The following is a 144,179-nucleotide window of genomic DNA, read 5'->3' on the forward strand; positions in this document are numbered from 1 at the left end:
ATTCTATTATATCATGACAGTAAAACACTTCATGATTCTTATTATCAGAAATCATTTCAAAGGCTGTTTCCTGTTATTTTATATTCATGATGGGGAAAAAAAAAGTTGTATCAAAATAATTTAAAAAGGAACTTCCATTTTTTTTTTTTATATATTACTAGTATTGCATTAAAAATGAATTTTCAAAGGTCTCGTGCCATTACTTTATATAACAGTTCTAATTTTTATGTAATGTTTTCAGCTGGCTGCATATAAGTGGTGGGTTTCCTATATCTGTTCTACATAACCCCTCATCACACTACTGTAGGGTAAACAAGAATGGGTTCAGCCTTAATCACCCAGACACTAATGAAAGCCGATAAATAAAATGATTCCATAAGTGGACAAGCCCACTATGGTGTATGAGCAAGCAAAGTCTACACTGTGTGAGATAGGTCAGGGATCGCCCCTCTCTGAGGTCAAGGGACAAGTGCAATCTGTGTAAATTAGTGCAATCTGACACAGGGTAAGGTTTATTAGAAAGGTTGCAAAGACAAAAGAAATATAACACAGCAACAAAAGAAATAACTTGCCTGTCCGGCACTTACTATACAAGGGATGTCCCTCACTACCAGCTGGAGAGCTCTGCCAGTTTAACACAATACGTCCAGCAACCTTTACTCACACATCTCTCCCACAGACAAGCTTTCTGTGTCCTCAGCCAGAGAGCTACCTGCCCTCCTGGCTTCCCTTTTATATCCGCCCTCTCATTCACCTAAATTAATCACCTAGCAGGTGGAAGACTCTGGTGTTACTTCACATAGGAAAGGAATCTAGGAGAAACATACCTCCCTTCCACCACCAATCCTACATGAATGTCACAACTGGTAGCCTTCAAGGTTAATAAACATAAATGAAGTTTAAGCAAAACTTAGGTGTTCTTTAATGCCAACTGTATACAGCATTTATGTTCAAAGAGCATATTTGTTCCCCCCCCCCCTTTAATTTCACCATTAATTTTGTTTCTTTGGCTGCTGTAGTGACAGATTTATCAAGTGATGACATTTATCATGTTATACCTGTAAGAATAAGTGTTTGGATACAAACAGGGCAAGCCATAAATCTACATGGTCAATATATTAAGCATGTCCGGGGGGGGGAACACACAGCAACAAACAAACCAAAGAATCAACACACACCCAGCAGAGACATACTGTGAATAGTATTTAACCCCTTAATGACAATTGGCGGTCCGGGCACGTCACCCGACAACGAAGGGTTAATGACAATTGATGTGCCAGGACCGTCATGACTTTAAACGGGTGCAGAAAGTAATCTACGTTCGCTTTCTGCACCCAAACGGTGTTGCTGTAATGCCTTGACATTCAGGCCGCCATACACTGTATGTACGCCCAACTTCAATGGTGCTGCTGAAACACCAAACACTCACCCCAGGACTGGCTGCCACTGCAAGTGATTTGAGCCGCGAGATAGTGTTCGCCCTGTAAAAAAAAACCAAAGCTGGAATAATTTACCAGAGGGTCTCCAGACCCTCTAGAGAACCATGCAAGTTAATGGAGCCCAGTTTTCTAATCAGTGTGATTAGTAAAAATCAATTAAAAAATAATAAGAAAAAAAATAGTTAAAAAAAACCCAGTAAAATGTAAAAATAATTTCCCAAAAAATGTAAAAAAAATTAAAATATATATTTAAAAAAATATTTTTGTGAGCAAGTCCTAAAATTAGCACATTAGCTTAAAACAATTCTCGCATGGAAAGAGTTAAAATACTGGCATATTAAATGCCCATGGGGTGTCTACTTTCAAAAAATATATGATTTAATGGGGCAAATTAAATTGGCCAGGTTCAACAATGTCCCAATTAACACGGGGGGGGGATGGCCACACATCTAATTTCCAATTAGAGAAATGCACACGTCCCAAATGTGGCCTTTTAGTTCCCATGCATGTGGGGTATCACTGTACTCAGGAGATGTTGCTGAACACATATTGGGGTGTCGTGTGACAGCGGCATATAGCAGGAGCTGTAAATTCATACATAAAGTAGGTGTGTGGGGAAAAATACACACAAAAACTACTGCAAACTTTGAAAACATGCTGGTGGTAAAATGTGTGCATGCAAAGAGTTAAAATACCAGCATTTGAAATACCCTGGGGTGTCTAGTTTTCAAAAATATATGGTTTTATTGGGCACACTGAAATAGCCCGGCTCAAAGATGTACCAAATAGGGCATGGGCTGTGGATCACCAAATGTCGAAGTTCAACATTGAAAAATGTGCATGCTCCAAATGTGGCCCTTTTCCCCCCCAAACAGCCAGGCCAAATCATTCATGTGGGGTATCGCTGTACTCAGGGGATGTTGCTGAACACATATTGGGGTGTTTTATGATAGTGACATATACCAGGACCTGTTAATTCATACCTGAAGTAAAATGTGTGTGAAAAAAAACCCATAAAGTTTGCCAAAGACTGGTGGTAGAATTAGTGCATGGAAAGAGTTAAAATACTAGCATTTGAAATACCCTGGGGTATCTAGTTTTCAAAAATATGATATGATTGTGTGAATGTAGTGGTCATTTCAGCAGCAACCTAACATTTTGTATTTATTATAGTTTGTATATTTTTTACTTTTTCTACTGATTTGTTTTCCAAGAAGAAAAATGTACAAGGGAGCTGTAAAAACATTTTTAATAACAGTAATTAGTGGTACAATAGTTCAAATAGTTTAATGTATTCTCAATACATTTAACAGCTTTTCAATAGTACAGCCCCTGTTTTAACGAAATCTGTGAGATGTTGATTTGTTCTGGTGTATGATTTGTGAATTCACAGCTCATTGTCTGCTGTAGTTATGGAACGGGCACACGCTGCACCACCCCAACTGACAAAAGTATTTTGTTGTGTACCCTACCTTCTATATAGTCCTCTGTGTGTGTGTATATAATGCATATATGTATGTGTGTATATATATATATATATATATAATAAAAAATTACATATATGCACATCCACATATGAAAACATCATGAATGTGCCTCCAGTGCAAAGCCCAGTTACCGGAAATACAGTCACCTGTTCAGTACTATTATTTAAAACACAACTTTGTCAGCACAAGAGTAAACATGGTTTTAGCATTCAACATTATGCTATTCACGGAATGAGGTTTAGTGAGCACACTGGCATGCCTCTGTGTATACTACGGAGCTGCCTTAAAGGCTTGTCTCCGAAGGCACCTTCTCAAAAAGGAAAACAATATTCTGTTACAACCTATCCAAGAAGCGGCTGTGTGTGCGCGCGCCAAGGAGTTCCCAAGTATACAGCTTCTGTGCTGGCATGTTCTGCGTGCTGTATGAGTAATACATCAATTAAAGAAACCATTCATCACCTGTCTTTTCACGCTGTACTGAGTACAACAGAGCTGAACAGCAAAGTTATTAAGGATCCCGCAAACCATACACATCATCTCCCTCATTAAACTGCTACAGTTCCAGCCCCCTGCCAAAATGAGGATGAAAATCAGCCAGATCTTATATGTTTCTTTTACTCTACACTTTTTAAAAATGTAATATGTATGATGTCACCTTCACATATGCTTACACATCCTTAACAATCTGTGCGTCCCAATATCCAACTAACAAAAATGACTTAACTTTAGCTGGTGTGCTGAAGGCTGTGGAAGGCCTGCAAGATATATAACAACCATGGGGTCAGAGGTAGGTGATGTTCCTTTTACCGTGAAAAAAGTGCAGCTGCCTTTGTAGCATTCTTATCCCTGACAGGATTTTCTGGAATGACAGACTGGTTGAAAATAGACATCGATTTCTAATTATTACAATCACTGTTCCAAAGGCCATGAAGGCACACGAAAACCAACTTAATGCAACTTCAGCATTTTTTATACTTCAACTTCTATAAACATCTGCGAGCCTTTGGAGGCTGGGGACTTGTAAAGAGGCTCTGGTTGTGTGAGAACATTTTTCTCCTCCACTGATCAGATGGGTCCTGAGACAAACAGCTTTATGCTGGTCGCTACTGGTTTAAGAGATGTTAACGCATCCATTCGTGTGTTCATCCTACGTTCTCCATAGTTCCCGTCAAAACTACATCCTATTCCGTACATCAGTGTTTAACAGTTTACGATGTCTGTATAACCTCAGTATCATGGAACCCATGTTCTTCATCTTGGGCAATGTCTCCTTCTGCTGAGTTAGCATATTGAAAATGCCAACGGCAGAACTCTATTAAAGTAATTGCTGCTCTGCTTGATGCATCTTTACATGATGCCAGTGAATGTAAGGTAATCACAGTATAATAATAGAATATCAATAACTGCCCACTAGAAATAAAGTTAACTGTATCCTTGCGAATAAAAAAACTGGGTTTCATCTCAAATTAAATCATGATGCACCCTGCAGACATGGGCTTGAAAATACAATGATTTTTGTTTTTGTATCGTGCGTTTCTTCTTGTATTACTTCTTGTATTTGAAACTAAATAAATTCCTCTGGTGCGGTGAATTTCCCCTTATACTGTAACCTTCAGTGTTACAGATTGCAGATACAAGGTCAGAAGAAAACAATGTTAAAACTTGTATTTCTACACACAAAATTCCTCAATAACAAAAATGGCTTTAAAAAAAAAATTAGGGTTGCTTTGCTTTGTCTTCACTTTATCAAATGAATGCATACAAAATTGCGGTATACGAAAAAGTCAATGAAACTGTTTGTTGTTATTTTGTTAGTTTGCTGATAGCAGTGGCAGTGTTTCTAGCACAATTTTCTTGCCAAAAGTTATTTTCCTTCTGGGACAGAACTGGTACAATAATCATTATTATGTCTTGACCCAAGACAATGCGGAAAAGCTGACATAAGTCATTGATTTAAAATCTTAATCATTTCATTTAAATAAAAAATACGGAGGTTACCTTTACATCAAAACCTTGCAAACTCACAACGTAATGATGATGCATGTGCGGCTGATTCAATGGGGGAAACAACACATCTAGGACCACCATGGGATGCTTTAGAGACGTGCATTGGTGCAACATCAGCTGAAGGGTATTTAGAGCCTGCCTGCTTCTGCCTCGCACGCTTGTATTCTTCATGAGTCAGGAGGAGCACATACTGCGGTATTCCTCTGACATTTATTGGCAGAACTGACAGTCTGAAGGAATCTCATTTATTTTTTAAACACCTCATGTGAGCAATCTCAATTAATAAAAACAGTTTAAAATCTCTGGCATCACCCATGTTGTGGTGATCAAAAATGAGTTGTATGTCTATAAAAAAAAATTAAGGTAATTCCAAAAGAGTGATTCATTTCTCAGTTGTGATCATTGCTTAAAAAAAAACATCAGCTCTTCTGTACAGACCGCATAATTTATCTGATACTCAAGTCTAGTTGGATGGGTAGGAACACACCCAATATGAGAAAAGATCAAGTTTGCAGAGAATGGCAGAGTAGGGTCCAATACTGAATCCAGTTTAACTGGAATCGCAAACTTAATCTAGATGGACACCAAGCACATGACTGGTGGGATATGGCTTTCCTTTAAGTGGAATCCTGTTTCTTATGAAACGTGTACTACAAAACTAATAAATTCAGGAAATCTGTAAATACAAAACACATAATGTATCTCTAAAACGTTACTCTGGAACAAATGTATTAAAAAATATATATTTATGATGCTGGTAGATGTATACTATTATATTCACTCCACTAGTCCTCTCGCTGTTACTTTTACTAGACCCAGTCTCCTGTAAGTAGGAATTGTCAACCCAAACGGATGTGCCAGGCCCGTGTTCCACAACCCAAGAGTTTCATCTCCCAAAACGAGGAGCGTTATCTGTCTTTTCTCAGTGGAGAATTTGTATAAAGTCTTAAGGCTTTCCTGCATATGAGCCAGAACCAGTATATCTGTGGTGCCAGCATAGTGGCATTAATAACATTGCAGTGCACGGGGATGTTTAAAGGCACTTTGTAGAGCGGGATCCCGTACTGCTTTCCATAAGCGCTGTACATGAATGGGAAAAGGAGGATGCGGCACATGAAGAAGGTGAGAAGCACAAATGCACCGTTCACTTTATGCAAGAGGGAGTTTTGCAAATTCAGCTGTAAAAAAAGAAGGAAATAATTAGCAGAGGAACACTTAAAACTTACCAAAAACAGGCATTTGCTGATATGCGAGAAGTCCATGTTGCACATTTTCACGCTAATAAAATAAGTCACTTCTACATACAGGCTATTATTGTTATATATTTTGTACAGAAATGTGGTGATAAAACAATACTCCATTGATTCTCCAATTTAGTAAATTAATTCAGTCTAGAGGGCTTCTTAAGCCCCCATGTACATTATATATACACGGAAGGCTGTCTTTAAATCTCAGACATTTATGTTATGCATATAAATACATTTATATAATCATAAATATTAAAAGACACACATTACTGCAGAAATTTTTTTACAGCTTTCAATTGTTTTTTTTTTCTCTGTTGCCGTGACCATCCCAAACAGTATTGACATTAGGCACATTTATAAGTATGCTGTCTGTACTCAGCTCTGGCCCAGGCACCCCACTCCAGGAATCACTTCCTGTTCACATTGACAGGAAGTGGCTCCTAGGTCACACCCTGACACATACAGGTCAGCCAGGTCCAAACAATGGGATACTGTGTCTAGGGCCCTGGGGTGTTTGGGTCCTGGAGAGCTGCCCCCTTTGTTCTGTGGTAAAGACAGCTCAGCCTACACCTTTTCCTGGAGGAAGCTCAGTTCAGCGATATACTCCGCAGTAGAGCCCTTCGCGGGACTGCTTTTGTAATCCCGCTCCCGCTGATTTTTTGTCCAATCCCGCCCGCTCCCACAATGTGGGTGTTCCATTCCCGCAACGTGTGTGTCCAAACCCGCCCGCTCCCGCCACATATGTGGTCAATCCCGCCCACCTCCTTACCTGAACTGAAGATTTCCCGCGCACTCCCGCAAGGCTGCCTTCGTGTTGCTCACTCACAGCGTCTCTTCTCTTGTTCCGCCCAGGAACACAGCGGAGTCACGGGAAGTGACATCACATCACGTGACTCTGCTGTGTTCCTGAGCAGAGCAAGAGAAGAGACGCTGTGAGGGAGCAACACGAAGGCAGCCTTGCGGGACTGCGCGGGATTACCGGGACCCGCAGGTACAGTGTCTGACAGCCCGCAACCGCAAGTTTTTTGTCGGGACCCGCTTCCCAATGCAGTCCTCTACTCCGCACTACTCGACATGCTACTCCGCAGTACTCGGTGATATACACCACAGTACTCATGTGGTACTCCGCATGGTACTCAGCAGTACTCAGGGGTGTACTCCCCCAGTGCGCAAGGGTGTAGCCCGCAGATATGTCAGCAAAATCATATATTGGCAAAGACTGAATGAAGAAACAATGTAAGTTGTGTTTATATTTCAATGGAAATTAAAACAAAAATAGACTCAACTGGGCCCTAAATATGAAAGCAACCCCCCCGTCCCCCATCACCTCAAACAAGTTTTCTTTTTTTTTTCTTTCATTACAATAGTAGCCAATTCTGTATCATCTACGATAAACAATTCCGTAACATTCCGTAATGTTTACTCAAATAATCCTGAGGTTTAAAACCAGTCAGGAGACTGCGGAGGTTATAAACAATAGAATTAATGTCAACATTTATGTTTGAACGAGTTGATTTAAGAAGCACACAGAATCTTCACTCTGTTGTGAGAACGGGTGTGTTTTAAAGGAGCGGTCATTACATTTATTTATTCTTTTTTTAACAGGTAACATATTTTCCTATGTACACACTCAGAAAATGAAATCATTTACTTTGATGTCAGTAACATCTGAAATGTATCATTGTAAAAAAAAAATGATAGAATGGACACCCTACTAGGGGCCGAATGAATTGGAAACATGTAAAAGCCTGTGCTAAAGCAGGCGTAGATGCCTGCTGGTTTTTAAAGCACCACCGCAGGTCCATTTTTAAACATAAAATTGGAGCTAGCGCTGTGTCATGGAACTTACTAATATATGTAATTATCTTATATTGAAAATGTTTTTCTTTTGATATTCTAATGTTTTGATGTGAATAAAACATTTCAATCAAAATTGCTTTTATAATAGAACAGCAAACACTCAGGTTGCCACTGAGGTTCAACCACTGAGCTTGCTTCATGTTCAGAAAACACTTCTGGTTTTCATTGTGGCTAATGAGAAGAAACTATAGAGATGATCTCTGAGTATAGCCTGGATCGGCATCTGCTAGACAAGTAAGAAAGAAGTTTTGATCAGGTTTGCTAAAATGCCATGACAGCGAAGAAAACACTAAACTGCAACTTAAGGGCAACTTAAAAATTCACTAAAGCCAACTCGTATTTACATTCACACACGCAAAAAAAAACATTTGCAACTAGCAAAGACTCGACTATAGGTGTCAAGTTGATGATGTTTGGGAAAAAGGAAGCAACTTGCAGATTCATTAACCTTCATTCCAATTTATAAGTCTCACCTTATCCCAGGGGGTTGCAAGGTGACTACCCTCCCTCCCGTGCGCAGCCATAATAAATGAAACAAAAATAAAACTCCAGGACCACTATTAACTGTGATGTTGCCAGGGCCGGCCCAAGACAAAATGCCGCCTGGGGCAAAGTTTAAAATGCCGCCCCCCCCATTATCTATCCTTTCTCTCCCTGCCGCCCCCCCCCATTATCTACCCTTCCTCTCCCTCCCTCCCTATTATCTACCCTTCCTCTCCCTCCCTATTATCTATCCTTCCTCTCCCTCCCTATTATCTACCCTACCCCCACCTTGTACTTACCTTTTCAGCAGTCCTGCGGCCAGTCTCCCTGCTCTGCCGGCTGCGGCACCGAGACCGAGCTAGAGGGCTCGCAGAGGAGAGAGGGGCGCCGAGCGGGTACTGACCACTCAGTAAGCGAAAACCACTCAGCGCCCCTCTCTCTCTCTTCCGCTTTAAAAAAAAAAAGGGGGCTCGGGGCGGCAAAGTGCCTCCTGGAGTAGTTGCCCCACTCGGCTCCATTGTCGGGCCGGCCATGGATGTTGCCCCTCTCTTTCTCCCATCCTCTGTGCAGTAGGGCACAGGATAATAAAATCAACTGGCTCCCCCTAATGCTCAGGGAGTACATCCCTGAGATAATGATGTTATTATTACATTTTATTTATAGAGCATCAACAGATTCCATAGTGCTATTACAATAGCTTGTGCACAGGGCTCTCTCCACCTAATGTATCGGTTTGTCTTAGTCTGTCAAGTCTCGTCTTGTCATACCCCTTGAATATATGATTTGTATTAAGCACTGCGTAAATTGTTGACGCTATTTAAATAATAGAGGGATGGTGAAAATAAATATATAATAAAGTTTTATAAACAGTCATTTGTATTTAACTTAAGAAATTGCCTCCAGCATCACTGATTGTGCTTTAATAGGGAACATTATGTAGTACAGATAAATGCCTTCCCTTTGCTGATGTTGACACCCCAGACTTCATAACAGGTGTACAAACCGGGTTCTGCTACACTCATTGTCTAATGCCACTGCAGAGGGTCAATGCGCTTGGGGCATGTGCGATCTTAAAAGGCTGATATGGCCAGTGCCCCCTGCAAAGCTTTGCTAACCCATCTGAGTAAAGGCACATCAGTCGCACTCTTCATAATTTGGCCCTGATTAAAAGTTAAATAAGGTCACCCTGTTATGGGTGCCATTATGGGGTTCATTCTATACTCTGTCAGACTTAACTTTTACGACGGCAAGTTTGCCAGAATTGGCAAAATGGTGCAAGTTAAGTTGGTGCGTTAAACTTTATTGTTTCAAAACAATCCAAATAAATCCAGGAATATAGCATTTTTAAGGACAATGAAATCAGAGTTAGCTAAAAAAAATCGAAATGAACATTTATTATCCTGATTCTCACAAAAACATACCTGTATTAGAACTTTACCAAGCGACACAAATGGAGTACTCATTTCTGCTATAAACAGGCAACCCACAAAGAAATCTCCTTTATCTTGTCTTAAAAACTGCAAAATAAAAGTTAAAAAAAAATACTTAGATTAGCATATTTATTCTGCTAAATATTGGAAACTTGAGAAAGATTACAGTGAATCTTGTTGATACAGGCTAAAAACTTCAAAAACTAACTTACAGAAGGTTAATTATGTCAATTGTGTTCCTTAATTCCTAATGTTAACCCTAATATCCCTTAGCCTTTCTATTGTCCACGGCATTTAACTAAAATTCCACCCTCTTTATTATTTCTAAATTCCTTGATATAGTTGAAATATTTTATTTTAACCACTGTATCCTAAATAAAGAACCAACACAGCCGAGTTTTTGGAAAGCAATCCTTACCAGCCCGATAGGCACAAGAATAGTAAGAATCACAGTATGATGGACCAGCATGAGAAAATCCTTCTGTATAAAACTGTTCATTGCTCTAGAAAAGTGTTCTTTCCCATTTAAGATCCGCTGCTCCCGACATTTGTACCAGTGCCGCACATACATGACATATGTGTCATATACCATATATGGGATAATGAACCATATGTACCATGTGGCAAGCCAGTGCCTGGGGAGAGAGATGCCGCATTAGTATTTTCATATTCACTGCTCATTAGCTGAGTTAAGCTCATGCTGTTGGAGACATCGCATCTTATAATGATAAATATATGTAATAAAGTGTTGCACAAAACAGGCACAAGTGATAATAAAAAATATATAATAATATACTTAGCAACGTATGTTTCCACAATTTTCAGATATGTAAAGTGATAAACAAGTCTCCACATTCTTGACCCATATTTATTTTTATAGCACTGCCTAATGGGTTCAGCGTCAAACAGTGAATGAAGCAAATCCATATGGGCAAAACTGTTCTAAGCCAGACACATATGTGTAGAATGAGTTAGGGAGCCAAGCAGACGTGTGGGGATTCTGTCTCCTTTAAAAATAATGAAACATAGACATGTGGTATTAAGTGGTTCCCAGTGGGCACTGGGGCCACACAGATGCCTATGCGTCCCAACGGCCTCCCGCCTAAAGCAGGCCCGCAGCTGACTGCAGTGGAGTTTGCATGATGTGAGGGTAGACTCTCTGTTCCCGCACAGCTTCCTGCTTAACCTGTGTGGGAAAACAGAGATTCCTCACACAGCGTGCGGGCGACCGTCTGGCTGCATAGACATCAACGAGGACCCAGTGTTTTTGCCGGCCAGCCTCTGGACCAGTGAGATCTGCAGATGAGGTAAGGGGGTGAGTAAGTAAGTAAGTAAGTGAATGACTGTATTAGTGTTTTGGGGGGCAGAAATGGGACAGGCAAGCTGTTAAGGGGGCAGAGGTGACACAGGCAGGCAGTACCAGGGGCAGCGGTTGCACAGGCAGGCAGTTTAAGGGGCACAGATTGCACAGACAAGCTGTTTCAGTGGCAGAGGTGGCACAGGCATGCAGTTTAAGAGGGAGAGATGGTACAGGCAGGCTGCTTAGGGGCAGATATGACACAGGCAGGCTGTTTCAGGGCAGAAATGTCACAGGCAGGCTGTTTAAAGAAATTGGGAGGTTAATGGTGTCATGTCACATTAGATAGAATCAACATTTTGTTGGAGTGGTATCTTTACTTTGAAAGTTATAACTTTTGTTTTAATGACAGTTTCTAAGTTAAAATTTGTTGGGTATACAGCAAGCACACACATGCCAGGTAATGGTTCGTTAAACTCACCTTTCGAACTTCACATCCTTACAAGATGTGATTATAATAAACCCAGATGAAGCAGCTAAGATGCCTTGTATTGAGGAGACTATCCTGAAAAAATAAGCATGTTGTTAAGAAACTGTACAGCATAGGAAGATGCGATGTTACTACACAGAAATAACTAACAGTAAAGTTGGCTTAAAGTTTACTGTGGAAGCTGTGGTTCACCAAAAGCCGACAAGCGGGTTATTTTGTTCAAACTAGTCACGTGATCTGCTGAAGTGGGTAACCTTCATAGAAGTTGATTTTTCCGCTACTATAACCATGCAGCTGCATTGGTTATTTACTCTATTGATGATGAACGACATGCCAGGCTCATGATTTCATCCCCTGAGGATGGTGATGGTCTTGAGAGGTCATAGGTTAATGGTCACAGTGTGTACCCATACTCTCGTATTAAAACAATTGGTAGATTCCATGCACTGACCACTGGTATATTGAAGGGTATTCAAATACCCTTTTCAGAACAGGTCATCAATGACTTGATATAATACCCAATCACTTAAACCTGAAATACCTCATCAGATACTTCCACAGAGACAGTAATGTAAAGTTATTTACTACATGTTATGTCTACCCATTGTACAGCGGTACAGAATAGGATGGTGCTATATAAAACAATACATAATAACAATAGATCATGAGTGGCAGAAAGTCTATAGAACAAACTCTTTATAATAGGTTTTTTGCTCATTATTACTTGTCCTCTGGGAGTCTATTAAAACATTTCAAGTACTATTCAATGTTTGCTTACAACTTGACCTTAGAATAAATGCACCCGTTGTACCTCTTATCATCACTGTAACAATAGTCCCAACATAAATGAAGTGATACGGATCAAGGAGTACTGATTCAAGTGCTGGGTTTCCCATTACTCACTGAGACACAGGAATAATGGGTCAAACAGACTATATATTAGGGCTGCAAGTAATGATTATTTTCATAATCGATTAGTTGGCCGATTATTTTTTCGATTAATCGATTATTCAGGTAAAAAACTTAAAATTTACATTAACCCGTCATTGTACTCACACAACGCGTTTATCTCTTTATCACAATGGCATTTCTCTAATCACCTTCCTATTGTACTGACATAATAATACAAGCTATATTTTAAAAGGTACAAGAACCCAAACACAATATTTATCAAACTAGGTTTTTATACCTAAAAAAGTTTTACTAGTAAATATGAATTCACATGTAAACTATTTTTTCATATTTAATAAAAACTATAATTGAGAAAAATGCATTTCTTGTTTTTATTTGCCAACCTGCCCCCCCAATTATGCACATCTAACCCCAGGCTTGCCACTCTGCCCCCTGATATGCCTTATACCCCCTATATGCTACTCTGCCCCCTGATATGCCACTCTGCCCCCCTAGATATGCCAATCCCCCCCTCCATCTTGGAGGGGTATTTTTCAGAGCATGTTATCTGAAAAAACCACATCTTACATTTGAATAAATCGATTCAACTATCCGATAATAAATATAATTTATCGATTTTTTCATTATCGATTATTATTGATTGTATTGATTAGTTGTTGCAGCCCTACTATATATATATATATATATATATATATATATATATATATATATATATATATATATATACAAAAAAGCTCTTGTCGTGTTCTAACAACATACTATGGTAGACTGTAGACAAATGAATTAGGATGGTCTGTGTCGGGTTCAGGGGCGGGCTGGGCCGGGGGGCAATTGCCCCCCAGGTTGCCCGAAATCTAATCTAAACGGCCGCTGTGTGCTGATGCCGGCGGCCGGCGCTACTATAATACTTTTTTTATTTTTTTACTTACTATGGCTTGCCATATCAAATGTAAAAAAAGGTATTAAAGCAGCGCCGGCCAGCAGCATCAGCACACAGCGGCCGTGTGCGATGGCTGCCTAGTGATTGGAGCAATGCCAGCGTGAGGGTTGAAAGCTCTGCCCCCTCGCAAGGAGCTATCACCCCTCACGCTGCTCCCGTCACTATGCGGCCAATCTAATCTAAACGGCCGAATTGGGCTGCTGATGCCGCCGGCCGGCGCTACTTTAATATTTTTTTTTTATTATTTAATATGGCAAGCCGGATTGGCTTGCCATAATAAATGTAAAGAAAAAAAGTATTAAAGATTAAAGAAGCTCCGGCCGGCGGCATCAGCAGCACAATTCGGCCGTTTAGATTAGATTGGCCGCATAGTGATGGGAGCAGCGTGAGGGGTGATAGCTCCGCCCCCTCGCACTCAGACTGCTGGAGCACCAGATGTCAGTGACACGACGTAGAAAACGGCAGTCTGCAGCTACCAGGGAACGGAGGTCTACACGAAGAAGTGGAAATTAAACCAATCTATATTTGTACAAATTATATATTATTCTTTTGTATTCGTTAAGAAAAAAAAAAAAGGTAGTGTCACCTCCGTCCCCAATCAGCCCCTCCCAGTGTCACCTCTGTCCCCTTTCAGCTCCCCATGTCATTGCTGTCCCAATCAGCCCCAACCAGTGTCACCTCTGTCCCCAATCAGCCCCCCCATGTCATTACTGTCCCCATTCAGCTCTCCAGTGTCACCTCTGTCCCCAATCAGCCCCTCCCAGTGTCACCTCTGTCCCCTTTCAGCCCCCCCCCCATGTCATTACTGTCCCCATTCAGCTCTCCAGTGTCACCTCTGTCCCCAATCAGCTCTTCCAGGGAATTAATATTTGAGAGCGTATGGGCCCACTTGATCCTGGTAGGGTACTCATATTAGCCTTAAAAACACTTTCCCTGCTGCTGTGTACTATACATGTATAGTAAATGCCCCCCAAATGTATTTTGGGGGGCATTTACCTGGCTGAGTATCAGGGGGACATTTGGTTTTGCGTTTTTTTACCATCCTTTGTTGCTATTACATTTACTTATGTTAAACCACATTTGAATCATATTTGTATTTTTATAATCAATATGCGTTAGAAAATCAGGAAAAGATGGGCTGATTCGGTGGCACAATGGGCCACTTGACTTGACTTGCCCCCCAGGCCTTAGGCTGCCAGCCCTCCCCTGGTCGGGTTGGCAATTATTAGTGAACTATGACTCTGATAATTCTGTGCCAGCCATGAGTAACTGCATAGATTAAAGCCCTATCTAAACTGCTGTAAGGGAGACTTACAGTTTGCTTAGGAACTGACGGTTAAGAATAAGACATTTAATCTAGATTGGGTTAGTATGGTTTGGTAGCTGCGTCAGCTACATGTGATCTCCGGTATGGCCTCTTTATCACGTTAGGCAACAAAAAAAAAAGATTTCAAGATCAAAGAATTTATCGGCCGGCCAAGTACTTCAGTTTTTGTAACAAATAAAGCCCATCGTCTATTATTTACACTTACAGAGTCAAACTAGTTTTATAAAAACAAAGTTTAATAAAACAGGAAAATTCACATATAATCAAACAAACATGTTTATATTTGTTAGTATTGTTTAAAAGGCATTCTAGCGGGACATTTGGTCGCAGCAGGAGCATATTTGTCCTGGCTGCAAATACGGTATTATAAATACAATAATGAGAAAAATAAACCATTCTCTATTCTACCACAGTATATTATATATATTATATATATATGCACTACAGATCTGGAGCTGCAGCTTCTCCTAAAGGCAATTTATTTTTATTAATTTTTGTATCAGGTTGAATAATGCTTACTAAAGTATTTAAACATGTAAAATGGATTTGTGGTTGGTAAAGCTGTTTGGGATACTGTATAGTCTCTTCACGTGGACATCCTGTAACCAAGCAGAGCTTCACGCTTCACCAACTGGAAAGGACGCTGGCTTCTCAAATGAACCGAACACCTCCAAAAAGCCACACGTTTACAACTGTGTTTGGGAGCTAAAAGCTTGTGTTAGTTACACATCAATTGGACCTCTTTCTGTGTATTATATGAACCAGTCAACTTCATTTAGTGGATTGCCAACAGAAAGTTGTCTCTCTCGCTCCAAGTACAACGCAAGTTTTCATTTAAAGACTGAAGCTCTCCACGGGTTCGCTGCTGTGGAATTTCACACAGTGGCACAAAGTCACTTAAGCAAGAGGCTGCCAAGCTCCCGGCCATGGAAAGCCTGATAAAAAGCCCACACGTTCATGTCATCTGGGGTGACCTGTCATCAGACACGGCAGGCACACTTACATGCTTAACCGATCAAAATACTATAATTTATAATATCGTTACTATCCATTATCACACCTCAGATATGGGACCATATCAGCAGAGGATGTCCTCAAGGAGGGGTCACAAATAATCAAGTCTATAATATATTATACCATTGTATTTTTATCTGATTATATATATATATAGATTTGTAATTTTGTTTATTTTGCACACTTACATTTTTTTAGGTAAATACGAGGACATGGGTTTGGACCATGATTCAGGTCCAAACTTTCAGGGACAGTATATCAATTCAGTAAGCAGAGGCTTTCAATTGGTTACACTGCAAGGCAAAACGCGTCGGGCTTTTCAAACTTTGCACCAGAATCACTAGTTACGCCCCTACAGTCTCCAATGTTGTACATTATTATTTATGTGCCTGTGCGATGTATAGAATGGATTTAGTAAATATTACCTCCACGTGCTGTATAACACTATAATGGCTATATTAACTCTTAACTAGCCCACAGTCATGACATCAGAACAGGGAAGTCATACTATGTTTTTATTTGATAATAGTCTTGAACTCATTTTAGTCTTAAAACCGTAACGGAAAACAGTATTTACAGCGTAGCTTTTGTATTACTTCATAATGCTAGTTACAAATACCAAGCCTTTGTCCTACTGCATTGTTGCAAACAATAGAATGTCTGGGTCTTTAAAAGTCACCACAGGGGCCACACTTGAAGGTGAAATTTAACTTAACAAGGACATCAGAAGCTATTTACCAAAGCAGTAAATGTACTTAAGCATGGAGTCTTATCACCGCAGAAACCATTCATTCATTCATTCATTCATTTGGGGTGATAAGACAACTTTACAGACTGTGCCAGAATTACTTTTTGTACATAACCCACAGTGTATTTAAAAAATCTCATCAACACGGCCAGCATGTCACGCACATGAATGTATTAATCCGGATGAGCATTGCATCTGATATTCATAACTCCCATGACTGCCAGACAGGGCAAGACGCTCATCATGATAAATGCAGCCATGTGCGTGGCATGATTTTCATTTTGTGCAATATGTTCGGGATGAATGTTGCATTATGGCACGCGTGACAAATGTCAAGTCACCGCTGATGTGTGAAATGACATAAGGACAAGTTTTAACATATGTTACATGTGACATTCCAACACTGCCTTGTGTGTGACTCCCAAGCGTGTATTCTTACACACCTGCATGAATGCCAAACACAACAAGTGTGTGCGTGATGTGCAGTTGGAACATACCCGTGTCACACGCAAATCCAGCTATAATTGGTGGGGGCAGCATGAATGCTGGTATTAACTTTGTCACAAGTAAGGCATCCACACTGGTATATCTCAAGGATATGATTGTTTAGATTGTAAGCTCATAAGCCTGGTGTGTGAATGTATATTTGTTATGTTAACCACCCCATCTTTATATTGTACAGCGCTGCAATCTATTAATAAACGCTCAATAAATAATCTGATAATAATGTAATAATATTCAGAGCCGTGTCACACAAGCCAGGTCTGGCACTGCTACACGTGTGTCACAGAGAGTGAGTGAGTGAGAGAGTGTGAGAGAGATAGTGATATATAGATGCCCTCCTCCATGCCAGCTGAGTACACCGCACAGCACACTGTTGATACATATGTCCAGCAACCTGTGCCTCCCCGCTGGGCCCAGAATCAGTGCTATGTGCCCAGTACATACATGCACACAACCTCTCCAGATGCCTACATCCCATCCCACATGTGTTACCTGGCGCTGATGAGCGAGCACTCCGCCTCGGTCCATTCCGGGCGGGCCCGGCGAGCGCAGCGGCTGCACAGGACGTAGAGCCATGGGAAGAAGAGAGATCCGGCAACCAGGACGTGCCACATCGCGCCCGCAGCCACAGCAACTCCGGCAAGAGCCGAGCGGACTAGCTGCCAGCGCCCGGCCACACCCACACCCAACGTCACCGCCCGCTTGGACACGCCCATCGGTGTGGCACTCCCCGCCCACACCGCTGTAGAACCAGAGGCTGCGCGTTGACCACGCCCCCTGGTGGGCGTCACCGCCTAATAAGTTATCGCCTAGTGAAGGATGCTGCCAGGAAGGGACCGGTGATGTCACGTCATCCGTCAAAGCCAATGGCAAGCTCTGGAGCTGGACGTTCACAGCATCGCTCAAGATGTTACAACAGTGAGTTTCTGTAAGCTAAAGAAAGCTAAGGCTAAAATGTAAAGAAGCGCAGACAGGAGTGCTTTCCTGCCACTGATTGGCACCAAACTCTAAAGGCAAGTCTGGTTTTCATTTTTATGCAGGCTAAAGTCTACAAAGTAGTTTGATATGCATTCTTCGGGGCTGTTGGGGGCATAGAAGCGATTACAGTTTAACGTGTGTTGTTATATATATATATATATATATATATATATACACACGTATAATGCTACGTAGTTTTTCTACGTCTGTTGGGACATTATTAATACTTGGTGTCCACAGGTTTTCCATTCCCTCGTAACGATGCTGACTTTGATCGGCAAACGCTCCGCAAGTGTTTTATTTTTTCTTTTATAAATATTGTAAATTAGCTTTTTCCTTTCTCATCTCTCACTCTGATTATCGTAGCCCTAATAGGCTTATGGCTTAAGCGCTAGAATGCTAGCCACACCCATGTAATTTGTTACTATATTTTCAAGCAGGGTAGTCAGTGACAGGTCAATGGAAAAGTAGCCATGAATGTATCAATGTAGCTACTAAATGATACTTTATACTTGCGTCACTCGTCTAGTTCTTAATGCTTTAATTCATGTTAATATGAAAATATGACTCGTTTTACTTCTACCTTTATTAAATAAATCTTGCAGTACAGAAATAAACTTAAACCCTTATTGCAATGTTGAACTGTCATAACTGTCAGACCTCAGCATGTATTTTAAATGGTTTATCCCTGAAAGAAACAACCAATTAGAAGGCTTTAGTAATAATTGTAGTCAACAGACTTGGCAACAGTGTGCAATGCCAGTCAGCAGCTGCAAGGGCCAATAAAATATCGGCATGTTCTGTATAAAATGGGGTATTGATTCACAGGAGGACGATAACATCTTAAAAAGACCATTGTGGAACTAGGGGATTGGAAGAGACTAGTTATGAAGAGAGACATTTATATATGCTAGAAAAATGGCATCTTACATGGGATATAATGAATTGTGTAAGTATGTGCAGGGCCAATTTAAAGACCTCTCCCGTGAATGGAAATGTACTAAGAACAAGAGGTCACCTTCGAGACTGGAAGGGCGGAGATCTCATACACAACAAAGGAAGGGATTCTTTACAGTAAAGGAAATAAAGGTATGGAATTCACTGCCAAGAGAGGTAGTGCTATCAAATACAATGGACGTCTTCATAAATGATCTGGATATTTTTTTAGAAACGCATAATGTACAGGACTATAAATAATAGAATAAACTTTAATATGTTAAAGCTTCTTCATCCAAGGAGAAGTCTGATTGCCTTTCAGAGTCAAGAAGGAATCTTCCCTCTGAATAGCTGAATTAGGGTTTTTTGCCTTATTTTGGATCACAAACAGAGATGATAGGTAGAAGGCAATCTGCTGGCGCTTTATAAAGAACTGTAATTTAATAGTGAATGGAGATACACATTTAGCATAGTCCTTCATAGTGTAAATGGTGCAGAAGGCGAGATCAGAGATCTCTCCTGTGACCGTCCCATTGAGCAGCAGTGCACTGGGGAGCCTGATCATTTAATAGGTCCATCTGCTCCCAGACCTACCACCCTAAACCTTTTACTAGTTGGCCCTTATTTGGACACCTGAAATGGTGGGGGGGTTTGCATTTATAATGGAAATTATATGTTATATGTGTCCTGTGTTATATTGGTGTACAATTCAATGAAGTAACACCACAACAAGTCAATTCAATTATAGCAGCTCATTTATCTTTGTGCCGCCAATTGCGTTACATTAACATAGCTTTTTAGCTTGTCTGAGCATGATCGGTTTCCATAACCTTCCTCTCACTGATTAACCATGCATGCCTAAAATGCCTCTGAAGAACAACTATTACCCAGCAATTGATCACTCATCACAAAACCTAGTAAACACATAAGTACACCAAACTTTACCTGACAATAAAACCAGGGAAATGTGTTTCATGGTGGACATTTTCAAACCCAACTGGATCAGTTGAGGACAACAACCTTAATAGTTTGCCTTGTTTAAAAATGTATTAACCACGTGTTCATTGTAGAATGACTATTCACTTTATAAAGACTCAAAACCAAAATAGGAGTATGCATACTGTAAAGCTAAGCATTTTGCAAATAATGATGCCATGATTTAAAAAATGTTTGAAAACTCCAAAGTGATATGCCTGTGAGTAATAAACATGATAATAAGTGATGAAATATACAACTTTGTCACCATCGCCAAAAATGGCTAAAATCAGTAAAACATTTTAAAAATGCTGTACATTTGTTAAAATTTTGCTTTCGAGGATTTTAGTTTAAAGGCATAAAAACCTTATATAACAGGCGTCTTTGTACTCTTGTGGCCCTGTTATCCTAAGCCATTCAATGGATAGCTTACAAAAAAAACACAGGCAATATATTTACTCCTTCAAGACTCAGTTTGTCACATTGCACACTAACACACATGTACATAGACACACAAATATACCCCCACACACACACACTACTATATGTAGACAAACACGTACACTAGAAGACACACCTGGAGACTCATCTAGAGACTCACACTAACACACCAACACAACCAGGCACTCAACATTAACATGCACACACATACTAACATACTGTAGCTGCAATGGGTTCTGGATCATAAAGTAGCGATGCAGGGGCAGGATCAGGACAGACAGGGAGCACCAGAAGGTCATGTGACGCCGGGCACTCTGTCATAGAAGCCGGCAGCAGCGTAGGTTACCAGAGAGGAGGATCCAGGTCCTCTGCAGCGCTGCAGGGGATCGAATCTTAGTCTTTTAGTCAGACCTCTATTTGAGGTCCGATTATAAGAAGACCTCAAATATATATTTTTCCGAGCATTTGCTGTGAAAAAAACCTTGTCTTATAATTGAGCAAATACTGTACTTTCACAAAGCACTTTGATGCTGTTGGGCTATATTTGAAATATGATTATTTTTTTTTTAAATCATGTTGCACTGTATAGTTGTTTTGCAGCCTCTTTTATCAATAAAGATCATCGCTGTCTTTCTTTCCAGAGAATAAACAAATAAATCTTAGAAAAGATTAGAAATTTTAACTCATTTATTCAAGGGGCACGTAGGAATGGGCATCGGTGTTGTGCGCAAAAATTCCTGCTCCATACTCCTACTGTCAGTAATTGATAATGATGACACAAGAAGGTAACCAATACTGTGAAGAATACAAGCACAGCCAATATTTCTGTAAAGGTTTATTACAGGACCAGGAGTGCAGGAGTACATTTTCTGGAGTGCAGACTCACGGCAGGAAGAACGAGACCTGTTCTTGCTACTGAATGGGTCTGGGTTAGTAAAAAGTGAACATTACGCATTTGCTATGTTTCCAAACTGATGTGTGGAATACAGCGATGATAATTTTTTAACACACGTCCAATATTAAGGGTTTATCTGTATATGATTGCATGTTGTCCATTTTAAGTAATCATTTCCAAAGATTTGGAAACACTGTGCAATTGTCTCAATAATCATTTTAGTCCCAGGGCTACTCCTTAAAGGACCATGGAGTATGAGAACATTTTTACATTATTAAAAGATGATTGGACAAAATAAAAAAAAAAAAACCATCGTGAACCCTCAGTATAAATAATTAACTAAGAAATGCAGAGCCACTTTTCAAAGGATTTCAAACATTCATACGAACAGAATGAAAACATGTATAAGCCAGGAGACATCTCCTGTTACTGTGTAAAGTTTGAGGACCACTGGTAGCTTTGGACGGATCAGTCCAGAGTTCACTCGGGCTCCTGCCCTTGTCTTTACTTTTCCTTCTGCCCTTCATTTTGTTTCTGGAATTTCTGATGTACGACACGCAGGGTGGTGAAAAAATTCCCCAAAAAGTGAATGAGGAACGGGAGGATGCACATTGCGACCTATACAAAAACACCAATGTCATTAGGTCTATAAATGCATACAAGAAAACTGGTTCAGGACAGCATTGGTGGATGCTTTTGGATGATCTTTTGAATAATTGTCCATCTCCAATAATTAGCGTATGTAAAGATCACCGTGTGAATATCTGACTTACATCTTCTCTCTTCAGGCCTGGAGTTACAGAGTGCTTTAAAACATTCTTAAACAAATAGATCATTCTTTCCTACTGTTTAAGTGGCTTATCTAGCATGTCATATGAAGATTTTCATCCAACTCTCATGTGCTCCTTTATTGGAGTTATGTATTCATATTGATAAATGGGACAATAAACCACTTATTGTTTGAATGATGAAATGTAGTTTTTTTTTTTCTTATTTGCAAAGAGAAAAGGACAGCTGAGTAATTCATTTGAAACCCTAAATATTCAATATTTATGTAAAAAAGTATTAACAACCCCAGTGTTAATGTCAAGCAATACAATTAATGCTGCCATTCTTGTAGGTCAAGAGAAGTCACGTTCTACTGATTTTAATGAATCTAAATATATTTATGTTTTGATTTGTGATAGAGCCCTTTAATGGGTTAATCAGCAAGCACAATGGTTTGTATTGATGCATTTGTGACATTACTAGTAATATTCTCTCTCTTACCTTGTGAGACTACAATATCCCTCAATTGTATGTGTTTGTCTATGTTAGCAAGTATATCAAATGCAGAGTAACTGCAAATGGTATTCAACCACAAAACTACGGTGTAACGTACAATCCAAAAAGGAACGCATGCACCTGAAGATGATAAATGGTTGTGTCCTGTGTGTGTTGGGAAAATGACACACTATAATTATTACTCCTGATAATTGTGAAGTACTCTGACTCGCTTACCTGCCACTCCTTGCACTCTGGGAGCCTGGCCAGCTGGAAGAGTGTGATGGCATTGTATAGCTGCCAGAACTGTAAGAGAAGAATAGAACAGGGTCTTCAAGACATATAGACTAAGGAAGATTTTACCAATATTAACAGGGATTAAAAATGTTTAAGTGTCATGAAATGAGACCAGGGTTTTACATTATTTTTAGAAAATCCTTGATCCAGGATTTTCTCGTTATCCCAACTGGGATGTTAAAATGTAACCTTTAGTAAATTAAAATTCAATGTCTGACTTTTATTGAGTATATAAGTACCGTAATCAGGTGCAAGTAACTAAATATATTTGAGAAATGAAACATTCTATTGGTAGCTTTAAAGCTGGAGTTTGCTATCGACCCCTTGTGGTATAAACAGACAATGATTAAATCTATTCAGACAAATGAGCTGGAACTTGACTGTCTAACTAGACCGTGAGAAAAATCAAACAGAAAAAAAGCTTCTATGTTAGTCACAAGGTGTTCCTGTGCATACAAGAGTCACTCACTGGGTTCTTTTCTAGTGTAAAACTTACAACAACACAAAAGGGGAAGTCCTTGACTTGGCAGGAAGAGCAATGAGTTCATAAATAATAGCACACGTATTAATAAGCATTATTATCATGTGCATGGAGTAAAGGCAGCCACCATATCAGTAGGGGTCTACTATGCTACCAACAATTACATACAATTAAAACATTTGCTTGCTTTATTTTTGGATGGTCCAAATGGTATGGCCTCTGTCCAGACGGTAAGCTATTATAACGCATGTCCTGTCTGAGGTCAAGTCACTGCACATATTTTGGTACAAAGCCTTCAGCATAGTGTATTACATGGGTGAAGCACAACACGATGCTATGCATGATGCCACTGCATCATTGTGTCCCAACAAATGTTAGTCTTTATGCATGCAGTGTGATGTTTAGTCTGGTAAAAGACAACAGTGGCTAATTTTGCAACAGAAAATATAACAAACGCACCTCCTTATGTATAAACTTCATGAAAGAATCTTTCACTCATTACAAAAAGCTACAATAACTGCAACATCTCACAAGCAAAGGTCTGAGAAATCCCACCTAAGCAGCAGATATCGTAGGGCATTCATGGTGAACTTAGTGACTGGATAATTTTTGTGCAGGCATGCATCAAACTGAATTAAGCACTTCACTACCCTGAAGGAATTGACACACTCTCGGATATTAAAAGGACTGCTGTGCAGGGGGCGTGTCCTGGAGCTCGACCGAGATGGCCGCACACTGAGTTGCTCCTGATTCACCCACCGAGATAAACAGCTTTTTCCAGCGATATAACGCATTTTTTGGACTCCTTCACGGCAGACCACAATGCCTAAACATCCCCCGAAGGATTCGTCGACCGCGGTTGCTTCTTACTTTCGCAAGAAAGATTCCGCTCCACCGCGTGCTTCTTGCGGCCCGGACCCTGGGGACGATGATTTCGACGCTCCCTGCACTAAAAAGGACATCGCGGAACTTACCGACCTTCTCCGGACGGTCAAGAAGGACCTCCATCGCGACATCAAGGAAGGTCTGGCGACCCTGACGAAAGAGGTACGCGATCTGCAGTCCCGCACTACCATTCTCGAGCAAAACCACGTGGTGATGGCCGAGGAGCACCAAGCCGCCAGGGTGGACTGGGACGGTACCCTAGCTAAGTACCGGAGCCTACAGGAGCAGGTTGAAGACCTGGACAACCGCTCGCGACGTTGCAACATTAGGGTTCGTAATGTGCCCGAAGCGGCTCCCTTACCTGACTTCATTGACCGCTACTTTCGCCTCCTACTGCCTGAGGCCTCGGCCGCGGATCTCCATCTAGACAGGGTTCACCGGGCTCTAAGGCCTCGTCCTGCACCGTCGGACAACCCGAGAGATATCATCATAAAATGCCACCATTACACGACCAAAGAAGCTATCTTTCGCGCGGTTCGCAATGTATCACCATCCTTGGACGGTATCACACCTCACCTCTACGCAGATGTTGCGCCGTCCACGCTGCAGAAGCGGAAAGTACTCAAGCCCATTACAGAGCTCCTTCGCTCTCATGGAATTAAGTACCGATGGGGCTTCCCATTTCGCCTTATTGCTTTCCACGGTTCTGCTCAGCACGTACTTCGGGACCCCTCGGAAGGGCCAGACTTTTTGAAACACCTGGGTATCACGGTTACCCGCGAAGTGCTCCACCTGCAAACCCTGATGGATCCTCGTCCTCATCCCGGTCGGGCTGCCTCGCCTTCACCACTTCTGGATGCGACTTCGGGGGAGGTTGACGACGGTGCTGATCCTGTTCCGCCACTACTCTCGCGAAGGGACTGAATTGAGTTGTTGTCTATTGTGCCTTTTTGCGTTACTTAACCTCGTTACCCCTGTTGGGTTTACCGTAGGGGTTCATATTGTTCCTGTGGGGTTTGCTGCTCGCTCATACAAGAGTTATATAAATTTTTTTTTTTTTTTTTTTTTTTTCTCTTCCTATACTAGTTTGCCTTGGCTTATGTCGTGGCAACCACGCTCCACGTGGGCATGGCATGGAGGGGTCTGTCGTACTCCTCACACACATTCCATGTCATTGCTTCTTGAGCTGTCGAGTTGGCTGATGGTCCCACTCCACCACTGTTTTCTCCAGCGGGCCTCTCGCTATTGCTACAGGTGGTCTTCTGTTACTTTTTATTGTTGCCCCTGTTGGCTTCGTCGTAAGGGTCCAGAGCTCTTGGTTTGGTCCCACTGCTCCCACGCACCCACACTTACAAATGTGTTTTTTTTTTTTTGTTTTTTTTTTTTTTCTTCTCATATATATGCTCATACACGGTATGCTACATATGTGGTTCTGTCTGTGTTACCATATTAGTTGTCAGGTTGTACTCTTCGTTTGTTCTCGGTGGGGAGTCCCATCTGGTCTCCCAGGTCCCCCTATAGCGCAGCCTCACCGATTTCGGTGTGAGGGCTGCTCTTCGTCTCGGATCTCAAGTTATAGGCATTTCCATCTCCCTTCTGGGATTTGGGTGCTTATCCCGCGACTCATACGGCTTGCCCCTATTTGTCGCCTTCGTTCTGAGATCGTCACCTGACGCACCTCGGTTGGTACCCGTGGGCGGATCCCGCTTTTTTACCCCTGTGGTTCTAGTTCCCTACCATTTCCTCTACTGTTCCCTGCTTACCTTTTCCCCTCAGCCCTTGAGGACCTCTTATTTTATTTTTTTTTCTCTTTCTCTTCTTTCTCTCACTTTGTATTCTTTTTTCGCAGGAGCCTCTCGTGACTTCTGTTCGAGTTCCGCATTCCTCAATTGTTGGGCCTGATGGCTGCGCTGGGGACTTCTGGGGGGTCTGCACTTAAGGTAATTACTCACAACACACACGGCCTCAATTCCCCACACAAACGTCTTAAAGCTATCAAGAACTATGTTGCACTTCGTGCCGATGTGGTCTTCTTACAAGAGACCCACTTTAAACATGACCACGCTCCCAAATACTGGGGCAAACATTTCCTCCAACACTTTCATGCCACTCATCCCACGAAGCACAATGGAGTCTCGATTCTCCTACACAAACGACTAGACTTTCAACTCACTAGCTTGAACAAGGATCCGGCAGGTAGATACATCCGATTGTGCGGCACTTTGTCTGGGCGCGACATATGCTTTCTTAATGTTTACGCCCCTTCTCCCAACCTCTCGGGCTTCTATTCTCAGTTGGAAGCTTTGGTTGATGTTCCCAGGTCTACTGGCCTGATTGTGGGGGGGGACTTTAACGCCACTCCTGACCCGTACTTGGACAGATCAGACTTTAGACGCACCACGACTCCCCGGGCCTCCTACAAACCTCTTCAACTTTTTTTGCAACGCATGCATTTGTTTGATACCTGGCGCTCGATACACCCCAGAGATAGGGATTACTCTTTCTACTCTAACCCACACAATAGCTACTCCCGTATTGATCATATTTTTATTTCACAACCTTTACTACCCTCTCTGCTGTCTTCTCGCATACACGAAATTACTTGGTCAGACCACGGGATAGTCGAGTGCTTATTTTCTGGTCTTTCCCCGCGCCCCCCGGCTTGCACTTGGAAACTAAATGAATCCTTGTTGGCGGATCCGGTCATAGCCACCTCTGTAGCTGAGGCCCTGGAAGAATATTTCACCTTGAACTCCTCCCCTGACCTGGCAGTAGGGATGTTGTGGCTGGCCCATAAGGCCGTTATTCGCGGCACACTCATTAGGTTAGCTTCCCATAAGAAACGTGAGAGGCTCCGCCAGGAGCGCCTCTTGCGGGCCGAGATCCGCGACCTTGAACGCTTGCAAAAATCCACTGGGGACCCCCAGGCCCTCCGCTCTTTGGTCATCAAAAAGGGCGAGCTCAATCTGATTCTATCAGCCGAGGTTTTGAAGGCCATTCATTGGACGAACCAAAAATTTTTTGAAAAGGGCAATAAGCCTGATACCATGCTGGCAAGACGTCTTCGCTTCGCCACGAAGTCCCATGCTATTAGACAAATTCACACCTCCTCCGGTCATGCGTCCTCCCATCCTGATGTCATTTGTCAACAGTTTGCTAACTACTATACCTCCCTTTATGACGGTCATAAAACCTCCCATACACCGCATGTTGCCCAATGCACGCAAGAGTTCCTGAGGAACTCTCGGTTGCCGACCCTCTCTCCGGATGAGGTGCTGTCGTTATCCGCTGAGGTTACTCAAGAGGAGGTTGACCTTGCTCTCACCACCATGAAAGGCGCCAAGGCGCCCGGTCTTGACGGATTCACGGCATCTTACTATAAACGTTATAAGCAAATTTTATCCCCTCACTTGGCCGCGCTGTTTAATAGTTTTTTATCGGGTTCTCGGATTCCTACTGAGATGCTTTCGGCCAAAATCGTTGTGATCCCTAAGGAAGGGAAGGACGCTTCCTTTTGCTCCAATTATCGTCCTATTTCCCTCATTAATGTGGACATTAAGCTGTACGCCAAGGTATTGGCGTTGCGCCTCGCCCCCTGTTTACCACGACTGATCCATCCTGACCAGGTGGGCTTTGTGTTAGGTAGGGAGGCCCCTGATAACATTCGTCGCACCTTGGGGGTCGTCCATGCTTCCCGGTTGGCCCGGTCTCCAGCTCTTCTGCTCTCCCTTGACGCGGAGAAAGCGTTTGATCGGGTTGATTGGGAATATATGTGGGCGGCACTCGGGGCTTTTGGCTTTACTGGGGCTATACTGTCAGCTCTGCGTGGTCTCTATTCCTCCCCTAGCGCGGTGGTGGACACCGGAGGGACCGTGTCCTCTCCATTCCCCGTGCGAAACGGTACGCGTCAAGGCTGCCCCCTCTCTCCCCTTTTGTTTGCACTCTGCATTGAACCGCTGGCTGCCTCTATTCGTCTGCACCCGGACATCAGAGGAGTGCAAATAGGGGATTCCCAATACAAGGTCAGCCTCTTCGCGGACGACGTGCTTCTTTCCATCACGTCCCCCCTGGTAACTCTGCCCAATTTGTATGCCCTTCTATCCCGCTTCTCCGACATTTCGGGCTATAAGATCAATGCTTCGAAGTGTGAGGCACTGAATATTTCCCTCCCGCCCCATACTGTTAAACTACTAGACCTCAATTTTGATTTTAAGTGGCAACCCCACCGCCTCTGCTATTTGGGGATCTTTTTGACTGCCCACCTCTCCGATCTCTATAATGCTAACTACCCTCCGTTGCTGCAACGTTTGAAGGGAGACCTTCGTAGGTGGATGCCCTATAACATATCTCTCCTGGGTAGGGTCTATAGTGTCAAGATGTCTCTCCTTCCTAAAATACTTTACCTTTTCCGCTCGCTCCCGGTCCCTTTGGTGTCCCGAGACCTCGACCTTTTCCAGGCGGAGATTTTCCGCTTTGTATGGAGGGGGGCTAGACCGAGATGGAGGAGATCTCACCTTTATCGACCTCGTGCTGCGGGGGGCCTGGGAGTACCTCATCTGTTGTCTTATTTTCATGCTGCCCAATTAGCCCAGCTTACGCTGGTCCATCTTGGTGCCTTGGCCCCGAGATGGGTCCCCCTTGAGGAGGCCATGTGTCACCTGCCGGACGTCTCGGAGGTCTGCTGGCTGGGGAGGGGCGTGCGTCCGTGCTGTTCAGGTAGCCCCACGTTGTCCTTTTCTCTTTCGTTGTGGGATCGTCTTAAGTTGCGGTACTCTTTGCACAGCACGCCGTCTGTTCTCACTCCCTTGTTTCGTAATCCGGCTTTCCCCGCCGGTATGTCCTCTGCGTCCTTCCTCTGGTGGTGGGATCACGATGTAACTAAAGCTGGTCGCATGTATTACAGGGGTAGTTTGCACTCTTTACACACACTCACCACTGTCTTACAGATGCCCCCTACTGAAACTTTTCATTTCCTCCAGCTTCGTTCCTTCTTGACAGCGCTCAGGTTTCCCAGTACCTTGCCGCCTCTGACTCCGTTTGAGCGGTTGTGCTGGACGGGGGGGAGACAGCCGGGTGCGATTTCACAACTTTATACACACCTTATCACCTATGCATTTCCTGACTCCCCTCCCCCCTGTCGGCTGTGGGAATGTGACTTGGGTATCTCTTTAACTCAGTCGGACTGGTCAGAAATTTACGTTAACACATTCTCGCTTACAGCTAATACTCTTATTAAAGAAGGGGCATTTAAGGTGGTTGGCAGGTGGTATCTCCACCCTTCCCGCGTTGCCCAGATTTTTCCGGGTTCCAGCGATTGTTGCACGAGAGGTTGTGGAGAAAGGGGCTCATATTTCCACATGTGGTGGACGTGTCCCCTGGTTGTGGATGTGTGGACATGGATCTTCGATCTTCTTAGTGAGATCATTGGTACTCGGGTGGATCGGTGCCCTTTGACGGCCCTGCTTAATAAGCATCACCCTAATCCTCAATTCCTCTCGCATACTCACCGGCTTATTCATAGAATCTGTGCTGCGGCGCGACTCTCCCTTGCTAAAAACTGGAATACATGCATCCCATCCCACTCACAGCTTCTGGCCAAAATTTGGCATATTATGCACATGGAAAAACTCACCGCATACATACATGACACTTCTGAGCGTTTTTTGATGGTGTGGACCCCCTGGATGTCTTCTGCGTACGCCGATGGCTCTACGGGTAGGATGGCCGCTTTGTGATCTACCTCCGCGGCTCTTCGGACCCATTTATATGTATCTATAACTGTACCCCCCTTTTTTTTTTTTTTTTCCTCTTTTTCTTTCCTCTGTCTCTCTCTCTCTCTCATGTCATCTCTCAAGTCTCTCCTGTTCTGAGGGTGGAAGGTTCATAAGTCTTAGTGTCTGGTCTTATTATAAGGTCATTCTGCCCCCGCCCCCGCGGTGTGCTTCCCAGACAACTGCGGCACCCCTATTATACTGCTCGCCTCTGGGCGGCTTTGCCTACTGTTACATGGGATCTCTGCCCATGGGTCTCCTTTTTCCTTATTGAGGTCTCAGTTTCTTTGGTGGTTTCTGCCCGTACCGCCTCGTTTTTTTTTTTTCTAAAAAAACAAAAAAATTTCTGTATGTTCCGCTTTGTATTTCCAGAATTGCTAGTAGGTCAACTATGTTCGCCCGTCGGGGCATATGCTCTCCACCTATACTCTCTTGACCATTCTGGGGCGCAAGGCCCCTTTGGACCTCTGATTTTGGTCTTGTTTCTGTCGCATTTTGTTTTCACATGTTTCATGCTGCATTTATATCTCCATTGAAAACAAAAAAACGAAAAAGACGCCGGGATGCAGTCCTTGTTTCACTATGCTTTATTTCTATTTGTTTTGTCACATGATGGGTCTGGCTGTCAATAAAAAATTTTGAATCGAAAAAAAAAAAAGGACTGCTGTGCAAACAAATAAGCCATCATTTATAGGACAAAATTGTAGCTTTGTATACATCTGTTATTCTTACCTGACCAAAGAATAGGAATGGCAATAGAAAGGTCAAACCTCTCCACATCCAGGACTGGAACCCCTCTACAAAGAGACAACTGTATGTCAGTTCATTCATTACATGTTCTAATCGATCTTATGTAAAGCATCTTAAATGACTTGCTGCTTGGGATTCCAGAATATTATGCCTGTAAAAGGGAGTCCAACAAAACATGCAGACCATTTCCTTTAAAGTCCCCCCCACTCCTCTTTCCCAGAGCTATGTTGCAGAAAAAAGCAGTTGAAATGCGTTCTTTGGAGTAATGAATCATGCTTCACTATCTGGAAGTCGGATGGGCGAATCTGAGTTTGGCAAATGCCAGGAGAACACTACCTACTGGAATGCATAGTGGAGGAAGGACCATGGCCTGGGGCTGTTAATGCGACACCATACAGATACATTTTAGAGAATTGTATGCTTCCAACTTTGTGGCACAGAAGTTCCTTTCCTGTTCCACCATGTGCACAAAGTAAAGTCCGTAAATAAGCAGTTTGATGAGTTTGGTGTTGAGGAACTCAAGTGGCCTGCACAGAGACCTGACCTTAACTCCACTGAACACCTTTGGAATTCATTGGAACACCAATTGCAAGCAAGGCCTTCTTGTTCATTATCAATTATACAGACAATGCAAAACCTTGTGGAAAGCCTTCCCAAAAAAGTGTTGTAGCTACAAAAGGAGAACCAATCACATACTAATGCCTATGGTTTTAGAATGGAATGTCCAACAAGCTTATATAGGTCTAATATGATGGTCTGGTGTCCACATACTTTTGCTTATATAGTGTAAATGTTGTTACATAAGAATAATATTGATGATTGTATTAGGATTACAAGTATGTATATATATATATATATATCCTAATAAGAATAAGTAAAAAGTGATTCAAAAAGGGCATAATGGATGGGCCACTTCACCCATAGCAGTCTTGGCACCTGCCTCTCACCTGCTGTGGTTAATCTTGTGCAAAACTATGTAAGGTCCAGTATGACATAATACTGGGTCATGGTAGGACCATACAGTTTTTTTAAAATACAATAGCATTTAGCACTGTAATTGCTGCTACAAACAATATTATAATGAAATACAAATTAGGATCAAAGTTTTCAGATAACCGCCTTCCGTATGTGGTTTAAGCACTTGGCTAGGCTTGCCACACGTTTGAATGTATATAAAAGTGACTGCACTTTGTCACACAAAGTATGTATTTTATATCCTATTCTTCAACAAGAACAAAAAAAATGTCATAAATCACATTTTGTTTACAAAGTAATAACAGCAATAACAGGCAAACCTAAATGACTTCCAATGTTAAGCTGCTTACAGCAGGAGTAGGTAGCCCCCCGCAAGTCTTCACTAGCATAATGATAAAAAAAATATCGGTTTCTACTTACCCACTGTCAAGTCCATATTGTGCCTTTCTCCAAGAGCCCGGAGTCTATACAGACAGCCACTTTGGTAGTAATACTGCAGGAACTGGACAAAACCTAATGTATGCAGCATAAATATTTAACTGGTTAACACTAAAACACATATCAAAATATGGAATATGTATCCTGTCAAAGAGAAATTTAAAATACTTAACCAAATATTTATGTAAGATAAATATAAAAGGAAGGTGCCCATGGGGTAAGATGCAAAAGTCCAGCTTTACAAAAATAGCAATAGATACATGGTAGAGCCTTTAGATATCTGGGAAAGGGAATAAGAGGCAATCCCTTGTTGCTGAAAATTGCTAGATTGGTTCAGCCACCCGGTTCTTATATGTAATCAAAATGTATTAATAAATAAAATCAAAGAAACAAGGGATAAATAACTTACTTTGGTACATGGAGAAAGAGAGATATTGGTTTCTGAACATCTGGTACATTAACCCATCCGGCCTGAAACACAATGTATATTAGTTATTTTTTTTTTAAGATTGCCTTTATCGCTGATCTATATAACATCAATAACGTAAGAAGTTTTCCTGTTCAGCACTCTGATTCCCTTTTGTTGGCTAAATATGGGGATTCCTAGTCTTTATAATAGATAGAGTTCCACAGATTGCTTGTCCCTGTCCTGATTTCACACAATCTGATGCCTGATACCTACAGTTCTTCTACAAGTGTAAAAAAACCAAAAACTTGGCCAGATGGAGAACCAACTATATTCAGTGTCAACTCACCAGGTTAGCATGACTCCAGAGAGGAATGTAGAGATATAATGATTCAGAACCCACCAGCCCTTAATTCTAGGAGAAAAAAGATAAAACAAGAATTACTTAACTATATACTAAAGATATCTACGGTAATTGGGTTTGGGCTCACAATAATGAAACAGAATAGGAATAGACTATTTAATGAAAGAAAAAGAACAATAAGCCATGGAGGGAAGGTATACAGCCATTACCAGCTAAAGCCAAATAATCATAAATATGCAGAAGTAATACAACATACAGCCAGGGGCAGGATGCAACATGTTTGGTGGTGGCGAAGCAAGAGTCAGTAAGAGTCCCGTAAGCCCAAATGACACTAACTCTTGAGTTCATGTATGGGCACTCTGCCTCCTCTTTGCACAGCTAAATGTAAAGGATGGTTCTTTAAAACCAAGCCATTAAAACTAAGGTGGTCCAAAAGATCACTCGGATATAATAAATATGGTATATATGTACTACCCAAATTGCTACATTTTCTTACGCACATAGTTGTAAGTTTGGTTTTCTTGTTTCATAACAAAATACATTTGAACTGAAAAACATTTCTAACCTGGATCCATTGTTGATTAAAATGCTTTCCCGAATTGTTAGGGTACAGTAATACCAAACAAGTAGAAAGTTGAACACAGCGTCCGTTACCCTGAAAGACAAATGAACTTAGTGTATTACAGTGATCAAATCATGTTCTTTAGCAACGAATTGCCTGCTCTTCCGGCAATCAAGCATCTTTTACCTACATATCATTAAATGTAATAGTCAAAAGTACCTATGATTTATGAATTTAACAACATGGTTTGTGCAGCATTGTGATCAACTACATTCTTCCATGTTCTAGATGTATCTTCTGTCTCCTCATTGCTTCCACTAATGATGGAAATAAACAGCTTTACCCAAACGGCCTAACCACATCCAGAGTTTGCCGAAAAGTTATGGTTTCAACCAGGCCCAGACTGTGACAAAAATAGGCCCGGGCATTTAAGCCTGAGCAGCCCATTTTTATTTATTTATTGTTAAAGCCCACCCTTCATGTACCATCTCATTCACTCAAACCATTAACACATTCATTAATGCAGTCTCACAAATCATTCAAGCAATTCATCCACACATGAATTCATTAATTGTCATACGCATTCACACTACCCCCTCTCCCCATCTTATCTGCCCCTTCTCACTATGTTCCCCCTTTTCACAATGTACCCCCTCTCACTATCTAACCCCCCTCTCCTCCTTCTCACTGCACCCCCGCTCCCTCACCCTACTTACCTTTTTGCCGGAGCAAGCAGCAACTGCGACCGGGCCCGCGGCAGGGCCGGATTGACTTAAGGGCTGATGGAGCTGCAGCTCCAGGCCCCTACCTTAAAATAGGCCCAGTCAGTCCGGTCCTGACTGGGCCTATGCGGCCGCATTAACGCAGGGCCCCTTAAGCCCGCCGCAACTGCGACCGGGTCCGCCACTCTAAGGGGCTGGGAAGCCCCCACCAGGGCCGGCCTTAGGGGTCTGCGGCCGCACAGGGCTTAAATTAAAACATAGGGGGTTTTTTTTAACTTTATTTAACATCCTCCATGTTAAATAAAGTTAAAAAAAAAAAACTTTATTTAACATGGAGGATGTTAAATAAAGTAAAAAAAAAACCCAACAAAAAAACCCCCGATGTTTTAACTTAAACCCTGTGCGGCCGCACACCCATAAGGCCGGCCCTGGTGGGGGCTTCCCGGCCCCTTAGAGTGGCGGACCCGGTCGCAGTTGCGGCGGGCTTAAGGGGAAGGGGCCCCTTATGCCCTGCGTTAATGCGGCCGTAGAGGCCGCATAGGCCCAGTCAGTCCGGTCCTGACTGGGCCTATTTTAAGGTAGGGGCCTGGAGCTGCAGCCGGGGTCAATCCGGCCCTGCCGCGGCCCGGCCCACCGGTGGCCAGTCCGGGCCTGGTTTCAACTATTTATTATGAATAGCAGGTTTCATGGCTGAGCTGGCCCCGCATAATGCAAAATTCAAGGAGTAAGGCAACTCTCACTCATTTACCTATGCATTATACAGAGCCTAAAAATAGCTCTTCCGTTAACAGAAGCCCCAAAAGATCTCTGAAACAGAGAATTTGATGGCAGATGAGAACTATTTGTCTGCCTGTTCATGCCTGCTGTAAAGACTCAAACCTTAATCGGTCCTTAGTCTTATCTTAGATTCAGGATAGCAATATGCCTATGCCATACACAACTCTTGTCAACTCTAAAGATATAAAGATGGGAAATTAAAAAAAAAAAGTTAAAAAACAGTAAAATACCTAGCAATGAGTAACCAACAATTAAAAGTAATTATCATTAAAATGACACTATATAGATATGCATTATATGAACACAAGCTGTAACTAGGGCCCTTGGTGTGAGTTTAAAGGTCCTGCCCTGCGTTGACCTCATATGTGCTTCGGGAAGCAGAAGGCGGTGCAGGGGCATTGATGCCAGGCAGCTGAAATCCATTAAAGCACAGATTGTTAACTAACTGGGTCCACAGTGTGTTGATAATACAGATTTTTTATGTTAAGCTAAACAGTATTACATACAGTATGTTCATTAACTGGAGTAACTGTAAAAGGCAAATTATAGCTTTACTTTAAAAAATACTTTTATATCTTCTTGGCCCAGTTTCAGGTTATCTACAGAACCCAGACACCATCCACACAGTCTGAGATATCGATTTAATATGTCTTATCTTGCCATTTACATATGGAATGTACTCACCTAGAATTCAGAATGAAGCGACAGATAAAGGACAGCACCATTAGAATCATAGTGAGATACAACTTGAACTTCTCATACTCATCCTTGTATGCAAACCTGCCAAAGAAAAAGACACCAACTGGGGTCAGCACCTCCTTAAATCAAAGCAGACTTACAAATATTATTATTTATATAATATCATGTACAGATAGATAAGCAAAAAATAAATAAAAACACATTGTGGCCGGGCTTTCTTTTTGGTGAAATAAGAGACCGAATGTGTTAGCTATCAAGGCGGTAACTATTGTTAGTTTTTTGCTCTGTCTATACCCTTCTACTGTGTCTCTATGGACAATATGATCTTATTCAAGAACACCCTACACAGCTAGTCTACATATTTTCTACAGAATTGTTCAAGGCATTGCAATTTCTATCCACTATGCTTTATATCGAAGACGGGATCTCATACGCAGATCATGATTCTCACAAAATCCGGAATGTATAAAAACTGTATTTTTATGTGTTTGTACTAGAACGTTAGTATCAGGATTTGCATTGTGCAACTATACCCGTGATCAGTTAACCGAGTACCATTACAGACTTGTGTGAAGCAGGGTATTAACAGTGAAAGTGGTATGAGGTGTATCATATGGCAAAGGAAGGGGAATCATTGTATAGGAAGCCACATTACTTAGCCTGCTTGCTCAGGAGAGTCACGTTCACATTGCCCAATACAAGACTCAAGTATAATCTGAAACGAAGGCAGAGAGGTTTGTTAAAGTTGTGCAGTTATATCTTGTCCATATAGTTTAATAGATATTAACAAGAAGTAGATTAATAAAAAGGATGAAAAGTCTTACACTGTTTACCAGAGATCGAGAACAGTTTCCGTGGAATAACGTAGATGCTGCTTCATGAGCATGATTCTTTTTGAGGCTTGGCGATTGTTTCAACATCACAGCAAAAGCAAATATTTTAGCCTTGGTACATTCAAGATGTTTAGAAGTTATACTTTAAGTTTAAAAAAAAATAAAAAATAAATAAAAAAAGTGTCTTTAGGTGAGCCTTTTTTTGAACAAAGATCACCATGATCCATTTTCCTGCATTGGTGTCCCCAGTATGGGCGCAGAAACATACCACAGGACTCCACAGCAATACAACTAAGAACGTATGTAAAAAAAACTGTAGGGGACATAGCTATCACTAAATCATGAAAATCACCTAAAATATCTCAGTAAGGTTTCACTGCATGAACATGCAGCCAGCATCCCACAAACAAGTGAAAAACCAAATCAGCTGAAGCCCAGAATGGAGAAACATGCATAATGCTTGTATACTGCATATAACATATTTCTTCATAATTTTATATTTGGCCCAATGTTAGAAAATCCCTCTTTGTTACTTGTAGCCATGTGGGAACCACAGCCCTTCTAGAGATTCCACCCTGAAGTGCCATCAAGAACCCATTTCTGAAGCTTCTGACGCTCTTCACACAATAGATACAGAAGAGCACCTTACCCATTCTTTTTGGGAAGGAAAGATTCCATCTCAAAGAATGTTTTTTCTCGACTCTTCATATGATCAAAGATCTCCTTAACTTGGTAGTCGTCATTTTCTTCTGTGGCTTTACACCTATGTAAAAATGAAACATATAAGAAGACAAATATTACCGTATTTGCTCGCAAATGCTCTGAAAAATACCCCTCGTCTTGTAATCGGGGTCGTCTTCTAATCAGACCTCAAACAGAGGTCTGACTATGAGACTAAGATGAGACTAAGATCCAGATTCCCTGCAGCGCTGCAGGGGATCTGGATCCTCCGGTCTGGTAACCTCAGCTGCTACCGGGCGTCTATCAGCGAGTGCCGTGAAAGCGCGGGCAGCAGCGTACCTTTCCCTGCATAGCGTGCTCTCAGCATGGGGGACGCCTCCTCCGCGTCGCGATAGCCCGCCCACTGCTGGGGAGCAGAGCCGGTTGAGGGAAATCATTGATCTTGGCACGACACTCCAGAAGCCAGACCCCGTGGGACCCGGGCGGCACTGTGCCGTCCCAAAGTCAAAGGCGGATCCGGTAGATTTACCGCTTTAATTTTTTGGAGGAGGCGGGGCCTAGCGGGGGTCACACCGCGTCATGCTGTAATGCCGTGGAAGCTGCAGTATACTAAGCACCTGCTGAGCCATCGCGGTGAGTGCTTTAGTTGCTCCAGTGCGTGTCTTGGTTTGGAAGTGTGTCTGAGTGGGTATATTAGTGTCTGGGTATGTGTGTTACAGTGGGTATGTAAGTGTCTTGGTGGGTAAGTGGGTAAATTAGTGTCTGGGTGTCTAAGTGTTCTCCTATATACCACTCTGCCTCTAGAAATGCCTTATACCCCCTATATTCCACCCTGTCCCATGATATGCCTTTTAACCCCCCCAAAGTGGCATATAGGGGGTTAAAAGGCATATCATGGGCAGAGTGGCATATAGGAGGGTAAAAAGCATATCAGGGAGGCAGAGTGGCTTATAGGGGGTATAAGGCATTTCTGGGGGCAGATGTGCATAACTGGGGGCAGGTTGGCAAATTAAAGGACATGAAACAAAAAAATATTTTTCTCAATCATAGCTTTTATTCAATATGAAAAAATAGTTTACATTAATTAATATTTACTAGTAAAACTTTTTTTCTATAGGGTCGTCTTATATTCAGGCTTTTTCTTTTTTTTTCCCTAAATTAATATTCAGATTTTGGGGGGTCGTCTTATAATGAGGGTCGTCTTATAATCGAGCTGATACGGTACTTAAACTTCCGAATTCACCTCTCCTGCTTATATTTCAAGTGGAATCTTCAAATTAGCAGAAAGACAAATCATTGAAGTAAGTATGTATATAATTAAGACCTCACAAAACACTGACTACTTCAGGCAATATGTGTTTAGATTCCTTGGCCGATATTACATGTGAAGTACAAGAAGGGTGCATCTTAATGTGGCCACGTGAAGAGGGCAAAGCTTGATGGTAGCGCTACCCATTGTTTGCCATTCCACCATATAACCATGTCTCATGTCCAATCCACCCTCTTCTACTAAAGCCTTAATTTAGTTTTTGTTTGTTACGGCCTTAGGGCGCACCAACAGTCTGTTTACTTAGAAGAAGCTGGGGGTAAATTTGGTTCCAAATACACATAACAACAGCAAGTAAAATATAGTAAATGCCATTTTATAAAAAAAAAAAAAAAAAAAAAAAAAAATATATATCAGGTTGCCTACTTTTTTAGTTCTGTTGATAGCGCTTTTAGTTTCTTCTTCTGTCGGGAAATAGAGTTAGAGCATTGACTCTGGAGCTTGGTCAATTCCTCCAACTTCTGCTTATATAAGCGATGAGACTCCTGACAATCAGAGACACGTTGTACATTAGGACCAGGACTGAACAGCAAAAAACACAATTACCATATTTGCTTAATTATAAGACGACCCCCCAAAATTTAAATATTAATTTAGGAAAAAAAAGAAAAAGCCAGAATATAAGACTACGTTATAAGACGTTTTACCAGTAAATATTAATTCATGTATAAACTATTTTTTCATATTTAATAAAAGCTATTTTTTGTTTTTATTTCCTTTTATTTGCCACCTCTGCTGCTGGCCAGTACTTCCGCCGGGGCTTCTATGATACCGGAAGGTCATGTGATGTCGGTGCTCCGTCATAGAAGCCCCAGAGGAAGTGCCCGCAGCAACGGAGGTTCTCGGCGAACATCACACAGACGTCCACCGGCTGCCAGAGAGGAGGATCCAGGTCCCCTGCAGCGCTGCGGGAGATCTGGATCTTAGTCTTATAAACCGACCTCAAATAGAGATCTGACTATAAAACGACCTTGAATATAAGGGATATTTGCTCGGAAAAACACTCTGTCTTATAATTGAGCAAATACGGTATACATATACGGTATATTACACATATTATACAGAAATCTTGCTTTCTTAGAAAGCCTGAACATCTGTATATCATTTGTGATACCCAAAAATTTTTTAGATTACAGCAGATTGTACATATGCACACACATACACAATGACAATCCTGATGAGGCATGGAAAAAAAAAACCCAGAGAATTTCCATTTCTTAAAAATATACATCACTCACATACAGTGCTGTGCAAACGTATTAGACAGGTGTGAAAAAATGCTGCATAGTTAGTGTGGTCAGAAATAGACATGATAATAGTTTATTTTAACCATCTAACAAAATGAAGAAAAATCTAAATCAAATCAATATTTGGTGTGACCAGCATTTGCCATTTGCAATTGGCCCATGTTAAACTTAACTGAACCTTACAGACATTTACTTAAAACATTATACACACACACAACCATGGCTGGATTAAACAAGGAATACATGGCTCAATTGCCGAGTTTGTAGTAGTCTGAGCTGCTCCACTGCTGTCATAAACCGTGCCGCCTGTGAGCTCCGGATTAGCCTGAGTATCCATCAACACCCAACCAGGAAGGGTGGAAAGGCTTGAGGTCACAGAACTGCTTGGCTGCACCATTTTCTTCCCTTCCTTTAATGTCCTTCTATGTTACATTGGCTTGAGTGTCTAGTGAGCAGGAGCCTGTACCCTGCCAGTGAGAGGACTGTAGTCCCCACAACAAAGAAGTGGATTGAAGTATGACAGCTGCTGGCAACTCTAGGTCAACTGAGTGGAGCTTAAGGGCCTCATTTTTCCCACCCCTGTGCTGTGGGGTAAAATGATGCTGTGGCCTACTTTTTGTCAATTATACTGAAATGAAAGGGACAGTCTTGACCAGGAGTTAGCCTGCCACATGCCAACAGTATGTCTAAGGTTACAACAAACTGGCACATAATTAGCTGCATGTGTGCAGTGGCCATCGAAACATGGTTTGCACATGTGTAGTGACCAAGCCTTGTATTAGCTGAGATATAATGTGATGCTAATGGATAATAAGAACAGGGTGCGACATCATGAAGGAATGTAGATGACTCTACAATAAACTCTTTGTGTTTTATTTGTATTGATGCATGGACAAAATTACCCTTTTTGTATAAGTGCTTCTGGGCCCTAAGGGTTTGGGAGCATGTTCTTGGAAATCACTGGTCTTCCTCTAACAGGCCCAAAATTAAAGTAGCGTGAGGTCTGTTTATTCAGACCTCATCTTCACTGCTCCCTAAAACTGTGGGCCGGCAATTGATGTGGAGTGCCGGGATATGACATAAGCATGGAAACACCATGCACAGTAAGGAAGTGCTGAAGCAGAGCTATGAAGAAACAGAAGAGGTGGGGCAAAGGGAGACAGGTAACAGACAAGGGGAAAGGGGTGGGGTGGGGATATTCATACTAAGCACTGAAGTCCAAAGAGGCAATTCCCAGGTGGCTACAAAAGTACACCTCTACTGGGCTCCGGTAATCAAATAATAACAGTGCACTATACATCTATAGCTGCGACGCTCAGAGTTCAAATATGTGGCTTCATGCCATCCCAGCTGTGACCCGACTGCCCTTGGTGAAGACGTGCTGGGAGGGCTCACAGCTAATAGGCTATGTTGTGTAATTGGGGCTAAGGTGCACCAGTGACAAAGATAAATGTCCTGCAGTACAAAAGACCTTTGACTTCTTAACACAGCTCGTTATTAGAGAAACACTATATAGCCACGATGTTGTATAGCATACGAATTTGTATGTCTGATACTTTTGACTATTATCACAAGCAAGCATGGTCTATGATTGACTAGTAGTGACCTGTTTCATGTCTTCAACTCTGTGTATACTATAAACGGCCAGACTATCACTCTTGGAAAGATCATAGTTTTGCATTCGATTGAAGGATGGAGACACAGCAAGACGTAGTTATAAACTAAAAAGAATTTATTTTCTTACAGAATAAACTAAATCCGACTACTTTACTTTAGAATGAAAGAATGGAACTTGGTCATAGATTTGCCAGCTTTGGATATTTTTTTTTGATACCCACAACAAATCTAATCTTATATATCTACATTACAATCACTATTAGGATTAGTTAACTGCAACAGGAAAATCTCTATTAATAAGTGTGAAGCTGATCTAAAACAGAGTCTTCCCTATTGAAATATTATACAGAGTCTGGAACAATATGCCGACGATGCTTTAGAATCGAGGGCTCTCTCTTCCATCTTATTACTAGCAGTCAGGATCTGTCTAGCTACATAGACAGATTGGAATCCTTGGATTGAAATCAGAAATCAAATTCCCAATCAAATATACCTTTTATATACGGTCTACAAGTGGGAGCTATTTTCTTACAAAAACAAATTACTAGATAAATAAAAGACAAAATAGCCATATTAGCCTAGAGAAAATTGAGTCCTTATTTGAAGTTGATACTTTTTTGGGGGCAAACTCAGAAAAAAAAGATAGAACATTACATAAGCATGTTAGGCCAATAAAAAGTTATGAACATAATCTAAAGCCTCCAGTATAATAAGACACATAATCAGTCCAAGCTAGGGTGACCATGTGTCCTGTAACATTTCCTAAATCAACTGTGCCATGTCTGGTCAATGCTGTTCCAGGGAATCCAGGACCATGTCATGCCATGAAATTAAAGTGGTGCAGGTTGCCCTCTGCAACTAGTGATGGAAAGAGGAGGCAGAATAACATTGGCATCAATAAACATTAGAATATACTGTGAGCTTGAAGAGCAAGCGAAACCCTTCCCTAATGTTGGGGAAACTCAACAAATGAACTCCAGTCAATGGTACGTTCAATCAGCTCTCAGCTTCATACATAGTCTTCATTCAATTGGACAACTTTGACTTCCCACTTTTAAAACATTTAATAGTCTATGAAAAAGATTATTTTGCAGTGACTTGCTAATAATAGTGGCAACCAAGTTGGAACAGTAGCCTTTATTTCTGCCAATTCAGATCCGAACCTTGATATACCAATGAGAATTTGAACATTCAGATATCATGAAATCAGACTAAAATATGAATGAATTAGCTCCGGATTGTCCATTCATCCTACATCTAACCCTCACAGTTCCCAGGCACGCCCATGGGTCTTTATATTATGATATGGCTATTATTTGACTAGCGTCAACTTAACAGTCTGAAATATTTCTGAAAAATAGCCATTTCGATTAAAATGGATAATTTGGCGTAATAAAAAAATAGGTTAACATTCTATTATTACTTTTCCAGTCATTCTAATTAATAATGGTGATCGCTAGGAGACTAATTTATTGCCTTCCTTTTTAAAGCATACAGATATTACAAACGGTTAGTCAGCATAGGCAAAATGAACCTGACTAAGGGAGAAAAAGCCAAGGTGGCCTCTGGTAGCCGATTCCTAATTTCCCTGGGCACCAATCAAAAACAGCTACAACCAACAGTAAAATGTATTAAAGAACATACAGAACTACAGCAAAAACACACATGTACTGCAGAAATACATTTGGTCCATGAGCTGAGTTGGATGCCAAGTTACTCTAAATGTGGCTAATATGCCCCCCCCCCCCATTTGGCTACTATAAGAAAGTAACAAAATGTACTCTGATGTACCACTGTATCATTTTATTTACATGGACTGCACCATAAAGCAATGTGATAAAGAATATTGCACAGACATCAGCTGAACACACGTACAATGGTGGTTGTCTCTCCTCACACTCAAATAAGGTATCATTATCACATCGGGTCATTCTCCAGTTTCCATGGAGACAACCTCCGCTAACTCAGGCTCTGACAGGCGCCCACATCTGACACTCGGACTGGAAGGTTCCGCCAATCATCGAATCCGGGGCGGAGTTGTTGTCAGACAACGGTAGGACACCCTAATCAAGAGACTAACCTGGATCTCCTGGTAGTGTTCCTGCAAGTCGTCCCATTCCCGCAGGCATTCACGCAGCGCCGGAGAGCTCATGGCGGAGAACACGGAGGAATCCTCCGCTGTGCCCTCCACCACCAGACGGACACAGGCACTTCCTGACTACAAGGAGATGACGCCCACTCTACGATAGCCAATCAGATTCCAGGGAAGAGGGGGCTGGCGCAGTCGTGTGCAACTTAAAGGGCCGGCGATTTTTAGAGTATATCCCTCCAGACCAGCACAGATCGGCAGCTGCATCTTACCGTCTTCATATTATTTATGCTGTATGGATAAAGGCATTTTTATATCTTATGCGTAACTCCCTATCGTCCTTATTTGGGGCCAAAAATCCTCTGCACCTCCCCTGATGTCCTCTTTCTTCTAGAGTGCAGAATATTTGGTTGGTATAAGTTTGCCGTAATATTCTGTAGCCCTAAAAGTCATAGTTATATGTATATATACCACCGAAACTATGTTTATAAATGAAATACTTTAAGTAAAGTCATATTCATCAATTACATGAATAGCGCAATAATAATAATGTATGCCTCTAGCTATACAACCCAGCACCCTACTTGCTTTTTCCAACGCTTGGTTGCATTGCCTGCTTTCCTTTAAGTCCTCACGACTGTACTGGCTATATTACACACCCGGCAAATGCCCAGTGGGCCACTGGCCAACAGGGCCACACAGTAAAGCGGATCGGGTGCAGCACTATGTGGCCACCGGCTGGATTTGTTCAGCAGCGTGCTACATGATCCAGTGATATTTGTGTATAAAATGTGCTAATTTCTGATCAGACCCCTATGCTTGAAGGGCTCGCTTTACTGATCTTATTGGTTAACATTCACCTGTATGTTACCTCACAGTTGACGTGTTGGAAAGGTCATCGCTTACTGTTCACAATTAGATTGATCACTCATTAACATGTTTATAAACCGGTGTTTTTGCAAAAGCTAAAACGTATCTTTATTGTATTTGTATATAGATTAGTCATTGTATCTTAGTTGGCTGGTTATTGCTTTTTGTAGTTATAAGGTTAGCTTTCAGTAGGACTAATATTTACCTACTGATTTAAATACAGGGTCATTCAATGTATTCTTGGGGGCAGAAGCTCACTGGGGTTGGCCCTTCATAATGTAAAGTGTAATTGGTGAAATGAAACCTGAAATTTCCAGCCAACGTCCTCTTTAGTAAATAAACCTCTCTGCAGAGCTTCTTGGTCCTTATGTTTTCCATGATATGGCATACAAGCTTGTTGAGTAGTCCTATATATGCCTAGGGTTTAATCCTTAACCTGACTTCTTGGGTTTCTATTTGGTACATGTGAAAAATTTCCAATGCCCTGCAAGTGGATCTACTCACCAAGTTACAACCTTAGCGAAGTTAACCTTTCTGAAATAGGGTGCTCTAGCTGGTCCCATGAAATATTCCAAAGTGTCCCTTACTTGGATATTGGATGGAAAATACTCTATTTGTGGTCACCAACTCCAGTAATGCATCATTTCCAGTAGGCTCTTCTACAAATTACCTTTCAATATGCTCAGCACTCTATTGTTGTTAAAGTAGATTTAATTTCTCCAATCAACTTCAATATGATTAACCCCCCCCCCTAAAAACAATTTTGTCTAATTGTGCAGGCCTTTTTTGTTTGCATTAGTTGCTAATTTATAGGAAATGCCCTCAATATTATGATAGTATAATGATTCATGAGGTTGTAAGGGACACAAACCATAAATAAAACTATTACTAAATAAAGACATACACATTGACTTGGATGAATCAGGCCGTGGCTTTTATTTAGTTTCACAAATATAACAACAACCATAAACTGTAACTTTTCTCAACTCTGTCACCAATGTAATCTAAATAAACACAAGCCCTTGGCACAAGCCCAGAGCACCATATAAACACTTAACCCATGCCAACCGCCCTGTAAGCCAGCCAGCATATCAATTCACAGTTCACCCATATTACAGGGCAACTTTACCCCGATAAAAGCCACGACAAATAAAATAACAACAAGGGTGGGTGGGAGGGCGCATTTTCATCAACTCTTCCATGTTGATTCTTCGGCTCACCGCTTCGCTACCGCTCACCAGACTCTATGGTCAGTGCAGTAATCGCTCAGCGGATCGCCAGGTAAGTGACAAAGCTCCTCATAACGCACCTATTTATAGGTGCAATTCCCGCCCTTTAGCGCAGCGCGAGGCACCCGCGCGGGCACCCCAGGGTAGCACGAGCCACTCACAAAAGAGCGGCAAAGCGCTAGCGCAAGCGCAGAAGAATTTAAAGTTATATAACCTATTTTTTTTTTTTTTTTATATAACAGCTAACCTGACCTTTACATGACCTGTCTAACCTATCCAGTCACACAATGCATTAACCCTAACTCGTCCCCACAACCTCATGTCAGCCTGCCCTATTCGTTCAGGCTTTATCATGAGGTTGTAAGGGACACAAACCATAAATAAAACTATTACTAAATAAAGACATACACATTGACTTGGATGAATCAGGCCGTGGCTTTTATTTAGTTTCACAAATATAACAACAACCATAAACTGTAACTTTTCTCAACTCTGTCACCAATGTAATCTAAATAAACACAAGCCCTTGGCACAAGCCCAGAGCACCATATAAACACTTAACCCATGCCAACCGCCCTGTAAGCCAGCCAGCATATCAATTCACAGTTCACCCCAACCGCCACAAATGAACTTAAATTTCATTTGAGGCCCAACCCCACCAAACCACGGCCTGCTCAATCATACATTGTAGATCTACGTTAAAAATATCATTGCCAATCTCAGATAAATGAACCCCATCCCGTCTATATAAACCTACACTACCACCCTCTAACTCAGTATGCCGAAAAGAGAAACCCCCTTCCAGCAACATAAATTTTTCCATCGCCTTATTACATTTACGTCGTGCTCTCTCCAAAGCTTTGAATTCTGGCCTCTGAAGCCACAGAAGACGAGGAATCATCTCAGACCATATTAACAGAACATTATGAAAACAAGCTTTCAGATTCAAAATTAGACTTTTACAATATAAAATTAATTCTAACGACTTCATTTTCCCCATATCGTTACCGCTACAATGTATTATAATGGCATTAGGCCAAGGAAAACACGTAACACATTCATCTAAATAATCTTTAAGTTGTTCCACCCTTAAACCCCGTATACCCAACCAAAATATAACTAACTTAGACTCATCAAAACCTAAATTCTCGCCATATCTTCGTTCCGCTGCTCTGCGCTGTGCCCAAAAGACGAAGGAATGGCCAACAATCCAGACTATAAAAGCCTGGCGACCTGAAAGAAATTCATAGTTAGCATCAAATAAATATGATTACAAGAGATTAGGACGAACATATAATTTAAAACGATCCGATTGCCATCTACCCAATCGTTTAATGACTGAATCATCCAAACCCAACAAAGCTGCTTCCGTCGCAGCACCGATTCGAAAAGAATGAGACGTATACCTTTCATTAGCCAAACCTAACTCCTTCAATCCTAAACTTAAAACCTTATTAAACTGGAATTTAGTCAAGGGTAAACCGGATTGATGTACCAACCAATTACCCCTTACATCAGGTCTAACCGAATTAAATAATTCAGCCGCCGCAACTGGGCAAATTTCAACATCACTCAATCTATTCAATGACACCCAGCAACCCCTCCGCTTCCTATCCGTTTTAGAAGTTTCGACCAACAACCTTAACTGCTCAGCACAAAGCACATTACCAAACTGCAAACCAGAACCACCATTCCTATTATTAGCTACTAATTCACTAATACGAAACGCGCCGAAAAAAGCTACTACAAAAGCAGCTCTAAACAACTTACATTCAAAACTAGTCCAACAAACCTTATGCAATACTCTAACCAAATTCCTCAAAACAGCTGATGATAACGGCTTCCTATCATCCAAAACCCTAGATTTATTATTATAACCCTTCAAAACCTGTTTAACCAAAAAATCCTTAAAGGCATATTGCTTACCCGCCAATTTAAAAAAGAAAGTTACCCCAGCTAAATGCATATCTATACTAGATCTAGCCATTCCTTTATTAATCAAGCTTACTACAAAAGCTAACGCTCCATCAATACTGTTTTCAAAAATATCCCAATTTCCATTCTGCACAAACAAAGACCAAGCCTTCCAGGCCTTGTAATAACCATTCCATGTATTCTTGGATACCGACTTTGCCAAAAGCTCCCTCAGTTGGGTGAAGTCAAATCCCATACGTATGCAGGAATTATCATCCCTTCCTTGTCCGCCTGCGGAGCCAAAGATCTGAAAATCTTGAAATTGAAACGAGACAGCGCGTCAGCCAGAACATTCTTACAACCCGGGATATGTTTAGCTTTAAGCCAAATATTGCATTTTAAACATAAATACACCAATCTTCGCAATAAATTAATCACAGGTATAGATTTAGCGTGTAACGTGTTGATAACCCAAACCACCCCCATATTGTCGCAATTAAGCAAAATTCTTTTATTCGCCCAATCCTTAGACCATAGCTCAAAAGCAACCACTACTGGAAATAGTTCCAACAGGACCATATTTTTTAACCATCCCGCCGAAACCCATGAAGCAGGCCACTCAGCCACTGCCCATTTACCTTTCCAGAATATCCCAAAACCCGTTGAACCAGCAGCATCCGTAAACAACTCCATATCATTACTAGTCACAAATTCTTCTTGCCAAATAGTTGAACCATTAAAATCACTTAAAAACAAATCCCAAATTCTTAAATCTTCTTTAATCTGTCTAGTTACCCTAACCCGATGATGCGGCTGTTTCTTACCCGAAATAGCTCTTGCTATATGCCTAGAGAAAACTCTACCCATTGGCATAACTCTCGCCGCAAAATTAAACATACCTAATAAAGATTGAAATTCCTTAACTCTCAACTTATCACTACCTAAAACCTTTTTAATAAATAACCTCATTTTAACAATCTTATCAACCGGTAACCGAAAACACATTTCATTCGTGTCTATCACTATCCCTAAAAACTGAAGCTCACATGTTGGAAAAACTGTTTTCTCACTAGCCAACGGAACACCAAAACAGCTTGCTAACTGCAAAAATGATTCCAACATAGATAAACAATCAGAAGTCCCAGCCCTACCAATAAATAAAAAATCATCCAAATAATGAACTATGGATTCAAAACCAGAAACATCCTTTATAACCCATTCCAAAAAAGTAGAAAACGCCTCAAAATAAAAACAAGAAACTGCGCAGCCCATAGGCAAGCATTTGTCAAAATAAAACATCTTATCAAATTGAAAGCCTAAAGAACAAAAGCAATCTGGGTGAATTGGCAGCAAACGAAACGCCGCCTCAATATCAACTTTTGCAAGCAGAGTACCGTTCCCCATCGCGCGAACCCATTTAAGCGCATCATCAAAAGATGCATAATGCACCGAATACTCCTCCTTTACAATCTCATCGTTTAAGGAATTACCCTTAGGAAAGGATAAATGATGAATGAGCCTATAAGCCCCCGTCTCCTTTTTAGGCACCAAACCTAATGGGGACAAACGAAAACAAGAAAAAGGAGGTACAGTGAAAGGCCCTTCTATCCTTCCCAAACTCAACTCTTTCTTAATTTTAGCTCTAACCACCTCTTCCTTATCCATAACCGATCGCAAATTCTCAACCCAAACCAGACCTGTCTGATTATAAATAGGAATTTTAAAACCATCCTTAAAACCTTCATAAATCAAATCAGCCATCCGCTGATTTGGGTATCTGCCTAAAAAGGGGAGCAGATTTAGTAGCCTCACCGGCGTCACCGCCTTTTGGAACCTCCTTTCCTGTATTGTGCAAATTCTTCCGAAAACACCGAAATGCCGGGTGATTCCCAGCACATACCGAACATTCGTGCTTAAATTTACAGGTATTGGGCCACCTGCACTGGTTCTCATTGAATGCCCAGCAAAACCCCTTCTGTCTATTCTGCTGCTGCACATTACCTCCCATTCTGAAATTAACATTCTTCTGGGGCAACATAATGCTCACCCACGAACCCACATCCTTCATTCCCCATTTCAAGTTCTTGTGCACCGACATTTTCTGCCTAAAAGTCTCATCATAGTAAAACCAAGCGAGTCCACCAAAATTTTTATACGCTTCTAAAACAGCATCTAAATGTTGAAACAGACCAGCGCTACTTTCCTTATGTTTTTCACAATAAACACTAGAAAATATGCAAAATGATTGCAACCAGTTATTAAAAGAACGTACTACCGGCCTACGCCGTTCCTCATCTTTGTCATTTTTCATAAGAAATTCTTTAGACGCAGGCAAAAGTGATAAAATATCGACATATTCGTCATTCCAAATTTTCTCTTTCACCACTTTGCTTAAATGAAACCCAAGCGGTGATACTTCACAGGACATAACTTCCTTCATACAGGATTCATTCACCAAATTAGCTTTAAAACCAGCATTATCTTTCAACCAAGCCTGAGCTGGACTATGACCTTGAATGTTCTTTAAAACATTCACTAAAGCAGAAACTGCATCGTTAAGATTACTCATTGAAACACCAGTAAACTCACCCCTATGATCCCCAGCTCTGCCTTCAACTTCAATATTCCTCTGAACTGCAACCTGTTCCTCAGCAACCGGGACAGCCAGAGATGGACGCCTGTCCTGGTTATGCAGCCACTTGCTGCAGCCTTCTCCCGGATCCTGCAAGCTCTTCAGCCGCTTAGCAGATAACTTCACCCGAGAAGCGGGCCTTTTCTTCTTCTGAGCAACGTCTGGGGCACTTGTAGAGGGTCTGTCACGTCTATCAGACGTAACCCTGACCCTGTCCCGAGATCTGCCAGAACTCCTGACATCCCGCGATACAGCGCCATCTTGCGGGATGTTCCCCGGCATAATTTCAATATTCAACTCCTCCTCCGGCACTTCCTCTTCAGCGCCGCCAGGGTCAAGTTGAAGCAGTTCGTCGGAGACCGAAGAAGATTGAAGACATCTCCGAAGCCACTCTTCTCCTCCACGCTCCGAGACCCGCTCCTGCAGCATTTTCATCAACTCTTCCATGTTGATTCTTCGGCTCACCGCTTCGCTACCGCTCACCAGACTCTATGGTCAGTGCAGTAATCGCTCAGCGGATCGCCAGGTAAGTGACAAAGCTCCTCATAACGCACCTATTTATAGGTGCAATTCCCGCCCTTTAGCGCAGCGCGAGGCACCCGCGCGGGCACCCCAGGGTAGCACGAGCCACTCACAAAAGAGCGGCAAAGCGCTAGCGCAAGCGCAGAAGAATTTAAAGTTATATAACCTATTTTTTTTTTTTTTTTATATAACAGCTAACCTGACCTTTACATGACCTGTCTAACCTATCCAGTCACACAATGCATTAACCCTAACTCGTCCCCACAACCTCATGTCAGCCTGCCCTATTCGTTCAAGCTTTATCATTCTACCTCTACTGACAATTTCCACCCCAAGGATTTCACGGTTTCACTACTCCCGTCAAAAATAGCATCCCTTAAGGCTAGTTTTATACTAAGAAGACACCACCGCCTCTTTTATTTGTCCTACAACTCCTAAAATCTCAAAAATGACATGACGAGTCATGAGTACCGACCCACCATGTTTCGTTTACAGCTACAACTCCATTTCCTGTGTTTTTCCAGTTAAACTTCTTACATTTGCAAACATGCACTGACACTGCTCAAAAACACCCATTCTAATCCCAGCAACCATCCCCAAGTACAATAATAACCAGCAAAAATTTTCCCTTGTACAATTAACTATTTTTTTTATTTTAAAATATTTTTGGGTTCAAATGGGATTTTTTGGCCTGCTGTTTATTATTAATAGAGAGAAGTGCAACGTGACGGGAGATCCTCATGGGGTCTTTGTAGACCCTATGTAACAAGACAACATCATGGTGACATTACTGAGGTCCTTATAAATAATTATTTTAATATATATTTTTTACACCAAGCATGGTTGCATTGAATCTATCGGCACAGAGGTACCTAAAAAATCTCTTCCTGTTAATAAACTATGCGTCCCGTGAGCATTAGTCTGAAAATCATGTTGTAATTGACCAACATCTGGAGATCCACCACTGGGTTCGCTTGCATTTTCCTGCCATAGAAACACATATCTTCATAAGATGACAAAAAACAGTATGAGCAGCTCAAGTCAATCACTTTATATCAACAAAGTAAATCAAAGTAAGCACATTATCAGCGCTTTATGTTCTGTGTGGTTATTGATTTATTTTTGCTACTTGCTATTGACTTAAGAATGAGCTTGTGTCCAATGTGTCGCGGGGTCACCCATTATTCCCAATATCTCCAGTAACAGAGAAAGCTATCTTCATTAAACGTTGTAGTGATACATACTGATCTAGCTAGAACATCAAAGATCAAAATTTCGGGTCTGATATGTCTGTCACTGCCTGTCCTAGAATAGTTTTTTCCCACTCCAGCAGTTGTTCCACAAAGCCTCTGTTTGGCCTCATGTTGGTTTTGCATTTCAGGACATGTGCCCAGGCCTCCTGAAAAAAAGAACCAACAAAACCATGTCAACTATTTGATGGCAGACCATGGTAAATGTGACTTGTTTAAATACAGTTAAAGCACATATTTATATTGCACCCTAACAAGAAATAATAGCTGCTTGATTATCAGTGAGCAGAAAAATCGAATTCCCTCTGTGATTGGGGCCACCCAAAAGCATACTACCCATATTTTTGTTACAGTGCTCATCAATGCAATTAAAATTACAATACTGAGATCACTACGAGGGGTGTTTAAAATATAATTTCCTAGCTGTATCGATGTTTCTGTGTTCTTACTGTGGACCTTCTACACTGCTGTGAACTTGGACAGGACTCTTGGCATGCATTTGGGTTGTTAAATACAGTATACACTTTTGCTCCATTAGCAAGACAGTGAGAAAGGGCACAGCATGTTTCTGTTTAGCACAAAACAGGAAAACGTTACCTTCAAGGAGCACTTTTTGCAATGCATGAGATATGCTATCACCACAGCACTGCTACAACTGATCCCCAACTTAGAGAACACCAGAACGGCACAATTTGGACCCATGTGGGCATCTAAAAAAGATAGCAAAACAAAAGATAACACACAGTGATTTGTGGCTGCTCTTCTAGAAATATATATTGGTTATATAGTGGTTTTCGCTTACCAAGTTGTCAGTCCCCGCTTGGCGCCCCTCTGCAAGCCCTCTAGCTCGGCCTCGGTGCCGGCTTGTAATACTGAGCGTCGGAAGATGACGTCATTTCCGGCGCTCAGCATTTGAAGCCCGCACCAAGACCTTGCAGGGAGACTCACCGCAGGACTGCTGAAAGGTAAGTACAAAGGGGGGGGGATAGGGTAGATAATAGGGAGGGATGGAGAGTAAGGGTAGGTAATGGGGGGGATGGTAGATAATGGGGGGGGCGGGAGAGGAAGGGTAGATAATGGGGGGGGCGGCAGTGGAAGGGTAGATAATGGGGGGGGCGGCATTTTAAACTTCCCCCAGGCGGCATTATGTCTTGGGGCGGCCCTGGGTGCACCCCCTAGTAGAAGCTTTGGACAACTGCTCTCTCTAGTTCTTTTACTAGATCTTCAGGTGATAGCTGATGCCAGACAGTCTCTGCAGGAAGAAGTTGTCTTACCTATAAATTTGCACACACTTGGGAAAGACTGGAGGAGGTTTGAATTGGCTGTGTCTGTGACTGGAATATGCAGAATGTGGACATTTTCTAGAGAACTAGAAAAAAAATATATCAATTTCTCACTAGCACTCACAGCACTAGGGAAACCAGAATGTGTCATAACTTTGCTAAATATATTAATCTTTTCATTTTCACATTGAAATGTAGAGTGTATGATTTCAGATAAAAGCTAAGCGACCCTTTCAGCATCATTGTTTTTCTCCACCTCTCTCATACATAGTATAACCAAAATGGAAAGAAGGCAATAACAAATGTCCACAATTGTTTTATCTATAGCATAAACCACTTTTACAGTCCATCTTTGAAAATGATTTATGTTTTTTTAATGGATGTAGACTCCAGAACTTAATACAAAATTCTAGATGTGTTATACCAAATGGCCTATTAATACATCTCTGTTTCTGACAGCCTGAGGTGGTTTATCCACTTTTATAGCATGGTCCTCATTATGCAATTCAGTCCATTTTGCTCTTGTAAGGGTTAGGTTTTAATAATGTGACACTGCAACCGACCTACAATTATTCCAAAGCATAAACGTTATAATGTATTTCACAGGTTGTGAACATGTATATACCGATCAGCCATAACATTATGACCACCTGCATAATATTGTGTAGGCCCCCCTTTTGCTGCCAGAACAGCCCTGACCCATCAAGACATGGACTCCACTAGACCTCTGAAGGTGTTCTGTGGTATCTGGCAACAAGACATTAGAAGTCCTGTACATTGCGAGGTGGGGCCTCCATGGATGCATCCCGGTGCCATGTGTTCTCCAGGTAAGTGCCGCATACGCACCCGGCCATCCACATGATGTAAAAGAAACGAGATTCATCAGAGCAGGCCACATTCTTCCATTGCTCCGTGGTCCAGTTCTTATGCTCACGTGTCCATTGTAGACACTTTTGGCAGTGGACAGGGGTCAGCGGGTACGCAGCCTCATACGCAACAAACTGCGATGCACTGAGTGTTCTGACACCTTTCTATCAGAACCTGCATTAACCTTTTCAGCAATTTGAGCTACAGTAGCTCATCTGTTGGATTTGACCACATGGGCCAGCCTTCGCCTGCTTCTAACACATTAACTTTGAGGACTAAATGTTGACTTGCTGCTTAATATATCCCACCCGCTGACAGGTGCATGATAACAACAGTGTTATTCAATTCACCTGTCAGGGTCATTGGTTGGTATGTTATGGCTTATTGTATATATCATCCATACAGTATATAGTATACAGTAGCCGTTTGGGCTTATATCACAAAAGTGGGAGTTTTGCAGGTGAGTTTGTAATGGTGCTGTGGTTATAATTCACTGCCTTTCCATTGTGAAGTGCCAAACCTGGCAAGTGTCTTCTGTGTAGAACAGTAAGGTGTGTAAGGTCCACATCCTGGGGTTGGCTGTTCATAATGCATAGTGAAGTTGGTGAGTTGAAACTGCAGCTCTCCTGTAAACTCACCTGCCAATTACTGTTTTAGTAAATAAACCCCAACCTCCAGCTTCTTTTTTAGACAGGAAAGGTCATAACACCAAAATAAGGAAATATTTTATGTTGCCTGACATTCATAATGCTTTGTCAGGGTGTATAATATGAATCTGATAGAAAGTCATAGCGGCACTTACACATTTACTGGTTCAGGAGAAACATCAACCTGGGATTTAATCTTTAGATCCTTTAGAATGTAACGGTCACTTGCTTGTCGAATATCGCCCAGGTATAACAGACTTGGCATTATTTCTATGGGGTGTGGTTTAAAATCATCTATTTCCTGACAAAAAGGAGAAAAGACACACTTTATAAAATACCGTATTGACTCGATTATAAGACGACCCTGATTATAAGACGACCCCCCCAAATCTGAATATTAATTTAGGGGGAAAAAAAAAAGCCTGAATATAAGACGACCCTATAGGAAAAAAGTTTTACCAGTAAATGTTAATTCATCTAAACTAATTTTTTTTAATAAAAGCTATGATTGAGAAAAATATTTTGGTTTTATTTACTTCTATTTTCCAACCTGCCCCCCCCGTTATGCACATCTGCCCCAGAAATGCCTTTTGACCCCCCTATGTGCCACTCTGCCTCCAGAAATGCCTTATACCCCTATATGCCACTCTGGCATTTAGAGGGTGCGGGGAACTCTGATCTCTGACAGCCGCGGAAGGTCTGCGCGATGGACGCAGACAACCCCCGCTGCTAGCCACGCCTCCTTCCTGCTGCAGCAGAAGTTGTCTATGCGAATCGTCTAGACATCTACACGCTGCCCCAGCTACACACCGGGGACTCAGAAGTACCGGTAAGTGGGGCGGGGGGTGGGGGGAATTGGAGACAGGAGGATCCAGGTCCCCTGCAGCTGCGGGGGATCTGGATCTTAGTCATCTCATAGTCAGACCTATTTGAGGTCTGATTTTAAGACGACCCCGATTATAAGACGAGGGGTATTTTTCAGAGCATTTGCTCTGAAAAAAACCTCGTCTTATAATCGAGCAAATACGGTATATACACAATCACTTTGCAATGTCCTTGCCTTTAACTCTCAAAATCGTAAGCATAAAAAAAACCCCAAAACCCTAAACTATTATTATTATTAAAAGAAACAAACAAAACATCTTCCACTACTTCACATTTGGAAAGTGATGTGTTCAATATGTTAATAACCTGAGGGTACTGAATTAGTAAAATATAATTTTAAAAACCTATGGGATCCTATGGGATGGCTTAAAGTATATTTGAACACCCTAAGGGGCATAAAGGCCATTTATGCCACCACCCACTGGGAAGATGGTGGGGGCTCTCTAAAGAACAATGGAACCCACTCATTTCTCTCACCTCCCTATGTTTTGTGGGATGAAACCATTACATTTGTAAAATGAATAAATATTTTTTGTAAAAAATCCCCTAGTTGTCATCTAGTACATTTTAACCCTACCCCCATCCTATTGGGCACATGAGGCGATGTGGGCAGGGCCGGCCTTAGGGGTGTGCGACCGCAGAGGGCGCCATGGTAGCAGGGGCGCCTGCCCGGGACTTAACTTAAAACATTGGTTTTTTTTGTTTTTTTTTTAAGTTTTAAAAAAAAACAAAAAAACCCCCGATGCTTTAATCTAAGTCCCGGGCAGTAGTGATGGGAAGTTCGGATGATTAAAGTGAATCGGATCATTTCGATTCGTTCACTGAAATGGTCCGATTCATGATCCGGATCTTCGGATCACTCAGTGTGCCTGCACGGAGTTACTGTTTTCCAGTAACTCTATGCAGGCACACTAACGATTGGCCCCGCCCCTTTCATTATGAATCCTCCCCCCTGCCTCCAGTGATGTCAATGAAGGCAGAGAGTCGTTCAAAGATTCGGATCTTACAGGGATCCGAATCTTACAGTGATCCGGATCACTGTAAGATCCAGATCTTTGAACGACTCTCTGCCTTCATTGGCATTCTAATCATTCACCATACTGTTATAAATAATACATTAATAATCACTGCCCCCAGGATTTACATTCCCCTTTACCTGCAACTGCACCTAAAGCTAACTTTATTAAATTAATTAAATTAACCCTCACCATTAAATTAACCCTTAACACCCCATCAACCATGACTGCCCCTAAAATTAACCCTTAACACCCCATTAATCATAACTGCCCCCAAATTAACCCTAAACACCCCATTAAGCATAACTGCCCCCAAATTAACCCTAAACACCTCATTAAGCATAAATGACCCTAAATTAACACTAAAGACCCCATTAAGCATAACTGCCCCCAAATTAACCCTAAACACCTCATTAAGCATAACTGCCCCTAAATTAACACTAAAGACCCCATTAAGCATAACTACCCCCAAATTAACCCTAAACACTTCATTAAGCATAGCTGCCCCTAAATTAACACTAAAGACCCCATTAAGCATAACTGCCCCCAAATTAATTGCCCAATCAGTGGCAAGAAAAGTCGAATCATGGAGGAGGAGGTAAATGCTTTATTTTTTTTATCTTAATTGCATTCTTTCATTAAACTTTCCCTTTATTTTTTATACACTGTGGTTTGGTCATACTGTGCTTAACTTTACCTGAGGCATCCAAAACACTTTCTGAGACCTGAAGAAGTGGTAACGGGCAGAGAAATTCTCATAGCCTCCTGCTAATACCATGACTGGGTGACGGCAGACTTCTGCCATGAGCTTGGCACATTCTATAGCTGGACCTGGTAAAGAACCAGAAACAGTAAACAAGAATTTTTTTTAAGAATGAGTATGGCTGGCTATAGCTGTCAGATGTGTATGATGTCCCTAATAAAATAAAATCATAATTACTTTAAAATAAAAGAATGGGTGCATAGTAAACAAGTACCAAAAAATATTTTTTTGGGTGGTAAAAATAAATGCATTAGCTGTTATCAGTTTACAACATAATTTGTTTAAATTATCGTGTCAGATGAGTTTATTTACAAAACCTTGTAGGTGATTCAAAACTAGGGTGACCAACCTGCATCAATGAGATTCTCCATTTCATGTCAAAACATTTTGTCTCATCAATTTTACTATGAATTATAAAGGAACAACCCGAGTGAGCCTTTCCCCAAGATAATAATAATAATAATATTTAATATTAAATATAATTAATAAACAAGTGTATGGCTAGGTTTCCACTTGGGTTTTTGTCCTGCGTTTTTTTTCTTGATGAAAAACGCCAAGAAAACTGCCACTGCATTTTCCTGCGTTTTGGCGTTTTTTTCTGGAGTTTTTTCTGGCGTTTTAGCCTTTCTGTGGAAATTGCTTTTTTTGACCTTAGGCAGTTTTTCCAGCCTTTACAAGTTAGAAGTTTCACCCAGCTAAAAGGGATTAGGATAAATGGCAAGTATCTGCCCCCTCCTGATGTCATTTACTTGGTAGAGTTCTACTTAAACACCCCGGCGGACCCTTTTGTCTCTTTTCTGTGGTTTGTAAGGCATGCTTTATTCCAAATGTCTGCTCCTCTAGGAAGATTGGCCCCAAATGATGGTGCAAATTGTTTGCTGTTGCTTTTGGCACGCAGGATCCCGTTGGTTTGTTTGTAATGGATGTTTGTTCCAAATGGTGTAAAATTCAATATGAACTTTGTTTTGTGTGAAACTGTTTGTTTCCAGCCTATTTCTCGTAGGACACACAGATACCGGGTCCATCCTCTGCACTGTAACTGTGGAAAAAAACGCCATAAAAAACGCCAAGGCAAAAAACCCACATGGCTTTTTCATGGCGTTTTTTCTCTCCCATTGACTTCTATTGGAGAAAAACGCCAAGATTTCCTTGCAAAAAACGCCAGAGTGTCAACATGCTGCGATTTTGAAAAACTGCCACAGAGCCCAAAAAAGCAGAAAAACGCCAAAGATGACTGAAAAAACGCCAAACAAAAAAACACCAAGTGGATATGGCATTCTGCGATTTCCTATTGAAGAACAGCTAACATCTGGCTGCAGCGTTTTTTCACTAAAAAAACGCCAGGTGGCGCTATTGGCGTTTTTATGGGCGTTTTTAGCAAAAAAAAACAAGTGGAAACCTAGCCTATTGGTTCTCCATTAAAATAACATACCAAAAAGCATTATATTACCTCTCTTTCTCTCACATATTTCTGCTGCTCTCTGCCACCACAATATGGATATGGCTCTGTATATGGCTAGGTTTCCACTTGGGTTTTTGTCCTGCGTTATTTTCTTGATGAAAAACGCCAAGAAAACTGCCACTGCATTTTCCTGCGTTTTGGCGTTTTTTTCTGGAGTTTTTTCTGGCGTTTTAGCCTTTCTGTGGAAATTGCTTTTTTGACCTTAGGCAGTTTTTCCAGCCTTTACAAGTTAGAATTATCACCCAGCTAAAAGGGATTAAGATAAATGGCAAGTATCTGCCCCCTCCTGATGTCATTTCCTTGGTAGAGTTCTACTTAAACGCCCCGGCGGACCCTTTTGTCTCTTTTCTGAGGTTTGTAAGGCATGCTTTATTCCGAATGTCTGCTCCTCTAGGAAGATTGGCCCCAAATGATGGTGCAAATTGTTTGCTGTTGCTTTTGGCACGCAGGATCCAGTTGGGTATGTTTGTTTGTAATGGCATGTTTGTTCCAAATGGTGTAAAATTCAATATGAACTTTGTTTTGTGTGAAACTGATTGTTTCCAGCCTATTTCTCGTAGGAAACACAGATACTGGGTCCATCCTCTGCATTGTAACTGTGGAAAAAAACGCCATAAAAAACGCCAAGGCAAAACCCACATGGCTTTTTCATGGCGTTTTTTCTCTCCCAAAGACTTCTATTGGAGAAAAACGCCAAGATTTCCTTGCAAAAACGCCAGAGTGTCAACATGCTGCGATTCTGAAAAACTGCCACAGAGCCCAAAAAAGCAGTAAAATGCCAAAGAGGACTGAAAAAACGCCAAACAGAAAAACGCCAAGTGGATATGGCATTGTGCGATTTCCTATTGAACAACAGCTAACATCTGGCCGCAGCGTTTTTTCACTAATAAAACGCTGTGTGGCTGAATTGGCGTTATTATGGGCGTTTTTGCAATAAAAAACCCAAGTGGAAACCTAGCCTCTTTTCACTATTAAACTTAATTCAACTATGTATATAAACACAATGAATAGCTTTAAAATTTCTATTACAGTTATTTAAAAAACAAAAACATCTATCTTGGCTACAGAACCATTGATTATAGTTGCAGTCACTGTTTGTACTCCATTTATAAGAAAAGCTGTTATAACTCTGCTTTCATGAATAGACTATGGGATCATTCTTAATGGATAGGTCACAACAAGGGTTTTAAATCACAGTTTCAAAATAAGATCTTACCTTCTCCATCCAAAGAATCAGTATGGCCATCATACACCACACAATACTTGACACAGTCCAACTCTAGAGACTCGGGTAACAGGAAACATTCATCGTTTTCATCCTATGGTGAGCAAAAATGCCATGGATTACAAACAAGAAATCCTTAATTTACATAAAACCCCACATATATGCTTTCTATATTACCATATATTACATGTTTTTATACTATGGGCTTAAGGGGATTTGGGTAGTGATTTTTTTCTCCGTCTAGTAGGCTAAGGGACACTATAAAAAAAAAAATATTTGTATTTATTTATTTTATTATCCCCCTTTTTAGTTTTTTTCCACTGTTTCTAGTGATCAGTAAGTAGGGCTCCATAGCTCTGCATTGCTGATTGCAATAAGTCCAGCAGGGCTTTCCTGTCTTCAAGTGAAATTCCAGTGGGTGTCACCTCTGACACATACCAGAAGGGAATGCTCAATTGCGTGATCAGGCATTCTTTGTATTGTATGACCATGTACCAGAGCTCGAAGAAGAGTCCAGGCTGCCAATAGATGTCCTGCGGCTGAAAGTCTGGACACACTGGTACTTTCTAATGAACTTCCTGCAGGGCCGGCCCAAGGCAAAATGCCGCCTGGGGCGAATTTTAAAATGCCGCCCCCCCCTTATCTACCCTTCCTCTCCCTCCGTCCCTGCCGCCCCCCCCCCATTATCTACCCTTCCTCTCCCTCCGTGTCCCCCCCCCCCCTTGTACTTACCTTTCAGCAGTCCTGCGGCGAGTCTCCCTGTTCGGTCTCGGTGCCGGCTTGTAATGCTGAGCGCCGGAAATCTTCCGGCACTCAGCATTACAAGCCGGCACCGAGACCGAACAGGGAGACTCGCCGCAGATGAGAGAGAGAGGGGCGCCGAGCGGGTACTGACAGCTTGGTAAGCGAAAACCACTTGGCGCCCCTTTCTCTCTTTCGCTTTTTAAAAAAAAAAAAAGGGCTTGGGGCGGCAAAGTGCCGCCCCTTCAAAAGTGCCGCCTGGAGCGGTTGCCCCACTTGGCTCCATTGTCGGGCCGGCCCTGACTTCCTGGCACATGTTTTAAAGACGTACTGGTACGTCCTAATAGGACTGAACAGGTTAATATGTATTCTTTAGCTGAGAAAGAAAGGGCATTTAATCCTTAGGAGAAGCTGCAGTCAAAGAACTGTAGTGCACTGACCCCTGTGTTTGTGGCTATTATACCAACACAGTTTGCTGGTGGTGATTATAGTGCACTGGTAAGCAAGGCATGTGTATTTGGTGGAATGGATCTCGGGGTTGGTACATTCTGCAAGTGCATAGGATGGGATCTTGTGATACCTTCCACACATTTGCAAGGGACAAAATTGTTACTTTAAAGGGGACACTCCTTTTATCATATGAGGCACATTTGATGGCTTAGAACAGGGGTGTCCAACATGCGGCCCGCGGGCCAAATGCGGCCCGCGGACCAAATGCGGCCCGCGTGACCTCGAGGTGCGGCCCGCGTGAGATCGGCAGCCAGGATCACATAATCACAAGCCCTGCCGCTTACTTGTGGGAGGGTCTATTCTCTGCTCCAGTCCTGCTTCCTCTGTGGGGAGAACGAGGGAGGCCGCGCCCCCTGCTGAAGTCTGTGAGCGGCATCGAGAGCTGTAGTAGGTAAGGGGGTGGGGGAGGTTGTTTGAATGAGTATGCATGTGAGGGAATGAATGTGTGAATAAATGAGTATATGAATGAATGAGTGTGTGTGTGATAGCATGGATGTGTAAGTGCTGGAACCTAGGCATGATGGGACTGTGATTGCTGTTAGCAATCACACTCCTATCATGCTAAGTCAGCCAGTACATGCTGAAACCTGGCTAGCTGCCCCCCTTCTGTATTGATGCTGCCAGCAGTATGGGGTCTGCACTTACAGCCACCCTGTACCAGCATGTACTGGCTGACTTGGCATGATAGGAGTGTGATTCCTAACAGCAATCTGCTAACAGCAATCACAGTCCCATCATGCCTAGGTTCCAGCATTTACAGGTTGCCTGGGGGTAAAAAAGAGTGTTTTTGCTGTTAGCAATCACACTCCTATCATGCCAAGTCAGCCAGTACATGCTGAAACCTGGCTAGCTGCCCCCCTTGTGTATTGATGCTGCCAGCAGTATGGGGTCTGCACTTACAGCCACCCTGTACCAGCATGTACTGGCTGACTTGGCATGATAGGAGTGTGATTGCTAACAGCAATCTGCTAACAGCAATCACCGTCCCATTATGCCTAGGTTCCAGCATTTACTGGTTGCCTGGGTATGAAAAGAGTGTGTTTGCTGTTAGCAATCACACTCCTATCATGCCAAGTCATATTGTTGATTTTTTTTTTGTCCAGTTGTGGTGTGTTACTTTTAATAAAAGTGTGGTTACACACTAAAAGTGGACAAAAATTACTGGTACAATGCCCAGCCAACCAGTACATACTGGAATCTGGGTATGCCTGAGATTGCTGTTAACAATCATAATATATAATTTTTTTGTACAATTTTGGTGTGCAACTTACTTTTATTAAAAGTATGTGGGGGGGTCATTTTCAGCTTTGGCTAAGTGAACCCTGAATTTTCGGTTTTGGTCCAGAATTTTCATTTAGGTGCATCCCTAAAATAAATAGAACTATTTCATTTTAACTTATCCAGAATCCTGAATTTGTAGTCACAAAACTTTCTAGGCCCAGAAATCAGTGAGAGGAAAAGTAAAGGTTTTGTGTCATTTACTTTATTTTAATCTGCATATCTTATTAAAGGCCATATTTTCTCTCAGTGAAAAATGAGTGCGGCCCGTGCACGTATACAATTCTGATGAAGTGGCCCACAGCAGAAAAAACTTGGACACCCCTGGCTTAGAGTGTTTCGGAGATCTTCAATTTACCTTTTTGGCTCTTCGGGCAGTTATAATGTGACCCTCATTGTATTCTCTCTTAGAACGTGCATCTAAAGGGAAAAAAGTTGTATGCTTTCAGAAGAAGGCTATAGTAACATTGCATATCTTCATAACTTAGATTTAATATACGGTAATTGGAATTTTACAAATTCAAAACCAACATATATGTATGTATATATATATGCCCTGAAATTTGTACAAAAAGCAATGCCTCAATATTTTGTTTTGATACTTCAGATCAGAGACAATTTAAAAAGTTAAAGGGTCAGTGACATATTGTTCAATCATCAAAAGAGGAAAAAAGGAACATATACTTCTAAAGTAGTATATTTAATCATACTAAAAAATCATAATACAATATTTATATATATTATACAAAATAAAATCCTCAGTTAATTGCTAAGAGGTTAGCAGTCTTAGGGATTGCCAATAACCAAACCAAACCAAACCCACAGTTTTCTGGCGGACCTATACTTTCTTCACTATGCACTGACAGGAGATCACTGCTGTGAATACATGAAATTGAGAAAGCCACTGGCACCTCATAGAGACCATCTAAATTTAATAGATATATCTAAGGTTTATAGGATGATATACAATGCCCTTCAAAGAATGCAGCCAGTCTAAGATCAAAAACTAGTCTTGTGTTAAAAATCTAACACATCTAAGATATTCTAGCCCTATTTTTGTCATGTGCATATTGGAGACCATTTCAGTTCCTATTATCTCCCCCTTCTTCATTATCTCTGCCCTTTCTTCTCATCTCATCTCTCATCTCTATCTTGTTTATTTTTATCTCTGTCCTTTCTCCTCATCTCTCCTCTTTCTCATCACCTCCCCTTTCTCTCTTATCTCTCCTCCTCGTTATCTCTCCCCTATATCTTTCTCTTTTTTTCTCTATTTTCTTACCATCGCTTCTCTTCCTCACTATTCATCTCACCTCTTTCTCCCCATTTTTTACCTGTGGTGGAAGTGCAAAGTCTGTTGATTGCTTCCTAAACGCTCTTTCCAGCTGCAGAGCAGCGCCATACTTGAAATAAATGGAGTCTTTCAATATAGCAATACACTTCTCCTGGAAAGAGCGTCATGATTAATGTTCGCTTTCGTTGCTCAGGGGGTGTTGTTGTAGCAGCAACATCCAATCAGTTCCATCCAGTTATGTTCCTTGGCATGTTAGTTGGCAAGTAACCCCTTGCTTGCCATTGATCATTGCATAGGCAGTGATCTTGCACCTTTTTTAACTTTTTGTTGAGATAAAGCTTTGATCAAAATTTCAGAAGGGCTGGTGGTAGAATTAGTGCATGGAAACTGTTCAAATGTGACCATTTGAAGTACCCTGGGGTGTATGCTTTTCAAAAATATATGGTTTGGTGGGGTAAATTGAATAGGTCGGCTTCAAAGATGTCCCAAATAGGTGGACGTGGGGGCATGATGATCAGATGTGAAAATCTAAAGTGCGCATGTACCAAATGTGGCCTTTTAGCCAACAAACTCGACAAACCTATACACGGTGGTATCACTGTACTCAGGAGATGTTGCTTGTGACGGAAGCCTCCATCACTGGGGCCACTGGAGAAGCCTGACTCCCAGCCTCCTCCCTATTGACTATGGGCCCTGGGTTTGTAAAGACTTCTGTGGCTACCCCCAGCAATATCATCTCATCACTGGCTGAGGGGATTATCTCCTGCAGACAGCCAGGATCTGCCACCAGGGAGTGACCACCATTCTTTGATGTTTAATGTTGTATAAATCAGTCTCCCCCCTATTGTATTGTTAATCCCGTTACTGCCCCTGTTGTCTCTGAGAGGCAGATTAAGGGGCGGTTTGTGTCCCAATATCTTGTTTTATGTTAATTTGTGTTTTGCTGGATATATCCAGCTCTGTGTGTCTAAAATAAATGAGTCTTCGTTTGGTTTTACCCTACACTGAGTCTCGGCTAGTGACTGGGGAACCGGGGAAAGTGTGTTGTTCCAGGCTAAGGGAGCACAAGACAGCGGAGGTAGTCGGTCGGACTAGCCAGCTCCGTGACATTGGTGGCAGCGGTGGGATTGCTTCTTAGTCTGAGGGACACTTCCTTTCTACCGGGATTAACCAACAGGACGGCAGACTTCGGTCGCCTTGACAAGGACATGGATGTGGTATCAGAATTCCAGGGGCTGCTGCGGGTCATCCTCTCCTGCTACACTACTGCTTTGCCTACAGAACAATACCAGAACCTGAGGCAAGTGGTTCGACGGTCAGTATGGCAGAGGGCTGTTATACGCCGGGGTCGGTGTCTTCCAAGCTCCGAACAAAAGATTAGAGACCAGCGGGAACTACGGATGTCTTTCCTGGGACAGCAACCCCAGGAGCAATGGGTATCCGAATTGGACAAGCTGGTCCAACAGGAGGTAGAGCTGGAAGATCACTATAGGGCTCTGCAGTGGTATACAGAGCAAGCATATTGGGGAACTGCGAAAGATTGTTCTCCAGAGGGCTATGACTTTGGTGGCCCGGGATTATTATGGGATAGTCTTCAGGAGGATCCGGACTTCGGCAGTACAGCGGAGTGGCGGATTGAGGACATCCGGGATTTCAGGGAGTGGGACCTCCCAGATGCGCTAGGACTTAAAGGTGATTTAGACGTTTTAATTACGCAGGAGTGGGAACTGGAAAAGGCGTATAAAAAACTGTTTGACCGCGTTCAACAGAATGCCCCAGTGTCCAGGGATTGTTTGGATTTTGTGGATGTTATTGAGTGGTCACCTGAGGATGTTGACTCAGGCGGGGTGGATGGGACTGCGGTCTCCACCCCTGAGTCAGAGGGATACTGGGCAGCTAATCCAGATCCGATACTGGAGCTGTGCGACTGTGTTCCACAACCAGATCCAGAGATTGTGGATCTAACTGATTTTACATCTGAGGATGTTAACCCAAGAGGGGTGGATAACACTGCGGTCTCCACACCGGGGGCCTCAGAATGCTGGGCAGTCTGCCCAGATCTCTTAGTCCCAGCTGAAGAGCTGGCAACAGGGCAGAGCGCTGCTGGCTTCTGCCCCACACCTGTAATGACTACAGGGATCCAGGGAGATGTGGCAGCCGGCCCTTCTCCCCAGCGGCAGCTCACATGTCCGGGAGCGGAGGAACTTGTTTTTCCTCCCCAGCGGCAGTGGGAGGAACCGAGAGATGTGACAGCCGGTCCATCTTCCCAGCGGCAGCTCACATGTCCGGGAGCAGAGGAACCGGCCCTCCCTCCCCAGCGGCAGGCCGACCCACAAGATTCCCTAACCCCAGCTGAAGTGCTGGCAACCAGGCAGAGCATCGCTGGCCTCTGCCCAGCACCTACCAAAGCTGCAGGAGTTCAGGGAGATACAGTGGCCGACCCGCCCCCCCAGCAGCAGAACCTAATTCCAGGACCGGATCAACCGTAACTCCCTCCTCAACGGCAACAGGAGCACCAGGGAGGGGATGCAGGCGGCATCACTCCCCAGCGGTACCCGGGAGATGGCGCAGCCGGCCCATCTCCCCAGCAGCAGCAGGAGCACCAATTTTGGGAGGGCATTAATGGGCCAAATAAACTGACTGACTACGGAGTCAACCCGTTTGGGGTCTCGTCCTATGTCAGTCCAATTCGAAGGGGGGAGAATTGTGACGGAAGCCTCCATCACTGGGGCCACTGGAGAAGCCTGACTGCCAGCCTCCTCCCTATTGACTATGGGCCCTGGGTTTGTAAAGACTTCTGTGGCTACCCCCAGCAGTATCATCTCATCACTGGCTGAGGGGATTATCTCCGGCAGACAGCCAGGATCTGCCACCAGGGAGTGACCACCATTCTTTGATGTTTAATGTTGTATAAATCAGTCTCCCCCCTATTGTATTGTTAATCCCGTTACTGCCCCTGTTGTCTCTGAGAGGCAGATTAAGGGGGCGGTTTGTGTCCCAATATCTTGTTTTATGTTAATTTGTGTTTTGCTGGATATATCCAGCTCTGTGTGTCTAAAATAAATGAGTCTTCGTTTGGTTTTACCCTACACTGAGTCTCGGCTAGTGACTGGGGAACCGGGGAAAGTGTGTTGTCCCAGGCTAAGGGAGCAGAAGACAGCGGATGTAGTCGGTCGGACTAGCCAGCTCCGTGACATTGCTGAACACATATAAGGGTGTTGTTAAGCAGTGACATATACAAGGAGATGTAAATTCATGGGGATAAATTGAACTGAGGATTTAAAGATCTCCCAAATAGGACATGGGTGCAGGATGACCAGATTTGAAACAAAAACGTTTTTGAAATAACAATACTCTACTTGTACTTATTGTCCTATAACGTGCAAAAAAACATAAAAACATTAAGTATTTCTAAACTCATGACAGATATGAATCTATGTAGCAGTTTGTTTTATTAGTTTTGTAGATAAGTAAAAAACTTCAAGTTTTTCTTTCATCTTCACCATATTTTATTTTTAAAGTAAATTAGATGATATTATGATACCAAAAAATGGTATCTAAAAAAATCCCTGAAAACCCTGAAAACCCCCCACCCCAATATATAATTTGTGTGAGTACAGTAAATGAAAAAGAAGAAAATTACAGCTAAGCACAAATAAAGCAGAAATGTTAAAAAAAAAAGCAAACAGCCGTTGTCATGAAGGATACAAAACTTAAAAACCAGTTAAGAAAAAACACTCACCTAGAAGACAGAGATAATTAGGTTCAGCCAAACGTGAGATCTTTGTTGCTTGATTCAAGATGTTATATAATTCTGTTTCACTGCACAAGGCTAGTCCACTCATTTTACTGAAAGAAATATGTGTCATGCAAACAAAAGAATATCATGCAGTGCTTCATAAAGGTAAACAGCCTGGATATAGACACATCCATTGTTTGTGTATGTCTTTTTCTTCTTTTTTTTTTGAAACAGGTAATTCCCAACAGTCTTAGCACATTGGCTGCTTTTAAAATAATGATATGTAAGAAAATAATGATGTTGTAGATCTGCAACGGGCAAATATATCCCAATTCCATTTCAACAGACAACAAATACACCACGATGAATTAAACTGTTTGTCTTAGTGAATGTAGAGATTTATCAAAACACCCAGTGCACCTGCACTTAACTTTTGTATTCTATGGAAACGATGCCATTTTACAAGGAAGGGTATTTATAAATATGACCAGCGTTTTATTTTTAAATATAAAACGTAGTGCATCTCTGCATCGTCTCGACGTCCCGTTGTCTTTTGCAAATCACTCTGTGTGACCCCTGATTTTAGCGAGAATTTGTATTAGTCTTCTCGCCCCCGGTCTCTGCAGCAGACTTGCTTACTTACCTGGAGATGTCGCCAAGGACGCCTTCGTGGTAACTATCTGTGACGTCAAGGAACTGTACGCGCCATCGTTTCAGAGTTCTAGACACCAGAGACAAATCTGCACGTCTACATTGACATTTCGTATGGGCAAAAATCGTACATGTAGCCCACGTCTTTTGTCTCCGTAAACATGGCCGCCTAGATGGAACTGCGGACAAAGATTTGGCGACAGTTTTTAATCGTAACGGCAGCTGGTGTTTCTCTAATGTTTAGAACAGCGTTTCCCGTGGTAACCACATTTACCACGGAGCTGTACCGTTGCTATATTGGTTTTGATTTTAGGATATTCGATACCTGCGGGTTCAGTTTAAATGCTAGGTTTCAGTCTATTTTTATTTTTTTCAGAAAATCTAGCGAATTGATTTACTAAACCATAGGTTGGTCATTGAGCTGAAACCATTTATGGATGCTCTATTTTTTTAATATAGCTACCAACATAAATGCATCATTGAGTGGGATGCCTGTTGTCTTTAACAAGGAATTGGGTCTGCAGCTGAAATCTGAAGGTCCAAATCCAGATGTTTGGCAGCAGTCAGCAGACACATGAGTGATAGGATTTTTTTAATAAGCGTAGGTGGGAATAAATAGTGAAGAAATAATCTCTGGAAGCAGCAATCCCTCTTCAAGACCCAAATCCACAGTACCTCTTCTAATGCCCCTTCGTTTAGCACAGTGGTGTTTGATGGGTATGAGAGCACAATAATGTCAAAATAAACTACAGATTGTGTACCGGTTAAATAGTAGATATAAAATATTATTTCATGTTTTATATAGAACCATCATATTCCATAGCGCTGTACAAGGGTTAGATTGGATAATACTCTAATACAGGGATATATTAGGCCCATAGTTCCCAAGTTAACCTGTTTAGGATCACATCCCATGTTTCAAACACCAGGATCCGCAACCCATGCCATGATGCAGTGAATGTGATAAAACAGGCCAGTACCAAAGAGTGACATCATGCCAGGAAAGAGGAACATGGATGGATTGGGGTCCCAAAAAGGGACTGTCCCTCTCTGGTAGGTGTGGTTCTAAATCCCTGTTCTGTGTCCTTTAACATGTGTAAGGAGTAACAAGTATGTAATCAGCAAACATATGTTTACAAAATCAAATGTAAATAAAACATATCACAAAACCATATCCAGCCATGCCTCTAACTACACTGCCAAGAATTCCTGGGGGTATCTGGAGTTAGGGCTTTCTGAATCCACCTTCCGACTATATTTACTCCAACCAGCCATAATATTACAATTATATATATATATTACCGTACAATACAATAATAATAATAATAAATGTATAGATATATATTACAATACACTATATATATATATATATTACAATAATGCACATTACAATATAATTATATATATATATATATAAATATATATATATATATATATATATATATATATTACAATAATGAAATAAACGTTAAAAAATTTTTTTAACGTTTATTTTCCTTTACGAGTATTTTAGGGACATACATTTTATGGATAAAAATATTTCACCTGCTTTGATATTAGCTAATCTAATTATCTAATTAACCTCCATCTCCTATATATATATATATATATGCCAGGACTGGCCATAGGGTTTCTGGGACTCTATGCAAACTATGTTTCAGCCACTGAGGGGGCAGATACATGGGACTGGCTCCCAGCAGAAGCGGTAGAGGTTGACAGTAGGGGAATCTAAGCATCCAGGGGATAGCCATATGGATATCCTGGCTGATTAAGGTTTAAATCTTTAAAGCAAGAAAATAATGGACCGAATGCTTCTTAGCTGCCGTCAAAGTATATGCTTCTATGTATTTATTATTAAAACATTAAATGGAAGTTAGGAGTAGGATTGTCAGTATGACTATTTCAAACTCCGCTACGAGTTCTACATACCCCAGGACAGTGTATATATTAACCGTATGCTGCCGTGATTACATAATGCCAGTGTATAGCACATACTCTATGCTCAAAGCGTCATTCTACCGAAATGTCATTGAAAAGCCTGAAACGACACGACGCATGCGCAGTGACCTTCGCGCGCGTACAATAATGCCCGCCGTGAGGGATGGAGGTTACAGCTGACGTCAGACGTTCTCGGGCAGTGACGCAGACGCTCGCTTTGCTGCTGTCTCTCCTGCTGGAGGTCGTTGGAGTCATACAGCGCTGCCGCACTAGCTTCGGATTCTCCCGCCTGTCACCATCATGTTCTCTCGTATCGCCGGACCCTCAGCCCGCGGGCTCATCCGAGGCCTTTCCACCAGCGCGCAGGTAACGCCCCGGGCTCCAGCCGGGTGGGGAATACACGTACGATGGGTCTAATGCCAGAGCACGGCTGCCGGTTACACAAAGAAGGCTTTCATGTGTGTGCTGTGCAGAGCTTAGGGGATACTGCAGGCGGGAATGTAAAACAGCGTCTTCTTCTTACTATGTATTATATATATATGTCATTTTTACGTAGGTGACAGTTTCCTTATCCCCTTAAAAAATGCCATTATTCACCTTTGACAAGCCCCCAAAAGCGTCACACCCGGAGCCGAGTCCTCTGCGAATAAGTGGTGGTAAATTAATATAAGTGTTTTTGATCTATATTTTTTTCCTGGTGTAAAGAGTCGAACCATGATAAATGCTTAGCCTCACTTTAGATTCTGGATAGTTTTCTGCCCATCCTTTGCATATCTAAATCTCCATACTGTATTAGCCTCTACCACTTCTGATGGGAGGCTGTTGCATTTATACCACCTTCTCCTTAAAGTAAAACCACCTTACTTTACATCTGTGTCTGGCCCTAGTGGCTATGACCTCTTGTTCTAGCACATCTCTGAAGTAAATGACAGTATTTTGAACTGTTGCCTTTGCCCTCCTCTTTCTTCTTCTTACTTCTCTTCCCTGACTGCATTTGATATTTAATTCACTAGAGATGTTAAGTGACCTTTACCTTGTCTGTCCTCCAGACAGTTGGCATTAGTAGCAAACACATAGCTGTCTTGCAGCTGGGGGAACTACAACTCCCATGATGCACGTGCAGCCCATTAATTGTGTTTGCCAGCGTCCGTTCTGTCAGTCACGTAATCTTCATCAGCTTGTTGGGTTCCAATCGATTGAGCAATCACCTGCGCAGAGGTTATGGTACGGCTGTGTGATTGAAAAGATCTGGTGCACCACACGCTGTGCTTCAGATTACATATAATGATGTTGCTTTCGGTAATAGTGCATTCAGGTAAGCTTTCCGCTCGTTCTTGTAAAGTACTGTAAAGGGGCCAAAAGGATTTAAAGTCCACCTGTCACAAAAATATTCTCGGTATATGGAGCAATAGAGTGTGTGTGTATAATATATATACACACAGTATCTCACAAAAGTGAATCTACCCCTCACATCTTTTTAAATATTTTATTATATCTTTTCATGTGACAACACTGAAGAAATTACACTCTGCTAGTGAGTGCACAGCCTGTATAACAGTGTACATTTGCTGTCCCCTCAAATATAATTCAACACACAGCCATTAATGTCTAAACCTTGGCAACAAAAGTGAGTAAGTGGAAATGTCCAAATTGGGCCCAATTAGCCACTTCCCCTCCCCGGTGTCATGTGACTCATTAAAGTAATAAGGTCTCAGGTGTGAATTAGGAGCAGGTGTGTTAAATTTGGTGTTATCGCTCTCATACTGGTCACTGGAAGCTCAGCATGGCACCTCATGGCAAAGAACTCTCTGAGGATCTGAAAAAAAGAATTGTGGCTCTACATAAAGATGGCCTCGGCTGTGAGAAGATTGGCAAGACTGGCCCAATTTGGACGTTTCCACTTAGGGTTGTACTTTTGTGTGTGTAGCCAGCTGTTGTGACAAGGTCAGGTGCCTGCTGGAAAACCTACCCATTCACTTATAAACCAAAAATAAAAGATTCTGCAAGAATTGTCCCTTTTTAATGTGCTTTTATTTTGGATTATGAAGTATTGTAACATCCATTCTCATAGGTTGACTGAATATGTAATACAGTAAGCATTAAAGCAAAAGTGCTCCTATAAATACACTAGCAACTAAATGGATAAGGATTTTGTGTGTGTGTGTGGTGGGGGATTTCACAATATATAATATTTAAAAAGGAGTCGGTGACCTTGTCAGAACAGGAAGGCGTGTGATGTCAGGAAGCTGTCGCGTACGTCCTTCTTACTTACACAAGTGTGGAGACTTTGTAGCTCTAAGAAGTGTAACTAACCAACGACCTAAAGATGTCGAGCATACACGTGCGGCCTAATTTATTAATAGCTTTGCCCTTTAGATGCCTCGGTGCTGGCTTATTACAGTGCTTAGGCTATGGGCACGGGCATTCACAAACGCACCTTCAAATCTTATCACAGGCCGTTCATTTCTCTTCTGAATGTTATATTTACAGTCCAGTGTGACCCCCTTGTGACAGGGCCAGGCTAGCTTTTTCGAAAAAAAAAAAAAAAAAGGCTGTGCTGGCTGATTAAGAGCCCCAGCCAGATTATAGGATCGTCTCCTTGAAGGCTGGAGCTGAAGCCACATCAGTCTCTGGGCCGAATACACAATAAAACGTCTTATAAAATATTACCGGGTCACGGTATACGGAACCGGACACAAGTTCTCCGTAACCCGGCTAAACTTCATATGACACATGAGCCAGCTAGCCTGGCCCTGTCCCACCCCCCCCCCTTAACCACAAGTGGGGGGTGGATCTCTTATCACACACCTGCCTAAATGTGATTGAAATGCCAGATTCACTGGAAATCTCACAAACTCCTATTTTGTTCCAACAGTGTTACTTTGTACCTGTTCATACGACTAGGATATTTGCACTCGGCTAACGGTCAATTTTCTCAACGTGTGTTGAATTTCTTGTTTTGTTTCTTCAGAACAATGCCAGAGTGGCCGTGCTTGGAGCTTCTGGAGGAATTGGACAGCCCCTCTCCCTCCTGTTAAAGAACAGCCCATTGATCAGTAACCTGACTTTGTATGATATTGCCCACACACCAGGCGTAGCTGCAGATCTGAGCCACATTGAAACCAGAGCCAAAGTTACAGGTAAAGTGCATGAAACTTACCCACCACCTTTGCTTGAAAATAGGACAGTTGTCATTTACCATACATTTTTTTTTTTTTTTTGTTTGTTAGGGCACATGACTTGACTTATATATTTATATTGTTTTCTAGAAGGTTGTACTATTTATTTTATGATGTTAGTAAACATAGACTAGGGATGCCAGTCTTGGACATTTAACCCCTTCAATCCCAGGGGGTTTTGGTACCTCAAAGCCCAGAGCAATTTTGCCATTTTTGGGGTATGTTGGTTTAGCGATGATTCTCTTTTCCTGTGAATAGTGTACCCATATAAACTATATATTGTTTTTAAGGAGAGATAGAGCTTTCGTTTGATACCATAGTTGGATGATTAGCTGAAAATTTAGAATGAGAAATTTAGTAAAAACTAGCGAAGATTAGAAAAATAATTTTTTTTACATTTTCCCTCTGACTCCTCACAAAATTAGGTAAAGTGATAGAAAATCCCCTCCAAGTTTATCAATTCAGGTGTCCTGATTTCCAAAATACCTAATTTATATAGATTTTCCAGACTTTCCCAGCACCAGGGAACATACTATAAGGTGTACAATTTTTTTATAATTTCTATGGCTTAATGGGTTTGGGGGTTGTGAACGGGGGCAGGAGGGTTTATACTGGCTAGATGTTATGCTAGGGCAATGGGAAGTAAGATTTTTTTTTTTATTTAATTTTTTTGTATTATATAAAACATATTTTTTTTTTTTTACACAGTAATGGTTAGAGGTCCTCCTAGGGAGCTCCTGAACATGCCAGTGATGTCACAATGACATCACAGCTCACATTATAATTTTTTTAAGTAGTATTTATATAATTATTTTAATGATTTAATATTTTTTAACTGGTTTAACTTTTTTTTTTTCTCCAGCTTTTCTGTTTCAGGACGGGAGGGGGAGTGAGAGACATGGTTTCTCACTCCCCTCCCCGTGATCCCCCTGCACCAATCACACTGTGATCTCTATGCAGGTCCTCACAGACCTGCATAGAGATCGCAGCGTCTCTGTGCCTCATCGGAGGGCAGGATATCCCCGCAGGGAAGCTGTTACAGGAGATCGGGCAGCAGAAAGCCGGCGATGCCGGTGTCCCTGACGCTGCACGAAGGGCTAGACGTACCGGTACCTCCATAGGGGTTTCTTAGTGGACGTCCCGGGACGTCTATAGGGGATTGAAGGGGTTAAGTATACTGCTCTGTACATTATCTATTCACCAACAACTTGCACGTATTTGGCTTTATTTCCCTTTATAGGTTACCTAGGACCTGATCAGCTGCCAGAGAGTCTGAAAGGTGCTGAGGTTGTAGTCATCCCTGCTGGCGTACCTAGAAAACCTGGTATGATTTTAGCAGTTGATTTTTAGCAGAAAATGTTTTTAATCCTACAAGCCTGCTATGTTAAAATTAGTACTTGTACTTTGACTTGTATACATGCTTCTCTTCCAATAACCCTTTATGTATGTAAGGTATGACTCGTGACGACTTGTTCAACACAAATGCCTCCATTGTGGCCACCCTCACTGAAGCCTGTGCAAAGTATTGCCCACAAGCCATGATCTGTATCATTGCCAACCCGGTGAGTAACCAAGGCCTACCCTTAGAAGGTAATGTGTACATTAGCTGTGTTTGACATAAATTTAACCAGGTCCCTAATTGAAAGGAGGAAATAATGGTCCAGAAGACACAAGTTGCTCTGCTTTCTATATCCTCTGTTACAAGTCCTGGCACAATCTTCTGAATACCATTTGCCTTCTATCGTTCTGCATGTACCCCTTGGCATACTTCTGGTGCATTCAAAACAAGTATAATTCAGAAATGTATTAGTATCTGATAGGAAACCTACTAAGGAAACTATGTACGTAGGGTGGTGTCCTAGGTAGGAGAAAGCTTAGTTGTGTCAGCCAGCAGAGTGAACAAGTTAAGTGTAGTATAATCTGCTTTTCACCCTTCTAGATATATTTTGGAATGCTAACCTTTGCGCAAATGAATTTTGACTAATTCTGTATGTATTACTTAGGTAAACTCAACAATTCCAATTACTAGTGAAGTGTTTAAGAAACATGGCGTCTACAACCCCAACCGCGTTTTTGGCGTTACTACCCTGGACATCGTACGAGCCAACACCTTTGTTGCAGAACTGAAGGTATGTAGAGGCTTGTGAAGAAACACAGTATATATATGTATTATTGTGAGCTTGCGTAGAAAGTGCTGCTATAAATGAATATAGGATTTTAGATTAAAAACTGTTCCACACTAATTTGGAGCTATACAGGATTAAAATGGTGCTAATTGTTCAGTGTAGCATGCATAACTGCTTGGGAATTAACAGATTTATCTATTGTCTACAGGGCCTGGACCCCGCACGCGTGAATGTCCCTGTGGTTGGTGGCCATGCTGGTAAAACGATTGTCCCACTCATCTCCCAGGTAAAGTCGGCTCCTTCAATTGTGCCTTTGGGTGCTGCTAATCTGTGATGTTCTTTAATAAAACTGGTTTGGCTATCTCTCTGATGGCCCAGCAAATAAGTTTGCCAAATTGTAATATTAATGCTATTTGTTCCCAAGACACCAGTCGCTAATGGTTGTGGATGTTTAAAGTAATATTTTTGCTGGAAAAATTACAGGTATAACAGGAGTAGCTATCTTAAACTAGTAAACATCACAGTCGATGAGTGTCTAACTAAATACCTGGTGGTACTACAGATGTATCTTGTCCCATGCATATTCATTTATTTTTATTTTTTTATTGTATTCAACAGAGCACCCCAAAAGTAGAGTTCCCCCAAGAACAACTGGAAGTTCTTATTGGCAGAATTCAAGAGGCTGGGACTGAAGTTGTAAAAGCCAAAGCTGGATCAGGTTTGTTGAATGTCATAGTACAAAAAGTTTGCAACTGTTGTATAAGCTGTATTGGGAAGCAATTTAGGATCACCACACCTCTTAAATGCAGATACATAAGGTGTGTAGCAAAGCACAATCGTCTAGTACCGTATTTGCTCGATTATAAGACCCCCCCCCCTCAAAATCTGAATATTAATTTATGAAAAAAAGAGCCTGAATATAAGATGACCCTATAGGAAAAGTTTTACCAGTAAATGTTAATTCATGTAGACTGAACAATTGTTTGCTAATAAAAGCTACGATTGAGAGTTTTTTTTTTCTTTTTTTTTTTTCAATCTGCCCCAGAAATGCCTTATACCCCATATATGCCACAGTGCCCCATGATATGCCTTTTAACCCCCTATATGCAGTGGCGTCTCCAGGTTTCATATTTAGGGGGGGCACATGGGGGGCCAGGGACCAAAGTAGGGGGGCCAATTATAAAACGGTACATATACACTATATATATATATATATATATATATATATATATATATATATATATATATATATATATATATATATATATATACACACACACACGTTAGACGTGCATTTTTAACTACATAATATGCACTTATCTCTTTGAAGTAAAGACTGATTAAAATATGATTTCAAAATAACAGCTAAAGTGACAGTTATTTTTCATTCTTTAATATTAGCCCCTGCTGACAATATATATAAATATTAGACCCTGCTGCAGATATATAGAAATATTACACCCTGCTTCCGATATATATTAATATTAACCCCTGCTGCGGATATATATTAGCCCCTGCTGCGGATACATACTTATATTATACCCTGCTGCCGATATACATAGAAATTATACCCTGCTGCCAACATATATTAATATTAGCCCCTACTGCCGATATATAGTATTAGTCCCTGCAGCCAATATATATAAATATTAGCCCCTGCAGCCAATATTTATTGATAATAGGCCCTGCAGCCAATATATATTAGTCCCAGCTTCCGATATATATTAATATTAGCCCCTGCAGCCAATATATATTAATATTAGACCCTGCTGCCAATATATTTGCCACACTGACTGCAGATCAGGGGAAGACAGTGAGAGTCAGTGCAGTGTTCCCTCCTTCTGACTGCACCATGACATTGAGAGGTCCTCTCCCCTGTAATCATCCCCAGAGTCCCTTTGTCCCCTCATTCACTAAACCATAGCGCTCTTTTACTTACACCCTGTAGTTCAGGTATAGATCAAATAAACAACACATGGAAACAGCACATGCAACTGAATGAGATTAAAAAAAAAACTTGTATTTGCAGGTATACATAAATAATGTATGGAAACATAGCATTGCAGGTATAAACCAACAGAACACACAAACCCAGCATTGCAGGTATATATCAACTGGAAACCACATGTACACTCAGCACTGAAGGTATAGATCAAATAATCAACACATGGAAACAGCACTCCAGGTATTGAAATATAGCCGATACAGATGAACAGAATGACACAAAACCCAGCTTTGCAGATATAAATCAATTGGAAATTACATATAAACTCTGCATTAAAGGTATAGATAAAACCCCCTAAATTACAGGCATAGATCACTGGTCACACACCCCAAAGCCAACCCTGGTGTCCACACTGCCCACATAGAACCTGACCAGCACCTAAGTTACACATTATGTCAACTTTGTCCCCAAACAGCTGAACGTACGCCGTTTTTGTCCCATAAAGACCTCTCCCTCCCAATCTATCCTATCTACCCCCTCTCCCTCCCTATCTACCACATCTGCCTCCCAATCTATCCTATGTACCCCCCCTCTCCCTCCCAATGTATCCTATCTACCCCCTCTCCCTCCCAATCTATCCTTATCTACCCCTTCTCACTTCCTATCTACCTCTTCTGACTCTCTAACCCCCTCCTAACTTTCTAACCCCCCCTTTGAAGTTCACTTACCTTGGGCTTGTCCAGCGGTGAGATCGCGAGGTCTCTGTATCCCTGGTTCTGCCGGCTTCACTGCTGGGCGCCGGATATGACGACATATACCGGCGCTCGGCTTGAAATGCCGGCACTGCGAACCAGGAAGAGGCCTCGCGGTCGCGGAGAAGAGTGAGAGGCGCCGAACGGTTGCTGAGAACTTATTCCTCAGCAACCGCTCGGCGCCTCTCACTCTCTCCTCCGGGTCTATTAAAAAATTGGGGGGGGCACAGCATGATGTAGGGGGGGCCATGGCCCCCTCTGGCCCCCCCCGCCGACGCCACTGCCTATATGCCACTGTGCCCCATGATATGCCTTTTGACCCCCTATGTGCCACTCTGCCTCCAGAAATGCCTTATACCCCTATATGCCACTCTGGCATTTAGGGGGTTAAAAGGCATATTATGGGGTAGAGTGGCATATAGGGAGGTAAAAGGCATTTCAGGAGGCAGAGTGGCATTAATGGGGGTTAAAAGGCATTTCACAGAGCACTCTGCCTCTAAAAATGCCTTATGCCCCCCATTTAACACTCCCTCCCCCTCCCTCCTCCAAACTTCCGGTGCTTAGTCCGGGCAGCGTATAGATCTCTACGTGATTCACGTAGACAACTTCCGCTCTACGCGAATCGCATAGAGCTCTACACGCTGCCCGGACTAAGCACCAGGGGATCTGGATCTTAGTCTCATAGTCAGACCTATTTGAGGTCTGATTATAAGACGAGGGGTATTTTTCAGAGGATTTGCTCTGGAAAAAACCTCGTCTTATAATCGAGCAAATACGGTAATTTACCAAACCTGTGATGCTATCCGCTAGTGTGAAATGCTTGATGGCATACATTTCATGTTATAATTTCTGTCAATGTAGTGCAAACACGGAATTTGTTTTCATATCCACAAGCTAGTGTGACATAGACACTATATACTAATGTGTGTGTGTGTGTGTATATCACTTTGCAGGTTCTGCCACACTGTCCATGGCCTATGCTGGTGCACGCTTTGTTTTCTCTCTTTTGGATGCTATGAATGGAAAGGAGGGCGTTATTGAGTGCTCTTTTGTCAGGTCTGAAGAAACCGAGAGCCCCTACTTTTCCACCCCTCTCCTGCTTGGGGTATGTAATACATTCCAAAACATATTCCAGAATTGCATGACAACGTGAAACTTGCTATTTCAAGGGTGTATGCTATTTAAACCCGTAGACGTCATGGTTATCCAGAAACAAACTAGCATAGTCTAGTTTGTGAGCCGGGGAAGCCGATTAACTGTTGGCAGTGGTCCAGAAACGACTACTTCTGAGTGTCTTTTTAAGGTGCTCATAGTAATTTACACATGACTTTACACATCAACTGGTTATACATATTCAAGACTAGCTCACATTCTGCAGCTGAAGTTAGATGTGATTGCGCACCTGTATGAAGTCTTGCCTCTCCATCAGCAAGAGTTTGATTAAACCGTTGTAGGGTTTGATCCTTTATCAGTAAACGTGTATCTGCTTGGTGAACAATCTTAGTATTCTGAAAATAGCAAACTAATGCTGCTGTTTGTCACTCTCCTCCTAATGTGTTTTTATTTTTATATACCAGAAAAACGGTATTGAGAAGAATTTGGGCTTGGGCAAGCTGACTCCTTTTGAGGAAAAACTGGTTTCTGAGTCTATGGCAGAACTGAAGGCTTCCATTAAGAAGGGTGAAGACTTTATCAAGGCCCAGAAGTGAGCAGAATTGCATCCTGATGAGAAGACGGCTTCCTTAATTTATTGAAGCATTGTGACACTTTATGAAAGTCAGACTGTGGTCATGCTGTGAAGATTCACATTCTCCGGAGAGGAGCGGTGTCATAGACAGCTGGATGTTCTCCAGCTTGTGGAAGTGGTCCTCGCAGCATAAATCACAGCGAACAGAAAAAAAGCACTTCTATCAAAGACCATTTAAAATGTATTTGAAAATTAAACATCATATTTTCTTTGTAACGTTCTCTTGTTTGTTTTATTTCTGGTGTTTAGGTTTTCTGACAGGGTTATGGATTCTTACATATAAGAATACCACAGTACGGAAGCGAGTTCCAAAATTGCGCTGAGAGGGTTAGGGGACTTCAATAACTAGAGAAAGTGGAAGTTATATAACAATGGTTATACATGTTAGATGGCATATATGCAAGCTGCCCATAGAACAGGGCTTGACAAATTTGTTGTGAATCTAGGCGCCAGCTAAAAAAGTTAGGAGCCAGGATTTTTTTTTTTTTTAAACTAACAGTTGGTCAGGAGTGATCTGATCATCATCAGCCCACTTACTAATCTCGCAGCATTTGACCTGGAAGCACCCTGGACTTTCAGGTCAGTGCTGTTTTTTTTTTGTGTGTGTGTGTACTTTCAATGCTGATGCTCCATTGGCGCACAGCATTGACTGATATTTAGTCCCCACAAGCTTGTGGGGACAAATGTTAACCCCTGCAATGCCACGAATGTGTTATACACAATTGTGGAATTGAAGGGGTTAACGCTGCACTGTCGCTCTCATGGAGCGATCAGGCAGCAGGGTGGTGTTGGGGCTGGTGTCCACACTCATGTGGAGACCGAAGAACCCTCTCCCCTGTCCCTGAAGCTGCCTCTGGCAACTGGGACGCAATTGCAGGTCTATAGACCAGCCATTGCAGGGGGAGTCTCTGATGACTGCTGTAGACTTCCATGCCTATAGGAATCATCAAAGGGCTTGTGGGGGCTCGTTTTTGCTGTTGCTGGTCTGCCTGGACTTCCAGGCAGACCACCAGCAGCAGAGCCCCTTACAAAACTGGAATTAACCCCTAAATGCCGCCACTTGTGTGGGTATCCAATCAACACTGAATCCCCTTTCCTGAAGCTGCCTGTGGCAGCTGAAAACGCTATTGCAGGTTTTCCTGCAATCGCGGTTTCAGCCTACAGAATCACTCTGTGGGAGTGATCTCAGGCTCGGGGGGGCGGGCTCTGAGTGGCTGTGCTGTCTGCCCAGACTCCTGGTGACGCGGGGGGATTTTTTTTTTGGGGGGATTTAAGAGGCTGACAAACTCCTAGGTGCCAGGACAAAATTCTCAGTCGCCATGGCGACCTTGCGCCTGGGATTTGTCGAGCCCTGCCATAGAAAGTCATCACTATGCAGTAGTTCATACTGCCAGTACTGTTTTTAGGGGCTTATTCTTACAAAAAAAGTTGGAGGGAAACTTGTGTTCACAACAGGAAACCAAATGCTTGGGGCTTAAAGTTAGTGCTACAGTTGTGTAGTCCATTAAGGTACTTGCCTACTAAGCATATATTAAGTGAAGTAATATTCTGGCCTAAAATTTAACATGGGTGTCCTGCTCTTGCATCACCTCTCTAGGAGGACTTCGGACCAAACACATATTGTATTTTACAGTCTTTTCAGCAATATGCTTCTGCCGTGTGGGATGTAGTTTACAGCCTCTGTATTTTTTATTTGTGGGAAGTGTAACATACAAGGTCTTATCCCATATGTGCTATGCTGATGTCTATCAGAATGCATAGGTTCTAAACCGAAGAATAGTTTAGAAATACATAGCCATACCCTGAGTGCAGGCCCGCCTAACCAGTAGAGCCACATTGTTGTTCTGCAGGGCATGTGGGAACTGTAATGGAAGTCTATGCTGTAACTTGAGATCACAGGATCTCCCCAACTGGCTCATGAGCTCCATTGCCTACAAATGTGGCACTTATATTGATTGGTACCAGAAAATGTTGATTTGTTGGGAGGTAACTCCAGATGGCTTAGGTGCTAATTAGTCAAACACCCAATACATTAGATTTGCCTTTGTCAATTATAACCCCTGAAAGGTGACTTGAGTCTTGCTACAATCCATGAGCCTGCTTGGGGAGAAGGGTTCATTACATGAATAATTATTCGTTCACAACTAGAGCAATCCTAAAAGGTCACAAACATTGGGGTTAAACACAAAGCAAAGTTTATTTTGTAATCACATTGTATTTGTTTGTTTTTTTTATTTATGACATATTTGCTTTAATCACCCGGCGTATGCGCTGTATAACACAAGAAAGTTGCTTCCTTATTACTTACATGGCTATTTAGATAGAGTAAGCACTTGGTAACAAGTCTGAACAATCAGCATAACTGTCTCATTGGTTGCTATGGTGACTGCATTGTTGTCCCCAGTATCGGGTTGAATGGGCAGATTCTCAGGGTCACACACACCTTCCTATTCTACACTAGCAGTGCTGTGATCAAATATAAGACTTTCAATTGGTGCTTTTGCTACTGGTATGGTATATTTGATATCCCTGCTTGATTGCAGGTGACTCAATTCAGTGTATTTTTGAATAGTGAGCTTCCATGAGGACCACTATAACAGCTGTTTGGGTAACATATTTTGCTAGTAGTCATAGAATCTTCATGGTGGGATCTTAAGGGGTTAATGTACTCCTCATTAAGAAACTTCACAGGAATGATAACCGTAGATCATTTATTTTGTCTGAAACCTTGATCACATGCTCTGAAGGTACATTCCTAAAAGTTCAGGATCACTTCCAGCACTCAGTGACCTCGAGGGGAATCAACTGGTGACTGCATTTAGCAACCATGGGCAAGTAGCCATTATTCCAGTAAATCCATAAGAGCTGCCAGTGTGCAGATGAGCTGCAGTGGATCGCTGCACCCTGGACATGCTAGCTGATGCACACCCATGCATCACACACTGCAGTACTGATTCAGCACTTTCCAGCTGACATGAAACTACTCCAGTTTTAAATGGGAGGGAGGAGCAGGGAGTTGCTTTAGGGCTCTGTCCTATCCGTAATGCTGCTGTTACTCAACCGAGAACACCATATGTCGTAGGATTCGCAGGCAATGTCTGCAGGAAGGAGAGTGAGGGAGCAGTGAGGGCATGACAAGCACCAAGTGAGTATTAACGGCTGTTGTAGTAGTTGGGTGTTAGCGATAGATCAGTGGTATTCATAAATAGCTTGTGTTAATAGTGGAGTCCCCTACAATGCTACCATTTAGCAGAATCTAGGCAATGGTTATGGAGCTCTGCAGATACTGGAGTTTGGGGTCTGTGAGAAAATAATGTTTTTCAGACTACATGAACTTTTCATTAATAAGTCCAGGAAGCCTTTTGCTGATTAATCTCACGGGAGTGCAGGGTGAACCTTGTACCAACCTAGAACAACTGGGTTTAAGCATTTAAACTTGTCAGCATGGAGCTCTTCCTTTCTCTTGGTTTTTTTTTTTCTTTTAAATACCTATTCTCTCTGTCTTCCTCTGCCTCAGGCATATTTTCCAGTTATTTCTTGTTCTTAGTGAATACAAAGCTATTATGTAATGTCCTTTATATTTCCAAAAGCCTATGCGAAGTAGCCGGCATGCTTACATGAAATAATTTCTGTTATAACAATAATTGTTTTAATGATTGATACTTTAATCATTCTCTTACACCCACTCTGCTGAACTTTTATCTAAATATCATAAACACTATCTCTATTATCTACGAATGTCCAAACTCCAGAATCACTATGTAATCTGTGGGGATTAAAATATGTCCTTGCACTTCAAGGCCAGTAGCCTGTAATCTCATCACAAAAGGAGAGAGCATTTGTTTGTTATAAAGCCTTGTTTCCATAACAGCAACAACACTAAGAAAAAAAATATATTTGTGTTAATTCTGTATGTAAAAGCACTTCGCATCCATCATGATACCCTATGCTGCCATGATCTTTGTGTTACATTAAGTTCATCATGGCAAAGTTGAATGTAATGCCATTACATCACAGTGCAGTCAGTGATGTATTCCAGCCTAGGGCTAGGGCAGAAACTCCATGGTGGCAGAAGCCCCTCTGCGGCATACCGGGAGTCTCAGGCTGATTAAATGGGAGATCACTGATCTCCCCAACCGACACGGTCGTCCATAGTTTCCTTCTGCGCTGTGCTTGCTTTAAAAGTGACATGCCTGGATATTATGTCATATACTGACACCCAGAAGTAAGGCCAGAGGTCCGGAGAAGGCAGCAGTCAAAGGGCATCGCTGAAGGTAAACACATTACGAGAAGCCGGGGACAGGCCTACGTCCATCATAAACATACCACTGGACCCATGAACCAATGGTGCAGGGACAGGGCAGAAAAAACCTTAATAGTGGAGACACTAATATAAAAATTGAAATTTTGCAGAACCCTATGTTCAGGGTTCCTTTGCCAGACACCCAAGTGAGCCCATGATGGCATGTGTGGGTGTGAAAAGACTAATCAACCCTCATGGTCTGTCACTCTCACTACAGGGCACTTTAATGGACTTAAGGAGGCCTTAGTAACCTCCTGTACAATAAAAGTCTGGAACATCTAAGAAGGTTAACATGCCATCAAGATAAAAGAGGTGCAGCCTAAATATGTTTTCACTTAGAAGCACTACAAAGAACATAGAGATGTTTTTAATTTAAAGGAACTGTTACGCCACAAAAAAATATACCCAGATGTCCCTTTAACTTGAATTAATGCAAAACCTAAGAACTCTTTTGTCAGCAACGTTAATGGTTAAATGGATATTATCATGGGCATTAACAGAATATGTAACAAGTAATACAATTTGCCATTTTGTAAATAATTGTCATTGTTGTGTCTTTGAAACATACAGCAGTTATGTTATAGAAAGTTCTGCAGAAACAAAAATATGTTTTCTACAGTTCATTAAAAAAACCCTCTGCTCTATCAAATATATTAATATATACAATATAAATTAGGGTTAACAACATGTTATGCTTTGTGGCGTAGGTGTGAATAAATGCACATCTTGGTAATGATTTACTTGGTATGTCAAGAGGTACAACGGTTAATGACTGACCTGTAGTAATTTAAACCAAACCATCTCAGCAGCTTTTGAAGGATATAGTTAAGACCACATAGGTGAAAAAGAATAGATCCACTTTTCATGCTTTTATGCAGAATAAATATCCTCTTGTTACAAAAAATATTGGGCTGCCGAGCATTGAGCTTTTTTCCTTTGAACTCTCTACTGCTGCTGCGTCTGGCTGAAGTATCACTAACTTCAAGTACTTTCTACAAACTGGTGACTATTGGTAAGTGCATTTACTTTGACTTTGTGTCGAAGTGGACCTCCCATCTTTGTGCATAATGGCTTCCATCACTAGAGCTCTCAGTCTAATAAGTATGTTGTTACCAGCCCTGCCACTCCATTTTTTATTCCCATATTATCTCTCCTCTTCCTATCTGTCATCTCTCATGATTCCAAAACGTTTCCCAATTTATTCCATACCCCACTGGATCTCACTAGCAAGCAAAGAGTGCCCCTTACCATTTTAGATGTTCCTCCTAAAACTCCTTGTGAGATCATCTCCTCCATAATGCAATTCATTAAGCTAGCAAAAATCACCATGATTCACGAGTGTCCTTTAAGGAAACTCCAAGTGCAATAGCAAAAATAATAGTTTTATTTAAGAAGAATTTATTGAATCAACTGCTATTTTCTCAAGAACATTGGTTAAAACAGCAGTATGTGGTTATATAATTATGATTTAACCTAATGTGTGTTAGCAATGAAACCATATTTCCAAAGTAGAAAACTATTTATAAGTTGATTTCTATGACTTCTGAATTATTTAAGGAATAACAAACCAGGAATAATGGAGCGCATACACATGTGGGAAGGAAAAAAACAAATCTAATAGTGTAATATTGTTAATAAAAAATATAATTATAGTGTATAAGTTACACTCACAAAGGGACTGGATAAAGCAGGCTCATCGAAATGTCAGGCTTCCAGAAGCTGAGTGTAGTATTAATTGAGATGTGGCACAACTCAGCGAGTATTGTGCAAAAGCAAGTAGAAATCAAACATCCGGTATATGGTAAAAGTGTTTCCAATTTATTCTCTCTTTTTTTTTGTTATTTAAGGAATATTATGGTTGATGGAAATGGATCAACAAGTAATTATTGTGAAAAAAAAAAAATCAGTTAACATGTAACAGTTGAATCAGCTATGTATGAAGAGACAGATCCACTTTAAAAATGGCATTTACTATGAGGTGCCGTTAGGGACATTCAAAAACTCACATGATAGCATCATGATAGCATCATGCCATCTTGAACAAGAATTAGCAATGAAACTAATTGAACCACAGTAAAACCATTTCACAGATACTAACATAAATGTATATAATACACAACTCAAAATGAGAAAAATTATCACAAATTAAACAAAGGGGCTCAAATGTACAAAAACAATGGGAAGAAAAACTTACCCATTTCAATGGAAAGGCCTACACTGCTTACCAGCAAGTTCAGAATGAGCTCTAGGAGGCGGGGTCAACCTGTCAGGGTCATGATCATGTGACTGACCAGTTTCAGTATATATATATATATACAAATTTCACTCCATCTGTTTCACTATATGATATAAACAAATTTCACTCCATCTGTTTCACTATATGATATAAGCATTTTTTCAGTGTATATATATATATATATATACAAATTTCACTCCGTTTCACTATATGATATAAGCGTTTTTTTCAGTCTATATATATATATATACAAATTTCACTCCATCTGTTTCACTATCTGATATATGAAAAATTTCAGTATATGATATATGCGTTTCACTATATGATATATAAAAAATTTCAGTATATGATATATATGTTTCACTATAGGATATATAGGTTTCAGTATATGATATATGAGTTTCAGTAAATTATATATGCGTTTCAGTATATGATATATGAGTTTCAGTAAATGATATATGCGTTTCACTATATGATATATAAAAAATTTCAGTATATGATATATATGTTTCACTATATGATATATAGGTTTCAGTATATGATATATGAGTTTCAGTAAATTATATATGCGTTTCAGTATATGATATATGAGTTTCAGTAAATGATATATGCGTTTCACTATATGATATATAAAAAATTTCAGTATATGATATATATGTTTCACTATATGATATATACGTTTCAGTATATATATGAGTTTCAGTAAATGATATATGCGTTTCAGTATACGATACATGCGTTTCACTATATGATATATGCGTTTCACTATATGATATATACGTTTCAGTATATGATATATACATTTCAGTATATGATATATGCGTTTCACTATATGATATATGCGTTTCACTATATGATATATACGTTTCAGTATATGATATATACATTTCAGTATATGATATATGCGTTTAAGTATATGATATATGTGTTTCACTATATGATATATGTGAGATAAAAAACTGAAATAATGTCCCTAACGGCACCTCATAATTTACCTGATTTGCTACTTTCCATTCTGTGTTTGTTGGTTCTACATCAGAGGTAACGTTCTTGTAACTATTGTAACTGTTACCTTTGTGTATGCGTTGTGGGTGTCTGAAAATCATAGTTATCTCTTTTGGACTAAAGCTTGGACTCCAAGTTTTAATGTTATAGCCCACAGACCTGAGTTCCAAGCACCGAGTTCAGTGGCAAGGAACAGGACATATCTTCTAGGTCACAATGGTTGCAGAGCAAGGTAACGCCTGGAACTTGGGTCTAGCCGTAAACTGCACCTGTCTGTTAATATGTAAAATCTGAGCGGTTTGGTACTTGCCTAAACTACTGCAAAGGGATTATGGTTGTTTGACACCTCCTTATAACCATTCCTGAAAATCCCAGGGTCCCTCCTCGATACTTTCCTTTGATCTAATAATATCTAAGACTCCTAATTAGTGCTTTTGCAACTAACATGTGATGACTGATGATCACAAATTGCAATTCGACCATCACATATCTGTCAAACATTTTAGACAGTGCTATTTATTTATTCACATGGTTACCAGCAGAGGTTAGTAGTACCACACGGGGCCTACACTGTACATCGTTCCATTCAGCAGAATGAAGCTCAAAGGCACAGGAACACAATTAAAATATCCATTAAGGGCCTGGTGAGGTTTTTGTTCCATTTTTTGTTAGAACATCAAATCGCACACATGAGTTGCCATTCTGTACGACGGGTCTCTTCACACGTACGGCTGTAGCTGGGGCAATCCTGCTGGATTTTTCTAGTGACTAAACAAAGTCACGGAGCAAAGTAAGTTTTTGTGAACTTCAATGGGAATAGCGCACCTATAGCACCGACTTGCACATTTATTGTTTCTGAGAGTGCGAAATAATTGCTGTCTTGAATAGGAATGAAATATTCTACATTATTTTTTGGTAGCTATCACGGTAGTCGTTCCTCAGGCGGGGGATCTAATACTAGTTAAGCCCCTTAAGGACAATGGGCGGTACCTATACCCATTGAAAATAATGCATTTTGAGCCCGTACATGTACAGGCTTTGTCATTAAGGGGTTAAATAACAGAATGGTTCTTTTTAATACAGTTGAAATGGTGGATAATTTGCTTAAGATATACATGATATAGGGATGTTTATTTAAGGCTGCCTCTTAAAAGTAACGTTGAGGCAGGGAACATTTATTTGCTTTTAGGGAAGCAAATATATAAACGTACTACAAACAAATCTTGATACAGTGAAGACAAGTGTTTTTGTTTTTTTGCAATTTTAACATTTTTAAAAAAACGATATTTCCCTTTTCTTTGTGTTTAGCATGCCCACCCAATGTATATTGTATAAGGACAAGCAGGGCTTTCTTATCATATTCATATGTTTAGCACAATATGTATTTGCTGCTGAACTATATAAAAGTGAATGTAAATATAAAAACATTTCTTTAGGATTTCTTTAACTGCTGATACTCCACCAAATACCCGGCATATATATATTTTTCAGTTTTGTTGGTCCAAAAGGCTGCCTTACATAATACATTGTTTTGTTTTAATATGTTTGGGTTGAGAGCAGTTTTCTATTTTATATTTCGAGTGTTTATTTCACACGCGTAAACATATACATTAGCAATCTAATATACACATGCACACTCTGACACACATATTTACACCATCAAATACACATACATACATGTGAAAATATACAAGCTAGTCATCCAAACACATCCTCTGTTGCAGTATTTCTATGCTATATGCGTCTCCCATTTCTTTTATGGTGGGAGGAAGGGGCCTCATGGCATTGGTGATGAGTGAAAGGTAAAGGAGATGTGTCGCCTTCACATACCCTCGCAGTGATGTCATATCCCAGAGCCTTCTGCCCCTCTTGGGAGGGAGCAGATCTCCTGCTCACTGGAACATGAGAATCAAAATAGTGCTCCTCAAAATGTCTTGTATTAAATAACACGAAGCAATATGTGGGACTTCATATTAACACCAAAACATGTCTCTGGGCAGTTTGTCACATTTCATGTATATTACTTTTAGCCACATAGTTTGACAGCTAAAACACTGCACATCTTGGCTTAACTAGGCTGAAATTCAGCAAAACTCACAAGCATCAATGTTATTCTCCATCCACAAGAATTCATTTTTGAATTATTAACTACATTTCAGGCATGATTGTTCCTAATGTTTTCTTTGTGCTGTCGATACAATTCCAGAGTAAACCATGAACGCTGTCACACAGAATAAACCTGCCACCCGGGTGGTGATTTTTGGTGGGACACATGGAAATGAGATGTCTGGAGTGTCTCTGGTTAAGCATTGGCTCCAGGACCCATCTGAACTACACAGGGTAACATTTGCTGCAGAGCCTTTTCTAGCTAACCCTCTTGCTGTGGAGCACTGTGTGCGATACATAGACACGGACCTCAATCGCTCTTTCTCACAAGAGCTCCTAAGGTGAGTCTACTGAATTTAATTTGATGAATTGCTACCAAATTTTGCAAATATTATCCCCATCAAATAAGTGGTGGAAAGAAGTAGGCAGTAGGACTGTCTCAGTTTAGGTGCATATTGTCCACTCCTCACCTGGCCTGAGTATGGGTGCATATTGTCCACTCCTCACCTGGACTGAGTATAAGGGGGTGCTCAAAATACACTAGACTCACTAGGCATAATGCAAAATTTGTGATTTTTTTTAGCATCTTGCTATCTGTGGGAAAGTATGTGCGGTAAAGGTAGCCATAGGGAAATTAATTAGAGAACCTTAAGAATAAGTTACTTAAAAAAACCCAGTAAAACTTGTATTACTGGTTTGGGACAAGCCTCAGGAAGAAATTGGTGTCTGTGGAACATTTCGTATAGCATGTGATGTGATGCACACTTCGTCCTGAATTAGTTATCTATGAATAGCTTAAATGTTCCTGGAAAAAATAGGTTTCCCCAATTAAAGTGTAATGTGTTTATATGGTTGTCATCTAAATCTAACTATAGCAAAAGTAAGAAAACTGGCCCTGTCTCCCAAGAAAAAAAATGTGCCCAGACCCTCGGCGCTCAAGGGGTTAAATCCTTTCATGGACTTAATATAGCAATTTGACAGTTTTGTGATCTTTGAGTTTATTTAAAAGAGTTTGTAATATTCTCATACATTTGTTGTGTGAGTCCTAAAGTTTGAAATACATAGCGAATACTAAAAAGGATATACTCTGTGATATAATACGTCCCATATAATGTACAGAGCAATCACAATGTATTTTTGTCTTACTCAGTGCCTGTAGTTCTGAGGGTGATCCATATGAAGTGAAACGGGCTAGAGAAATTTACAAGAAATTTGGAGCAAAGGAGTCTTATGATTTTGTGTTTGACCTTCACAACACAACTTCTAACATGGGTTCCACTTTACTCCTCTGTAAAGCCGATGATTACCTCGCATTGCATTTGGCAAATTACCTACAGGTGAGAGAGAACATTATATATGTATAAATACACATACATAATAGATATATGATACCACAAAGATACACAAAATGAATAACAACTTACAGACTTTCATTTTACCACTAAAACATTTCTTATGTGTAAACCTCATTTACGGGCTATTTTGCTTCTAATATGGCATATAATTTATGGGGGGGGCAATTTTGTGAATTCTAAAAAATGTTCCTCTTGTTTACATACGTAGCCAGGGGCCCTTAAATTAGTTAGGGTACTTGGGGTACTTCCACGCCTCTTCTCTTTTCCTTCAATCAGTGGTAAGGTTGTCCATGTGTTGCGCACCAAGGCTCCGGCCTGTTGCGGAAGCGCTCCAGGAGGTCAGGTTAATGGCGCAACTAGCTTGTTTTGTTGGGTCCCGTGGTCATTTTCAGACATTCTTTTGCAAAAATGAAATTAGCAAATCTGAATGCACAAGTCTAATAATTAACATATTATTAAAAATGTATTGTTTAAGTAATACTTCAGTTTAATGTTATGGCACAAACAATTTAACAGTAGTGCCACTGTTGGCATAGGGGAATGTCTTAGACTTACCGTATTTGCCCAATTATAGGCCACACCCCCACTTTAAACACTTAAAGTGTGTGGGGGGGGGTGCGGCCTATAATCGCGGTTTAGCGCAGGGATGCGCAATACGTATCGCCCCAACACTTGGGACATGCAGTTCCCGGGCGCCGGGCGGGTGTTTTTTTTCTTTTTAATTTAGCCCTGCTGCGATATGCGTGGACAACTTCCGCTGCTGCCAGCACTTCCGTGGCGAGAAGCAGCAGAGGTTGTCTACCCGCGGCGTGCAGATGTCCACCGGCTGCCCCCGCAAGACACCAGGGAGTCTGGGGATGGATTGGTTAGTCGAGGGGGTGGGGCAAAGTGGCATATCTGGGGGCATAAAGCATATCTAGGGGAGCAGAGTGGCATATCTGGGGGGTATACAGCATATCAGCGGAGCAGAGTGGCATATCTGGGGGGTAGAGTGGCATACCAGGGGGCATAGGGGCATATCGATAAGTAAGGTGCATTATGAATTAAGGGGGGACCTTAAAATAGCTATTGGTTTTCTGTTTGTATATTACATATGATGACTAACTGTATAATAGAAATCAAAAATGTTAAGATACATGTATTCCTGTTCATTATATAAAATCATTAGATAAAATACTGTTTTAAAATTCTACTGTGTATTTTTTCATTAAAAATACATTTTTCTTTAAAATAGCACCAAACTGTAAGGGTGCGGCCTATAATGGAGCCAATATGGTATTTATTGCCCTTTCAATGAAGGCTCAGTGACATAAACATCTATGTGTTTTGTATTTCTGCTTCAGTGTAACTGTGTGGATTACTCTTTCCCATGTAATGTCTACCTCGTTGATGTAGAAGAAAGGAACAACGTTTACCTGCAGAATATCGGAAAGCATTCTCTGTGTAGGTATTCTTCTCCTATATAAGCACCATTCACTGTATTATATTATTTATGTTGTTTGGGTTTATTACTCTTAGTGTATAAGATTCAAATCGATTTTTTATGTACCATTTTACATCTTCTATGTTCTATCATCCAAAGCTATTTCCTTCAGTAGGTACTTTCATTCTCCTAGGTTCCTCTAGAATCCATCTAGATTGTGTCACCAACTACGTATCAATCTTATCTTGGACCAATGTGGCTATATTTTATTTACTTATATAGTTAGCATAGCAGTTATTTAAGATATTTGCAATAAAAAAAGATCTACACTTGCATTTCTTCTTCTACAGATGATATAACCGAGTATGCAGTTCACCTCACCCTGGATAAATATTTGCTCATTTACCATATTTTGAAAGCTTTGATATGTTTTATAAATGGTACAGAACACAGCAAATAATGTCAAAATAAACTAAGTTCCTGTTCTACTGTACATGAAGTTCTAAATGGCTAATCTGGAATGGTTTCTATAGGTGCTTCAAGTTTAGATCTGAATTTAACTTTTTTTTTTTTTTAAAGAAAAACATACAAAATAATACTTCCTAAAAGACAGTGGGTTATGAAGCTTATGAAAGTACAAACAAAAAAGCGAGCAAGAAGCAAAAATTAGTACAACAGTATAGTTTAAAATTGACCAGAAAGCTTGATTCTGAAAATATCGATTTATTATATTATTTTGGTAGCATGCTCCTGTTATTCCAAGATTTCCCTGTACAATTTTTACATGTACCGTAAGTGGATGTAATAAAGACCTTATATGGAAATACTAATTCTAAAAAAAAATCTAAAAACTCAGAAAATACATATTGATTATATTAATAATAATTTACCATTTTATTTGTGATAAATATTTGTTAGTTGAGGAGCTCACTGTATTCAGAGGGCAATACATTTTCTGTGTACACACTGCTATTTTCTCTTTTGTCAGCCCTTGAGCTGGGCCCACAGCCTCAAGGAGTGACAAGAGCCGATGTTCTAGCAAGAATGAGAGAGCTTGTTAACTGCAGCTTGGATTTCCTTGACCTTTACAACCAAGGTAAGAAGAGATGTCTATCCGTATGACAAAATATGTAAGTAAACCGATTCACAAAATAGCTTATGCGCTTGCACTTGTGTATATGTTTAGATACTACATAAACATCGCTTTAATGGTTTCGTTTGTTAAGTAATAAATGTTTGATTGCCTTTATCACTGTATTGGAAAGATTTATAATAGATATATGCATTATGAGAGGTTATTAAATAAACAAATGGTTCATTGTTAAAAAGAAATATTCTATGTGCATGCCATAAATTGTCATTGTTTTAATGGAAATTATTAATAATGACATGAAAATTGATCAAGACTTATAAGATATAAACACGATTATGTATATGATATCAGTAAGCTTACATATTTACCCCCAATGCATATAGTCAGTCTACTCCCTCTCCATTATGTGAATAATAGTTATTTTTGTGGAAAATATAAAATACTGAAGTATTCTGAAATACAGACATTTGCAGAAAATGAAGATTGCATGTTACATTTTTATTCACAAGGAAGCATTTCAACTCCAAAAGCACCCCACAAAGGAAGCCGCTACATTTCACGTATACGCCATAGCCCAGTGTGTGCTGGTTTCATGTGTAAGCCACTGTAACCTGATAATATAAATGTGTATGTTCTCACAGGCAAGGCTGGCCATAGACCTTGTGGAACCCTAGGTGACCTATGTGTGAGCCTCCCCCTCCCTTTAGCTTACTTGTGCTTGGGGGGTAGATGTTAAGTTTCTCTTTTGTTTGCCTCTTTGCATATGTGCACGGTGCTTTACAGCTTTCCACTGTGTGCTAAAATTCTTCACATTCTATCTATCCAGGGGTGTACCTAGAGTATTTGGTACCTGGGGCGGATCCTGTATGTGGCACCCCCCCACACACTTTAAAACTGCATAGTTTATATCATAATATACTGGCACAGACATTGATAGGGGTACAGCATAACTGTTATTATTCACTGAGGCAGACATTGACGGTGGTGCAGCATAACTGTTCTCATTATATACTGAGGCAAACATTGACGGTGTTACAGCATAACTGTTATCATTATATACTGAGGCACACACTGACGGTGGTACAGCACAACACCTATCACTATATACTGAGGCACGCACTGACGGGGGTACAGCATAACACCTATCACTATATACTGATGCACACATTGACGGGGGTACAGCATAACACCTATCACTATATACAGAGGCACGCACTGACGGTGGTACAGCATAACACCTATCCCTATATACTGAGGCACACATTGACGGTGGTACAGCATAACACCTATCACTATACATTGAGCCAGACATTGACAATAATGCAGCATAACCCCTATCACTATATACTAAGCCAAACATTGATGTGGTGTAGGCCTACCTTCAGTGTCTGGCTTAGTATATAGTAGGGATGCACCAAAATGAAAATTCTGTACCGAAACCGAAACCAAAAATTCTGCATTTACTTGGCCGAAACCGAAAAGCGGGAAAAGTGACAGTGGAAAGGTAGGAAAACATTCAGTGAGAGTGAATGTTTGTGAATGGGTGTGTGTGTGATAGCCTGGATGTATAAGTGTGTGGGGGAGGGATAGCATGGCATAGGGAGGCTGTACTCTTACTTCTACCATGCCCAGGTTCCCAGGTTCCAGCATGTACTGGATGACTTAGCATGATAGAAGTGATTGTTAACAGCAATCACACTCCTATCATGCCCAGAAAATCATGAAAAATATAACAATGAAAGAAGTGATAAATGGTTTTCAGTGCTGGATTTAATTATGACTTCACGTGGCCATACGTGGCAGTTTCCTACTTAATATTGATTATGCCTTTGAAATTTGACTTTGGTACCAATATGGGCTATGTGGAATGAATTATTGTTTTGGGAGATGGCCTGAAGAGCAGGCAGATCTTTACCAACTTGAAACGATTGGATAATACTAATTTTCAGGTTAAGAAGTAATATAAGGAATGTATGGTAGGTATATGGAAAAAGCAATGATTGATCCATGCAGCCAGTGATACATTGAGATATTGGAGTTCTTCACTAAAGGGAGAGCTGGCAGAAGAGTTGTGTTACAGGTTCTTGATGTATATTGTGAAGGGCTACCTCCAGAGAGCTTCTGTTGCTGGAAGAGCTTTGCTGACCCTGTATAATGCATAGTTAAAGAGGTGAGATTTCTTCAAAGTCTCTTTACACATTGAATTATACAATATACAGGCCAAGCTCAGCCCTTCTTGCTCGTGTTGGCCCCACATAATGAATAGTGAACCGAGATAATTAAAACTGCAACTCTCTTCCAGGCTCCCCCCTCTGTGAATAAGGGGGATTGACCTGAACAGAGTAAACAGGAAATTCATATTGCGACAAAATGTTTTGTACATGATGAATTTTATTTTTTCTGAAGGAACATATTTACTTGTACCATCTGGAACAATAAAAGAAAAACAGAATCTGTGTTATTGTATTAATGTGTTTCTGTCACTTTTCTCTGAATCTTTTAGCTGCTATCCATGATACCACTCTGAAAGAAAAATAAATCTTACTTTCTGGCATTTTCTGTTATAAAAATGTGTCAATGAAATAACTGCTTGATTAATATCACTGCAGTGTAAGCGCAGAAGGTCTAACCCGGCTAATACAGGCTTAAATTTAAAATAGTGTAAGGAAGGAGCTTACACAATGTAAGCTCTTCTATAAATGGAGTGTATTGAAAGAATATGATGGAATTCTTTCTCTTTTCTTGTTAGATTGTGATATATTTTTTCATATGTAGTAATTAAATACACTGTAAGGTATGTAACCCACTTTCATTTTTTCTTTAACAATCTAAGACTTGAAATTTCAATTGAGGTGTATTCACTAAACTGCGAAATGCCTTTGAGTTGGCCAAAAATATGAGTTTGCTGGAGCCAATGCGCATGAAGGCCAAGTGTTTTTATTTTACTTTTAACCTCCCGCATCCTGTTTGTCACAGGATAGTGATGACTAGTAGGCACCGGATGGGGCTTCTGCCTCCTATATAGGGTATATGCGTATTTTAAACACTTAACCTCCCATTCCCCTAAGCAGGGAACAGGGTGAAAATGTGGACTATACCCCCTAAGGCTTATTTTTTTTACTCTCCAACCGTACTGTGCACACAGTGCGAGAGCGACTGTTGTCCCCCCTTTTTTATCTAATTTTATGCAAGCTTCAGGTGAGGAGATGCAAGTTCTGATTCAAACAAGTTGCTTGAATATTCAAGTTGTATTGCAAGTGTCACCATGCAATGGCATGCAATCTCACTTGAGTCTAAGCAGTCAAGTTAAATATTTACTCAACTGACCACTTGACTAATTAAGAGTTATTCGGAAAAACATAGCTTATATCGTATGAATATACTGAGTTAATATATTAAATCACATCCCAATGAATTACATTATGATTCCTTATCAGGTTCATCCAAATTTCGTACATCTGCCGTGAAATAGAGCAAATCATTTTTTCTCAGCTTGTCGGCTCTCAATTTTGTCAGCTCTCAAAAATGTCTGTACAGGCATACACGCTTGTATATGTTGAAGTCTATGATATCTCCCAAAGAATCCCTCCTTCATGCCACAGTCTGCTATGGCATGTAGGATGATATTAATGCTCGACAATTGTAATTTTAAAATGCCTCTCTTTTCAGGACAATATAGCCATCCAGTCACATATAGAGGTATTTGGTGTATATAGTTAGCTTGCAAGGCATATATAGTCTTTAACGGTATGAATCTTCACATGTTGTTCAAAGTTGTAAACAAACTATATTCGGAATAGTAATTTACATGCAATGTGCATGTAGAGTAAAAAGCATTGCCATTCCAACATTTTGTAGTTCACTAACCCCTTTTGAGGCAGTTGGACCGTATAGCTGGAAAATATTATTTCCGTTAATTGTATTACAGTGACAAATGGATATGATTGTTTATATTTAGCACTTTGGTCAATACATATTTTTAGTTTATATGTAATATGTATTGTATTAGAAAATATTTTTGTCCTCTTAGGAAAAGAGTTTCCAAGTTTTGAAATGGATATATACAGAGTAACATCCAGAGTGGATTTCCCACGAGATGATGATGGTGAAATAGAAGGATTTATCCACAAGGAACTACAGGTTAGCTTTTATTATTATTTATTAGAATTTGGTACAGTTGTGAATTTGAACCTTTCTCCTTAAGTAACGTACCTTCTAACCGCTTCTAATAGGCACTATATGCAGGGTATAGGTTGGAGTCAACATTACATCTATACCCCCCTTTGCTTCCCATAGTGCTATCCAAAGCAAAATTCTGTTTAGGCAAGTTCCCTGTTTGACCTAAAATGTCTCCTTTGCAGGAACACCCACGAAACAAGTAAATAAGGTCTCCTATGCAAGAAAGAACTAAAATACTATTGATTATTTTCTGACTGGTTGGGCTCAATGTGGGGGAACCACTAGTGAGAGAGTCCTCGTACCGATTGTATATGATTGTCTAACAGCTATGAATGGCTGCCGGTACTAATGCTACTTGACACCAATCATCTAGCAAATTTCACTCAGGGAGGCGTGTGCTGTGTCCGTATCTAACCCAGTAGAGTATAGTTAATAAAAGTTATGTTTCACTTTTAAAACTTCAGTCTTATTTTTTCTGTTGTTTCAGTCAGGGTCCATGCCCAGCAGTAGCTAATTACAGGCGTTAATGGTTCATTCAAAACCAAACCAAACATCCAACATTCTTGTTATCATACAAATCCACGTAAATTACACAAATAATGAGCACATTATGATGAAGTATGGGAACCTCTGGTTCCAGCAGCTTAATTAATCAAAGTGTTTTTTGTAGTCCTCCCCCAATAAGTTTGTGAGAAGCTGTTCTTTAAAAGGTTCTTTAATTGTGTGAGCTTGGGATTTAGAGTTATGGATCCTTATCATCAGAGCCGACCTTAAGTGTTCTGGCGCCCTGTGCGGACTACTCCTGTGGCGCCCCCCCATCCCAAAAAAGGAAAGGAAAAAAATCTTGTCACAAAACTCCCCTTTCTCACTATCTACCACCTCTGCACCTTCTCACTGCCTTTCCCCACTCTGCCCCATCTCACTGCCCCCCCTTTGCCCCATCTCACTGCCTTCCCCCTGCCCCTTCTCACTGCCTCCCCCCACCCCTTCTCACTGCCTTCCCCTCCTCTGCCCCTTCTCACTGCCTTCCCCCCCTCTGCCCCTTCTCACTGCCTTCCCCTCACCCCCTCTCCCTACTTCTCATCATCCTTACTTACCTTGTTGAGTCCTGTGGTGGGAGCGGGAGGCATCCGTCTTCTCGCTCTGCCGCTCTGGATGTTAAAGTTAAAACAACAAAAAAACCCGATGCTTTAATTTAAGTCCCGGGCAGGGGCGCCGAGCAGTTGCTCGTGAAGTTTTGAGCAACCGCTCGGCGCCCCTCACTCTCCATTGCGATGCCGGCGTTTACAGCTGAGCGCCAGAATATGACATCATATTTCGGTGCTCAGCATGAAACGCCAGCACCGCGACAGAGTCACGGAGAGTGAGGGGCGCCGAGCATCGGGTTTTTTTTTTTTGTTGTTTTAACTTTATTTAACATCCTCCATGTTAAATAAAGTTAAAAAAAACTTTATTTAACATGGAGGATTTAAATAAAGTTTAAAAACAAAACAAAAAAACCGATGTTTTAATTTAAGTCCCGGGCAGACGCCACTGTTGCCATGGCGTCCTGTGCGGCCGCACAGGTTGCACACCCCTAAGGCCGGCCCTGCTTATCATAGTCCTCGTGGTACAGTTTATCATATCTTGACCAACTCTCTATCCATGGTCTTGCCACATAATACTGATTTGCCAATACAAAAATACAAACACTCTGTTTTTCAATATTTGTTAAATGCTGCAACTTGCCTGGTTCCAACTTGTTGGAATAGGACACAGATTCCTTCTCTCGAGGACTTGGTGGGAATGGAGGAGATTATACAGAATATGGAGGATTTACTATTTAAGTAAAGAAAAGTGCACAAATGTTTAATGGTCATACGTACATAAACATAGTGGATAAGACAAATATAAATAATTTTCATTTACTTGTTTGTTTGTTTTTTAGGATAGAGATTACCATCCTTTAAAGCCTGGTGATCCAATCTTCCAGACCCTTACAGGTGATGAGCAGTCCTTTGATGGGGAAAAAGTAATCTATCCAACTTTTATCAATGAAGCTGCATACTATGAGAAGAAGGTAGCATTCATCGCTACTGAAAAGGTCCACCAAGTAGTCCCAGCCCTTAGAGTGCAATATTAGATGTTGTTGGTGAACGGTAAAGCCAAAGACTGAAGAAAGATTCCTTTCTGGTCCAGTAACTGTTGTAGTATATGGGATTACAAAGTGTCTTAAAATGTTACCAAATATTTTCAAATGCATTCTGAAACAAACATTTTTAGTACTTATGCAAGCTCAAAGACTGTTACTGAATAATTAAATGCCTTTTATATTTTCTATCTCATATAAACAGCTGCTATTTTACTGGAAAAAGGACATTTAAAATATTTTAATAATTACCAAAAGATGTATACAACATATTGAAGGCTGGACATCTTCGATAATGTTTGTAAAACATGATTTTATCTTCAAAGATTCATCTTCTTTTTAATGCTTCTTTCTGAATGTATGACAAATGTCTTCAATTTAGATGTGTAAATGTTGGTACTGTCCTTTGATTGCTGCTAAATTATTTTAAAAAGATGTAATATAAAGCTCCATAATATAAAGCTCATTTATGGAACAAATGAAAAAGCAGTATTGGGGAATCACCTGCCTTATCTCACAGGGATTTAGTCTGGTTGCTTGTGAAGGGCATCAGAAAATACAAATCGATTGTCAAACACCAGGCTAGTCCTACAGTTTGCAGGACTAGGTATGGATTAATATGCTCTCCTTTTTGTAAAGCCTTCACTCTTTCTACCCCATACTCAAATGCATCTAATACCATGCGGCATTTAATGAAATGTCCATCACAAGGTCTGTTGCTGACTGTCAATGTTCTTTAAGTATTTCTCAGAATTGCTTGGATTTAAAATCATAAGGCACAGAAAAGGTTACAAGGGGACAATAATATTGATCTGTGTAAGCAGATGTACCGGTTATCCCTCCCCTTCCGTGGATGTCACATACTGTCTACACACATGGTGTATAGCTGCTCATTCTCCACCGGGAATACTGGCACTAAGTATGAGGGAACAGGACAGACCTAATTTTTTTTAAGGTTTAATCATGCAGAAGGTTCATTAAAGGTGCTGTTTCAGACAATACAATAATTCAATTCTCTAGTACGCTAAACAAATAAACCTTAGCAGATTTGTTATTTATTCTTTCATCCAACGGTTTAATGACATAAAACAGCACTGTAACTTACACCAATCAGCTATAACATTATGACCACTGACAGATTATAAGGCAGCGAGTGGACAAATTTTGATGGGTAGACCACCTGGTCAGAGCATCTCCAAAACTGCAGCTCTTGTGGGGTGTTCCCAGTCTGCAGTAGTCAATCAAAATTGGTCGAAGGAAAGAAAAGTGGTGAAACAGCGACAGGGCCAAGGCTTATTGATGCACGTGGGGGCGAAGGCTGGCCCATGTAGTCAAATCAAACAGATAAGCTACTGTACCTCAAAAGTTAATGCTGGTTCTGATAGAAAGGTCAGAACACACAGTGCATCACAGTTTGTTGTGTATGAGGCTGCGTAGCGGCAGACCAGTCAGGGTGCAGATGCTGACCCCTATCCACTGCTGAAAGTGCCTACAATGGGCACGTGAGCATAAGAACTGGACCACGGGCAATGGAAGAATGTGGCCTGGCCTGATGAATTAACGTTTTCCTTTACATCACGTGGATGGCCAGGTGCGTGTGCGTCAGTTGCCTGGTGAACACATGGATCCATGGAGGCCCCACCTCGCAATTTAAAAGGACTTGCTGCTAATGTCTTGGTCCCAGATACCACAGCACACCTTAAAAGGACTAGTGGAGTCCGTGCCTTGATGAGTTAGAGCTACACAATATTAGGCAGGTGGTCATAATGTTATGGCTCGATAAAGACCGTAAGGTCAAAATGTTGCCCATGTTGCTGAAGTAAATATACCTCACTGAACTACTGGAGTGCTGAGCGACTTTATTTGTGATACAAGGATGAAGTGTGGCCCCCCTACCACAACCACCAAAACCACGCCCACATCCATTCTGTTATATCATGATTAACAAATTCCCTCTCATGCTTTCTCACACTCACGCTCTCTCACACTGTCATGCTCTCCCACTCTCATTCATGCTCTCACACGTCTTCCTACATTCTCCACTGACTGCTTCAGTGCTCTGTCCCCCTTCCCTTAGCTCTGCTTCTTCACTTGCCTCTTCTTGTTCTTTTGTCTTCTTTCTTCGTCCGCTTCTACCCATGTCTTCTTTCTTCATCCGGTTCTCTGTGAACCTGGCCTCCTGAATCCTACAGACATACACATTCATGCACATACTCACCCTCACACACTTACATACACATCCATGCTCAGACATACACATTCATGCTCACACACTTACTGTCGGGGATTCAAGGTGAGGAACCCAGTATGCAGGATACCTCACAGCGGTGAGGACAGATGGCAATTCAGCAAGTCCAGGAATAAATAGCCAAAGCTCAGGATTGGAGAAAATAGCGTAAACGGTATTTATTAGCCAAGGTTCAGGAACGGAGAAATCAGCATAAACGATATTCAATAGCCAAGGGTCAGGAACGGAGAAATCAGCATAAACGGTACTCAATAGCCAAGGGTCAGCAACAGGAATCAATAGAAAAAAGGCACAATAACTGAGCACTGAGTGATACTCAGTGCTGGTTTTTAAAGCTACCACTAGGGGTTGCCCCGCCTCCGTGCGGTACTCAGGTGAGTTGCTTCGTTGGGGTCCTTGCTGAGGACCCTGACACTTACATATGTATGCTCATCCACACACATACACATCAATGTTCACACACATACACATTCATGCTCACCCACATTTACACATACATGCTCATACACACCTACACGTATACATCTATGCTCACAGATTTACCTATACACATTAATATTTATACACACATACACGTCCATGCTCACTCACACTCACATCCACATTCATATATGCATGCATACTTCCTCACACTCCCCTTTATCTGAACCATAGCTTTCCCTTTCACGTCAACTGTGGGGTCATGTAGCCTCTCCTTACGGGATCCCGCAACGTTCTTGCTTCCCTGGTTCCCTCGCAGTACGCCTCTGCTCCCGGTGCACTTCTGTAAAAGGGGTGAGCTGCCAGACACACATCCTTTTCCCCGATTGGAGGAACGCAAAGAGGCTGTCCCAGTGGCTCCAGCTTTTTGCTGAAGTCCACAAGAGGTCAGAATAATGCAGATAGATTTAAGGAGAAAGAGAGATGCAGAAACGCTTTTCTTACTCTACAAATCCTCTGATCTCTCCAAACAGCCCATAATCAGCATTACCCAACAGCGGGGCAGTTCGGTGGGGTAGTGCCAAAAATCAGGACTGTCTTTTTGAAAATTGGACACTTGCGAGGTAAGCCTAGGTGTCTGATTCAGTGGAATATTTATTAGATAGGTTTCTCATAGATATATATTCTCTTTTTTGAATATATGTTACAAAATTACAAATAATGTAGGCGGCAACGGGTTTGCTTTAGGTGAAGACCAGACACAACACCCGAGATGTTGCCTTCTATACTAAGGATAATTTTGTTGGCTTAGGCCAATCAGTGAAGATTAATTTAAGACAAACTAACAGTTTACGCCAGATAAAAAAAAATGCTCATACAACGCTTGCTAACTGTAATAGCACTCAACGTCCACAGTGTTTCCAGAACTACTGAACATGTCAATGTTCCTCCAAAACCAAGGTAATCAGCAACAAATAATAGAAAATACAATAATGCCCATATTTTTATTCCCATATTTATTTTCTTTGCACTAGATGGCACTCCGGCATTTCTCTTTGGCGGTTAGTATCAGAGAAGCAATAATCACAGTCTTTTTGCCTCTGACTTACCTGCTGCAACCAGATATGAAACAATTATTTCATGGCACGACCCCTAAGAACTGCTCAAAGACAAAAGTCTGCTTATGAATAAAATGCTTAATTTTAAAGCATATTTTAGACCTGCTTTCTAATTATTATTATTTTTTGATTTTTTTTATAAGATGTAACATACAAGTCTATTCATTAAAATCTAAGTAACCAGTTGACCTACAAAGCTAACTTGACAGACCAAACTTGTACTGCAGCTTGTTTATTCATTAAAAGAGATGCAGTCGAGTTAGGTCAAGTGCTAAGAATTTTAAATTTCAATTCTCAAACCGGGCTTTGTTTAAACCTTCACTCAACAGTTATTTAGAACGGTTTAGACAGGCTTTGTGATGAGCATACATTTTTGCATTTTCTCAGTAGATAAGCTGATACCATTGCAATGTGATGTTTGTTGGGAGTTGAATTTAATGAGGTTAGTTGACTTGTCCTCAGCAACTTGACTGCTAACTTGATTGAACTTTATCAATAGACTGCGGAGTCTAGTTTTTTCCCCTCCTTACTGGTCTGGTCTTAAAGTATGTAAAATGGCAAACCCTGGCAAGTTTTTGCTGCATGAAAGAAGTTTTCACTGCATAATGCAATGTTTAAGATGCAAAAGTATGTGGAGACCTGACAATCACACCTAAATCAGCTTGTTGGACATCCCATTCCGAAAACCATGGGCATTAACATGGAATTGCCCCCTCCCCTTGTGACTGTAATAGCCTCCACTCCAAGATTTTGGAGAGTATCTGTGGGAATTTGTGCCCATTCAGCCAAAAGAGCATTGGTGAGGTCAGGCACTGACATTGGATGAGAAGGCCTAGCTCACAATCTCTATTCCAGTTCATCCCAAAGGTGCTCAATGGGCATAAGCATGGGCGTAGGAACCGGGGGGGACGAGGGGGACAGATCCCCCCCAGTAACTCGTGCGGGGGGGGACCGATAATGAAGAAATCCCCCCCAGTGCCGTAGGAACCCCCCCAATAGAAACGCCACAAATGCGGCCCTCGAGGTGCGGCCCGCGTAAGATCGGCAGCCAGGGCAACCGGTCCACAACTCGAGCCCTGCTACAACAAGAGCCCTGCTACTTACCTGTAGGAGGGTCTTCTGTACTGGACAGAGGAAGCGGAACCCAGCAGAGTTCATGTGACATCACATCACATCCTCCTTCTTCTGTGCAGTACCAGAGAACACAGAGGGAGGCCGTGCCCCCTGCTGAAGTCTGTGAGCGGCATCAAGGAGCTGCAGTGCAGGTAAGGGGGTGGGGAGGGTGTTTGAATCAGTATGTGTGATTGAGGGAATGAATCTGTGAATGAATGAGTATATGAATGAATGAGTGTGTGTGTGTGATAGCATGGATGTGTAAGTGCTGGAACCTAGGCATGATAGGACTGTGATTGCTGTTAGCAATCACACTCCTATCATGCCAAATCAGCCAGTACATGCTGAAACCTAGCTAGCTGCCCCCCTTGTGTATTGATGCTGCCAGCAGTATGGGGTCTGCACATCACTTACAGCCACCCTGTACCAGCATGTACTGGCTGACTTGGCATGATAGGAGTGTGATTGCTAACAGCAATCACAGTCCCATCATGCCTAGGTTCCAGCATCTACTGGTTGGATGTGTAAGTGCTGGAACCTAGGCATGATGGGACTGTGATTGCTGTTAGCAATCACACTCCTATCATGCCAAGTCAGCCAGTACATGCTGAAACCTAGCTAGCTGCCCCCCTTGTGTATTGATGCTGCCAGCAATATGGGGTCTGCACATCACTTACAGCCACCCTGTACCAGCATGTACTGGCTGCCTGGGTATGATAGGAGTGTGATTGCTGTTAGCAATAATAAAGAAATAAAAGTTTCTTACAAAAATATCATGAAGAATAATTTTTTCATCTAACATTTTTTGCAGTAGCAAATGTTTTGATTCCATTATGTCTAATGTATTTCATTTATTAGGGCCTTTTAACACCTTTTGCTTTCTGGCATTTTAATACAAATAATGTGATAAAAAGAATGTTTTAGTTATTTGTATGGCAAATAGTGTGACTCGGGTATGTATAAGGGGTGCATGTGGGTATGTAAGGTAAGAACTATAGCAAGGACTAGGGAAACTGTAGCAAGACAAGGAAACTAAAAACATGCAGCTCCGCAGCCCGGATGGGGCCTGACAGGGTATAAGAGCTCGACCGCGAGATAAACTATATGGGGCTGGTCTCCAAATGTTTCCAGGGCTGCTTTTCAGTCCCAGTCTGGCCCTGAGTGTTACTGAGGACTCAAAAGTCCAGGCTACTTATCTTTGCATGAAAACAAGAAGTTTAAAACAAGCTAATATAACTAATTCAACAGGACAACAACACAATGGCATTAAAATGAACTGTGTTTAAGTCACAGAGGGTCAGAGGCAAAGACCAGGGTTCGGGATAGCATTGCATCTATCACCATGTATCTATCAAAAATGAAGCATGACAATAACCTTTGGACAAAAGTCCTTTACTCTGAGCTGTTTTGAAAGTATAAGATAACCTAAAAACATCACAGAATGAGTCTTCATGCCAGTTGGCTATATTACATCTCCCCCTGGCTCAATTACAGGAATATTAACCTAACTGGTATTTGAAGATGGAGGGGATTAAGAGATATTATATTACATTTAGAGTTTTATCTAAAGTGGACAAAAAAATAGTTTTATATAAGTGTTAAAAGTATTAAAAAGGAGTATTATTTAACTTCTCCGATATTACTGTTCCCTGCTTTCTCCCAGAAACAGAAGTTTGGTGCCGTCATGCCCGTTCATTTGTAAAGGTTATTAATAGTCACGAAAGCTGTCCCAACATGTAGATTGGAAGGATTTTTGTAATTTACTGGCAAGCAGCATTGTCCCCATTTGTCAAAGTTGAAAAAACATTCTTTGTCTTTACCTCTTTGGCTTCCATGCACTCCAACTAATCTATGCGAAAGGCATGAACTAGTTTAGTTTTAAAGAACACCATATGTATGGATTATGTATTTAAACAATGTTGACATTGAGAAAGTCTGTCTACTCTCATTTAAGATGAAATGAGACCAACCATGAAATTATATGTTTGTGATGTTAGGGTGCTCAATTTAATGATCTATTCACCATTCTTCAAAAAGTTTGGGATCAAGGGCATGCCCACAGTCCATGCAATAAATCTGCATTGGGTTCTGAATTGGGTTGTTTTTGGTGCATTGCCCTACACTGGCTTGACTTTTTAGTTTCCAGTTTGTATTATGATTTATTTTATAGGCGATCTCTTTGTAGATTAAGTATGGCTACACATTTTTTATCTGCAGAGTGAACCCCTCTCAATCATATAAAGAAAACTGAATCCAAAAGGAGAAAGTATATGTTTAGAGTCAGAGGCATAACTAGAAACCACAGGGCCCTGGTGTGAAAATTACTCCCAGGCCCCCCAATTTTAACAGCTAGTCTGTGCCATCATTGCCCCTACACAACTATTCTGTGCCTTCTTTGCCCCCCTTTCCAACATACAACATACACATTACACACACTTACTCAAACTCACTAATTGTCACACACTGGGTAAGCAGGTTAGGGGCCTCGGTGCAGGGATAGCGTTGTACACTGCGATTCATGGTGCAAGGTAGACAGGCACACGGCAGACAGAAGTGCGGGACTGGAACTGGCAAGGCTGATGCTGAAATAGAAGCCCACCGGCAGGGCACACAACTGGAAGCTCACTGGCAGAGCACAGGACTGGACATGCTGCTCGAAGCCCTCAGGCTGGGCACACGACAGGAAGCCCACTTGCAGGGCACACGACAAGAAGCCCACGGTAACCCACTTTTCAGGGCACATGGCAGGTTGCCCACTTGCAGGACACTCAACCAGGGTAGCCCGGATGCAGGCACTCATCCTGGGAGTCGCGATGCAGGGAACTCATCTTGGGAGTCCACTAGTGGGGCGCTGGACGCAACTCAGGAAACCCCCTTTCAGGGCACACGGCAGGTTGCCTGCTTGCAGGACACTCAACCAGGGTAGCCCAGATGCAGGCACTCATCCTGGGAGTCGCGATGCATGGAACTCAACTTGGGAGTCCTCTAGTGGGGCGCTGGCTGCAACTCAGGAAACCCCCCTTGGTGGGGCACGCTCGGCAGGAAGCCCTCTGGATGGGGCACGCTCGGCAGGAAGCCCTATGGATGGGGCACGCTCAGCAGGAAGCCCTCTGGATGGGGCACGCTCGGCAGGAAACCCCATTTGGTGGGGCGCACACAACAGGAAACCCCTTTTGGTGGGGTGCACCTTATAAAGGAAACAGAGCTGAAGCAAAGAGCTGAAGCAGAAGCAAGGAATGGAAGATCAAAACAGAGCAAAAGGAAATCCAGGAATGGATCGAAGCAAAACAGGGAAACTGAAGCAAGACAGATATGCAGCTCCGCAGCCTGGGCAGAACGTGACACTAATACAACTTCCATCTCACCCCACTTACACATCCATGCTCACACACACACAAGTACAAATCCATGCTCAAACACACACACAGACATGTACAAATCCATGCTCAAACACACACACAGACAATTACACATCCATGCTAAAGCACACACAATTACACATCCATGATTATACACACACAAATATATATATATATATATATATATATATATATATATATATATACATACATACATATACACATATACACACAACCACCTGTTTCCTTCTCACCTCTCACCACTAAGGGATTACTCAATTTAACTGGAAGGAAGTCATTATATAGCAAAGACAGGGAAAGCAAAATACTGACATGGTGGGAAATGTATTTCTTTTTGTAAAATATGTTTGTTGGCAGTATGCAAGAAATAGGAGACTATGGGATAACCTGCCTTACAGCAAGTGTATTGGAATAGATACAGTGGAGGAAATACTAATAACTTCCATGGATGTCAACATGTTGCCATGTATCTTGTCCTTGCAAGTAAACCATAGTAGAATATGTTTTCAAAATATAGCCCCTTCAATGCTGGCACATATATAATGAATTTAATATGACATTTAAGAGGTTCAGTTATCGATGTTATACTGTCATGAAACTCTTCTATGTTCATGTGTTCAGTGTCAGTTTTATGACTCTACGGGTGTGTTATATTTTTTTTAGTTGAAAGAATTCTCAACATAGTTTTTGTATCATTTAGAATTTAATGTAATTTGTACAGAAATTTAACAGAAAAAATGTATCCACTTAAGATGTGCTAATATTTTAAAAATCCAAATGGATTGTTTAGGTGAAAGTGTTTTCTGTTACTTTATTTGTAGCTTCTTGCATTCTGTATTCCACAACCGATGACATGTTTTTACACATGTAATTGTATCACAAACCATGAATTTTCAACCACTGTTAACAGCAATTAAGATTTAAGCGGCTCATTGAGTCAAGTCCATTAAATCAATTTGGGCTCTGCGTAAAAAAAAGCAGCAACAAATATACATATCCAAGGTTACGAATTAAAAGGGGAGAATTTCAAAGATGCATCAAAAGCAGATGCATTTTGCAAATACTATGCATCTCTCTGTAATGTCTTTCCATTCTGACCATTCATGGGATACCCACCAGAAGGAACATGACATGAACTCCTGTATGTCTACAGGAGTCTAGACCCAGAACGACTGGCTCCAATGAGAATCATCTTACTGCACTTTTTAATTCAGTTATAGGGGGTTGTGAAGAACCTATGTCTGATCTTCACTGTTATTATTATTATTATATTTATTTGAACCCTGTTTGAATGTGGCTGCAGCTCCAGCCTTCAAATAGACGATCCTATAATCTGGCTGGGGCTCTTAATCAGCCAGCACAGCCCTGTCTGCCCAGACGGCACCCGCACTACAGGGGGGATAACACAGGTGGGGGAAACCCATTGTATCACTTAATCCCCTCACCTGATACATCCCCTGTATACCGATGGGATTTGTGAGGGGATGTGGCTGATGGGATTTGTGATGGGATGTGGCTGATGGGATTGGGGGTTGGGATCGGTGCACAGTGAATGGAGATTGTATATAAATTCTGTGTGTTTGTAATAAAGGGAGTTCTGTTTTAACCTCAAAGCATGAAGTCCTGTCTCATGATTGAGGGAAGTGCTGGTCTGTGACTGCTTTCTTCAGACAGCCACAGCGTGTCCGCTTACTGGGAGAGGGAAGGAGCTGACGGACGGATGTGTCCAGTCCGGGGCACAGGACGATCCGTCACAGGGGTAATGAACATAATTATTTAACCCTTCAGTTGAACCTGGGTGCTCTCGTCTGAACTGAACAAAATTTGAAGCTGCAAGCACTCACATGCCCTTGCAAACTACCCATAATTTGTTAATCTGTGAATTGTTTTGCAATTGTTAGCAACTGTTGTTGAGTTTGGTCAGTCAAATTTGTACCTTTTCCAAGCAGTTTTCATCTACATCCTGAAGTCGTTTTTAAGAAGGCTAGGGAGGTCATTCTCAAATGTGTTTGGCAAGGGATAAACCAACTGTCCCTTCCCAAGACAACAGTGGGATTAGCCCTGGTTTTCCTGCATATTCCCATGCCTAGTGGTTTGAGAAATATACAATGCTTGGATGTGACGAAGTACCAACCTTGGCACCAGACATCCTAGATGTCTGGAGGCTTCTTTTTTTTTATTTTTTTTTTTTTTAATGTGCAAGACCCCTACTGTCAATGAAACAGGCATTTTATACTATTTGTGTGTGGAGGATGCTGATAACAGCATATGTACAGACAACATACTTAAGTATGATACCTGTTTAAGCAACCAACAGACAAAGAAAATAACACAGAAGCCATTTTGCAACGCATCTATAAATGGGACACATGCACAAATTTGCATATGTTAATATGGACTGGATTTGATGCAACATTGACTACAATGTTGATGTAAGGAAGCAGACAATTGGGTACTGGACCACTTCTTTAAAGACAACCTTAGAAACAAATAAAAAGCATTGGATTCAATGGCATGACATGACCTAAGCAAGACCCTTGGTTCAGCTTTTTGAGTCATTTTACTCACCCAATAAGGAAAGCCTTCATAGGTATTCATACAAGGACACGCAAAGACCAAAATACTAAAGGAAAGGAGGAGTTTGAGCGAGCTCAGTAATGACTCTTACAAGCTGGACAGAAGCATGTGTCATGTTCAAACCCACCCCAGATCACCCTTTTATTGTTTTCCACTATAGCACTATTAAAGATGACTTCACTTTCTAAATAATGGGGTATAACAATACTACACAAAAGAAACATGGATAGCGGAAAGTGAATATATTCTGTTCTACAGCATCTATTCTTTAATACTGACTGAACTGTGCTGGCAGTTTTGTGCTTGAAGCTTTTGTTCCTGTCTCGATGCAAAAACTTAGTAAGACAGAATGGTCAACCCCTGCTTCTGCAGGCCACGGGAAATTAAAAAAGACTACTGGTGAACAGATTGTCAGGAGATGTCAGACGTGATTTCCGAAAAACAATGTAAAAAGCAGGAAGCAGCTACCAGGGGAAAATAGGCACTGTGTCTGCGTGTGTGTGAGTGTGTGTGTGAGTGGGAGGTTGGACTGGGAATGAGCAAGGTCATCTGAGAGTCTAGGCAGACACTTCAATGACTTTGCTTGAGAAAGATGGATGGGGCACCAGAACTGAATTAAATAATTCAGGGTAACATTAATCTCTGGTGCAGACTGTTTATCAAATATATAATTTTACATTAACTCAGGAGAACTGAAGTGGTAGTATCAAAAAGTTAAGTTCCTTTGTATCGTTTTTTACTGTGTAATCAGATCCTTACATATAACCCTTTAAGCTTTTTGTTTAGGATCTCTAAAAACATGAAATGCTCATATATTGATCGTTCATGAGGATTACCCATTTCACTTGTATTAGCTTTGAAAAAGATATTTGGAGGCCTGTACTGTTATGGTGCAGTCAAGATATAATAATGCACACATAAATGAATGTTGTAAAAAAATTAAAATACTGTGCTCAAGCACAAATATGGACATATTTTCTTTAGTTTATTGGACATATTCTATTTGGAAAAATAGAAAAACACTTTAAAATGTGCATGTTTGTTTCTGAAGGTTTTCCTTTGCTACTGTAGACACCGGGAACAAAGCAGCTTTCTTTGCGCACACTTTCCATGTTGTTACCTCATCCCCCATACCTAGGGGACTCAGATGTAATTGATCATTTTTAGAAATCCATGTGAGGGATGGAGAGGTAGTAGATATTTTTTTAAAAATCTATTTTTTTGTCAGTTCATCTCCAAAAGGTTTGCTTAAACCACATCCCAGTGTTCAGGGGATATGGTATAGAGGTCATTGATGGCATCTATTCCCTCCCTAAGGGTATTTTGTCAGAGACAAAAAAACTATATTAGTTACATTATTGAGCAAAGCCTGCTTTAAAGATCTTCTTTTATTTGTGGGTCCTAGAAGCGTGAGGGGTAGGGATGTAGGCAGTAATGGGCAGGGCCAGGAGTAGGTGGGGTGTGAGGCATGGCCAATTTACCACCTAACCAGAGGAGCCACCTTATGGCGCTTAGCTGCAGAGTGTTGCCAGGTGGATACATGGGAGCTACATTGATCTGGAAAGTCACATGGTCAGATTTTGCTATGGACAACATCATACTTACCGGTACTTAGAATACTATCAAGTTTTTATGCTTTATAATGTATTCTTTAAGATAAAAGAAACTTGGATTGAGCTACAGATTTCCTTTCCCTGTTTTCGAAAGAATTTCAAACTGGTTTATTGGCCGTCTAGTGTATAATTGTAATGTCACAAAGGTACCCTGGAGACTTGAAGACAGATAGAAATAGAAAATAAATTAGGACAAAAAATATTTTTAGCATTAACATGAACTCATTATGATAATCAGCACTTCTTCTAACGAGAACTCAGATCTCCTATTAATTTAGAATTACCGTGTCACCTTATTCATTTGGACATATCATTTTAGATATAGCTTCTTTTATTAATCAAACATTATAGAAGTGATTTATAAAGCGGTGGCTGGGGCAAAAGTGTGATTAAATGTGCAAAACTACAATTGTTTCAACAGTCACACCAAAAAGTGTCTGTGTAAATGAAAGGTAAAGAAACATGCTTTATAATGTGGTGCATCTCATACTTTTTTATATTAATATATATTCAGATATGGCAGAATCACATCGGCAACAGGCTGATATGTCTGCTAATACATATTATTATCATACAAAAAATTCAGCACCTGTAATTTATCAAGCAGCTGGGTATAATTAAAAAAATGAAAATATTTTACCTGCAATGGCCAATTTTAGTTAAGAGATAGGGAATTATCTTTCAGTAGGCCATGATCATTGAGTCAAATAGTGCTTGAGCTTGCAGCAGAGTTTACCATGACATCACTATACACCATGAACTAGTGATATGATTTTAAGTATGGGGCAGTCACAAACACAAATAGCGCCATGTTAGTTTTAAAAGTGTTGGGAATAAGTAAAAGTTGTCAGGCTACAACTCTCAAGCTGATTTAAGTTCAACAAGCTAGCCATCTTTAGCCTAAATAATACAATTCTATATTATTAGCTCACTGTAATGTTATGCAGTGGCATCTCAGGAGGGCACTGACATGAGTAGTTTAATGAACTAGTTATTCACAGTGTAAATTTGGTCTCTGCATGGCTAAGTGACAAAGTGAGCTAAAATAAGTTGCTTGCCTTATCAATTATAAAAAGTAAGCTGACTGTGAAAATGGTATCTGCAAATTGGTGTCTTAGATGCGCTTGCTTTCACACTGGTAGACAGTCTTTTCTTTTGACAGATGTATTTCATTATCTTGCATTATCTGAAGAGGCAGTCCCCGGGGTGAAATATTAGCATAAAGTGATGCACACAGGGTATTCATTTAATGACTGTCTTTTTTTAGTAACTTAGAGGTGCTGAATTTATAAGGGCTATTAACGCTTTGTTGCGACAATCCAAACAAGTTTCTATTGTACATTTGTGTTAGATGCCACCAGTGGTGACTAGAGGAACAGTATATAGGAGGGCACATAAGCTCTACCACAGTCAAAACTGGGGGGCACTAATAAGCTCTACCACTAAATCATGCCACTGACAAAACTAAATATATATACCATATTTGCTCCTTTATAAGACGACCTCCCCAAAATTTGAATATTAATTTAGGAAAAAAGAAAAAGCCTCGATATAAGACTACCCTATAAGAAAAAAGTTTTACCAGTAAATATTAATTCACACTCTGCCTCCCTGATATTCCTTTTAACCCCCTATATGCCACTCTGCCTCCCTGTTATTTCTTTTAACCCCCTATATGCCACTCTGCCTCCCTGATATTCCTTTTAACTCCCTATATGCCACTCTGCCTCCCTGATATTCTTTTTAACCCCTTTCTGCCTTAAGAAAGCCCTTATACCCCCCATCTGCCACTCTTACCCTCCCCCAACATACCAGCGCTTCCCTAGACTTCTCCCCTTCTTCTCTAGATTCCTTGGTGTCTAGTGGAGCAGCCGGTGAAGGTCTGTGCCATGCGCACAGACAACCTCCGCTGCTGCTCCCGACACTTCCGCTGGGGCTTCTATGAATGAGCACTGGAAGGTCATGTGATGCCGGCGCTCCATCATAGAACCCCCGGCAGAAGTGCCAGCAGAAGCGGAGGTTGTCGCACAGACCTCCACTGGCTGCCGGAGAGGAGGATCCAGGTCCCCTGCAGCGCTGCGGGGATCTGGATCTTAGTTTTGTAGTCAGACCTCTATTTGAGGTCTGATTAGAAGACGACCTCGAATATAAGATGGTGGTCTTATAATTGAGCAAATACGGTAAATAAGATGCCAAAATACCAGAGTATTGTAGTATGCAGTGATAACTTTAACGGATTAACATAATACTTAAAAGGAAGTTTCTCTCTCTTCCTCAGGTATTGCTTCAGACCTGAGAAAGAGAGGAAAAATATTGAAAGCTTTTCTTTATAATTTATAAATAAGTCCTGAGTCAGCGGCAGGCTCTCATGCTACCTGGTTGTTGTGAGCAGAGCTGTAGCTAGCTCCTTTTGCACCCGAGGCAAGAATGAAATATTGTGGCCCCTCCAGCATTTTTTTTTTTACAGAGGTTATATTATTGACACTGCCCTTACACACTGCCTTTAAACACGCCTGCCCATAAACACACATGTAGACATACACTCCCCTTACATACAACTGCCCATACATGCTGCCTTTACACATATATATACACACTTACACATGCTGGCCTTACACACACCTGCCTTTGCACACACCTGCCCATTAACACACATATACACATACACTGCCCTTACACACTGCCTTTACACACACCTGCCCATAAACACACATATACACATACACTGCCCTTACGTGCTGCATTTACACATACCTGCCCACAGACACATATATTGACATACACTGCCATTACACAAGACTGCTCACACACTGCCTTTAGACACATATACACATACACAGGCCTTACACACACATTGCCTTTACACACACCTGTCCATAAACACACATATACACAGCCCTTTCACACAACTGCCTTTACACACACATACACATATACACAAACACTGCCCTTACACACACCTGCCCATAAACACACATATGCACATACACTGCCCTTACACACGCCTGTCCATACACACACATATACAGATACATGGCCCTAACACATGCCTGTCCATACATTCATATGTATACACATACAGTGTCCTCACACACATATACACATTGTCAGGGTCCAGCGGTCAGAACACATGCTCAGTGCTCTGTTATTGTGCTTCCCTAAGTATCACCTGAGTGCTCCTTATTGCTGTTTATCGCGTACCAGACCCGGCTTGCCTTGATTCCTCTATTTACTGACCCTTCGTGTAGCAGACCCGGCTTGCCTTGATTCCGCTACTTACTGACCCTTCGTGTACCAGACCCGGCTTGCCTGCATTTATCCTTTTGGTTCCTCCTTGGCCTTGGAGACTAAATGGCTCCTGCACCTGTGTACCGAATTTTGACTTCGTTTTTGGGACTGATCTCCTAAATACCGTGCCTGTTTCTCCTGCATACTGGTCTCCGCTCCCCTCCTGTCGTTACTGTCCAGTCCTGACACACATACACACGCCAGCTTACAAACGCACAAAAACCTACACTGCTCTTACACACACCTGGCTATACACACATACACTGCCCTTACACACACCAGCTTACAAACACACACATATGCAATATATATATATATATATATATATATATATACATACACTGCCCTTGTACCCCCAAGGTGCATCCCCATCTATTACCTTTCTCATCTTCAATCATCTTACACCCAGTTGTGGGAGAGCGAGGTCATTTCAGACCTCTGCTTTAGTGCTCCCTCATCACTATACACCAGCTATTGATGCAGAGCGTAGGGGTACTAGGTCATATCCCGGCGCTCAACATCAATTGGGCTGGTTAAAGGGGGGTTGTGATCTGCCCAACTAGCCCTGCTCATCCCTTTAACTGTCCATGGTGTTCCCCTAGGCAAAGGCATCAGGGAATTCTGCAGGACCACCTATTTGACCTTTTCCACATCCCCTAGCTATATCCTGTGCAGGCAGGGGCGGCAGATAAGAACCATTTAACCCATCTTGTCTGCTCTACATTTTTCCTGTTTTGGTCTTGTCTTAGATTAAGGATAGCTTTGTGTTTTTCTTGTGCATGTTTCAATTCCTTAAATTGAGCCTCACTGTCCGTTTAATAACTCAGGCTCCCGTTACACCCAAATCCTGCAGAGAAAAATATCTTGCTGCCTTTTTTTGCAGAAAGCTAATTAATCATTTGGCGTAATCTACTACTCTTGAATCTATTCGGACTGAAACTAATGTTATGTGAAACAAACTTTGAGATGCTGTGAGATGCTTGTGATGCTTTGAGATTATGTGAAACAAACTTTAAAAAAAGTGCTTTGATCACAATGTTTGGGACCAAATCCCAATCATCTCTCCTTCTTCAACTTAATGTTACCCTTCATTTAATCTCATCCTTGACATCATCCATTTGTGCTTCCTTTCTTGAACTGATCTTGAATGCCAATTTGTGCTGTTCTTGTTAAATGAAATTAAGAGGGCAACCACTGCAATAAATTGTTTGGTACACACGACACAGCATACAATATACCATACTAGCTATACCATGCTATATTTCCTCCCCGTATAAATTATAAATATAGAAGACAAAACACTATGAGGCCTCCAGTTGCTTGCAAACACAGCAGGTGATATGTTACACATGTCATATTCCCACTATTTATATATGTCTGTCTTAGAAAAAGTGACATGACACTAGTGGTGACAGAAGCGTCAGGTGCTGTATACCCCATGCTGTGCCCCTGTTTAAAATCATGTTTCCGTTTTTATTATTTCTAATAAGTATTAAAATTATTTAATTCATGTTTCTCAATCATGATGTCCTTATATGGATTTGCAGGAAAGAAAAAAAAAATATTTGTAGATGCCCAAAATCTTCCAATGAGATAAGCCTTCCTTAGCAGTGATATATATCAGCATTAAAAGAAATGGCTAGGCTCAAGACTGTGAAATGTTAAAATGCAGGCATCCCAACTCTCTTGGAAGTTCCAGGAGTCTCCCTCACTCAGACATCCCGGATATGGAGAGAGCGTGACAGTTCATTATGACCATTGATCTCTCCCGCGCTTGCTCTCTCAAAAAAAAAATCTGTGCTCAGGCTTGCCTGTGCTCTGGTCCTCCACTGTGGCTCATCCTGATTGGTCTCTCTTTGCGCTAAATAACCTATCAGTTTAAAGCCCGCAGAGAAAACTGATAGATTAGTAAGCACAAGACAGACCAATCAGGATGTGCACTGAGTCACTTGCTCTCTCCAGAACCCATCTACCACAGAGGCTGAGCAAGCCACAGGTACCGGGGGCTGAAAGACCAACATATATGTTTGGTGGTGGTGGTGGTGGTGGTGGCGGGGAGGGGGGTTCAGTGGCCAGTGAAGCCACCTCCCTGAAATTAATTTTTCAGGTTGGGATGTCTGAAAATGTCATTCATCCATCTATAATAAAGAGGCATGCTAGATTATAATGGCTACAATGTTTACAAAAACGCTGTTACAATTTTATTGTATATGTAACAAATTAACAAATATAACATATTACGTTTTCATCAAATCGCTAGCCTGAACTGGCTAACTGAAGTTATTCCTTAAAAATTATGATATGGGTAATATTAATCTTGATATGTTGGTACAGACGTAACATCACCTGAACGCTAGGCACAATACTACCCTCCATGGTCCTAATAATGAGGGTTCCTATCTAGCCTTAACTGTGTTCACTAATGTCATTACTGTTTCATACTCCATAAAGTAACCATTTTATGAATGCTTACTACCAGGGCTTTTCTAGAGGACTTTTACCTGGTCTTAAAAATATAATTCATGCACTGTGTATAGTTTAATGCCTTTCCCATGCTCAGTCATGAAGCCCATTCATCAATGCTTATGTTAGAGCTTTTCTGCCATGCTGGATTATTCATCCATGGTTTGGCTAGAATGCTAGCCTTAGATGGATATGATATGTTGTCCATCCTTACTTGTCAAACTTAGAAGGCAAGTAAACCTAATTATAAATAAACTCAGAACATACAAATTTTTGACAATGGAGGATTATGGCCTCAAACTTTTCTTAGGGTAATTTAGATTCCAAAGCAGCTACAACCTCTTCCACCCCTCATAGTATTGTTCCTATTCCCTTACTTAGGTGTTACTCCTCTCTTACCTTGTTCCTGCTTCCCCTTTCTATGTTTGCCACCTCTTGCCATCTTGCTCAACTTATTTTCTTTTTCTGTGAACTGAACCCTTATCTACACCTCCCAACTTCCACCCCTGGTGAACCAGGACAAGTAACATACTGCAGATGCATTTAAAAGCAACTTTTTTGCTTAACCTGATTGACCACTTGACTTCTTAGTAAATAATAGACTTATTTGAGTGCTTGGCTCACCCATCAGGCAACTGCTTATTTGTGTATTTTGTGTCTCTTTGTTTCTTTTTTGCATATTTCAATCAAAAACTAAATATGGATGGCTTGTATATGTTCTATTATTTCTTTCTCTTATTGACTTACCTTAGCAAGAGACTAGATGTGATGAAGTTTAGTAGTAACTTGGTTTTCCCATCACCTGAATCTATATCAACAATTTATTCCCAAGCCAAGATGTTTTCATAGGGAGCAGACAACACATTTATTCAGTTGTTTGAATTTATATTAGATTTGTGGTCATTAGACTATGAAAAGAATAAGCTGAATGTGGCAATCAAAAATACATGTGTTATGATTCACACTGTAAATATGAATGCAGAATAATAAACCCTCAGCATGTCAGCTTGTGAAATATAAAAGATATATAAAAGAGAATGGGAAAGTAATGGGGATTTTGACACGAGTACGGAAATAGGATTCGGGTCCTCTGTGATTTCTTTTTTAATCAGTCAAACTTCAGTTCTCTGGAAAGGAGGAGTAATATGGAAATATCTTGGTCTCTCGTGGCCAGGGGTATGAACAACATCCACAGATTTGCAGCACCTATCCCCTTATGTGCCGTAAGGTTAAATCTATATTTTACTGCTCATTTACACAACCACACTGACGATAATTTATGAGTTCTCTAAGTATTTTATCTTAATTACTCTGATGGTTTCTCCAACACTTTGCATATTGATGGGTGATTTTCTTTTTTTTCAGGCATTTTACATTTTAAGACAGTTCAATGTTTTACTCCACTGAAATTACAAAATCACTTAAGGATGTAAACTCAATTAGTCCGAGTACACATACTAATTCACTGCGACATTTGTTAAGGCACAGCAAGCTAATTAGTTAATTAAATAAAATTGATCATGTTCACTATGAAAACTCTTTTATTTGTAAAATTATTTCCAATTGCCTCAAAAGGCAATTGTCTATATTGTGATAAATAATTATTTTGTATGAAGCACGGTTGTCCAACAGAAGGCCTGCAGGCCAGGCCTTTAGCACTTTTTTATGCTCCCCTCCACCTTTCAACAAAACTGCATATTTTTTTTACAGCATTATTAATTTAAGTGTTGAGGTATGAATGCAGTCCTGAGAATGTGCTTAAAGAAACAGTGATAGAATTTTTAAGCACAGTTCCTCTTTCTATGACAATCACTCTAAAGGGCAGTTAATACCTACCTCTATGACACTATAACAGTGATATGACAGACCAACATAAAGCTGCCATGCATTTTTTGACAGCTGGATTCAATGCCAATAGGGAAAAATGCAGTGAACAAAGTGCTTGTGAACAGAGAAGAAACCCAACTGACCAACCAATAGCCACTTACAATTAAATGATGTACATAGCAGGCAAATTAGGTTTAGAATGCCAGCCATGTATGTTGTACTTAGGGTATTCTATGTGTTGTATGTAGCGATCACTAAAAGTGATACCTATGAAGGTGTAGTGTAGTCGGACTGCCCACCAGCATCTAAGCCAGTCGACAGCCTCCCCTCCCTCTCATGTAGAAATATCATCTGTTTAAGTGTACATGTCAGACTTCCGTTAAAGATGAAAGCCACGCATTAACAGTTAAATAAGCAGCTCTATGGGTCTGAGGAAGGATCTTAGCCTATTCCATGCAGGAATATGAAGTTAAGTCAACTCTCTTTTCAGCTTGTTCCCATTTAAATAAGAATTTAGGGTTAATCTGCACCTAAACCTTGCACGTTTCAGGTTTTGGCGAGTTGAATAACATTTTTCATGCCCTGGCAAAGTAAATACAACCCGCTAAAGAAAGATAGAGAATTAAACAGCCACAGTACTCCCTTCTAACAAAGAGGGGGGAGACTGTCCACCATCCCCTCACCCTGTTGCAGCAGGGGTTATAAAATAAACCTTGAGTAGGGTATAGGCCCCAACTATACCCCACCTCTTGCTCAGTGGGATGGGGTATAAAAAAAACGCCCTATGGAATGCACAGACCCCATCACATGCCTTCCCTGACTCCCACATTCAGGGGTTGGATAAGGGGTTTAAATTACTTGAAAAACCACTAAAAACGCATTTGGGGAACACAGATTCCATCCTCTTCTTCCACTTCACCCTCTTTCCCTGTCATGTGGGATTGAGGTTGTAGTGAGTTAAACTTGAAAATAGATAGGGTTTAAACACTGTTCTACTTCTTAGTCTTATAGGTAGAGGGGCTGATCCTCATCTTCAGTCCAGAGCAAGGAGCCATCCAAAAAATAAAATACATTCCCAAAAATCTGTTCTGTGCCAGATGGCAGTGGATTATAAAATAGCTGTTGGTTGTGCAGTGTGTATATAACAACTCCAAGACGTTCAAGGATGCATCTTCAATTGACTTCAATGGGGTCCTATTTTTAGAATATCTGGTTCTGTTTTGGGGGTGGATGAAGACTTCCTGTATACTTTGGAAGATTGCAGCAATCATGATCTGGCAAGCATGTGTTCCTCCATACTGCAATTATTGTAAAGAGCTCCGCATGCCTCAGCTCAAACCTGGGTTGTATGTTCTTGGCCCATTGCTGTGCCAGAGTGGCCACTTTGCTTTTTAAGCCTGCTGTGTTCTGTAACACGACCCTAATGAGTCTAGTCATGAGTCTAGGTTTCAGCCTACATTAACCTTATCCTGCATTGTACGTATTAATGGTACATGGTGTGTGGGCTTTACAGCAGTAGTGGCCAAAATGAATGAGCTTTCCCTTACCACTTGAAACATCAACCAGTATATTTTCAATATTACAATGGACTGCTGAGGGGTTTGTAAGAAACAAAAAATCTAGGAGGTATGAGAAAAGTCCTGTCCTTAATATAGAAAGGAGAACACTATCCATATAGAGTAGAACTTCTCCTTATTACTATCAATACAACTGATCACTATTCGTTAGATTTGACTGCTAGAGTCTGTATTTATATAATTGAGCAAGGTTTTTAACAATAATTTCCAATTAATTAGTGAAGCACAAATCCCAACATCTAAAAAAATGAGAGCAAATGCCTGAAAGATTATAAGGTCACCAAATCCATTTGCAAGCCAAATTATGCACAGCCAGTGGATAATTCATTTATATGAACTCTGAAGATATACAGTACGTGTTACCACTTGAATGATAATGAGACTAATTAATGTTGCAGAAACTGAATAGAGGTTGATTAAGATACAATGAAAGACATTTTCATAGTAGTAGGTGACATCCTTATTAAACTTTCAGTCAATTAAAACTAACTTTTAAAAAACCCAAAAAACTGCAATCACTGCCAGTTGTAATCATTATGGATGACTTCACTATATATAGTCAAAACACAGAGTTAAAATTCTGTGGCGCTCTCACTGTGGGTAATTTCAAGTAATTATTGTATTGTCCAATAGCCATATTGAAAGTGAAGTAAACCATGACTTGTTTCTCTCTTAATTAGATTATTTAGCAGTTTGCTGAGAAACTATATACCCCATTACCATCCTTATAGTATACAGTAGGTCTCATTCATATTTTGTCAAATATGCAAAATTCTGGCCCTATTAGCTATTGTAAGAACATTACATTCAAGTGGCTAGTTTCTTTAAGTGTACCTTTAGCTCATTGCCGATTCCTTAACCTTACTTGTAATTAATAGAACTAAAATGCTTCTAGTGTATAGGTTTTCATTAAAAATTCATTAATGTTCTTGTCAGCCATCTGAAAAGTGGTTAGAAAAGCTTATAAACATTTTTTTAATTATAATTTTAAACATACTCTACTAGTTTTTGTTTTTTTCTAACTAATGTTAAATAATAATATTAATGTAATATTTGTTCATTCTATGTATTGTCCTTATTATTACAAAAATATGTCAAGTTCTGTTGAAAAGGATATCAAACCTTGGATATGTCAAACAGTATTTATGAAAGATACATGAGTTTTATTAATAAGGATGGCTCATACAAAATTCTTTGATACTTTATACATTTTCCTTTATGCTCCATCAAAAGCTTGTATTTATATTTCTAAAAAATAGTTCAGACAAGCCTTCTCTAGTTTAAACACAAGGATATTTATCAGTACCCATTCTAAATATAAACAGTGCCTATTTTGAACTAAAAGAACAAAAAATCTGGTTAAACCGATACAATAAACATGAAGTCATTACAATACTGGCCATTCTGGCTGATTGTTGACTCTAATATCAATAGAAGATCTAGGACATGTTTTCCTGTTTGCCGTATAGAGAGGAAATGAAGCTGTATACATTTCTTTTTTGATACCTCTTCAACCGACTGTCTCTGTTGCTTCTTTTGGCACTAATGAGCCATCTGGTGTAGAAACTTGTCTCTGATGTGCTTACATTTCAAAATCTACCGATTCATTAATCATGGTATTACTTCAAAGAGTAGGTCAAAACAAGGGAGGATTCTATGGAGAAAAAAATCTGGACTTGGAGATTTGGACAGAATGTTTGAAAACGTTATCAAAATATAAATATAAAATGCAACATCTATTGGTAATCTACAAGGTGATATACTGACAAAGTAGGAATTTAGCAGTAGAAATAAATCTAATATCGTAGCTGGTATCCTCTCCTCCTATTGCACACTTTTCTGGAAGTGATGGATATTGGCGAGGATAGAGTTGGTCTATGACCATACCTGAGCTGGCTACCCAGACCCCATCCCCTCTTCTGGGATTGGCTTTGTTCACAGGACAGGGCTAGCCAAATGTCGGGATGAGGCTAGCAAAAGGTTGCCTTTAGTGAGAGTGTTAACAAATGTTGATCCCGTGAATGAAGATTGAAGACACTGACCCAGACCCTCTTCATCACTTCATCCAGAGGCTCTGTATTGACTGGGGGTACTGTATGGTATCATCACAACCCAGTACCCCCAATGTTTATCAAGGATATATTGTTCCCTAAACCTGGAGCTTTTTTTATGATTTTTTTTCAATGATAACTCCCCCTAACTACTTTGCAATCAGGAATCTTAGTCTGGTAACTATTTCCTTACCTACAAATATTGCTAAAAAACTAAATGTAAGCCTTTTTATGAATTAAAAATACGTATATTGCCTTTCCAACCCTAAACTGAGAAGGTCCCTAATATATAACAGGATTCCTTTCTCCTTAAACTAATCTATAACAAAATAAAGCTAATCTAAAAGAGGTAAATATAGAGATCTGTATAATAGTAACATAGTAACATAGTTCATAAGGTTGAAAAAAGACCAAAGTCCATCAAGTTCAACCTATATACATATTGTGTCCCTACTGTGTTGATCCAGAGGAAGGCAAAAAAACCCTTATGAAGCAGATGCCAATTGCCCCATACCAGGGGGAAAATTCCTTCCCGACTCCAAATATGACAATCAGAATAAATCCCTGGATCAATGTTCTGTCCCTATTAATCTAATATCCATAACTTGTAATATTATTGCTTTCAAGAAACACGTCCAGGCTCCTTTTGAACTCTTTTATTGAGTTTACCATAACCACTTCCTCTGGCAGAGAGTTCCATAATCTCACCGCTTTTACTGTAAAGAACCCCCGTCTGTGCTGGTGTAGAAACCTTCTTTCCTCCAACCGTAGAGGATGTCCCCTTGTTATAGATACAGTCCTGGGTATAAATAGGTCCTGGGAGTGATCTCTGTACTGTCCCCTTATATATTTATACATAGTTATTAAATCCCCCCTAAGCCGTCTTTTTTCCAAACTAAATAACCCTAATTCTGATAATCTTTCTGGGTACTGTAGTCCTCCCATTCCCCTTATTACTCTGGTTGCCCGTCTTTGAACCCTCTCCAGCTCCACTATATCTTTCTTGTACACTGGTGCCCAGTACTGTACACAGTATTCCATGTGTGGTCTGACTAGTGACTTGTACAGTGGTAGAATTATTTCCTTGTTGTGGGCATCTATGCCCCTTTTGATGCACCCCATGATTTTATTTGCCTTAGCAGCAGCTGCCTGACACTGGTCGCTACAGGTAAATTTACTGTTAACTAAAACTCCTAAGTCCTTTTCCATGTCAGTCGTCCCCAGTGTTTTTCCATTTAATACATATTCCCAGCCTGGATTTTTCTTCCCCATGTGCATAACCTTACATTTATCTGTGTTGAACCTCATCTGCCACATCCCAGCCCAAGCCTCCAACCTATGCAGATCCATTTGTAATCGTGCTCTATTGTGTTAACCACGTTACAGAGCTTAGTATCATCTGCAAAGATTGATACTTTACTATACAATCCCTCTACAAGGTCATTAATAAATATATTAAAAAGAATAGGACCCAAAACTGACCCCTGTGGTACCCCACTAGCAACAGTAACCCACTCAGAGTATAATATATCTATATATATGTATCACCATCTAAAGAAAGAATGCACTGATATGCATCTCTTCCTATACCCTTCACAGATTTAACCCTTAAAAACTCTCAAAACCCACCCAGTCCCTTAAACCAAACCATCTTTTCGTTCACCTTTGTATACTTTGTCAGTAGACTGAAAGTTAATATGCATTATGCTCCAGATTTCTATGACTCCAAGGTATTAATGATAATTAGTTCACAACTGAACTTAAATGTTATAAATAATCTCTAGATATAGAAACCCACGCACAGTCTGCCTGGGCAGAGACACAGTTTGTATGCTACAGACACAAGGTATTTTATTTCAAACATGTATGGCAGCTAGGGTTAGTTAATACTATAACTGTTGGTACTATGTTTCCCATGACTCTAGCAAGTTTGGTGTAGAGCCCTGCGCGGGACTGCTTTTTTAATCCCGCTCCCGCCCGCTCCCGCAATGTGGGTGTTCCGCTCCCGCCCGCTCCCGCCCGCTCCCGCCCGCTCCCGCCACATTTGTGGCCAATCCCGCCCGCTCCCGCCACATTTGTGGCCAATCACGCCCGCCTCCTTACCTGATTTCCCGCGCAGTTCCGCAAATTGTTCCCTCACAGCGTCTCTTCTCTTGCTCCGCCCAGGAACAAGGCAGAGTCACCGGAAGTGACGTCACAGCACGTGACTCCGCCTTGTTCCTGGGCGGAGCAAGATAGGAGACACTGTTATGGAGCAGTGAGAAGACAGCCTTGCGGGACTGCGCGGGATTACCGGGACCCGCAGGTACAGTGCCTGACCGCCCGCTCCCGCCCGCAGCCCCAGCAAGGCCGCCCGCAGGACCCGCCTCCCAAAGCAGTCCTCTAGTCTGGTGTGTTACGCATCAAGGGAAAGTGAGTACTCAACAACTAGACTGCAACAGGTTAGCTTTTATATCATTATGGATTGGTACTGCAGCTGCTGTGGATTGCACATCTCATGATTCTCAGACATCCATTGGGTTGGCTGAAAATCGTGACAAATGTAATAACAGCATGAGTGCCAAACTGTCAACTGTGGCAAAACTACTAAGTGTCCTATTTTGCTTCCAAGCCTATGTGTCCCTTTTTTACTACCGTCTAACTACCCGCTTGTTTGTAACACCTAAGAATGGTTGCTGTGCACCACAGAGCTATACTACTCTACACAACATTAACTCTTCTTGACTGCAACTCCCATGATGTCCAGCAGCGACATTGCTAGTTGATTAATATCCAGATGGTAGCTAGTAACTATAGATTGGGCTTGGTGGGGCTACAGTACAAACACTATGTAAGGCACATACCTCACAGCCACATCCTGTTGCATGACCCAATTTTGGTCAAGCTTTAGCTCTAGAATACTTTGGTATACAGAGGAGTTCATGGTCGACTTTTATAGAGGTAGTCACACTTGCTGATGATCAATTAATCAAGGGCATTTGATTACCAGCACCTGAGTGTATATATAAGCAAATAGTGTTGTGCATTAGTGTATGCTGTTAGCATGCGAGTGCATGAGCATATGGTGTTTGTGTTTCTGTTAGTGTTTGTGTGTCTGTTAGTGTGTGGTGTTAGCATGATTGTCAGGAGTGAGCCTAGAGTTAGTGGCTTCTGGGAGATGGAGAGGAGCAGCAGGAGAAACAATATATGTATGTCGTTTGAGAGAGTGGGTTCCAGCAATCTTGACTCCTTCTTACAGAAGAGTCTAAAGGCTGTTACACCAGATCAAATGCCTTAGGACTATTATGTCTTAATAGTTTTCTAGGCCAGTTCTTTTAGGATATTATTATTATTTTTATTTCTTTTTTGCATGGAGGGCCAGCTGATTCCATAGTGCTATTACAAGGGGGGAGTGAGAATTGACAACATTAACACACATTAAGGCGTGCCGGCACAGAAGGAAAAGAGGACCTGACTGTTGTGGAAATACAATTAGAAGTTGTGGGGCAGTAAGGCCGAAGGTGAGGGACTATTTGGGTGAGGATGATTTGATTCAATAGTATTTCTTATGGTTGTTACGCATTAAGTACGTCTGTAGGCTGCAGAGATTCTCAATTAAAGTAAACTATTTAAGTGAGATTTACATATAATGATGGGGTTCACTTTAAATCAGCAATAATAATTGTGTTAGATATAAAACTGGCTGCTGTCACTGCATCTGTGCATTTACCATGACATTTAAACATTTTTCATTCCATTGTTATGGAAGCTATTAACAGGCATTTCCTGAAAACATCCTAGATGATGACCACCAGCTGCAGCTTTCATAACTATGATTCCCTTGCAAGCTGTATTCTCTTTGTTTAAAAGAATTATGGAGATACATTATATGCCATCAGTGTGAGGTAGAGCCAACGCAAATAATGCCAGAGCAGGCAATCAGCTGTATATACCCTAACCGAAGTGTCAATAAAGGAGCACATTTTGATAAAGGGTGAAATGATATCTAACATCCAAGAGCATGGTGTGTAGGAAAGTTACACCTAAAAGGGAGTAGTCAATTGCCACCTGTTCTTTTCAAGAGTTTTTCTACCAACAGTCCAGTGGGTGCAATGTGTTTGTAATCAAATTATTTCTGCTGTTATGGCAATCAAGCTTTTCATGCAGCATCTTGGAATCTTTCATGATACATCAATTAATATGTGATTAAGGTCGTTATGACATTCATTCAGCCATGAATATTCTCTATCATTTTTCAGCCAGTCTGGTTCCTCCCATTTCCCTGTCTACCCTTAACATGCGTTTCATTTGCACGTAGCCAACTTTTCCTTTTAGGCCTTTGAGCACAGAAGCAGGTCCTTTGAAACTGCCCCTAATCTGCTGTTAATGACATCTCTAATTACTATTTTGAGCGAAGCTGCCTTTATTTGCTCATTCTTAGATACAAAACAACATCTATAAATGGGGGGTAGGTCTGAGGGGGTACAGGATGTTAGTATTGAATAGGCCTAAAAAAATTTAAATAGGTCAACATATGACATGGTAAAATAACATAATATTTGCTGATTCTTAGTGTTCTTGGACAAATTTTTGCTCTTTTTCAATTTTTTTATTACCCTTTACCTAACCCAAAATCTAACCCTGACCCTACCTAGCTAATTTCCATCTAACTAACACCAACACACACTAGACTTGTGCACCTGCCAACTCTTCGTGTTCGCCTTCGTGTTTGTCTTCGTGGGGGGAAAAATCTTCGTATTCCACGTATATTCGGCCGTTCCTGTGTTTGGTCACTTGTACGGACCTTTAACTCTTGGAGTGGGGAGACCATAGTCTCCCCAGGCCAAATTGTGCTTCAGGAGTTAAAGGGCCTTGTGAGTGAGTCTATTGGTCATCTTCAGGTGCCTCCTCTGGCATTAACCAATGCCAATTGGTTGATGCCAGAGCAGGCCCTTGCAGGCGACCAATAGAGTTTTCATGTTCATCCGAATATGAATGCATAATATGAATGCACAGGTCTACTACCTACACACTATAAATAAAAAATGAACCCCTTAGGGTTGGGTTAAGAAAAAAAATAACATTTTAAAAAATGACTCAGAAAGACGACTGATCCGTAATATTCTATGTCTCTTCAGCTCACAGTGAGAAGTAGACTTGAGGTCTTTGTGTTCGTCTTCATGAAAAAAACCTTTGTATTCCACAAATATTCGCCCGTTCCCGTGTTCTTTTCGGGTGAATATTCATGTACGTTCTTTGTGTTCATTTTTTTTCTTCATTTTTTTTATTTTTTTTAATCAGGGTTAATACAAGGTTAATGCAGTAACAATACCCAGCAGCTTCGGTACAAGGATTTTAAAGGTCCGTACGAGCGACTCTATTGGTCGCCGGAGGGGCCTCCTCTGGCATCAACAGGGCAGCTGTCTTTCATTGGTTGATGCCAGAAGAGCTCCCTGCCGGCGACCAATGGAGTTGTTTATAGGGAACTCCTGATGCCGAAACTTGGGCTGGTGAGGCTCCGTAAGAGCGACTCTATTGGCCCCTGGCAGGGGCCTCCTCTGGCATCAACCAATGAAGGGCATCTTCCGTTTTGGGTTAGGTAAAACACAAAGGAGTTTAGGTACACATACCTACAACTAGGCTGGTAGATGCTTATTACATCACCCAACCTATACGTTTAAGTTTATAACGGAAAGTTATCTCCAATTAAAACAATGCTAAATATTAATTTCTTACACTATAAGATACATTAAAAAGTATCAGCAGCCTGCAGTCCCTTTAGTCTCCTTTAAATATAGCACAGCTATCACAACCGACAACACCCACTTTAAATCCACCTCTACTTAACCAATGGCTATACCAATGTGTGTGTGTGTTGCTTCATTTATGTTTTAGCTTGCCAATTGGAATGAAATGGGATGAGTGACAAGAGTTGTGCATTTGAACTGAGCCATTAGTTTTTTTAATGGCAGCCCCAATGGAGTTTTTTTTACCGTTTATTTATCATGTTGTTATTGTGTTTTCTTCACAAAGCCAGATGCTGAGTTTTAAATTAAATACAATTTGGTATTATAAAGGTAATTAAATTACATGTTTTTGTAACTCCTGCTTAAGCATAAACAAAACAGAAAGGACAGGCTTTAATAAGTTGTTGAAACATTAAACCTTGTTTATGAAAAATAAATAAACTTGTTTTTCTATCAGCACACAAGTATTTACTAAAACCTGATTTGGCATTTAGTTGTCACAAAAAAATCAGACTTTGACACAATGTCTTGTAGAAGCATTGCTTCTTCACAGAGCCCAAGAGTTGGATGTGAATTGGGGGCATTTGTTGGCATTTGTATTGGTTACTTGGATTGGTTAACTTTTTCAAGACCATCTCAGCTTGCTCAAATTCAGGAAATTCGGTTGCATAGATGTATTCTTTGCATCCTCTTAAACTGCCTATGCTGTCACTGATGGTACAAGCATATGGTGTCATACAGCCATGCTGTCAGTAGCAGCATGAGGCACAAACCGCCCCCTTAATCTCCCTCTCAGAGACAACAGGGGCAGTAACGGGATTAACAATGCAATAGGTGGGGGGAGACTGATTTATACAACATTAAACATCAAAGAATGGTGGTCACTCCCTGGTGGCAGATCCTGGCTGTCTGCTGGAGATAATCCCCTCAGCCAGTGAGGAGATGATACTGCTGGGGGTAGCCACAGAAGCCTTTACAAACCCAGGGCCCATAGTCAATAGGGAGGAGGCTGGCAGTCAGGCCTCTCCAGTGGTCCCAGTGATGGAGGCTTCCGTCACAATTCTCCCCCCTTCGAATTGGACTGACATAGGATGAGACCCCAAACGGGTTGACTCCGTAGTCTGTCAGTTTATTTGGCCCATTAATGCCCTCCCAAAATTGGTGCTCCTGCTGCTGCTGGGGAGATGGGCCGGCTGCGCCATCTCCCGGGTGCCGCTGGGGAGTGATGCCGCCTGCATCCCCTCCCTGGTGCTCCTGTTGCCATTGAGGAGGGAGTTCCGGTTGATCCGGTCCTGGAATTAGGTTCTGCTGCTGGGGGGGCGGGTCGGCCGCTGTATCTCCCTGAACTCCTGCAGCTTTGGTAGGTGCTGGGCAGAGGCCAGCGATGCTCTGCCTGGTTGCCAGCACTTCAGCTGGGGTTAGGGAATCTTGTGGGTCGGCCTGCCGCTGGGGAGGGAGGGCCGGTTCCTCTGCTCCCGGACATGTGAGCTGCCGCTGGGAAGATGGACCGGCTGTCACATCTCTCGGTTCCTCCCACTGCCGCTGGGGAGGAAAAACAAGTTCCTCCGCTCCCGGACATGTGAGCTGCCGCTGGGGAGAAGGGCCGGCTGCCACATCTCCCTGGATCCCTGTAGTCATTGCAGGTGTGGGGCAGAAGCCAGCAGCGCTCTGCCCTGTTGCCAGCTATTCAGCTGGGACTAAGAGATCTGGGCAGACTGCCCAGCATTCTGAGGCCCCCGGTGTGGAGACCGCAGTGTTATCCACCCCTCTTGGGTTAACATCCTCAGATGTAAAATCAGTTAGATCCACAATCTCTGGATCTGGTTGTGGAGCACAGTCGCACAGCTCCAGTATCGGATCTGGATTAGCTGCCCAGTATCCCTCTGACTCAGGGGTGGAGACCGCAGTCCCATCCACCCCACCTGGGTCAACACCCTCAGCTGACCACTCAATCACATCCACAAAATCCACACAATCCCTGGACACCGGGGCATTCTGTTGAACGCGGTCAAACAGTTTTTTATACGCCTTCTCCAGTTCCCACTCCTGCGTAATTAAAAAGTCTAAATCACCTTTAAGTCCTAGTGCATCTGGGAGGTCCCACTCCCTGAAATCCCGGATGTCCTCAATCCGCCACTCCGCTGTACTGCCGAAGTCCGAATCCTCCTGAAGACTATCCCATAATAATCAAGGGCCACCAAAGTCATAGCCCTCTGGAGAACATTCTTTCGCAGTTCCCCAATATGCTTGCTCTGTATACCACTGCAGAGCCCTATAGTGATCTTCCAGCTCTACCTCCTGTTGGACCAGCTTGTCCAATTCGGATACCCATTGCTCCTGGGGTTGCTGTCCCAGGAAAGACATCCGTAGTTCCCGCAGGTCTCTAATCTTTTGTTCGGAGCCTGGAAGACACTGACCCCGGCGTATAACAGCCCTCTGCCATACTGACCGTCGAACCACTTGCCTCAGGTTCTGGTATTGTTCTGTAGGCAAAGCAGTGGTGTAGCAGGAGAGGATGACCCGCAGCAGTCCCTGGAATTCGGATACCACATCCATGTCCTTGCCAAGGCGACCGAAGTCTGCCGTCCTGTCGGTCAATCCCGGTAGAAAGTAAGTGTCCCTCAGACTAAGAAGAAATCCCGCCGCTTGCCACCAATGTCACGGAGCTGGCTAGTCCGACCGACTACCTCCGCTGTCTTATGCTCCCTTAGCCTGGGACAACACACTTTCCCCGGTTCCCCAGTCACTAGCCGAGACTCAGTGTAGGGTAAAACCAAACGAAGACTGATTTATTTTAGACACACAGAGCTGGATATATCCAGCAAAACACACATTAACATAAAACAAGATATTGGGACACAAACCGCCCCCTTAATCTCCCTCTCAGAGACAACAGGGGCAGTAACGGGATTAACAATACAATAGGTGGGGGGAGACTGATTTATACAACATTAAACATCAAAGAATGGTGGTCACTCCCTGGTGGCAGATCCTGGCTGTCTGCTGGAGATAATCCCCTCAGCCAGTGAGGAGATGATACTGCTGGAGGTAGCCACAGAAGCCTTTACAAACCCAGGGCCCATAGTCAATAGGGAGGAGGCTGGCAGTCAGGCCTCTCCAGTAGTCCCAGTGATGGAGGCTTCCGTCACAGATGGTATGGAGTGGCTGAGCCCTTGTGGACTTCAGTTTGATTACAACTGCACTCCCTGTTAGCTCTATAAATACTCAACTATAAAGCTGGGAGAAATATTCTGCCTATATCTGAAAACAGCAGAATGTAGTATCTTAAACATTCAATGCAGTTTAACACCAACACACCACAAAAACACACACCTGAAAACTGTACACTGGCAGACACACACTGTGCCCTGCCCTGTACCCTTGGCTACATTCATGTTATTGTCCATTCTCTGACTACAGCTTTATATATATATACGGTCTACATTTGTATTATAAAGCATACCTAGGGATAGTCCTGATTTTAAGGTACTGTTCTGATTTCTGGCCCATGGAGCTGTACAGTTAATGGAGGTGTGTGCTATTGCATTTCCTCTGTGGACAAGTTGCGAGTCAAGAAATGGCTCTTCTGGTAAGGTGGGTGGTTGTTCCTGCCCTGGCCTTACCTTCCCACCTCCAGCCCACTCACCTCCAGCTATATCCCACCCAAGAAATGTGTCCTGATTTGGAGACCTGAAATATTGAGGAGCATGATAAAGCAAATGTTTTGCTGATAAAGGGGTGGTGTGCAGTGCCATAATGCAAAAAATACATGATATAAACAATAAAAAAATGGACAAAATACCTAAAGTATCATCAGCAATTCATACTACTGGCAATGTTCATCCTCTTCAAAGATCATAAATGTTGCATCACATCATCCTCAAGCCACCATATACAATTAGCTAAATGCAGCCAGACAGTCTAAGTACACATACCAGACCTGTATACTATAGCAACATTACAACACATTGTAAGGAAAGCATGAAAAGGGTGATAATGGCCACAGATCCCATATCTGGGAGTTTTTTTTATAACTACCAGAAGCATGTATTATATCTTATTTATGATGATTATAATGAACACCCAGAATATCTCCCACCAATTATAAAACATAGCAATATAATGCTGATTGTGGTATTCATACTGACATAGAACAGTGGTTAAAGTATTGGGGAAGATTCATTTGACAACCAATTTCTGGGTGAATTTCCAGAGCACAATTTGTAAGCCAACACATTGGGAATATTTTACACTACTGTCATGTACGCAGATTTTCTTTGGTGGTGGTCCAGGGTATTGGCTGGGTAATCTGCGTGTCCTGTCTGACCAGCCAGGCCACCAGAAAAAATATATTTAGCCTTCTGTCCTTTTACAGAGTTTGAAAGTTTCAGGTCAGTGTTTTCATTCTCATGTAATATCAGTACTGAGAAGCTTCTGTTTAAGGATACTACTTGGAACAGAATAGGATTTCATATGCTATGTCAATGGTAGGACTTTTGTTCTGAGGATTAGGGAATTAAGGGGTAACTATGGTGGTGTTATATGTAACTATGGTGGTGTCATCAAACACATTAGATGCCTTCAAAAGGGGTCTGGATATTTTTTTTAGAAAGGCATGACATACAGGGCTATAAATATAATTAATATTTTAGAGCTTCTTGATCCAAGGAGAAATCCGATTGCCTTTTGGAGTCAAGGAGGAATTTTTCTCCCTGAGTTCGAAGTAGCTTAATTAGGGTTTTTTTTCCTTCTTTTGGATCAAGAGTAGGAAAGTTAGGTAGAAGGTTTGAACTTGATGGACGTAGGTCTTTTTTCAACCTTAAGTACTATGTAAGGGGGAAGTAAGGGAGAGGCTTTTTGCCACATTCACCTTTACTTGAGTCTCCAGGTACTATGACCTCCTAGATAGGTCCTTAGGAGCAGCCACAACCTAAAATGAAACCTAAACCAGAGTTGAAATACAGGCCAAGGTGTTAAGCTAGCACTGTCAAATGATATTCTGAGATCAAACACTAGAGAATCAGAATGAACACACCTAAAAGGTCACCAACAAGACTCAACTCGTGGGTGAGAAAGTGGGAGCAGAGTCAAGTTCAGTTAGGGGAATAGGCACAATAGACTGTATTTGATTGTGACATTACAACACCCAGTAGGACAAAGAACAAGGCACAGAAAAGCCATAAACAATGTGAAAGCACCAGCGCAAGGGAGAAGGTGTGCACACACAACCTGGAAGATGCTAAAGGCAAATCAATGTATGAGTACCCCATGGCACCACCCTGGAGTAGAGGTACCAGCAAACAGCTGACAGATAAAGAGATAAAAAAAGGAAGCACTAGAGCCTACACATTCAAGACCCTAAATGATCAAAACAATTGTATAACTACCATAGGAACAGTTGCCTTGGAGACTGCATAAAAGGTAATACAAATTTAATAGGAAAACATACAACACTAAAGGTAACAACTTACATTCATTATAATTAAAACAGATTCTCTGTTTGCTATTAATAACATTTACCAGATTATTAATAGAAAATACAACATATTGCAATAATAATAAAAGCATAATTCTTAAAAAAGAATATTGTTATTATTATCGAAATAATTCTGCCCAGTTATGTGATTCTAGTGGAAAGATATAGCAAATGGTATAATCTCTGCAATATTTTTTGGCAAAAATAACAAGAGGTGAACCAGACCCAAGCTCCCCCAACTCCCTGTTTATAACTGGTACATCCACACATCCTTCTTCTTCATGATACCTTGCTTTTTTAAATTTGTTATAATTCATAAAAATGTTTCTGTATTTGGTTCATGTGACCGATTAAAGAGTGCATTCAAAGCATATAGGACATATTTGTTCAAAATGTACAGTATGTGATTTACCTACAAATAACAGAGCGATGCCCAAAGGATAAAGATCCCTTTGAAAGGACTGTACAATTCCAACAGCACTGCTGAGTTTGGCTTCATACAAAACCTTGGTAACTAATATGTTCACAAGCAAGTTTATGTCAGAACAGTGACTTGTGTGGGTTTGTTTTACAAAGGAAATCTCTGATAAATGCTGTCCTTGAAGTGAATATATTACTAAAAATGTACAATTATATATTTGATGGAGTATAAAAGAAAAGTGAAATTGACCAATATCTGAAACTTTTGGATTTGGAAGTATATTGACATAAGTTGTGAGACCTTTTCTATAAGCAGTATGTGATAGTAAAGTGTTCAGTTTCCCCTCATAGTGCTGCAATGTGTTTCCTTTGGTGGCAAATACAGGGAAAATACATTGCACATAATAAAGAAGCCAAAACAATCTAAAAAGAATGCCAACATTGTATAAAATGTATAGTCTTTAAATTCATCAATTGTTCACTCACAATGTATGATCTGATATAGTAGTGTCTGTTCAAATACATTCATTCATTAGTGATGACTCGAACATCTAAGGGCATTTAAATACTAAACCAAGCAGGCACAACTCAAAAAGCACTGAAGATCACATTACTCCACATTACTGCCTGACTGATGTCACACCAGTGGCCCACTAATGCCTCCTATAACATTGTCATATTTTAATGGAGTGAAACGGCACCTGATGGTATCATGACGAACCAAACAGAGACCTCTAGTCACTAATTTTACTCATATATTTGTTGAAATTTGAAATGTAAAGGCAGGAATATTAAATAACTAACTGGATAAATATATTAATAATGAGGTGAGTTCAAGGATTTGTAATCATTTCAATGAGACTTTAAGAGCAATTTGAATGTAGTTATACAAGTCATCTAAAATGTATGCACTCCAGTGAAGTGTCCAATGTGGTCTAAGGATGCCTTGCTGAGTTTCCCATGGCTAGGGTTTAAAATGCCTCCTCACCCTTCTTATTATTACTCTTTCCTTTCAACTGGGTTTGTTCCACAAATTCTTCAGTTTACTAAATGTTACTTATAACATTTAATGCTTCTGTAAGCAATATGCTAGATAACGTAAAACACTGCCCTTTCTTGCTCTCTTACAATATGTAGACTGCACTCATGTAATGAGTAAATTATTACATTTTATATAATTGTTAATGTGCTTGCAATTCTCAATAAACATTGAAAAACAAGCAGTTTATTGGTGATGTTTACTTAAGGTGGAGTCTAAGGGTTAAACAGATTTGTTTTATATGACAGCAAATATTGTAACATTACAATTTATATTATAAAGCAAGAACATAAAAAACAGCACACCAATCAGTAAATCTATACAATATAATATATAGGCATTTATATAATATGCCACAATATAATACACAGGCCTTGTGTAAAAAGTGCAAACACACATTACAGAAAAAGAAGCCCTGCATGAGTTTTTACCATACCTGGGAGTCAGTTTGTGCTTTCTCTGGCAGGGAGGAAGCATTTGGTCATGCCCACTCCCGTACATGTTCTGCTTACTCTCTGCCCAATCCCTTTCTACTAAATATTATCTAGGGCTCGCCCCCTGCAATGCCCCAATGTGCAGCTAACCCCACACCCACAGGACACCACTGGTTCACCAACCCAGGTATGGATAATATAAATTAACTTGAGTTTTCCTGCAACGCACTGCCATCAGTCCAGCATTCACTTGTTTGCATTGTGTGTTTTCTCTGGTTTTATAGTCATAAATTATTTTATTTCTTTATAGTTATTGAGCACTTCAAGTGCTGTATAGGTGGGAGTAAGGATCTATAAATAAGAATACTGTTAATACTATTGCTTTATCTGCAAAACGTAATGTCGGTGCTTGTTTTGAGAATTATTCCTCTCTATATAAGCACACTTACTATTTTAAAAAATTACTAGGAGAGGTTTTTAAGTGAAATAAATGCTAGCAGAGCATTCAGACACTGCTTAAAATATGCAAATGTTTTCCTCCTGGCCTAGATATTAGTTTCTGTGTAACTTAATACTGTAACCTGGGACTATATTTAATATATGAATGTTGTACACTCTGGCACCCCCGCTTCAAAATTCATTAAGGATCGCCAACACTAGCAGGTTTCTCCAGCTAAAAGGTCTGAGCTGATCATAAATAATGTATAATACAAACAGTGAGGAGACTTGTGTGTTTGGTGTTAGAGTGCGTGTGCATTACTATATTGTGGTAGAGTGTATGCGAATACCTGGTGAAATCAAGTTGTTGACATTGCAGTTCAACTGCAAAATCTCCAACTCTCCCTTTAGTACATACAGCAAACCTACTAAGTAGGTAAAAAATACAGAGAAACTAGCAACAGCAAATGTTTTCACTGCTTCACCGTAATGCTGGCGGCAACTGATGTTGAGTGTCAGGATATGACGTCATCTCTGTGCTCAGCATTGAAGCTGAGTGCAAACCTCATGCTCCCACCACAGGACTTCAGAAGAGTAAGAAATAGATAGTATAGAACGTATAGTAAGAAAATTAAAGGATAAGGAAAAAGATATAGGGGATAGATAATGAGGAGGAGAGAGAAAGGCGAGAGCTAGAGAGAGGGGAAAAATAATGAGAAAAAGGAGACATGGGAAGAAAAAGGAGATATAGTGTTAAGAGTGAGATAATGAGGAGGAAGAGGAGAGATGAGGAGAGATAATGAGAAAGAGGAGAGATAATAAATAAGGGGAGAGGGGAATGAGATGGAGGAGAGGTGGGACAAAAGGGGATTAGAGATAGAGAAAGAAGAGCGATAAAAGAAAAACAGTGAAATTAAATAAAAGAAAAGGGGTGAGATAGTGAGAGATGAGGAGAAAGGAGAGAGAGGAGGAGAAAGGAGCGAGATGGGGAGAAAGGGGAGAGATAATGGAAAAGGGGAGAAATAATGAGAAAAAAGAGATACAACGAAAGAGGAGAGGTAGGAAGAAAATGAAGAAATAAAGCGAAAGAGAGATAAAGAGAGATATAGGAAAATAGAAGAGATACAGAGAAATGGGAGAGAGGAGATAAAGTAAATGGGGAGATAAATAAGAAAGGAGAGGGATGGGAAAGAAAAAGATGAGAGGTAATGAGAATGGGAAATCAAAGAAAAGGGGAGAGATAAAAGAGAAAGCGGAGAGGTAGGGAGAAAAGAAAGACATAATCAGAAAGAGGAGGGGAGATAAACAGAAAGATTATGGGAATAAGGTGAGGTAAAGAAAAAGAGGGAGAGAGATAAAGAGAAAGGGAAGAAAGAAAGAGATAAAGAGTAGGAAGATAGAGAAAAAAAATGAGGAGCGATAAAGAGAAAGGCGAGAGAGAGAGAAAGGAGAGATAAAGAGAAAGAGGAGGTGAGATATGAGAAGGGGGATCAAAGGGGAGGGAAGAGATAAAAAGAAAGAAGAAAAAGAAAAGGGAAGAAGTTCACCGGGAGGTCATGTCAGCAAGAAAGTGTGAGAGAGCATGAGTGAAAGTGTGAGAGAAGGAATGAGGATTTCTTCAGAACGGAAAGGGCGTGAAACTTTGTTGTCCGTAAATGAATGGACCAAAGACGAAAATAAAAAATTAATCCAAAGAGTTTTTGGCCCATTTGCACAAGTCTATTTTACACTACTATAGCCAATGCTTGTCATAGCTCACAGTGATCTTCGACTTGTGTGCAGTTGCTCAGCTATTGAAACTGATTTCATAAAGCTCCCGACGCACAGTGCCTGTCCTGATGTTGCTTCCAGAGGCAGTTAAGAACTCTGAGAGATGTCCACAAACTTTTGGTCAAATAGTGTACGAGTGATATACAGTTTTGTTATAATTGAAGTAGGCATCCGTTTGCAGTTGATTTTTTTTTCTAAATATATATAGCTCTTTTTTATGATCTCTCAATGTAATGGCCAGAGTATTGTAGGAAGGAGAGTTTTTTCAAGGTTATAAAGCCTATTTGAGAACATGTGTTATTCTTTGTTGAACTGCTTTGAATATAAGACCACATGATGACAGATAACCGGTTCATTTTAAGCTAAGGAATGTTACAAAGAGGCATAAGACAGAATTTTCATTGATACACATATACATATCTTAAGTTATCTTTTAATAAAATATTGTTTAAAATTAAGTTTCAAATATTATATTTTATCCATATTGCTGTTTTAGATCACATATGAAATAGAAATCTTAGCCAAAGATAATGAGAGTAGTGCTGATTAAATTTAGCAGACCCATTTCTGTGCATTAAAACGTTATATAATTAAACTGTAAATTAGATGTGTGAATATTAAAATTATTGATACTATCAGGTTTTCATTAACCCATAGTTTGGAAAGGTTATTAAAAAATGTAATGCATCAGTATATGCCAAAAATCTAGAAAAGTATACAAAAAGCTATTACAATGTTAAAGTATTAACATTTTAAAAACATTAAAATCAAGCCCCCACGGCTAAATGATGCAGAAAAACAGCAAGCTGTATTATAATTACTAAAATGTAGCTTTCAGGGGATTGTTGTAAATTAAAGCTTTGGTATAGTCTAGAGTTAGACCTTACTTTATTCAATTTATGTGTGATTATTTCTTAAGCTTCTTGTACAAGAGACAGGATTTTTGTATCATTGTTTGGCCAGAAGCTGATTATACTAAATGACCAAAGGAAGATAACCTTTCATAGGTCAATTGTAAGGGAATTTACCCGGTTACTTGGTGGCTTGCCTTTCCTGTTCGGCGTCACCACAAAGAAAGAGGAGGAGTTGCTGGATGATGGGACTGATATAGGGTCCTGTCTGTGTTGATTGGTTCTTTTTATTATGGTTGTTAACTCCTTTGCTGCTGGAGGTTATTCAGTAAAGAAGGATAATGCAAAATACTCGCCTCCTGTCTTTAATAAAATTTAGATTAATGCTGCACCAAGGCTAGATTAATCCCTAATTACTCATCCATGCTCACACACAATTAGACATCCATACTCTCTCACACACACACAATTACTCATCCATGCTCACACACACACACATAATTAGATATCCAATGCTAACAGTCATACATACATACAAACAAACATTCTCACCCCCGCTTACATCTCACCGGTTTCACCTCTGGGTCATGGGCAGGGGAGGGCTGGCAGCCTAAGGCCTGGGGGGGCAAGTCAAGTGAAGTGGCTCCGCCCCCTCGCACTCACCTTTGACCCCTCACGCTGCTCCCATCAGTATGCGGCCATCAGACTGCTGGAAAACTTATCTAAACGGCCGCTGGGTGCTGATGCCACCGGCCGGAGCTACTTTAATCCTTTTTTTTTAAATTTATTTAATATGCCGGATCGGCTTGCCATATTAAAAATAAATAAAGTATTAAAGTAGCTCCGGCCGGCAGCATCAGCACCCAGCGGCCGTTTAGATTCAATTTCCAACAATCTGATGGCCGCATAGTGATGGGAGCAGCGTGAGGGGTGAAAGGTGAGTGCGAGGGGGCGGAGCTTTCACCCCTCACGCTGCTCCCATCACTTGGCGGCCATCGCATACGGCCGCTGGGTGCTGATGCCGCCGGCCGGCGCTGCTTTAATACTATTTTTTTTTTTATTTAATAGCCGATCCGGCTTGCCATATTAAATTTTTTAAAAAAATTATTAAAGTAGCGCCGGCCGGCGGCATCAGCACCCAGCGGCAGTTTCGATTATATTTCGGGCGGCCTGGGGGGCAATTGCCCCCCTGCCCCCCGGCCCAGCCCGCCCCTGGTCATGGGCGTAGGAACCGGGGGGGATGGGGGGGACAGATCCCCCCCAGTAACTCATGCGGGGGGGACCGATAATTAAGAAATCCCCCCCAGGGCCATAGGAATCCCCCCCCCCTGCTACTTACCTGTGGGAGGGTCTTCTGTACTGCACAGAGGAAGCGGAACCCAGCAGAGTTCACGTGACATCTGCCCCCCTTGTGTATTGATGCTGCCAGCAATATGGGGTCTGCACATCACTTACAGCCACCCTATACCAGCATGTACTGGCTGCCTGGGTATGATAGGAGTGTGATTGCTGTTAGAAATCACACTCCTATCATGCCAAGTCATATTGCTATTTTTTTTTGTCCAATTGTGGTGTGTTACCTACTTTTATTAAAAATTTGAGTTTTTATTATTATTTTTAAAGGTGGGGTTTTGGCTAAGTGAACCGTGAATGTTTTGGTCCAGAATTTTCATTTTGGTGCAGAATTTTCATTTTGGTGTATCCCTAGAATAAATAGAACTATTTCATTTTTAATTATCCTGAGTCCTGAATTTGTAATCACAAAACTTTCTAGGCCCAGAAATCAGTGAGAGGAAAAGTAAAGGTTTTGTGTCATTTACTTTATTTTAATCTGCATATTTTATTAAAGGCCATATTTTCTCACAGCGAAAAATGAGTGCTATAGGGAGAGGGTAGCTAGTGAGAAGGGAGGGTAGGGAGAGGGTAGCTAGTGAGAAGGGGGTAGGGAGAGGGTAGATAGTGTGAGAAGGGAGGGTAGGGAGGGGGTAGATTGTATGAGAAGGGAGGGTAGGGAGGGGGTAGATAGTAAGAAAGTGTGAGAGGGGGGAGAGGGGGTAGATAGTGTGAGAGATGGGGAGAAAGTGGGGATCTGATGGGGGAAAATGCTGTCCCCCGCAGATTTTTAGGGGTTCCTACGCCCATGCTCTGGGTCACGTGATGTCACATCACCCTGATACGCTCTTGTCTCCCCGTGCCGGTTAAATAGTTTAGAAAGGGCCCTTCCAACCTGGATCGAATAGTCTCTAAAGTATTTTGAATCAGTATGAGGAGACACGAAAGCAGGGTCTTGTAACTACACCAGTGACGAGGGGGCTCAGCAACCTTTTTGGCGCAGATGACATGTATCGTGTCGCTTACTTTTACAGTCACTAGGGCACCATATCCAGCCCTCTAGTATGCAGCTAGATACATGCGGCCAGAGTGTAAGAGTCTCAGTAATGGCCATTGCTACGAGGCTATAATTAATTTTAGTAATGCAAATGAGTGAGCCTATACAGTTGCCCCTCTGCTATCTTTGCAGGGCCCCACTGCAATCTTTGTTAAACCTCAGAGTGACCTCATGTCATTTTGACTGTAATTCCTAGTAACTCCAAAGACTTCACCATTTAAATATTTTGTCCAATCGGACCTCTCTCACATCTGCCTTTAGTAGAGCTCCAAACTTTGTATGTTTAGACTGGGCTATGAGCCTGAGTCTAATAGGTCACCAAATGCATTGAGATGTCACAGGGAGCTCAGCTGACCTCACAATGCCGTGTTCACTTGATGCCATCTGTTGCTAACCAAGCAATGAAGAAATAAAGGCCTACAACAACATAACATGTCCTGCCTAAAGTATAATTTGTCTTCAGCCTCTGAACCACATATTTATATAATGTTAGTGAAACTACAGTATATTATATAGTGGCCACTATGACTACACAACTTTTCAATGTACGCTCAGTACAAATAATCTGCCTGTAAACGGGAGGATTTCATTGCTGAAACTGAAGCTCAAGTTTTTAAACTTAAGTTTTCCATTGTCTTCCTTGAAATTCTGTGTCAAATAATGGCAATTTAATGCCTGAGGCAAGTTGAAAAAAAAGCAGTTATTTTTATGAGAAGCTTGTAGAAGTGTCCTGTGCTGCTCTATCTGACTGACAGATTGTGCCATAAATACCTTCACTCCCTCATTCCTGTCATCCCCTGAGATCCTGCTAGCTGCTTATATTTGTGATGAACTAAGCTTCTTCCACTTGCCTTTAAACTGTGATAAATCTTCCATAAAGATTAACCTATTCACTGCAGAGAAGGTCTATAATGTATACATTTACTAGAGAGCTACTTTTTCGCTCCTCCATGAAGCTGATGGCTTAACAATATATATTTTATTTCCCATTCCTGTTCTCAGTAACCATTGTGTTAAAAGGCCACATTTCCTGTTTTAAGCAGTCCTTCTAGGTAGTATTAAGCAGAGTCAGGAATATATTTTTTCAAAAGATTAATGGTTAAAGAGCTATAGTTAATTTATTTGCATGTGTGGGTAAAAATAAAATGGAAATTTATATGTTGAAATAATGAACACACCCCAAGGATAATAGAAGATGAGAATTGTCACCTGGATTTGGTGATTGATTCTCTCATTTCCTATTCTGTATGACATGGGTAAAGAAATAGAAAGATCATGGACGGTGCTGGTGTCAGACCCTGGTGAACTTTTGTATTGCTGCCCACTCTACAACTCAATGTATAGTAATCCTTAATAAAATAACCTGTCCTTCAGCTTTAGCTCTCCTGACCTTGGATCCATCCATTGCGATTTGAAATCAATAATCAATAACGTTATAATTTCAGTTTGCTGACCACAAAAAAGAGCATAACGAGAAACTACAGGGCCCTGGTGCAAAAATTGCCAGGGGGCCCCCCAACAGATGGTGTGCCCTCATTGCCCCCAAACAACTTGTTTGTGCCTTCTTTGCCCTTGTCAACATATACTCTGGCACACATATGTAACACACATGTACACATTCATTCTAACACACACTCTATCTCACCCCACTTACACATACATGCTTACACGCACAATAACACATCCATGCTAACACACAATTACACATGCATGCTCTCACACACAAACAATTACACATCCATGCTCACATTCATACATATATACATACAGACAACCTCCTGCCCCCGCTTACCTCTCACTGCTGCTGCAGCTTGCTATCCGGCTGCTTGCACGCTACTCAGACAGCCAGGGCCGGCCTTAGGGGTGTGCGACCTGTGCGGCCGCACAGGGCGCCATAGCAACAGGGGCACCGTCCGGGACTTAAATTATAACATCGTTTGGTTTTTTTTGTAACTTTATTTAACATCCTCCATGTTAAATAAAGTTTTTTTTTACTTTATTTAACATGGAGGATGTTAAATAAAGTTAAACAAAAAAAACCCGGTGTTTTAATTTAAGTCCCGGGCAGGGGCGCCGA

The 144,179-nt window shown here is 41.1% G+C and overlaps 5 protein-coding genes across 6 annotated transcripts; 2 read left to right on the forward strand and 3 right to left on the reverse strand.

Moving 5' to 3' along the window:
* Positions 1–5,841: 5,841 nt before the first annotated feature.
* Positions 5,842–17,799, reverse strand: LOC149300997 (TLC domain-containing protein 3A-like). The gene is made up of 5 exons (XM_089484509.1): positions 17,678–17,799; positions 11,732–11,815; positions 10,372–10,588; positions 9,945–10,040; positions 5,842–6,111 (listed from the first exon to the last, which is right to left on the reverse strand). Exons 1-5 carry the CDS (start codon positions 17,797–17,799, stop codon positions 5,842–5,844), a joined length of 789 nt encoding a protein of 262 aa, XP_089340635.1.
* Positions 17,800–21,914: 4,115 nt separating this feature from the next.
* LOC149300998 (transmembrane protein 120A) lies at positions 21,915–43,657 on the reverse strand. Its single transcript, XM_089484621.1, has 12 exons — positions 43,586–43,657; positions 39,008–39,126; positions 37,283–37,396; positions 36,456–36,515; positions 35,786–35,881; positions 33,606–33,695; positions 33,026–33,091; positions 32,680–32,741; positions 32,253–32,345; positions 30,840–30,904; positions 22,911–22,979; positions 21,915–22,028 (listed from the first exon to the last, which is right to left on the reverse strand). The coding sequence occupies exons 1-12, from the start codon at positions 43,655–43,657 to the stop codon at positions 21,915–21,917; spliced, it is 1,020 nt and encodes a 339-aa protein (XP_089340747.1).
* An 8,371-nt stretch (positions 43,658–52,028) lies between these two features.
* LOC149300999 (serine/threonine/tyrosine-interacting-like protein 1) lies at positions 52,029–67,824 on the reverse strand. Its single transcript, XM_089484681.1, has 8 exons — positions 67,722–67,824; positions 63,047–63,108; positions 60,151–60,253; positions 57,407–57,540; positions 54,966–55,109; positions 53,286–53,403; positions 52,609–52,721; positions 52,029–52,160 (listed from the first exon to the last, which is right to left on the reverse strand). Exons 1-8 carry the CDS (start codon positions 67,822–67,824, stop codon positions 52,029–52,031), a joined length of 909 nt encoding a protein of 302 aa, XP_089340807.1.
* A 2,733-nt stretch (positions 67,825–70,557) lies between these two features.
* LOC149301000 (malate dehydrogenase, mitochondrial-like) lies at positions 70,558–80,018 on the forward strand. 2 transcript variants are annotated; one of them, XM_089484639.1, is made up of 9 exons: positions 70,558–70,673; positions 73,279–73,447; positions 74,727–74,810; positions 74,939–75,048; positions 75,490–75,615; positions 75,821–75,898; positions 76,231–76,330; positions 79,263–79,414; positions 79,887–80,018. In XM_089484639.1, exons 1-9 carry the CDS (start codon positions 70,608–70,610, stop codon positions 80,016–80,018), a joined length of 1,017 nt encoding a protein of 338 aa, XP_089340765.1. In that variant the 5' UTR covers positions 70,558–70,607. The 2 variants fall into 2 exon arrangements, with proteins under 2 accessions (XP_089340765.1, XP_089340766.1); XM_089484640.1 differs by lacking the exon at positions 75,490–75,615.
* A 9,796-nt stretch (positions 80,019–89,814) lies between these two features.
* LOC149301001 (N-acyl-aromatic-L-amino acid amidohydrolase (carboxylate-forming)-like) lies at positions 89,815–99,878 on the forward strand. Its single transcript, XM_089484511.1, has 6 exons — positions 89,815–90,047; positions 90,857–91,043; positions 92,405–92,504; positions 93,473–93,580; positions 97,608–97,717; positions 99,684–99,878. The coding sequence occupies exons 1-6, from the start codon at positions 89,815–89,817 to the stop codon at positions 99,876–99,878; spliced, it is 933 nt and encodes a 310-aa protein (XP_089340637.1).
* The last annotated feature ends 44,301 nt before the right edge of the window (positions 99,879–144,179 follow it).

The sequence above is a fragment of the Sceloporus occidentalis genome, unplaced genomic scaffold (assembly GCF_023333645.1).
Source record: "Sceloporus occidentalis isolate IW3139 unplaced genomic scaffold, rSceOcc1.0.p SCAF_22, whole genome shotgun sequence".
Taxonomy (NCBI): Eukaryota; Metazoa; Chordata; class Lepidosauria; order Squamata; family Phrynosomatidae; genus Sceloporus; species Sceloporus occidentalis.

Coding starts and splice junctions, on each gene's coding strand:
- LOC149300997 (XM_089484509.1), bottom strand. CDS start 17,799: ATGTGGCACGTCCTGGTTGCCGGATCTCTCTTCTTCCCATGGCTCTAC. Junction 10,589..11,731: donor AAGGATGTGAAGTTCGAAAG/GTGAGTTTAACG, acceptor CTCTCTCCCCAG/GCACTGGCTTGCCACATGGT. Junction 6,112..9,944: donor TTGGTAAAGTTCTAATACAG/GTATGTTTTTGT, acceptor CTTTTTTTACAG/CTGAATTTGCAAAACTCCCT.
- LOC149300998 (XM_089484621.1), bottom strand. CDS start 43,657: ATGAGCTCTCCGGCGCTGCGTGAATGCCTGCGGGAATGGGACGACTTG. Junction 33,092..33,605: donor TTAATCAACAATGGATCCAG/GTTAGAAATGTT, acceptor TTTTTCTCCTAG/AATTAAGGGCTGGTGGGTTC. Junction 30,905..32,252: donor CAATATGGACTTGACAGTGG/GTAAGTAGAAAC, acceptor GTCTCTTTGTAG/AGGGGTTCCAGTCCTGGATG.
- LOC149300999 (XM_089484681.1), bottom strand. CDS start 67,824: ATGAGTGGACTAGCCTTGTGCAGTGAAACAGAATTATATAACATCTTG. Junction 55,110..57,406: donor AAGTGTTTTGGATGCCTCAG/GTAAAGTTAAGC, acceptor CCTTTTTGTCAG/GAAATAGATGATTTTAAACC. Junction 53,404..54,965: donor TTTCTCCTGAACCAGTAAAT/GTGTAAGTGCCG, acceptor AGTGCTAGTGAG/AAATTGATATATTTTTTTTC.
- LOC149301000 (XM_089484639.1), top strand. CDS start 70,608: ATGTTCTCTCGTATCGCCGGACCCTCAGCCCGCGGGCTCATCCGAGGC. Junction 70,674..73,278: donor GCCTTTCCACCAGCGCGCAG/GTAACGCCCCGG, acceptor TTGTTTCTTCAG/AACAATGCCAGAGTGGCCGT. Junction 76,331..79,262: donor AAAAGCCAAAGCTGGATCAG/GTTTGTTGAATG, acceptor ATCACTTTGCAG/GTTCTGCCACACTGTCCATG.
- LOC149301001 (XM_089484511.1), top strand. CDS start 89,815: ATGAACGCTGTCACACAGAATAAACCTGCCACCCGGGTGGTGATTTTT. Junction 92,505..93,472: donor TATCGGAAAGCATTCTCTGT/GTAGGTATTCTT, acceptor CTCTTTTGTCAG/CCCTTGAGCTGGGCCCACAG. Junction 93,581..97,607: donor CCTTGACCTTTACAACCAAG/GTAAGAAGAGAT, acceptor TTGTCCTCTTAG/GAAAAGAGTTTCCAAGTTTT.